Source organism: Pelobates fuscus, chromosome 4 (assembly GCF_036172605.1).
Source record: "Pelobates fuscus isolate aPelFus1 chromosome 4, aPelFus1.pri, whole genome shotgun sequence".
Lineage (NCBI taxonomy): Eukaryota > Metazoa > Chordata > Amphibia > Anura > Pelobatidae > Pelobates > Pelobates fuscus.
Window position 1 is genome coordinate 62641828 of NC_086320.1, and position 114860 is coordinate 62756687.

General features: G+C 42.4%; 1 protein-coding gene across 1 annotated transcript; it reads right to left on the bottom strand.

Moving 5' to 3' along the window:
- Positions 1-4695: 4695 nt before the first annotated feature.
- LOC134608424 (neural-cadherin-like) lies at positions 4696-93122 on the bottom strand. Its single transcript, XM_063451225.1, has 33 exons — positions 92093-93122; positions 84557-84751; positions 83305-83530; positions 81801-82005; positions 63372-63483; positions 62961-63210; positions 61303-61445; positions 60886-61058; positions 58359-58527; positions 50627-50797; positions 49867-50039; positions 48750-48917; positions 46753-47002; positions 46205-46332; positions 44833-45019; positions 43834-43977; positions 43372-43655; positions 40943-42560; positions 40176-40266; positions 38925-39109; positions 37730-37962; positions 36754-37031; positions 32955-33169; positions 31827-31954; positions 30971-31092; positions 29006-29129; positions 25091-25271; positions 24040-24206; positions 23149-23413; positions 22263-22443; positions 15222-15475; positions 9553-9707; positions 4696-5518 (listed from the first exon to the last, which is right to left on the bottom strand). The coding sequence occupies exons 1-33, from the start codon at positions 93063-93065 to the stop codon at positions 5108-5110; spliced, it is 8559 nt and encodes a 2852-aa protein (XP_063307295.1). The 5' UTR covers positions 93066-93122; the 3' UTR covers positions 4696-5107.
- Between the last annotated feature and the right edge of the window lie 21738 nt (positions 93123-114860).

A 114860-nucleotide genomic window follows, 5' to 3' on the forward strand; every position in this document is an offset into this window, starting at 1 on the left:
CAAGCATGCCTACACGGACACTCGCCTAGCTGACATGGGCCCAACATGGGGTGGACATTCTAAACAGCAAAGCATACTCTCACTGTTAACACTGCTTTTATGTCTTGCTCTTTGTCTTTAACCCCTTAAGGACACATGACATGTGTGACATGTCATGATTCCCTTTTATTCCAGAAGTTTGGTCCTTAAGGGATTAAGCTACCCACACCTTAAAGCTAGCGTAACAAGCAATCATTTAATCACCGCTTATGCAGACAAGTGAGATGCATTACTACCTTGTCAATCAGCCTAACAGGAGCTCCCTAGTATAAGCTTGAACGTATATTCTCTGCACAAGCCATGTTCCCCTCCTTTGTCTCTCCTCTACCTATTTCTTCAAGACATGTGCTTTATGCTAACATAATGGAACCAAACGCAAATCTAAACTATTGTACTAGAGATCATATTATTATTATAAAAATGTGCCTGTATAACGAATGCCATGGCAATGCCATTGTTTACCTATTCTACCTGAAGTCGCTGATGTGGTGCACTCAGGCTATATGTTCATTCCGTGCACACCCAAAATAAAGAATTGAAAATACAAATAAAAAAATAACTGGTGGAGGCTCCCCTTGTACTTGTTTACAGAGATCACTAGTTTGTGCTTTTTATTTTATTTGCAGATCTATACCACTAAATGCTGTCTACGCTAAAGCCGATTATAGCTCTAACAAATGTGAGTAAGCCATTACTATATGCTGCATTAGTTCTACTTGTATTGGCATACTGTACCATTTAATCCTTTGTTTTGCTTTCTTTTTTATATATCTATACAGATTCCATTATAAAACAAGATTTTTTACCGAGTTTTTCCTAACAAGAAAAGATTGTTCACCTGGAAGTCTCTGTTGTGTTTTGCCCTATTTATAGTGGTATTTATTTTTTACTCCTACATATAGACTTTGGACTGTTGACATATTTTATATTTTTTATCTTGTCTTTTTTATTTTATTTTTTTAAAATATATTTTTATGTTTTCATTGTAGCTATTTTATATTGTGATGTTTTACTTTTTGGTGCAACCTGTTATCTAATTTTTTGGTTTGGCTTCTATTACTGAGCAGTATTTAGGACTACATCTATACTTATTTCAATTCATACATTTGCTTTCACATTTGTGCCTGTTTTGTGCACATGCACAATTTTATTTTGTATGCAACTGTTGCTCCACCCTTTATGCATTGGTGACATTTGTCCACTTTATCTGTAATGTACCTAAATAATCCACCTTTCTGACACTATGTATAACTCTTCCTGAAATTTTGGTTCTTTTTGTTCTGACGATGTTACCACTTCCACATTCATTACTAGGGGCAAAAAAAGACATCAGAAAACACAACAACATTTTGGCATTGAAACAGCCGTGACACTTTTTATTTACCCCTTATTTGTTTATCAGCTCTGAAGAATAATTATTTTATTATATTTAAATGCAGAAGTCCACACAACTGTATTTGCTCATTTCAGTCACTGAAAAAAAGCTTGTTCACCTGCTGGTCACAATTCAGAGAGCATTAAGAGATGAGGACTGGATTGAACTGTGACTGCTTAATCTTTCATATACATTTAAAGGGAAATGTAGCATTTCCTAAAATAAAAATAACAGGAGTTATAGGGGACTTTCAACATTTTATTTAATGGTGTATTTCTAGAGTTGTAACAATTCAGGTAGTTATGAGTGAAGGTGATGTATTGTCAGTATATATTGCCACCTAGTGGCAACAGTAACAGTTTTCTGTAGAGCATGGCCACAATAAACAAAAGATCTTTAACTGCTTCATGGCAAGGTCTATTTCAGACCGCTTAGGAAAATAATGTGAGGGTCAGATAGGTGGCATAGGGCTTCTGGTAAACACTTTAATTTCAGCTTTTGTTTTTATGTGTTCTATTTCATTAATTTGTTCTAACTTCTGAGTTCTCCCTTATCTCAGCTGGTCTCCTTTATCACCCAGACTTTTTTCTTGCTCTATACAGGGAATAATGTTGATAATGGTTTCACACTCCCAGTCCTAATGATGCCACTGAATACAAGGCCAGAGGAATAGATCTAATGCTGTAGGACGTTAAACTGCCCGTTTCAAGAGGTTTATTTACCAACAACACCGAATGTAGGTAACATTTGATTTGGAAACATTCTCTGTTTTAGCCTAAATTTTACAATTCAGTGTTTGGTGAATGTAATATATGTTTTAAAAAAAATAAAACAAAAAAAAGAACTGCTGGATGCATCTCCACGAATGCTTTTTAACAGCCAATAGATGATCTTTTTTGTTTCCTTTTCTTTCATGTTTCCCTCCTGTATTTGGTGTTGGTATTTTTATTTTGCCCTCAGTTATGTGTCCTTTCTGCAATGTATTCATGTTTGCATTGAGATAGTGCACTTTTCAGCATAGGGCATGTGCCAATGACACAACTGATGCAAGGACATGAGCCTATATAAGCTTGTGTAATCGCTTGACCCTTTCATGGTTTCTCAAAACCCATAAGTGCGTTTGTTACATGATTTCTGCTCCTGACCTGGCTGTGATTATTGACTTCAACTTGTTCCTGTCCTCTTTCCAGTATTACTAACTAGGCTGCATCATTGGCCACAAGTTATTCCTGTCCAGTGTATGTGTACCAGACTGACCACAAGTATTATATTCCTGTTTCCAGAGTACCAGGCTCAGTCCCTGACATTGAATTTGTCTCTTAATTATTCATTATCATTTTTGTGTCCTCCTTCTAGTCCGAGTTAGGATAGACCTAGTTCTGTACCAGTCCCAGCTACTGCACACTGTAGTGGTTATAGTGTCAGGAGTGCCCTGGCACCACCACCAACGTACGTATTCAAACCTTTTCCAAACGGTCTGACTTCTTACCCCTGGTCTGCCGAACGCTGGTCCCTGCCTCTATGAGAGCCATAAGCTCTCAGCTCTGAGCTCAATAGTGCAGGACTTAGCTCATTGGTTCAGAAGGATTCGCTAATACTCTTAGCCAAGGACAGCTAATGGAAGCTCCAAGCAGAAGCTTCTGGCTTTCACTGACATAAGTGAACAACATCCACCAGCCATCAGGCAAGAAGTCAAACAATTAGCAAATGGTTTGACTACTTACACTGGGGGACATCAGGGCACTCCTGGCACTATAACCACTACAGCACAAATATAGCGCTTGGAATGTTCCTTTGACACTTTTATTTTAACAGCATGAAAATACTTACAATATAATCCTTTAGAATTGCAGTTTCAGACCCCCATTTTTGCACCACATTTAGGTGTTAAAGATACACACTTTCTTATGTTTTAGCATTTTTATTGATTTATCTGTGTTTAACGTCTGGCTTGTTGTAAAGCTGTTTTGATTGTTGTGCGCAGGTAGAGGCTAAAGATTAGTTCATATAATCACACTATGGTTCTAAGCAAGGTTAACTTTGGGAATTGTTGGGCCAGTTCGAAGATTAATTGCTAGCAGGAAGTCTCGCCCCTCTGCCCTGTTCATTTGTTTGTGGGTTGTGCAGCTGCTTTTCAGCACAATAGCCTAGAATAATCCCTTTTGCAATACTAGTAGCTGTCATGGAAAGTACTGTGATCTTATAACTCTGTACAAAGAACAGGTTTGGTGTAGAGACATATGCCCCCACTTAGGTTAGCTTTACAGCCTTATCAGTAAATGGCTACCGTAACTGTTACTATTAATAATTGCCAGTAGTTTGTTGCAGCTAGAATTGACCACCAGATTTACAACATTGTTGTTACATTTTTGTAGCATATCGCTAATAACGGCTTCCGCTACAGAGTCAAACCACACTCACATTAGTGACTTGCTGGTAAAGCACATAAACACATACCTGAGCTTGCGCACTTCACTCTGTGTGGCCAGTAATGATAGGCAAGTAGTGTCTGGTCGGTTCCAGAGCTGGAACAAGACTTTTTTTTGCAATAGGATGTACAGGCCAGAGGCAGTTTTTTGGGTTAGTTAAAGCTGGTAATAGGTAGCAACAGGGCTTTAAACTAGTTGGAAAGCAGTATCTAGGAAGGAATTAGCACCTCCCATAGAAAATAAAGAGAGCTAATAGTATTTACTAGCTGTCAGATTCAGCTGCCATGTAGCTGCGGTTAAAAATTTGAGTTCGATAATCAGTCAGTACTTGGTAACAATAGTGACATTCATTTTAGCGAGTAATGACTGGCCCATAAAAGGAACTAACAAGATTTTAAACTTGCCCTAGTTCTTTAAACTCACTAATCATTAAGCAGTTAAATGGCAGATATGCAGGATGGGATAGTGTCCATGAGATTGCTCTCTGATACCTTTTTTTAACATTATGATATCACATGCATTGACTACAACCCTCCTATATACATACCTCCCAACTTCAGCATCCAGAGAAGCGGGACACCAGTTGGAGGAGGGTAAAGTAGGCTGGCTTTGACAGCAGGCCAAATTACTGGCAGGTCAGCTTGGCATAAATGCACGTCAGGCTGCCTGTCTACCATCTATGGCCAGCCCACTGAGGGCAGACCATACAAGGAGCACTGCTTTAGTGCCCTCTGCAGGATCCTAGTACCTTGAACATCGTGTGAGTGCGTCTAATGAGGACAGTTCCATTAAGCCCTTAAAATCGGGACGCCAGGGAAGTACCCACCAAAATCACAATGGTTGAGAGGCCTGTATATATGATGTGTCCCAACTGATAAGATAAAGTGAGTGACAAAGGAGAAGAGCTGGGTGGACTGGTACATGGCAGCTTCTGAATCCCACCTTACCACCTACATGAACTGGAATATTCTCTGGGCCAGTTGTAAAATAGTTCCTCTGATTACAAATTAATCAAGAGGCATTTCACTTGCTGTTAATCTCTAGTGGTGCATCCATAACTAACCTCACACAAACGAAATAAAGGAAACACACTGTTTTTTGTTTTCCCCAGAAGAAACAAAACTGTAACTAACAAATGTATTTTTTACATACCACATGAAAAAGGGTCTGTCAACCAGGCATATCAATTAATGTGTCCTTTCAATGTTTTAGCTTCAGAATGTATGTGGCCTGTCTCTGTCATGTGTTTCCATATTGTAAGTTCTTAAACCTGGCTGTCTGAGGCCTGGTAAAGTTCTTTAAGCCTGTCGAACTTTGAGCCCCATCCACTGAGATAGTCAGAATTCACATCTTCCTCAACAGCTAAAGAGTCCAGTGAACTGAGGCTTCCAGCTGAGGAACCGTGGCCTTCCATAAAATAACTATGGAGAACATCACCTGAATGGCTTTTTAGGTCATAGTCTCCAGCCCCTACTATTTGGGACACGTAGTCATGAATGCTAGGGACTCTAGGCCCAGTTTCTCCGATTTCCTCTGGTGATTTTCGGGTTGGCACATTGAGGTGACTCTCCAAACTCAGATGTACCATGAAAGGTGGGGGGTTGTTGGATGCCAAACAGAGATTCTGCATGTTTATCCGCAAAGGCTTCTTCAGTTTGTGTAGGTCATATCCATTCTAGAAAAAAAGAAGAAAAAGAAAGGTTTGATCAGTGGACGTAAAAGGTCATGAGTAAAGGGTTTCTGAAAAAATATATATTATACCAGGACCAGTGATTGTTACATATACAACATGTATGCATCATCAAGAGAGGATATTAAAGCTACACCAAATATAAAAACTAAAAGTGCTCTTCACGGCAGCTAGTAATCAAATCAGTCTTTTGTTTAATCTAATTATAGTAAATATAAAACGTGTTATTGCTTTTTATGTATTACAGCATAGGACTGTAACTATGATGTTAGTTTGTAGTTTCTTCACCTCTGTGTTTTCAGGGCAAAAGCAAGGGCAAACTCTTAAAGGGACACCCTGAACTCCCATTTATTGCAGAGAGTCTAGATATGCAAACTATGGATTTAAAGTCAACACACCTATCTGGTAGGTGACACTAATTTCATTAATGTAAATTTGTGGTAGGGAGGCTAAACTTTCACAGACTTAAAGGGACACACCAGTCACCATAACTACTTAATCTAAATCAAGTTGTTCTGGTAACATCTTGGACAATAATTATGGTTACATCATGGATAATCACAAGCTACTTAGATATCTTGCTATTTAACAGAATACTGTTGTACAAATGTGTTAGAAAGGATGGATTGTAAGCTCACAGGCAAGGTTTTGAATTCCACTCTAAATATATATTGTTTACTTCCTTACAGTCAGCCCTTTCTTTAATTGTTTAGCTCTGCAGAATATATTGGCGCTTAATAAATAAATGTTGATAATAACAAGAAAATATATAAAGGTACGACATCCTGTGATGCCAATAGCTAACGCAGTTTGCTTTAAGCAGTTCTGACGAATTCAATGTTAGGTTTTTAGATCAGCAGATCTTTTCAGGGTCCTTATGAGTTCTTCACTATGAGTTCTTCACGATATTGGACAGGGCTTGAAAGTGCTGCCCTGCAGTATGTGAAACTCATGCACTGCCCATGTGAAATCAAATGAGTTTCCCTTTAAAACATGACCGAAAAGGGGTTAAATTAAAGGTATAGTGTGTGCTCCTCCCATTCCACAAAGCTTGTTAACACAAACTAAATAAGTTGAATAAGTTCTGTATAACCTGAGCTAGGAATGCAGGGTTATAGCTGCCTGTTTTTATAACTCTTTATCTTGATGCACGCATAGTCAACCATACAGACAATAGGTATTTAAGTAAAAGCATTATATCATAAATACATATATCACGTGACGTTTAAAATTATCACCTTAAAGGGACACTCCAGGCTCCTTTTACTCCTTTTATTCTTTTTATGCATTACAAATGTGTATTAAAACATGAAAAGATACTAAACAAAAATATAATGTGTAAAAAAAAAGTTTTCTTCCTGTAGCCACTGCAGCCCTTCGACTAAATTTACAATGGCAGCAGTATATTAGTGCAAAGTTGAAGAAATTGATTTATCAATTCAGGGAGTTGTGTCCAGGGTGCAGGTGCCTTGGGACCTTAAGGTTTCTATCAAACTGTTGGAAAGTGTGGTTTGATACAAACACAGGGAGTCCACCCTACTACCTACTAGCATCATAACCACTACAATAGCAAGCAAGGATTAACCCCCTCTAAAGTGCTTTAGTGTGTCCACCTTGTCCCAGTTCATAGAAGTTCTAATTTCAAAAGAAATTGGCAAATAATGAGTTCATTTTGGAACACCCCCTAGCAGTCAAGCTTACAGCCAGGAGGGCTTTCCGTTTCATTCCGCCTGAACAATTGTTCAAGCAGAAGGGAGATCTTCTATAGTCTATTAGTCTAATGCTTCATTTTGAGAGGCATTATATTGTAAAATTGCCACATTTGATTGACGCATTTGCCAATTTCATCTGGACAGGAAGGGGGGACTGTGTCACTGACAGTCTCCTGGGGGTGGAACGGAGCAGCAGCAAGAGAGGACTGGAGACATTTTTTTTTTTTTTTTGTATGAGGTTTATAGGAGGATCCTGGATTCATAGATAGGGTTAAAGGAACAATCCTAACGCTAAAACAGAATATCTCTGGGAGTTGCAGTTCAGTTATGCGTTTTCTACTGCAGGATTCTGACAACTCAACTACAACCCAAGTCTTACATCATATACAATAATATTTTGTTAAGTAAAAAATTTAAATACAAGCAGGGTTATTCACTAAAATAAGAATTGTAGACATTTGACAAAGAGAGTTCAAATTGGAAAAACAGTCAAGTTGGTAAAATAGGAGAATTTTTTTTTTTAACTTTGTTGGCCTAACTTTAAATTACCTAGTCAATTCCCAACAATACCCAGGTTAGTGAATAAACCTGTGACGTCAGCGTTGGTTTAACCCCTTAAGGACACATGACATGTGTGACATATCATGACTACCTTTTATTCCAGAAGTTTGGTCCTTAAGGGGTTAAGGAGCAAAAACCAGATAAGGCTTTAGATTCCACAAGTATTCTTAATAGGGGATGGTGAATGGGGCAAAGCATGGCATGATTCCCGGGCCTTTGTCTAACCTAGGGACACAAGGCAGCCACCTATGGTAGCCTTATGGTTAGTACTGCCCTCAGCAAAACTAATTCTGGCTAAAATATATTTTAAAAAAATAAGAATAAAGCCCATTAAACTCAATAGAAAAGCAAAATGCAGCATAACTAACTGTAACCCATTTCCTGCCTTTCCCCTAATTTATTTGGGTGCCTGGAGTGCCCTTAAGGGACCAAGTGACATACCAGTGTCATTACATATCCACTAGTCCTCAAGAGATTCAAAGTTTAGGTACACTATTAAAGCCATATTTAGCCCTTTTTTAAACTTGTTAAAATAACACAAAGGGAAAAAACATGTCCAGTATTCACAACGCAGGCATGGAAAACCCATAGAACAGGGGTGCCCAACCTTGGTCCTCCAGCTGCTGTGGGACTATATCTCCCAGAATTCCTTGCCAGCCATTGGTTGGAAGAAGCACAGAAGGCATCCAGCTGGAGCAAAATGCTGTCTATTGACCTGGCTGCATTGCGTAACAGACAGGGCTCCTCTTCCCCATATGTGGCACCGCACATCAAACAAACATGAATGCTGCTGCTGGAGGGGATAGATTAATTTATTGTAACTCTTTGTCTACATTGCGCCAAGAGATTCTGCAAAGCTAAATGCACATATTAGGGGTGATCATCAGGTAAAGTCCCAGCTGATCTAGAATAACAACTCCCACTATCCTTTCTACATCAGTTTTGGACACCCCTGCATTTAAGAATATTTCTAGATGCAGACTGACAGAGAAAAACATATTAACAAGGTTGTTGGGGTCCTACCCTCAAATCAATCGGAACATTTTAAAGGGAAAATTGCCTATAAATAAAAAAAAAAGACAATTTATGTTTAGTAGATACATCCCCAATGAAATCATGCAAGGATTTAATTATGCATTTTGTTCATTGTAGATTACAGTTCTCTTGTCTAGAGCCTTTGCAAGCCCTCCCCTTCTTACCCCGCCTGGGCTTTCTGTGGCTGTCTAATCACAGACTTCCCAAAGCAGCTCAATGAGAAGCACCTTTGCAGAACAGGTGCTCAGGGCAATTGCTGTCTTTTGAGTTTTGCTCCACTGAGCTAACCAAACCAGTAAGTAACAGAACCTGCTGTTTGATTGACATTAGGGGGGTTGTAACAGGGTTAATTTATAAAAGTGCCACTACACTTTTTATTTAAATGGAAAAAAAGAGAACACATTCCTCACGTATAAGGCATTTCAGCAACCTAAAATGCTTTAGTGGTCCGGAGTGTCTCTTTAAACCAACTTGCACCTGATTTAACCTCTTAACAGTTTAATTATAATAATATCAAAAGACCAGAAACTGGCATGACATTCTATATTTATTTAGATATTTATTGTGCGCCAACATATTCGGCAGCGCTGTACAATTGCTTAATCTATGCCAACCTGCTCTGTTACCAGTAAAACTATGGTTTAGAGGCTGATACTTTGTTAGTATGTGTCATTACTTGTATGAGAATTTCTGCATTCTCATTACACTTACCTGGTCATGTTCTCCTCCTCCTTCTTCATTGTAATTTAAGACGTTCTCTCGGATGTCCTCCCAGCTTTCATGCTCTGCAGGGATGTGATAAACTCCTCCTTTGCGGAACTTGGACCTCCCCCATTGGCTCCACACTGTGTAGGAGACCAACAAGGCTGCAACAACAAAGCTAACAACATTAGATAATCATTTATCTAACTATTGTAACTGCAGCTTCCGGCCAAAGAATAAAGTACAAATCAAATGGACAGAGCAGCACATACATAAGTCCATCCATCCATCCTTCCTCCCAGCAGGGCCGGCGTGTCCTATAGGGGACTTAGGAAGTCGTCTAGGGCCCACCGGCAGGGAGGGCACCAGATTTGAGTGACCCGGTAGAAGGAAAGCGCACAGCACTCCCTCCTACCAGTCACTCAGTGTAGCGTGGCTCAGTGAGCACTTCCTGTCAGTCTGGCCAGGTACAGGAAACACAATTCCTGTACCGCGGTCCGCGCCGTCTCGCCACACTACATTGAGGTAGGAGGCACACAAGGGGGGGGGGAGTTGGAGAGAGACCACCGGGGTGGGAGAGAGAGACCACCGGGGGGGAGTAGGAGAGAGAGAGAGACCACCATGGGAGGGGGGGAGTGGGAGAGAGAGAGACCACCAGTGGAGGGGGGGAATGGGGGGAGTGGGAGAGAGACAGACCACCAGGGGAGTGGGTGAGAGACCACCAGTGGAGGGGGGAGTGGGAAAGAGAGCACCGTGGGAGTGGGAGAGAGAGACCACCAGGGGAGGGGGGGAGTGGGAGAGAGACCACCAGGGGAAGGGGAGGAGATAGAGACCAAGCGTGAAAGGGGGCTAGAGAGAGAGAGACAAAGGGGGGGAGAGAGAGACACACACACACAAAGTGGGGGAGAAAGAGAAACCAGGAGGGGAAGGGGGACAGAGAGAGAGAGAGACAAAGGGGGGGGGAGAGAGAGGCCAGGATAGGAAGGGAGGAGAGAGAGAGACCAGGAGGGGAAGGGGGAAGAGAGAGAGACAAAGGGGGGAAAGAGAGAGACAAGGGGGGAGGGAGAGACCAGGAGGAGAAGGGGGGTAAAGAGAGACCAGAAGGGGAAGGGGGGAGAAAGATACCAGGAGTGGAAGGGGGAGAGAGAGACCAGGAGATGAAGGGGGGAGAGAGAGACCAGGAGATGAAGGGGGGAGAGAGAGACCAGGAGGGCAAAGGGGAGAGAGAGAGACCAGGAGGGGAAGGGGGAGAGAGAGAGACTAGGAGGGGAAGGGGGTGGAGAGAGAGACTAGGAGGGGAAGGGGGCAGAGAGAGAGAGACAAAGGGGGGAGAGAGAGAGGCCAGGATGGGAAGGGAGGAGAGAGAGAGACCAGGAGGGGAAGGGGGGAGAGAGAGAGAGACAAAGGGGGGAGAGAGAGAGAGACAAGGGGGAGGGAGAGGCCAGGAGGAGAATGGGGGAAACAGAGACCAGGAGGGGAAGGGGGGAGAGAGATACCAGGAGTAGAAGGGGGGGAGAGAGAGACCAGGAGATGATGGGGGTAGAGAGAGACCAGGAGATGAAGAGGGGAGAGAGAGACCAGGAGATGAAGAGGGGAGAGAGAGAGAGAGACCAGGAGGGGAAGGGGGGAAAGAGAGAGACTAGGAGGGGAAGGAGGTGGAGAGAGAGACTAGGAGGGAAAGGGGGAGAAGAGAGAGACTAGGAGGGAAAGGGGGAGAAGAGAGAGACCAGGAGATGAAGGGGGGAGAGAGAGACCAGGAGATGAAGGGGGAGAGAGAGACCAGGAGGGCAAAGGGGAGAGAGAGAGAGACTAAGAGGGGAAGGGGGACAGAGAGAGAGAAACAAAGGGGGGGAGAGAGAGAGGCCAGAATGGGAAGGGAGGAGAGAGACCAGGAGGGGAAGGGGGGAGAGAGAGAGACAAAGAGGGGAGAGAGAGAGAGAGACAAGGGGTGAGGGAGAGGCCAGGAGGAGAAGGGGGGAAACAGAGACCAGGAGGGGAAGGGGGGGGAGAGAGATACCAGGAGTAGAAGGGCGGGAGAGAGAGACCAGGAGATGAAGGGGGGAGAGAGAGACCAGGAGATGAAGGGGGGAGAGTGAGACCAGGAGGGCAAGGGGTAGAGAGAGAGACCAGGAGGGGAAGGGGGAGAGAGAGAGACTAGGAGGGGAAGGGGGTGGAGGGAGAGACTAGGAGGGGAAGGGGGTGGAGAGAGAGACCAGGAGGGGAAGGGGAAGAGAGAGAGAGAGAGAGACCAGAAGGGGAAGGGGGGAGAGAGATACCAGGAGTGGAAGGGAGGGAGAGAGAGAGAGACCAGGAGATGAAGGGGGGAGAGAGACCAGGAGATGAAGGGGGGAGAGAGAGATCAGGAGGGGATGGGGAGAGAGAAAGAGAGACCAGGAGGGGATGTGGGAGAGATACAGACCAGGAGGGGAAAGGGGGAGAGAGATACCAGGAGTGGAAGGGGGGAGAGAAAGACCAGGAGATGAAGGGGGGAGAGAGAGACCAGGCGATGAAGAGGGGAGAGAGAGAGAGACCAGGAGGGGAAGGGGGGAAAGAGAGAGACTAGGAGGGGAAGGAGGTGGAGAGAGAGACTAGGAGGGAAAGGGGGTGGAGACAGAGACCAGGAGGGGAAGGGGGGGAGAGGGAGACCAGGAGAGGAAGGGGGGGGAGAGAGAGAGACCAGGAGGGGAAGGGGGGAGAGAGAGAGAGATCAGGAGGGGATGGGAGAGAGAAAGAGAGACCAGGAGGGGATGTGGGAGAGAGAGAGACCAGGCATTTTTTAGATGCATAAATGAGAAAAGGAAAGTAAAACAAGGATTAGTTAGATTAAAAACAAAAGAAGGAAGGTATGTAGAAGAGGATAAAGGTCTAGCTGATTGCCTCAATGAATATTTTTGCTCAGTATTTACAGCTGAAATGAAGGAAAGGGGCCTAAGCTAAGAAAAAGGACAAATGAGTTTACAGAGGAAGAGGTTCTATTTCAACTTTCAAAAGTAAAGACATAAGTCAATGGGACCTGATGGAATACACCCAAAGTTATTAAAAGAGCTTAGTGGTGTACTAGCAAAACCATTAACAGATTTATTTAACCAATCATTGTTAACAGGAGTAGTCCCAGAAGATTGGAAGTAAGCGAATGTTGTGCCCATTCACAAGGTAGTAGGGAGGAGTCGGGCAACTATAGGCCAGTAAGCCTTACTTCAGGAGTGGGGAAAGTAATGGAAACCATGTTAAAGGATCGGATTGTTGAAGATCTAAAAACACATAGATTTCAAGATCAGAGACAACATGGGTTTACTTCAGGGAGATCATGCCAAACTAATCTTATTGGTTTTTTTGATTGGGTAACTAAAATAATAGATTGGGGTGGTGCAGTAGACATTGCTTACCTAGATTTCAGTAAGGCTTTTGACACTGTTGCACATAGAAGGTTTTTGCTGATGATACTAAGATATGTAACAGGATTGATGTTCCAGGAGGGATAAGCCAAATGGCAAATGATTTAGGTAAACTAAAAAAATGGTCAGAGTTGTGGCAACGGACATTTAATGTGCATATGCATCTTGGACGTAAAAACTCAAGGGCAGAGTACAGAACATCTGAGGAAAGGGATTTAGGGGTGATTTTTTTATGATGATTTAAAGGTAGACGGACAATGTAATATAGAGGCAGGAAATGCTAGTAGAATGCTTGGTTGTATAGGGAGAGGTATTAGCAGTAGAAAGAGGGAAGTGCTCGTGGCATTGTACAGAACACTGGTGAAACCTCACTTGGAGTATTGTACACAGTACTGTAGACCTGTAGACCGTATCTCCAGAAGGATATTGATACTACTAAACTGATTCATGGATTGCAGGATAAAACTTACCAGGAAAGGTTAAAGGATCTTAACATATATAGCTTGGAGGAAAGACAAGACAGGGGGGATAGGATAGAAACATTTAAATACATAAAGGGAATCAACACAGTAAAGGAGGAGACTATATTTAAAGAAGAAAAACTTCCACAACAAGAGGACATAGTCTGAAATTAGAGGGGCAAAGGTTTAAAATTAATATCAGGAAGTATTACTTTACTGAGAGGGTAGTGGATGCGTGAAATAGCCTTCCAGCTGAAGTGATAGAGGTTAACACAGTAAAGTAGTTTAAGCATGCGTGGGATATGCATAAGCCTATCCTAACTATAAGATAAGGCCAACTAATAATTAAAGTATTTTAAAAATTGGGCAGACTAGATGGGCCAAATGTTTCTTATCTGCCATCACATTCTATGTTTCTATGTTGCCAAATTCGCAAAGTCCCCAACGGTGACATTGCTGCTCGTGGTACTGTGGGGAAGGGGGAGTTTACTTACTTGAACCTGTCCCTCGGGGGTGCCACCATTTTCTTTAGACATGGTCCTCTTTGGTGCTGACGTCACTGCTGTATTCTCGTAAATTTGTGCAAGAGAACAGCATTGAGGTCTATGGAGGATCCTGCAGTCTGGCCACAACCAATTCCCTACAGTCTTCAATGGTGACAGCTGCAAGGATTGACTCTTAGACTCCGCCTTGTGTCTAAAAAAAGTCAGGCGGAGGAGAAATGCAGGGACAAAGTAGTCCCCAAAGTACTGTGTGTAACTATATGGGTGTGACCAGTCCTGTGTGTTATAAGACCTGAAACTCTGCATTCTTTTATCGGGTAGCTCAGATTGCACAGATCTCTCACCTCGCTTGTTTGTTTCCTACTTATTCCTATATCTGTCTTCTACCTTCTCTTCCCCCACTCTCATGAATTTGAAAATCCTGGACAACTAAATTATGTTTGGACATAGTATATTTTTATGACTTTCATTTACACTAAACTATCACGTTCTGAAACTATTCGAGCTAAGTGATCTTTTAAGGTTCCATAAATAAAGGCCTATAGAACCAGCAAATTGGGCAGACTAGATGGGCCAAATGGTTCTTATCTGCCATCACATTCTATGTTTCTATATTGCCAAATTCGCAAAGTCCCAGACGGTGACATTGCTGCTGGTGGTACTGTGGGGGAGGGGGAGTTTACTTATTTGAACCTGTCCCTCGGGGGTGCCACCATTTTCTTCAGACATGGTCCTCTTTGGCGCTGACGTCACTGCTGTATTCTCCTAAATTTGTGCAAGAGAACAGCATTGAGGTCTATGGAGGATCCTGCAGTCTGGCCACAGCCAATTCCCTGCAGTCTTCAATGGTGACAGCTGCAAGGATTGACTCTTAGACTCCGCCTTGTGTCTAAAAAAAGTCAGGCGGAGGAGAAATGCAGGGACAAAGTAGTCCCCAAAGTACTGTGTGTAACTATATGGGTGTGACCAGTCCTGTGTGTTATAAGACCTGAAACTCTGCATTCTTCTATCGGGTAGCTCAGATGGCACAGATCTCTCACCTCGCTTGTTTGTTTCCTACTTATTCCTATATCTGTCTTCTACCTTCTCTTCCCCCACTCTCATGAATTTGAAAATCCTGGACAACTAAATTAGGTTTGGACATAGTATATTTTATGAGTTTCATTTATACTAAACTATCACGTTCCGAAACTATTCGAGCTAAGTGATCTTTTAAGGTTCCATAAATAAAGGCCTATAGAACCAGCAAGCAAACATTTTAGTCACTGAAATGACAATCATTCTAGAAAAGAGTGGAATCTCATTGCTCACAGTGGTACCTATGAAGATAAGTAGGCACATGCTGATGGCTAATATGGAGCCAGAGCTGAGTCCAACAGATTTTCCTGCTCTTATCTGGATGCTTTCACATAACCTTCCTTTGTAGCCATCCTTGCATTGGCACATATACTTCTGGTGGGATTGGGCCACACAAGTGCCGCCATTCCGACAGCTCCACCGCGTACATGGGGAAGGGTAGCAACGCTTGTGCCCAGTCACATTATTTGTCACTTCAACTTTATCTGCCGGGCACCTGAATGAAATCATAACAAAAATAGTACATGCTCAGGACAAATACTACTTAATTTTAAAAAACAAATCACACAAGAAAATGTACATTGATAGGAAAATATGCAGAGTTCAGTGCAAACTGCCCATAGTCTATATGATGATAATTATAATTAGTTTGTCAATATGTCAGGAGAACAAGAAATATACATTGTGAACATGTTTCTATGAATCTACTACTTGTAAAGGAAAACTCCAAGGACAACCACCACTACAGCTCGTTGTTTACCCCACCCCAGTGTTAGTAGTCAAAATGTTTTTTATTGGTTTGAGTTCCTACTAGGGGTCCACCTCATACTTCTCCATGTATCCAATACTAACACCAGAGAGTTCGAAGTTCCTAAGGAGAGTAATAAGTCAAAAATGGTTTGACTACTTATAATTGGGGTTGCCAGGGCATTCCTGGCACCATAACCACTACAGTGAGATGTTGTGGTTATGGTCTGTGGAGTGGTCCTTTAAAAAGATGCCCATGAGGTCAGTTATTCTACCATACAGTAGAATCCAGTTTTTTTTTAGTATTTATTATCACTTAGCACACTGTTTAATGCAATGTTTATTAACCCCTGAACATAACATATATATGTGTTTGTGAGGTGTAATAAACAAAATTATACGTAACAATTCACATCTTTGTCCTGCAACCAGGGCCGGACTGGTAATTTGCCCTGGGGCCACTTTGAGCTGTGGCTGCACAAAGCTACAAGACAGGAGTTGTTTTTTTCCTGTTTGTCCTCCCACAGCCGCATGGCAGGCCATGGCCGATGCTCCTGTGGCTGATGGCCAGAAAAGCACAAAGATTTTTCCTACGGCAGCCGCCGGATATGAACAGCATAAGGCATATGACATCATACCCAGTGGATGTGCAGTGGCAGAGTTACAGTGCGCGGCGTAGCTGCAGCATCCCTCCCCCCCTGCACACAGTGCCAGTTCTGCTTGTGCAGAATGCCACTGATCACTGTACTGCAAGAGAGAGCTGAGCCCAGACAGGACTGTCTTGTCTGTATCTTGAAGTACAGGTAAGGGAAAAGGGTCTTGGGGGACCTATTGTGTTTTAGATTTGGGGAGTGCATTACTTGGGGAGGGGGTGAGCAGTGTATTAGATAGGGGGATGGGGTCAGCAGTGTATTAGATGGGGGAGGGGATCCGCAGTGTATTAGATTGTGGGGGAGGGTGTCAGCACTGTATTAGATTGTGGGGGAGGGGATCAACAGTGTATTAGATGAGGGTGGCAGGTTAGCAGAGTTTTAGATGGGGGAGGGGGTCAGCAGTGTATTAGATTGCGGGGGAGGGGCAGCAATGTATTAGATAGAGGGAGGGGGCAGCGCAGGAAAGAGTGGAGGACAGGAAAGACCTGGCTTGGGAATGAGGCAAGGATATTTGTGACATTTATATTTGTGGCCAAACTCCCCACATAAATATAGTATTAACATATATAATTGGACCTTAGGTGGGGGACTTGGGAAGAGGCAATGATATATTTTAATATTATATTATGTAAGGGTTTAAAGTTAGGCGGCTTGGGTTTTGGTTATCATATATTTTAATATCATACTTGCGTGTGTCAGTGAGCTTTTCTGCAGTGAGCTTGTGTATGTCAGTGAGCTTGTATTTAGTGAGCATGTGTGTGTCAGTGAGCTTGTATTTAGTGAGCATATGTGTCAGTGAGCTTGTGTGTGTGTGTCAGTGAGCTTGTATTTAGTGAGCATATGTGTCAGTGAGCTTGTGTGTGTGTGTCAGTGAGCTTGTCTTTAGTGAGCATGTGCGTGTCAGTGTGCTTGTGTGTGTGTCACTGACAAGCTCACTGAAACACACATGCTCAGTAGAGCGTGTGTGTCAGTGAGCTTGTCTGTAGTGAGCATGTGTCTAACTAAGCTTCTTTGTAGTGAGCGTGTGTACGTCAGTGAGCTTGTCTGTAGTGGGCATATGTGTGTAGTGAGCATGTGTGTGTCAGTGAGCTTGTCTGTAGTAAGATTGTGTGTGTCAGTGAGTTTGTTTGTAGTAAGCTTGTGTGTGTGTCAGAGAGTTTTGTCTGTCAGTGAGCCTATTTGTGTGTATCAGTGAGTTTGTGTTTTGTGTCAATAAGCTTGTCTCTCTGTGAACCTGTGTATCAGTGAGCTTGTGTGCTTACTGTATAATATTTTTTTTCCAGAAAAAGACCAATTTTTGGAATTAAAAAGGGAACATGCCAATAGTAAATATTATATATACAGTGTCTCACAAAAGTGAGTACACCCCTCACATTTTTGTAAATATTTTATTATATCTTTTCATGTGACAACACTGAAGAAATGACACTCTGCTACAATGTAAGTGTACAGCCTGTATAACAGTGTAAATTTGCTGTCCCCTCAAAATAACTCAACACACAGCCATTAATGTCTAAACTGTTGGCAACAAAAGTAAGTGCACTCCTAAGTGGAAATGTCCAAATTGGGCCCAAAGTGTCAATATTTTGTGTGGCCACCATTTTTTTCCAGCACTGCCTTAACCCTCATGGGCATGGAGTTCACCAGAGCTTCACAGGTTGCCACTCCTCCATGATGTCATCACGGAGCTGGTGTATGTTAGAGACCTTGTACTCCCCCACCTTCTGTTTGAGGATGCCCCACAGATGCCCAGTAGGGTTTATGTCTAGAGACATGATCAGCCAGCCTTTACCTGCAGCTTCTATAGCAAGGCAGTGGTCGTCTTGGAGGTGTGTTTGGGGTCGTTATCATGTTGGAATACTCCCCTGCAGCCCAGTCTTCAAAGGGAGGGGATCATGCTCTGCTTCAGTATGTCACAGTATATGTTGGCATTCATGGTTCCCTCAATGAACTGTAGTTTCCCAGTGCCAGCAGCACTCATGCAGGTCCAGACTATGACACTCCCACCACCATGCTTGACTGTAAGCAAGACACACTTGTCTTTGTACTCCTCACCTGGTTGCCGCCACACACGCTTGACACCATCTGAACCAAATACGTTTATCTTAGTCTCATCGGACGACAGGACGTGGTTCCAGTAAACCATGTCCTTAGTCTGCTTGTCTTCGGCAAACTGTTTGCAGGCTTTCTTGGGTATTATCTTTAGAAGATGCTTCCTTCTGGACCACAGCCATGCAGACCAATTTGATGCAGTGTTCAGGTATGGTCTGAGCACTGACAGGCTGACCCCCCACCCCTTCAACCTCTGCAGCAATGCTGGCTCCCAAAAACAACCTATGGATTTGAAGCTGAGCATGTGCACTCAACTTCTTTGGTCGACCATGGCTAGGCCTGTTCTGAGTGGAACCTGTCCTGTGAAACCACTGTATGGTCTTGCCCACCGTGCTGCAGCTCAGTTTGAGAGTCTTGGCAATCTTCTTATAGCCTAGGCCATCTTTATGTAGAGCAACAATTCTTTTTTTCAGATCCTCAGAGAGTTCTTTGCCATGAGGTGCCATGTTGAACTTTCAGTGACCAGTATTTGTTAGTGTAAGAGCGATAACACCAAATTTAACACACCTGCTCCCCATTCACACCTGAGACTTTGTAACACTAACGGGTCACATGACACTGCACAGGGAAAATGGCGAATTGGGCCCAATTCGGACATTTCCACTTAAGGGTGTACTCACTTTCGTTGCAGTTTAGACATTAATGGCTGTGTGTTGTTATTTTGAGGGGGGTAGCAAATTTACACTGTTATATAGGCTGTACACTTACTACTTTACATTGTAGCAGAGTGTCATTTCTTCACATGAAAAGATATAATAAAATATTTACAAAAATGTGAGGGGTGTACTCACTTTTGTGCGATACTGTGTGTGTGTGTATATATATATATATATATATATATATATGTAATATAGTAAATATTTACTATATATATATGTATACACCCTGTTCCAAATTATTATGCAAATTATATTTTTCTAATTTACCTAAATAATTTATGTAAATAACAGTCAGCATAATTCTCATGTTATCAACTATTAAGAGTACAATTCAAATTTTATTGAACAAACCTCCTAATGATAACAGTATTTTTTTAAACCATAAAAAACTTACAATGCACTGTTCCAAATTATTACGCACAGTAAGTTTCAAAACACTTTATAAGTTGTAAAGAACTGAAAATTGTCATTTGTTGTGTTTGCAGCATATTTACTGAAATCAAAACCTATTTCAATCAAACTAATAACAACATTTTAACTTTTTAAACATTTTAACAGGTCATGTTACATTTTTACATAGGACCCTTTATTTGATAGCAGCTTCACAAGTCTTGCTTCCATTGAACTTGTGAGTTTTTGGACAGTTTCTGCTTGAATTTGTTTGCAATATGTCAGAATAGCCTCCCAGAGCTGTTTTTTGGATGTAAACTGCCTCCCACCCTCATAGATCTTTTGCTTGAGGATGCTCCAAAGGTTCTCAATAGGATTGAGATCAGGGCAGGATGGAGGCCACACCATGACTTTCTCTCCTTTTATCCCCATAGCAGCCATTGATGCAGAGGTATTCTTTGCAGCATGAGATGGTGCATTGTCATGCATGAAGATGATTTTATTACGGACAGCATAGTTCTTCCTTTCTTTACCAGGGAAGTAAGTGGTGAGTCAGAAACTCTACATACTTTGCGCATCTTTACACCTTGGGGGACCCCTAAAGGTTCCGACCAGCTCTCTTCCCATGATTCCGGCCCAAAACATGACTCCACCACTGCCTTGCTGACGTTGCAGCCTTGTTGAAACCAACCATCCACTACTCCATCCATCTGGACCATCCAGGGTTGCATGGCACTCATCAGTGAACAGGACTATTTGAAAATTAGTCTTCATGTATTTTTCTGCCCAAAGCAGCCATTTCTGCTTGTGAGCATTGGTTAGTGGTGGCTGAATAGAAGGTTTATGCACAGTTGCAAGACTCTGGAGGACTCTATACCTTGATGTCCGTGGGACTCCAGAGGCACCAGCAGCTTCAAATATCTGTTTGCTGCGATGTAATGGTATTTTAGCAGCTGCTCTCTTGATCCAATGCATGGATCTGGCAGAAATCTTCCTCAATGTGCCTTTATCTGCACAAACCAGTCTGTGCTCTGAATCAGCCACAAATCTCTAAATAGTGCGATGATCACGCTTAAGTTTTCGTGAAATATCTAATGTTTTCATACCTCGTCCAAGGCATTGAACTATTTCACTCAGCAGCAGAGAGATCCTTTTTCTTCCCCATATTGCATGAAAATGGTGCTCTGCTTCATAATGTGGAACACCCTCCTTTAGTAGTTTTTCCTTAAATTGAGCTCACCTGGCAATCTAATTATCACAGGTTTCCGAGAATGTTTTCAGTGATCAAAAGAGCCCTGAGACACAAGGCCATCCATGAGTTAAACTGAAAAACAAGATCTTTAATCTTTGTGACACTTAAATAGAATTTGCATAATAATTTGGAACAGGGTGTACATATATATACACACACTGCACCTGGCAGTCAGCATTAAGAAAGCATACAGCCAAAAAGGAAAGAGGAAACAATGTTTCTATTTGTCCTTCTCATTTGCAATGTGTGCCCTAGCTGTGCCTGAAGGGAACTGTACATGGAACATGGAGCATTGCATACAACAAAACGGTTAAGGCAAGTTATATGTGATTTTCAACGTTTTATTCGATGGTGTAATATTTAGGCAAGTCATGGTTCCCCTTTAAAATCAAATACAACTATAGCACTATTAATATATGTCTGATTACATACTTCCCAATATCAGGTAATACACACAGCCTTGTTAAAATGCAGCCGCCCATCCCATGTGTTCCCTATTAAGGGTTAATAATATAAAAATACCTATTTCTGTCTCATTAGAGATTTTTGCCAGAGGCTCAAGGAAGCAAGGTGAATGGTTAGAGTTAGGACCCACCTAGGGGGGTCTGCCTTGACGTTGGCAGGTGGGCTCATCCTCTCATGGCCATTGGAGGTAACTAAAAAACATCCATTTGTTTAAAAATACATAGGGATTAAGGAGAGAGCACAGGTAACTTGTTTTTCTTTGTTTTTTACTATATATTGGGGCTGATGTGTACTGTAGTCATTGCTGCCGCCCAGTGATGGGAGTGAGCGCAAGACTTATCTTTCTGCATTAATACACATAACTACAAATACTCTATATCCTGACACAATATTTGTTACCACTATACAAATAAATAAAAGCAAATAATAGTTATCACAATAGAAACAATAAAACGTGTTGATTTAATCACTAGTTAAATTACAACAGATTTTCCCAATTTAAAGGACCACTATAGGCACCCAGACCACTTCAGCTCAATGACGTGGTCTGGGTGCCAGGTTCCCCAGGTTTTAACCCTTCAGATGTAAACATAGCAGTTTCACAGAAACTGCTATGTTTACATTGAGGGTTAATCCAGCCTCTAGTGGCTGTCTCCCTGACAGCCACTAGAGGCAGCTTCCGCAATCCTCAATGCGAAAATCACAGAGGACACGCTGGACGTCCATAGTAAAGCACTGAGTAATTCTTTCCTACGGGCGGTTTGAATGCGCGCGGCACTGGACGCGCATGCGCATTCGGAGCTGACGGCAGGGGAAGGAGAGGCCACCAGCGCTGAGGGAGCCCGGTGCTGGATTGAGGTAAGTGGCTGAAGGGGTTTAAACCCCTTTAGACCACGGGAGGGGGGCCCTGAGGGAGTGGGGGACCTAATAACCCTGTAGTGCCAGAAAACCAAGTTTGTTTTCCTGACACTATAGTGCTCCTTTAAATTCTAAGTGTAAAATTACCTGCATTCATGTTTTCTCCATAAGTCAATACAGTTTAGAGGACTTTGGCATGGATCATTCCTGCAGGCATCTGAATAGCATCCTTTGCTGATTCCACACGAACTCACAACTGTGCTGTACCTATTACTCTCTCCATCCACAGGAAGCATGAGACCATTTAGGCGAACATCACGCAGGCATCCTGTAAAGGACATTTGTATTGACTCGTTTGGCAATATAGCTATATTGTAATTGGCTGAGAGCACTAGGCATCCAATCAGAAAACAAATGGAATTCAAATAAAGGTAAAAATACAGACAATTCCAAGATGAGGATAAGCTAATGGCAGCTCCCTGTCTGATTGAAAATACAGACTTCCTTGACGAAAATTAGCCATGTTTCATAACCTCCATATATATTTTTCGATTTCTCTACATCAGGGGTGCCCGAATGGTAGATCTCCAGAGGTTGTAGAACCACAACTCCCACAATGCTTTGCAAAGCATCATGGAAGCTGTAGTTTTAAAACATCTGGGAATCTACCTCCTGGACACACCTGCTCTAAATGTTCTGTTTCATGTAAACTGAACTTCGACTGAAATGTTAATTTTTCTTTAAAGTAATTGGCTAATAAAATAAAGCCGTCATTCCATCCTTTATTTATTCATGACGGAGTAAGTCAAACACACAGACACACGCAAGCATGCAGGCACACACACACACACACAAAACAAACCACTTCCCTGTCATATTTGTTTGAATTAGGTTAAAAGTAGTGCATTTTTTTGCACTGACCTGCTAGAAATATTGCACATGCCATTTCCCATTTGATTCGATCCAAAGGTCTACAACCTTACCTCAGTTCAAAAAGTTGCTTACCCCTGTGCCATTAAATGTTGGTGCTTACCCTCAAAGTCATTATCTGCTTGCTGAGGGAAGCTGTTTCCTAGCATAACACTTGATGGATCCACGTCAAACAACCAGTTCTTTCCCAATACTGAAGTTACTTGTCGTTCCCCTCCACCACCATTAAGACGTAATGTGAAAATATTGTCATAACGTTCTAAGTTTAGTAGTACCCACTGGCCATGGTCTATCCTCAAGTTTGGCACCCTAATAAAGTGTTCTCTGTCTCCAAAGTCGAAACGTATGGCAAACTGTCCTTCGGCCACCTTTAGGGAAATTGAAACCAGAATCAGAAATGAATCATTGGTGAATGGGCTCACATTTCATTTATTTTATTCATCTCTCCCATATATCTACTTAACAGAGTTTGGCCGGGGCAGATCCAGCTCGAATGAAGGCATGTGGTGACATCATTGGGTGATGCACAGAAAGACATACATTTCCATTACCGAGTTTATGTTAATGGGCAGCACATTAGAAAAATTACCTTGACGCATGTAGAATTGTGTAGGAAGACAACAAACCAGGTATTTACAGCAGTTTCTCTAGTATCTTCTTGAATTATTAATTCACTCCTATAACATTTCAAGTCTTCATATGGTAGAGCATCCTTATTCATGGACTACTCATCATTATGGAATATTATGGAATGTTATGGGTCCAAAAAAAAAACCATGGTGGAAATGCAGACTCTAAATTCAAGTGCTATATGAGGGAAATAAACACTGACCTGTTGCCCTGAACAGAAATATTTATTTTATAGCCCAAATAATAATATTAAAGCCCTGACTTATTTTTAAAACCCAAGTGATGTAACTGAGTTACCGCAGATAATAAACATTTTGTAATATATTTAAAATATGGCATAGAGGGTATTATTCAGGTGACCTACCTCCAGCCTCAGAAACGAAGATCTGTCTTTAGACATCAAGCTGAGGAAGGTACCAAATGAGACTCGCGTGCGAGCCATGAGTTGCACATTTGTCAGATGCATGCTTAGTGGAGGATGAACAAGGTAATGAATCCAACTGTCCTTTCCAAACGACCACTCTTGTAGGACTGTAGAAGAAGGCATTCCATAAAATACCACAAACATCTTACCTGTTCATTTCTAAGTTTTGAAAACTGTTTAGATCCATTAAAATGTTTTAAAACTAGAAACATTAAATAGGAGGAAGGAGGCATTAGCCTGTTTCAACCAAACATATGTAAACAATAACTAATGTGCCATCGTAAGTGTTACTTAATAGCTGGTTGGAACTAGGCATGAACGCTCACCTGTACAAAAAGGCTGGTATGGAAAGCTTCTGTTATAGCTGAGAGGAAGGAGTGTGCCCAGATACAATTTAATGCTGGACCAACTTGTTCTGTATTTTAGGTCCCAAACTTGTGTTTTTATACCTCACTCCCTCTAGAATTGTAAACTTATTTGAGCAGGGGCCTCATCGACCCTTTGTTCCTGGAACATTTTGTAATTGTCTCATATATTGTTACATTTCCCCCATTTATAATATTGTAAAGTACTGAGGAATAAGTTGGCGCTATATAAATGCTAAAATAATAATAAAAAAATATTTATTACGGCACTCCACTAAGGGTATAGGTTTCCACGTGTTCCTCTTTGAGATTTTATTCTGTTTTACATTTGCTATCATTGACTGCCTCTATGGCAGTTATTGCACATTCTATGACATGGGGGAAGAACTTAACAAACTATCCCCGAAAAAAGACCGTTTACCATAGAATAGATAAACTATAAATTAGCAGTAATGGCTGTAAACCATTCTAATAGTAGAAAGTTACTAAAACCGTAGTGCCTTTCAGTTCATCGAAGTGATATATTTAATGAAAATGCATCTCAGGTCAATTCAAATATCCCAGAGAATGTTTATTTGTATAAATTATTTGTTATCTTAATTGCAGTCTTCATTTACTTGACGAACCTGATTTGCAGTTTTCTCCGCTGTATCCTGGATGGCAGTCACATCTAACAGAGGTAATATCATTTGTGCAGTAACCATGACCTCCACACAGGGGCGATCCTGCCACCTTACACAGCCCATCTGTCACTGGGCAGCCTGGAGCACTGTTTAAAGACTCCGCTGGCTGCTGCAAATCATACACCTGATAATAATGTTATAATATAATATAGAATAATAGATATGTTATTATTATACATTAATCCCAACAAATAAAATGTAAGGCAGCAGGTATAATAAAATCATTTAATTATATGCTAGTGAGATATGATAGTAAGGTCTACAAATAAAACAGTTTTTTCAAACCCTGGAAATGGATTGTAATAAAGTTACAAAGCAAACATAAACCTGCGGGGGCAAAAAGAAATAGACAATGACAAATAATTACATTTCTTTCTTTTAGCGTTAGTAGTACGTTACTAATCAAATAGTGAATTGCTAGTAAATTTCACAACTGCTCTTTTTTTTTGCTTAACATACTGTTTAATTTATTATTTTTACAGTTGCAGATGGTTACTATGTTTCCCGCTATCTTTGTATTTCCATTATAGATGAGAAACATTTCTCGCAAACACAATCCCTGTATCTTTATATAAATGCACGCTGCTCATGCATGTATATCTACCTAATGCAGATACTTTTATGCATACATACTTTTAACATTTAAAATGCTATATACTTTTACACCTCTATACAGGTACTTGCAATTATAATTTAGCCTTCCATGTGCCTTGGAAATGTTTGTAAACCTGTGCTGTGATCAGGGCAGGTGCAAGGATTTTTGCTGCCTTAGGCAAACAAAAATTTTCCTCCCTCCCACTCCCCCCCTCCATATGCTCTGCCCACCATGTAACATCACAATACCCCACCCATATGATCTGCTATATGAGCCAACGCCAGTGCTGCTGCACACAGTGTCTTTTCTCTGTGTTTACATTAAAAAGCCTGCAGGGACCGGCTATAGACACCAGAACCACTACATTAAGCTGTAGTGGTTCGGGTGACTATAGTGTCCCTTTAATGTGAGGTAAATTAGAGATTAGTGCCACTAATAATATACTGGATTGCCTACTTACCACCAGATGAGGACAAGAGGATGGTGATGGGCTTAGGCTGCAGTCTGGCTTCACTGGTCTGGTGTTAAAACAGGCTCTCTGGAGGCAGTGCTCACAAGAATCAATTAACAGGAAGCAGCTCAATTTTTTGGGGCCCCTTACACAGATCACGGCCTGGGCCCGCCCACAAGCCTTATGCCTACAAGGCCCACCCACGAGTTTGTTCACAGGGAGTGGAGTGTATGTGTGTAGGGAATATGTTATGTGTCATTGTAGAGGATGTAATGTGTGTGTGTTCTTATGGTATGTAGTGTATAGGGATACCAGTTTGTGTAAGGGATGCATTGTGTGAATCTGTGTTTGTATGTGTAAGGGATGCAAGGTGTGTTTCTGTGTATGTAATGTAATGCAGTGTGTGTGTCTGTAATGGGTGCATTTAGTGTGTGTAAGAGAAGCATGAAGAGAAGTAGTGTGTGTGTAAGGGATGCATTGTGTGCTTCTGTGTATGTGTGCAAGGGATGCATTGTGTGCTTCTATGTATGTGTGCAAGGGCTATATTGTATGTGTGTGTGTAAGGGATGCATTGTATGTGTCTGTCTGTGTAAGGGAAACATGGTGTGTTTCTTTGTGAGTGTAGGATGCATCATATGTTTCGGTGTGTCTTTGTGTGAGTAGAGATGCATTGTATGTTTCTGTGCATGTGTGTGTGTAGGGATGCATTGTGTAGTGAGAAAGAGAGGGTTTGTGGGGTAGGATAGAGGTTGAGAAGGGAGTAGCTGTTTATTTTTATTATAATGTTTTTTTTTTGTTAATATAATTTTTTTTATATTTTTTCTTAAAGTTTTGTGTCTTACACCCTCCTTTAGTGTATCTCTTACAAGCCCCTTGTGCGTCTCTTACCCCCCCCCCACCCGTCTTTGTACGTCTCCTATATCCTCCTAACCCCTTTGCATGCCTTACTCCCCCAAGCCCCTTTGCGTCTTCCTCTCCCCAGCTCCTTGGTGTGTCTCTTTTCCCACCAGGCCCCTCTGTGTGTCTCTCTCCTGAGCCCTTCTGTGTGTCTCTGTCTCCCCTACCAGCCCTTCTGTGCTTCTCTTTAACCCCTTAATGATCTCTTCCACTTACCCCGTCCTTTAGTGGTCTCATCTCCACTTCTCCTCCTGTCCCTTAGAGGTTTCCCCTCCTGTCCCTTAGAACTCTCCCCTCCCCTCCTGTCCCTTAGTGTTCTCCCCTCCCTTCTGTCCCTCAGTGTTTTCACCTTCCCTCCTGCCCCTTAGTGCTCTCCCCTCCACTATTGCCCCTTAGTGCTCTCTTATCCCTTAGTGATCTCCCCTCCCCAACTGTCCCTTAGTGATCTCCCCTGCCCCTTAGTGATATCACCTGCCCCCTGTCCTTTAGTGCTCTCCCCTGTCCCTTAGCAATCTCCCCTTCCCCCTGTCCCTTAGTGATCTCCCCTGCCCCCCTGTCCCTTAGTGCTCTCTCCTGCCCCTATCCCTTAATGCTCTCCCCAGTCCCCCTGACCGTTAATGCTCCTCCGGACCCTTAGTGCTCTCCCCTGCCCGGCCCCCCCATTCCCATACTGCTCTCCCTCCCCCTGTCCCTTAGAGTCTCCCTCCTACCGGGTCACTCTACTCTGGCACCCTATGGGCCGGGGCGCCCTAGGCGACTGCCTAAGTCGCCTATAGGATGCACCGGCCCTGGCTGTGATGATCAGTGAATTGTGAACTGGTTTTATACTTTAGACTGTAAACTCGTTTAAGCTGGGTCCTCATCCACCTATTGTTTCTGTAACATTTCATTATTGTCTCATTTGTCAAATTCCCCTTTTAATGTAAAGCACTGCGAAATAAGCAGGCGCTGTGAAAATACTACTACTACTAATAATAATAATAATAATATTCCTAACGTTCACTTGTTGTGCAAACTTGTAATGATCTGTCAAGCATCTTGACTGTAAGCTCGTTTGAGCAGGGTCCTCATTTACCTATGGTTTCTGTGTCACTGTGTAATTGTCTCATGTATTGTAAATTTCCCCCCCTTTCATAATATTGTAAAGCGATGCGGAATTAGTTGGCGCTATATAAATACCAATAATAATAATAATAATAATAATAATAAGTACTGTAACTCTTTTTGGATATGATGGTTATTCTGCCACCTAGTGGCGTAGTTGGGAATGCCTTCTTGTGATCATTAACAAACTACTGTCAACATCTGGTTTTATCCTCTATTTACCAAAATTCCATGTGGCAGCCATTCCAAAAACACAAAAATGAATTCTTGCAAGCCCATTATCATTTGGCAAACTATAGCTGCAGAAACAAGTTACTAATATAATTTATTTTTGTAATTTTGTGTAATTGTACAGTGAAATTGGTAAGTAATATCACCTTATCTGCTCTTAATGTTAATGTTATATAGTTACTGCGATAAATAAATGTTTCTAACTAGCAAGCTGTGAGTAAGCCATTACTTTTCAACCCAACTTTATTACAACTAACAAGTATGTATATCATATACAGAACAGCCTTAGCACACATATTCATTACAACGGATATGTATTTTTTGAGGACACATTTAAACACTACTCATACGATAAATTCGTGGGGATCATGTAATTTCAGAGTTAGCCTGCCACTAGATCAGAGGTAGGCAACCTTCGGCACACCAGATGTCTTGGGCTATTTTGAATCTACCTCGATGCTTTGCCAGCTTTATGGCTGTAAAAGCATTATGGGAGATGTAGTTCAAACGATATGGAGTGCCGAAGGTTGCCTACCCCTGCACTAGACCATAGCAAAGATATATTTTTGTTCTGCATTACCTTGCTATCAACATAGAGGTTCCTGATGCATCCAGTAAAGCTTGTGAAGTGAATAGAAGGTTGAAGTGTTGGCCGTGTGTTCCGCACGCCACCGAGCTGTAGGGGCTGATAAACATTCAGGAACCTGAAAAGATGATCAAAGTAAACAATGATTACCTGATACAATGTACAAAGAACTAACTGTGTTTCAGTAGTAGGTTCTTGTATCATATAGGTAGAATCCTGCAAGACCTTCTATTTGATGGGATTATATTATTTGGAAAGAAATGCAATGCAAGACAGGTATTAATTTCTCCTCAAAATGTATTTTATTTTTACAAATACTGAGAAAAAACAAGAATATAATAGGGAATAATGCTGGGAAACATTCAGTCAAAACAAGACATTTAAATTATGTTGTAAAAAGTAATGCAATATTTTTTTTGTTTCAGTTACAGAATGAAATATTTTACTAAGCTAGTACCTATCATTTAACAAATTTTGGTTCCATGATATTATTTTAAATATTAAATTGATTAGCTGGTTAAGGATCATGTGATTTGTTGTTAGCCCAAAAAAGCCTGTGGGTAACTAACCATAGAGCAGGAAGTATCTTAGCACCACTGAAATCAGTAAAGTCAATTTATCATAAAATTAAATTAAAAGCCATTTGCTCCTCTTGAAGCAGTGCAGTATACAGGGCCAGATTTACCCACCTTGCCACAACGCCACTTTCCTTAATGCACCTCCTTCCATATATGTATACACACGCACATACATATATGAAACAATTGGATCTGTTAATGCGAGTGTGTATATATATATGTGTGTGTGGCGGCTACGTCTGCGGTTGCATTTGTGAAGGGATGCTGCTTGTGGGGTTGCTTGAGGGATAGGGGCTTAGGGACTTCTTAAAAAAAGCATTTCTACTAAACAAAAACTAAAGTGTTTTCCCCCTTCTCTGATGCTTACCTTTGGCCACGTAGGGGGTATCCTGATCCCTACTGGTCTGGTGGGAAATGTTGCTATCTGCCCGCCATTGGGAGCCAACAGCTACTTATGGCCATCACCGGTATTTATTTCCCTGATTGCTATCACTTCAGCAAAAATGGATGGAGTGATACAAGCATTATCCACATCACCAGTATTCCGGAATTTTAACCTACGTTATTTGAAAATCCATCAGCTCTTAAAGGAAGAACACCTTCACTGCTAGGATGTATAAAGAACATTGGAAATCTACTTGACGAAGACAGCAGATTGGAGAAGATCTGATCTTCTGTTAATCAACTTCAGGGGAAAGATTAAATGGAATAAAGCATTTTCAACTACGACAGCACTTTGGGTAAATGAGACTATTCAGCTTGCAATAGGAAAAGGATCTGTCGATTAAGATAAAAGAGCAGTTCTTGGGCAGAAAGAACATAGTCTTTTCCACAAGAAATGTGCATAGGTCCTCTTTAAATGCCTTTATAAGGCATTACAGGCTAGACAATTTATCCTCAGCAGAAGCTTCTTTTGGATTTAAGGTGTTAGAAGCTGCTTAAGTAGTTACTGACCCACCCATGGTTTCGAGGTATTTTGCTTTATCCCTACTGCTGCTTCACGTAAAGAAAAACTTAAATTTTCATTTATTACAGGAGGCTACCTAAGCACTATAATCTTAATCATTCCTACTGTACTGCCACTAAAACTAAGGAAATAATTTATGGGGAGTAAAATATCTGTTTTTGCAGATGCAGTAGATTTATGAATATTTCCACCACTTTTTTTAATCAGAAAACTAGCAGAATTTTTCTACCACTCTAAATTTGGAGGTCTTCTGAAATTTAAATTTCCATGAAAACTGGCAGAATTTACTATGAAGAAAACTGAGATTTTTTTCAGATCACTTTAATCAAACTAATGGTGGAATTTAACCACCAATTAACAAAACCTTTGATAAATAAGCTCCCAAATTACCCTACATATACATTTTTTACTTGCCTCTTGCTCCCAGGTGTCTCTCCTGAAACCTCACATGATGATCGATTGTTGTGTGTTTTCTGAGGCCCAACAGCTTCATTTACAAAGTTATGGGAGCAATGGTCGAGAGTCATCTTGACTTTCTAAGATGAAAAATTTAATTTGTTTATCAATCACTAAAAGAATGGGTGCATGTTAGGACAAATGGTTCAGTTAAATATATTTTAAATACAACATTGGCACTCACATGTGTCTATTCATATTTTTACCAGCATTCGACTCAACCTGTCTTTGGTTGGATGACTAATTTTGTAATCTTTATAAAGTAATTTATACGGTATTTATAAGGTAATTTATAGTTGGGGCAAAAATCAAGAGAACGATTAGTGAAATGTTTTAGCTGATGTGGTGGCTAATGTAAAATATACACATACAGTATACATATGTTACAATACAAACAATGTCTGGTTTTTGTTACTTAACAAAAGTTTTATGTTAGTATCTAATGCCAGATAAATATCTCAGTGGATAGGACACAAAATGTTGTTACACCATCTGATTTCTGTTTTTCAACAATAAAATAAGTAGCATTATGTTGGGTAAAAGCTGCTAGTCCTCAGAATATACTTAATACTGATGACATCTTAATGTACCATTCCTGGTTAAATACTTTGATCTTATTAATATTTCTGCCTGAGACTGCTATACCAAAATTATGTCCAGACTGTAAAGGATTTGACACAATTTCTAAAATATAATGCAAATCGACCAAAATCTTTCCATTGTCTTTACTCTAACAAATTGCTTTGCTCCCAAGAGTGGTAGAAAGTATAATGGTGATATGTAGGTAGAGCATGGGAACTATGAGTTCATGTACCTTTCCACTGCTCATAATCTCGATTGTGTGCCAGCGTCCATCTGCCATGTTTAGTTTTGTAGAAAACTGAAGAAAGAGCGTCCCCGAGCCATGATTAATAACCAATATTGGTGATCCACTCTGAAGCTCTATTTTAAAAGAAACAAATAAATAAGAACAACATTTAAAAATTACAGGGAATACACAGGGATTATAAAAAAGCTAAACTACCAGTTACACTCTTCCAGTTCATCACATCATTGGTAATGTTTGTGAAACAATGTGTTATTGTCATATCGTTCTTTCTTTTATAAGGCATTTGCATGTTAATGCTTTGTGAGTGTGAGTTTTGACACACAGGGCAGAGGCATAAGACTACGAGTGGCTGGGTGGGACTGTGAAGAGGGCTTTAGAAGAATTTGTGTGGTGAGGTGAACAAAAATAGGAGGATGGCTTAAAGTGTGAGAAGAACTGATAGACTGATAAGGATGATAGAGGGATATAAAATGACCAGCATTGGTGAAAGAAACTGAAAGTGGATGGAAAAGATAAAGGTTTAGAAATCAGACCTAAAATTAAGGGAACTGAGAAGAGCAATGCTAAAAGGAACAGGTAAAATGGACCAAGAGCGAAGATGTAAAGACAAGGTGGGAGTAGATGGGGTGACTGGACAGATCATGGCCCTGCAGGCCTGCACTTTAGTTAAGAAATATAGAAAAATAAATTTGTAAAACACACAGCACTGGCATTGGGTGTTGAATTGCTTTGCAAAAAACCCTTGCAGTCACAAATGATATTAGTTGCCTTTTGCTAATATTCTAAATTGTTCGAACTCTTAAAATCAAAGCAGTTCATGGTTGCTTGGCCTGGCAACTTAGTGCATCGATACTGCATGGACTTCTAACTTACCTTATAATTGCAATGTAAAATCTGCATTGTTTTGTTTTTTTTTTCATTTTGTTTAAATGTCAAATCTCATTTGAACTAATATACATGAATTTCATCCCTAAAATTATTTTTAAAAAATTGCATTCAAACAAGTAATGCATATCCTTCCACATCGTGGAAAAAATGGTTTTCATTTCTAATGGATATTTATAGAATTTGCTATACAATTTTCTCTCTAAGGTCATTGCATGACCTCCTCACCTACTGCAATAAAGTCCTCTGTCTTTGCGCGTGTGCTGGTTGCCATGGGACCATTAAAGAGCAAGAGGCCATCGGGTGAATCAGTAAGGAAATCCAAAGATATTTTGCTCTCGAAGCAAAGGGTCATGGGAGGGAACCATGCATAGCCCTGACCCGTGAACGAGTGCGTAGTTTGCTGACATTCCGGACCATTAAACCCTGAGAGACATTCACATCTAGAAAGAAAAAAATATGAATAATGAACACTGTATAGTGATATTGAAGTCAATATACGGGTCTCCCATAATGGAATCATCTAAATCAGGGGTGCCCAAAAGGTAGATGTCCAGATGTTGTAGAGCAATAGCTCCCATGATGCTTTGGTAGTTTGAAAACATCTGGTGATCTACCTTTTAAGCACCCATGATGTAAATGTTTAACAATATAATACAGCTACCAAAAATTATAACATAAATATTTTGCTGTCACTTGGTAACAAAAAATATGGATAAGTGAAATATGGATAAGTGATTTTTTTAGTTTGTAAGCAGATTTTTTTTATTGTATTCTATACCATATGTCCTGCTGCCATGTGAGTTACCTGCTTCATAAACTCAGAATTGCATTTCTCTTAAATGGAAAAGTTCGCTTTTCTGGAAACTACACTATTGAATAAGACACTGAAAATCATCACCTATAACTTGCATTAGCTTTTTTTGTGTTTGACACTCAATTTTCGTTCAAAATTATTATTAAACATCTAGCATAGTACATATTAATCTAGATTGACAGTCCCATCTGAAATTTACTTGTTAGACAAAAATTGAAGAATTCGAGCAGAGAAACGCCAACACTTTTAAAGGACCACTCTAGGCACCCAGACCACTTCAGCTTAATGAGGTGGTCTGGGTGCCAGGTCCTTCTAGGGTTAACCCATTTTTTCATAAACATAGCAGTTTCAGAGAAACTGCTATGTTTATGAATGGGTTAAGCCTTCCCCCTATGTCCTCTAGTGGCTGTCTCATTGACAGCCGCTAGAGGCGCTTGCGTGCTTCTCACTGTGATTTTCACAGTGAGAGCACGCCAGCGTCCATAGGAAAGCATTATGAATGCTTTCCTATGTGACCGGCTGAATGCGCGCGCAGCTCTTGCCGCGCGTGCGCATTCAGCCGACGGGGAGGAGAAGAGGCGGATCGGAGGAGGAGAGCAGGAGGAGATCTCTCCGCCCAGCGCTGGAAAAAGGTAAGATTTAACCCCTTTCCCCTTTCCAGAGCCGGGCGGGAGGGGTCCCTGAGGGTGGGCGCACCCTCAGGGCACTCTAGTGCCAGGAAAACGAGTATGCTTTCCTGGCACTAGAGTGGTCCTTTAAGACAATTTTTACAACAATTTAGTATATAGATCACTTTAGTAAATTTCCTCCAATGTCTAATTTGTACTATTCTTTGTATGATTTGTCTAGGCTGACTGCCAGGTGCAAAGGAGAGAGCTTAGAGTAATGATAGACAGGGAGTTAAGATCGAGGCAACTAGTGGTAGGATAAAGAGATGTGGATTGCTACATCTCATTTTTTTTCATTTAAATTCAGCAAAGGAATAAATAATCCGTGCAGACGGATCTCTGGCGGTACCACTGGGAGACCGGACACTCACCCTGACCTCCACAGACGACCAGGAGCAATTCCTCAGACAGCTGAACCTGCACGAGGCAGAAAAAGGAGAGACCAGAGGGGAAGGCGACTGGACGCAACAAAAAAGCTATTACGTGCTGGTTATGTCGAAGAGACAACCCCGCACTTAAGCAGGTTGCTGCCGCACTCATCTTGTGGGACTATCACAGCCTCCAGTGGCCGCAAGAATCTGCGCAGAAGAGAACTGACATAGAACACTTGCCCTAAGAGTTAGCCGCCTCAGAGTCCCTGAATTGTATTCTATTTTACTTTGGGCACAGCTTAAAGGCTCCTGTAGAATGTCCAAACACAATATATTTATTTGCATGGGGAGGTATAGAATTATTTACCGTCTACCGTCTCAATTCACCGGCGCCATTCTTGGAAGATCTATGGGTGCTACGCTATAGTGTAACACGCACGGACATGATGATCTGCCGACATGTTGGTTTTACTGCCAACCATGGCCAGTGCTAATTTGATTCTCTGATTTTTATTTATTTTACTGATTTGTGATTTTTGTTTACATTTCCTATAAGAGACAGATTATATAGTTGGCAGAATGCAAAATGCACAATATTGCCTAACTATTAGTCAAGGCAATATTTTAGCTATTTTCGCATTACACTACACTAATAGAAGCATTTTCACTTCATTTGCATCTGAATGAAAGTGACACATGGATGAAACTCAGTTCTTCTGAACCAATTTTTTGTCAGACGAATAGATTCAGACTAGCTGAATTTATTTGACGAGCACAAGTCTACTGAACACACTACTTCACAGTTCAGGGGTTGTATGATTGTTAACTGCCAATGCTGATCTTGTAGTATGTAGCGGACCTGATAGCAACCCGACTGGTTGTCCTGATTCAGCCACGTCTTGTCCCTGGAAGGGAATCAGTTATAGTACAGAGAGACCCATTTCCCACTCAGTAACCAGATGACACACAGTTCTGGGGGTACAACAACAACTTTATTGGCCATAGGCGGCTTTATACTTTCCCCATGCAAGGGGTGGAACACACATGAAGACAATGTCCCCTCCCAAGACCCTTCCCCGCCAGGGGGGCGTATAACGGAACCGGAACCCCAGTCCCTTTGTCCTCTGTTCCCTAAACTCAGTGTCTCCTCCCAGGGCCCTCACATTCCCAGATGTCCCTTTGCCCTTTGTTCTCAGGGTTCCCACCTCCGGTCTTTATCCCATGAGCCTCTGTACCTGGGAGTCCCAGTGCGGGAAAGCTTCCTGCCTCTTGGACTCCCAGTCACAGAAAGCCCGCCAAACTGCCATTGTCCCCAAGAAAGTGCATCCACCAATCTCAGGGATCCCCCCGGATGGTAACTGCCTCCGTTCGTGTAATCCCTGGGTGAAACCAGGCAAGGGAAGCAACTCCGTTCGGGACATGAATGCTCGCCCTGGCCACCATCTATACGAACGGTGGCCACACAGGGAAGCACTCATTAATTACTTCCCTTGCGGTTTCACGCTTATATTGGAAGTTGCCAATGTTCTAATTGATTGGTGTGAACACTCCAAGGGCACTGGGTGGTCCCCGTTCGGGAACCGAATGAGGTGGGAAGAAATCCACGAATGCACCCCCTAGATGGCGTCCGTCTAACGAACGGGGCGCCACCCAGGGTCAGCATTCCCTTGCGGTTTGTGGTTTTCACACCTCGTTACAAGGTGTGAACGTTCTAAGACAACATTCTAAATGAGGGTTCTTGGTGGTCCCCGTTCGGGAGTTTCGCATTGAGCCTTCCCAAGCAGGTAAAACACACGAATACAACATAATACAGGGGAAAACACAGGGAACAGTTCCTAGCAATTCACAGATAGGCAGCAATCCCACCACATAGTGCACAGTGACAAGCTAACCAGGGCGTTGGGGAAGCAGTCCACTCTGGGTGACAGGGGTGTGCACACCGCATCTCTTCTTGCCAGAGCAGGCTCCTACCTTTGCATTGCTGACAGGGAAGCCTGCTGTGCTCATACAAATGTGCTGCAGATGGCAAGTAGTTGCTGGGATCACTCTGTACACTGTGTGCACTGTTCCCTCGATCTCTCTGCACTCATTCTGTACTGATGCTGGCAGCTATGTCACGTGACCCCAATCACACCCAAATATGCAAGGACTATATCAGGTAAAGTACGCACCTGAATCCAAGCTCAGTGTCTGTGCAGGTTCCTCCATTAAGACAGGGGTTAGTTAGGTAGGAAGAGCAGGGTAGGTGCCGATACTCTCGAGAAGGACAGGAGCAGGTGGTTCGAGTGAGCACGGTGACTGAACCAAACGACATGCCTGGTACTGTAACCATCGTAGGAACATGCTTGTAGGTTGTGGAGACCACACAGCCAGTCTTGTGACTGCACTTCGTATTCTCACACTCATAGTCTCCAATATTCGCTATCTGAACACCCATTGCTGATTCTATCTATAAAGAAAAAAATATAACATAGAAATTTATTGCAATAGACATTTTTTTGTGCATATTAGGATTTTTTTTCAGTATTTCACTTGAAAATCAAATCATAACATTTTATATGAATGAGACTTATTGTGAAACCTCAAAATGACAATTTGTTCTCATTGTGCTCTCTTATCTTCTAGATGACGGGTAAAACATGACAACTCAATGTTAATCCTTTGAATAACATGCTATGGGTTATATTGGTAGTTAAGCTGTATATCAGCATTGATGGGAAAAAGAAAAAAATGAGATGGTTGTTTTGCTATAACTACACAGTGTTTAATTTTAGCTGTTAGTAACTCTAACTGCCAGAATCAAACATAACAAAAATAACTATAACAACAATAACCGCTATAGGAGATTAGCATAAAATATGCATGAGTACATAAACAAAATTCATTTGCTATGCCCCCGTACCATTATCTACTGACTCCCCTTTGATGTCACAAATGATGTGTGTTCAACAACAAAATTTAAGAAAATAAATATGTAAATTTATACAAGGTTTACATTACATTACATTACTAATTACATTAGTAATTAGGATAACACAGCATATAGATCAGATATTTCTGATGAAAAAGTCACGTCAAATATTTACTGAATTGTGACATGTCCCCAACACAGGGCTGAAAATAGAGTAAAATAAATTTACATCAGACCTTCTGTTTTGACGAAGCCACCATGCCATTGAGTTTTTCCACTGGGTAGTAGGGGGGCCCTGAAACGGCAAACCTGATATCTGTACTGCCTGTAAGTCCAGGAGTGTTCAATATGCTAAACACATAAAGACTGCTCAGTTCAACTTGAACAACTTCCGAGAGCAGACTCCTTATCTGTTCATATTTACTGACATCGTCAAGTGATTGCGCTAGAAATTCTTCAGCAGTTATACCTGGAGGCACACAGGGCATGAGAAGGGCAGTGGTTCAGATAAAAAGACATGGGATACAACATGGTTATAAAAAGTTTCACAACAATAAAACAACTAATTAATATTTCAGGGTTGAAAACAGATTTTAAAAGCTGGTTTTGATAATTTAGAAGCCATAGTGTGCAGTAAAAAAAAAACACCATTTTCTTTTATTAAGCCCTAGTAATGTTATAAATCAAATTAATTTCCCAACAGGAACTATTTAAGTGTTATATTCATGTAACGTTCGAAAGTTACTGTTAAAGAGACATGCATCACTTGATAATTATATTTTTAGACCAGCAAGCAAACACTTTTAAACATATTATACAAAACAATACAAAGCAAGAAAATCTTCAAAAAGTTCTAATGAAAGTTTATAAACATACTTTAAACTTTGTCAGGCTGCATTTTTGGACACGACTCTTAGCTAGGGGATTTTCTTCACACCACCCTTTCTTACCCACTTATCTCAGTTTCAAACCAGTCCACTAATTAAAGAAACAGGAAGTCATTGTGCAGCAGGGGGAGAGAAAAACTTGACACCGGATCCTGCTGTGCATGAATCATATTGATTAGACTTCCTTTCATCTTCCCCATCAAATGTTCCAAGGTGTAGAGATATTGTAACTGCACTTAACTGTAAATCTGGCATGTTCAGTGCACTTTTCTAGCATTCCTAGGGATAGGACACTGATTGGTTAGAGCAGTGTCACCTCCACTCCCCTGGAATTTGTGTGGAAAGCATAAGACGGAAGCAGGTAAATATGAAGAAAAAAAAATCAGTTAACTGTTACCAACCTACAGAGTGAGGCAACTGTCTCATTCAAAGCTAAAGCTTCTAAATGAGATGTTTGTCTCAAAGTGATGCATGTCCATTTAACCAGTTTGGTGCTGAATAATAAATTTAATTGGTAAAGCACTAACATTGAAGGCTTGCTTACCTCTCATCCTCACTGACCCTGCATTTTGGACTGCTTCTTCTGAGATGTCAATGACTACAATCTTAACTGTAGAGAGCACGTCTGGCCAGATGCCATCTGTCACTTTTACTCTCAGTTTATAGGTTCCAGACATGGCTCCTTCTTTCATGGTTAGCAGGCCAGAGGTTTCATGAAGGGAGAAGAGTCTATGGCAGGGGTGAAATTAAAGGAATAGAGGAATGACCAGGCGATATATCTCAAAATAAACATTTTTCATATAATCCATTGCTCATATTTATCATATTTACATATGGTGTAGTAACTATATATGGCCACTAGGGAGCATTAGCACTCACTGTAATAAATGCTATTTATTGCAACTAAATGGCCTTCTAAGAACCAAAACAACTTTGGCTGAGCAAAGCGATTTGGTAGATAGATCATGCACCTGCAGTCTCGCTGTTTAATTCTTTTCCAATTAGAAGCTATAACACTTGGGCCTCGATTTAATATTGTTGGATAAGCTTTCCAAATTATACCATATTTTGGATAAAGTTTTAAAATTATTTGAAATTATGAAAACTATTCTAATATTGTAATATTTTGATATACTGATTTATATATATATATATATATATATATATATAATATATGGAAAAATTATTTTAAAAGTCTATCCAAAAATCTTAAATCATTGGAAAAGCGTATCCAACAATACTAAATTGGGGTCTCCATGGGAAAAAAAGTTTAATGTACAGTGTTTTTGCTTTAAAAGTTATTTCCTCCTCCTCTGTCAATTAATCATACACATAAGGCTACTGTAGGCTCTAACAGAAAAGGAATAGAGCAAGAGATACATTCTAAATTAAACACACTGTGCGATAAGGGAAATTAGAAACTTGAGCACTTTTCAGGAAATCTATAGGGAGATTGCATGAGTCACAGCCAGAGGCTGGGGCTGCATAACGAACGTGATGTAACTCTTTTATGGCAGATAATTTAGCAGTGAGACTGGAAGGGCAAGATTTATCTAAACAAAATACCCACATCATTAAACTAAAGTTGTTTTGGTGTCCCTTTACCAAAGTATATATATAATTGTGTCACCACCATCACTACTCACTAATGATTGTGTAACAAGCAATTTAGGTAGCTTGTAATGTGTGAAGTGCACTTCTTAGAACTAAACAAATTAAAACATACACACGCAACATACACACGTATATATCATGTCCCTTTGTAGCCATGCTATATTTGTTTCTTGCCCATTACCTTGATTTGCCATCTATATGGTACATTTTGTTTTCCCAGTCATCTAAATCCGGTGCTAAGACTTTACCAAGGTCAAGTGATGGGAGGATGCCTGTTAAGAGATTGGATTATTCGTATAACTAGATCTAACATTTCAATCTAACCTATGATATTTTAAAAACAGGGTATTTTCCTGATTATTTTCCGAAAAAAATATAGCTTATTAAACAAATAATAAACTAAATAAATTTTTTGAAGATCACATGAACTATAAGGAATCTCTATTGCCAGTACACAAGAACAGACAACCCCTGCAAAAACAATAAAAAACAACGAAAAAACCATCAACATAAAAAAAATGAAAACTCAAGCACATTATTTTGTTTTTTTCTAATCCTTCTGCTAATTCATAGAATCAAACAAAGAGCCTAATTTCCATTAGAGATACTCCACACCGAAAGCACTTGCTTGCTGAATTGCTTTTGGGGTGTTTAGGGGGTCACCCTAGCTCCTGTTTTGTGAAAGTGCCTATTTCATGAGAAATAATTTTAATATAGACACTGTAATAAAATAATAAAATGGTTTGTTTTTTTAAAATGGGTTTTGGAAAAAACATTCCCCCCCCCCCCAAAAAATGTTCTGTTTTTATTTCTGGTTCTGCCCATCTCTAAGGACTACCTACAAGTATGACTTAAGTAAATTATACTGGTTTCTAAATAACACATGAGTCTAGTTAGTGAAATATTATTGATATGTTTGGCAAACAGCTGTCCACATCGACATGTTACCCTTGTAACTGTAGACCATGCAATCCAAATGTCCCGGCGAATGAGGATGGTCATTTTTGTCTCCAATAAGAATTGTTAACATATTAGTTGACGTCAAGGGAGGAGTTCCACTGTCAGTGATTAAAACGGGTAAGTTAAAGACCTTTTGCACTTCCCTGTCGAAACTTCGTAGTGCAGTAATCATTGCACTACCATTATGAAAGTCTTGTAGACTGAAGTCATTCACACTGGACATATCACTTGGCAGATAGAAATAAAATGGAGGTCCATTCACAACTGTATCATCATCTTTAGCATGTAGCAACACTGAAGTTTTATTCATTTGTACAATATGTGGATACTCTGTATTTTCCCAAATCATTGGGCTGTACTGGACTTCAAATTGTGGGGCATTATCATTTACATCCTGAATGCTGAAAACAATGGTAGCACTCCCGCTTAATGATGGCTCACCCATGTCAGTGGCAAGTACCACCAAACAATGCTGGGCATATGTTTCTCTGTCTAATTGTCCAGAGACAACAATCTGACCATCATTGATAACAGAGAACTGACCAAGAGGGTCAGACGAATTAAGAATCTGGTAGGAGATCTTTCCATTAATCCCAGAGTCCAAGTCAATTGCGGACACTTGTACCACCACAGTACCAATAGGAACTTCTTCCGACAAAGGGGCAACTTCATAAAAGTGTGGGTAGAAAACCGGTGGATGGTCATTTGAGTCTTCGACTTGGACAGTACAGTAAGTGGTAGTAAAAAAATCCATGTCCTCTACTTTTATTGTCAGGTTAAAAGATCTCTCATGGGACTTTTCATAGTCCACTTTTTTCCGAAGACATAGGATTCCTCGCTTCTGAATTTTATCTGTCTCTATAAAGAACTTATGGTCGTCATCTCCTGCAATGATACTAAATGTCAATAATGCATTTTCACCTTCATCCAGGTCCAGAGCATAAAATATTGCTAACTCACTGTTAATACCAGAGTTTTCAGGAATGATGGCTGCGTAAACCTTTTGAGTAAAAACTGGGGCATGGTCATTAACATCTGACACTAAAATCGTAGCTGTTCCTGTCCCCTTGAGTCCTCCTCCATCTTCTGCTTCTATAACAATCAAATATTTGTCCTCTTTCTCTCTATCCAAAGACCCCAAAACATTGTATATGGATCCAGTAGAAGGATGAATGGCGAAAAGATTCAGATTTATATCATTCTGGACATTTTTTACAATTCTATAAGTAAGTAATGCATTGTTTCCAGATTTGGGGTCATCTAAATCCACAGCTGCCATCTCCATCACAATGGTATCAGCAGGAGAGTTTTCTTCTATATACCCCACAAAGCATCCTTCGGAGTTGCAGAGAAAAGTTGGTGCATTGTCATTGACATCTTTCACGTCAACAATCACATCAGCAAATCCAGTCAAACCTTCCCCATTTTCATCAGTAGCGAGAACCAGAAAACGCCACACTGCTTGCTGTTCTCGATCAAGTTTTTTCTGAACATAAATGTTTCCATTGAATTGATCTATGGTAAATTTATTGTTAGCCCCCTGTCCATGCAGGGAATATTGAAGTGCAGTCTGATCAGCTTCTTGATCAGGATCAGTGGCTGACACCTACAAGTTTAAAAATAAATGTTTAATTTTTTTTAATGGGAATAGAACACTTAAACAACCTTGTCAAAGTCTGCAAAACAATTAGAAGAGTCTTTAGATCTCACATATTGGAGATCTCTAGGGCATGGAGTCACCAATGTAAAAGATAACTGATAGACTTGTGCACAATGAAAACATTTTTTTCGGCCAACCCACTTTGTCTTAAAATAATTTTTTTTTTTTTTTACAAGTTTCTACCACATGGTGGTTCGGCTCATCTGACTTTTATTATGAAAAAAAAAAAAAAATTCAGGAAAACAAATCAGATCAACCAAAATGGCAAGAAAATGGGCCAATGAATGTATGGCAAATACATACATACTATAAATGGTTTTCTGTCATTTAGTTCAAAGATCAAGTGAGAAAAAGTACACAAAAGAGTAGGGTCAGTAAACAATTTATATTGATATATTTTTTATTTATAAAACATATCATATATCTAAATTTTTTTTTTACTTCTCTTTGATGTAGTATAATAACTGAAATGTAAATAAAATCAACATTTAGTGGCAGTTCAAAAAAGCCAATCATCTTTTTTTCCCATCAGTCATCTCTTTTTTTTGTTTTGCACCATAAGTGAAATTCCAAATCACAAATCAAAACAAACATGCTCGTTCATTTTGCGAGTCGTTTGTTTTGTTCGTGATTAGTCTATTTAGCGGTTCTGAAATCGAGACTTTGTACGATTACCTGTTACACCTGTACATTTGGCCGAATTGCAGTTTGTAACAAAACATATCTCCATGTCTAATAACTAGTTTAGGCTGAGTACCTGCAGCACCAAGATAGGTGTTTCAGTCAGTTCCTCTGAAATGCTTTCATGATATTCACTCTGTGCAAAGACTGGAGCCTCATCGTTCAAATTAATGACATTAACGATGACGAGGGTATGGTTTTCCCATTTGCCATCTGAAGCCACCAGCCTGAGTTCGAAGTAGGTGTCTTGTTCATAATTCAGACTTTGGGTGAGAAAAATTGACCCCACTTCTGGTTCCACATCAAATATTCCTCTTCCATTTCCATTTGTAATTTGATACCTTATCTTTGCATTAGCTCCTGCATTTGAGAACACTCAATCATTTGAAAGAATTACGCAAGAATTACACAAAAGGTCATTACCATCGAAGTGATTCAAATAGTGTTACAAACAGAGTTACTTATTGCATGATGTAAACTACTTCCACTTTCAATTAGTATACACGTTTTAAAAATGTCTGAAAGAATTATAGCATACCTTCATCTTCATCGTTAGCATTTACTGTTATTACAACATAACCCACATCTTCATCCTCTCCCACACTGGTCTCATATCTCTGCAATGGGAACCTCGGGGCATTATCATTAATATCACTTACAAAGATCCTTACATAGGCGGTATCTAGGGAGAAAATAGAGCGCTCACAGTAATTTTGGTAACCGACAGGTCTTATTTGTGAACTTAATAGGTACAATTGTTATAGTGAGTCTTCCTACAATAAGGTGTTGTTCGTCAATAATTCCCCCAGTCAATACAAACTGAGTCGATTTAGACGGAATAATGGTACCGGAACTAGGTTATATATATCTACAAACTGCTGAGTACATGTTATTATTATTTTATTATTTATATAGCGCCGGCAAATTCTGTAGCGCTGTACAATGGCATATGGAAACTTTACACTATGTATTTACAAACACTCCAGTTTGCTGAAACCTGACTATTCTCTTTAAAATCTGGTGAATTATAATTAATAAGAAAAGTAGTAGAGTGTTGCCCTGGAGCGCTAGGGTGGAGGTCTGTTAACCCCCAAAGTACATCAAAAGTGAGAAGCCACAGGCTACAGGGTGTAGGGTGAAGAATTATTAATTTATTCTGGTCCAAAGGACAAAGCAGAAATACAACATTTTGGACGTATATGATTAAGGCCTTTACAACTAAAGCGTCGTAATTCTGTTTTGTCCTTTGAACCAGAATGAATTCATCATTCTTCACCCTACACTGTGCATCGTGTGGATTCTCATTTTTTACATTATCAATAAGAATTCTCTTAAATTTGGGTGCCAAATATCGCAGGGTCTCTGGTCCTAAAGGGGACTGACACATTTTGGTTATGTAGTCAGATATGGGTTCTGAAAGATTCTAAATGTCCACTCTGGACTCTGGTGGACTGAACTTAAACATAGATGTCTACAAGAGATCACTGTCTGATGATACAATTTTAAGCACTTTGGATAGAAGCCGCAATATGCTCACCTGTGTTAGGGTGGCCTTGAATTCCAAGACGGGCAGATTCAGAAGAATCCTGAGACTGAATTTCAATAAGGTACGATGCTTGCCTCTCCCTGTCAAAAGATGTTCTTGTAAATATGACTCCAGTTTCATGGTCAATTGTAAAACAGAGGAAATCTTCATTGACATCTTTCAGTATAAAATAATTCACCTGCGTGTAACAGAATGGTATTTTAACAGTTGACTGTGCTAGTAATAGCAAATTTTTTTATAAATATACAATGACATTCTTTGTTTAAAATGAATGCAATTCAGCACTGATTGTATCTTCATTTCTAATATACGTTATGAAAATGTTATTAAAATTTGAAAAGGTCTTATGTAGTATTAGAAAGCACTGTATGTACTGTAGATTCCGTTGGAGAGTGGCTGCTTGCAAGCCTGTTTAACCCCTTAACCCCTTAACACGTCATGATTCCCTTTTATTCCAGAAGTTTGGTCCTTAAGGGGTTAAACCATTTGTCATTTTTTTAAATGGAAAATTAAGGGAAGGAGGGGTGCTGTAATTTAGTACAAAATACTAAGAGGCTTGCAGGCACTTTGCACAGGGAAATAAACTGATAATCATTGCATAGATAACAAATAAACTGAGACATTTATAAACACTAGTATGGCCAGTGGTGCAACATGCACCATAATTAATTTAAAGAGAAGTAGTCTATTATTTAGCTATTTTTTAAATTTAAGATATGTCCATAATTGGCTATGCAGTGTTTTATGAATTAAATTACCAAGGATTGGTAAAGAATTCTGTGTTTTCTAGATCAGCAGTCTGTGGGTCAAGGAAAGATAATAGACTTTTGTAGATAAGAGAGAGGTCTTGTTTGACCTGTAGATATACACCCAATGATCGCTCAGACAAGTACACCTATCTAGTAGGTGCTAGAAATTCATTGTGCCGCAGAACTGCCTTAATTGTTCTGTATCATGTATACAACAATTCTCAGTGACTTTGCTCCATGCTGACGTCATGAGAATCATACCGTTCCAGCATCTTTGCAAGCCACACATTAATATTGAGAACCCACATTCCAGGTCACAAGCTCTCAATCGGAATCAAATTAATTGCGTGCTGCGTTTGTGGAACCGACTTGCGATGATACATGTTTTATGGAATGATACAGTGACCTGCTGGTGGCCTTCATTTGGAAATTGGAAGGTACCGTAATAGCAATTAAGCATAATTTAAATGATTCTAATTGAAAGTCCTTTGTTGGCATTTCTGCATTTGCATCTGTTATTAAGCACATGACCACCAAGAATAATATAAATATGTTAATAATAATAATATTATTCTGCTATGAACACCTTATAATTAAAAAAAGTTATCACAAACCTTCCCATTCTGGCCAGAGTCTAGGTCAGTAGCCAACACCTGGACTATTGATGTTCCAACCTCTGCTCCTTCTGGCACGGTCACCTCGTAAGCAGAAGATGTGAAGAACGGAACATTGTCATTAACATCTGCAACCAGAGATACAAATTGTGTTAGTAAATAGAATCTGCTGGATTCAACTGCAAGGGTTAGTGGTGACACAGCTTGGTATGTCGTGTCATATATTTTAATATATGTTAATATCTTGCCCTATGGGTTGTCCCCATGAGAACCCTATAAAAGCCTCCTCACATGATAATCTGGCCCTTACCCGTGACAACTCACTCCAAGATTCCTGAGAAATCAACGACTACATTCAAATACCCTCTCAGCCACTTTCTACCCTTTAAATGTTCTCACACATCCCAAGACACTGCCTACTCACCATGATAATGTAAAAATATTCCAATTCATCGTTTTAAAGTAAAAACATGAGATATCGATGTTTAGTGATGTCCTCAGTATTGCCATCAATACATTGGATTGTGGTATATAGTTACAATTCTTACCAGTAACGTTGATGTGAACAGTTGTAAATGATGCCAGTGGGACAGTGGCAACATTCTGGGCCCTAATTTTCAATGTGAAATATGTATTTTCCTCATAATCAAGAGGTTCCGCTATTAGTACATACGCCGATCCATCTGCTCTATTAGGTTTTAAGTAGAAGCGAACAGGGTAGTTTGTCTCAGGAACAAGACCTTCCTCTATATTGTACGTAACCCTCGGATCACCAAGTGGTGACGTAGCCTTGATGGTCTGAAAATGATAAAGAGATAAAGGTCAGAATATGTGATGGTAAAGGCACTTAAACAGTTAAAATAATACTTGTAAAATGAGCTTTTTGCAGCGTTATTTTGATTTTTAATACCGCTGTTTGCTTTTTTAAAGCCTTTTTGTCTAATGAATGCCTCAATTTAATGTTGTTGAATAAGATTTTCAAAATTATTTAATATTTTTGGATATTATAATTGTGTACTATTTTGATAAATGTATATATTTTTTGACATATGACATATTTTCGATATTTTAATATGTTGAAAAAAATATTTTAAACGTTTATTTAAAAATATTAAATCATTTAGAAAGCTTATCCAGCAATATTAAAGGGACACTATAGTCACCAGAACAACTACAGCTTATTGAATTTGTTCTGGTGAGTAGAATCATTACCTTCAGGCTTTTTGCTGTAAACACGGTCTTTTCAGAGAAAATGCAGTGTTTACATTACAGCCTAGTGATAACTTCACTGGCCACTCCTTAGATGGCTGTTAGAGATCCTTCCTGGGCCATGTCTGCCTAAAATGCATCCAAACATTCAGTATTTCCTCCCTCTGCATGCAGACACTGAACTTTCCTCAAAGAGATTCATTGATTCAATTCATCTCTATGAGGAGATGCTGATTGGCCAGGGCTGTGTTTGAATCATGCTGGTTCTGCCCCTGATCTGCCTCTTTATCAGTCTCAGCCAATCCTATGGGGAAGCATTATGATCGGATCAGGCTACCACTTCTGATGATGTCAGCAGACTGTTTGTTTTTCTCAGTCTAACAGCATGCAGAGTTACAGCTTCAGACTTGAATACATTAAGTTTTTTTTACTATATTTATGGAGGCATGAGGATGATGGTGGTGTTAACACTATAGGGTCAGGAATACATGTTTGTGATGGCCTTAATCAGTCCTGTACTTACAGGGAATCAAAGTTAATAGTTACATTTAATGAAATAAACATGGAACTGCACATGTACATCTTCAACTCACTCTCAAATTTAACTTGCTAAATGAGATTACAGCATCTGTGATTCCAGAACTATCACCCCCCGTTACCAGAATCAATCTCAGGCTCCTGAACTATCACCTCCACTACTGTCAGTACTCTGTTACAATGCTAGGATCAACCTGTGATTCCTGAACTATTACCCACTGATACTGTGCCAGTATTAACATCTCATTCTAGAACTATCACCCCATGTAACTGTGCCATAATCAACCTGTGATTCCTGAACTATCACCCCCTGTTACTGTGCCAGAATCACCCCAGGATTCTATGACTATCACCCACTACTCTCAGTACTCTGTTACAATGCTAGGATCAACCTGTGATTCCTGAACTATCACTCCCTGTTACTGTGCCAGAATCACCCCAGGATTCTATGACTATCACCCACTACTCTCAGTACTCTGTTACAATGCTAGGATCAACCTCTGATTCCTGAACTATCACCCACTGATACTGTGCCAGGATTAACCTCTAATTTGAACTATCACCCATTACCTTCAATACAATGTTATTGGGCAAGGATCACCCATTGATTCTATAACTATCACCTAGTACAATAAATACACTGTTATTGTGCCAGAAGGTGTGTGAATTGTTATTTTCATTTTCAATATAATTACATTGTTATTGGGGTTGAGTAGCTCACAATTTGATTCCCAGCATCCTTTGAAGGTTGGCAGAATGACTTTGTATACAGGCTACAATGTTGTGGACCTATACATACCACAATCTTTGAATCCCTGGTTATGTTTTCAGGGACGGAGACCCAGTATTGCTCTTGCTCCCACTGAGGAGGCTGGTTGTGCACATTCGTAATGATCACTGTTAGTTCCACACTGCTGCTCCGATTACCCCCATCTGTGGCTATAATGAGTCGAGAGATCCGTGATGTCTAGGGCAAAAGAAAACAAATCAGTATTACAGATTTATACTAACACATATTCCATATTTTATTAGTTTGTAAAATTGTAAAGATTGATTGAGAAATAATGGAAAAACAAAACAGTTTGAAGTCTCTTATTGATGGCAATAAGAACCATCTATGTTGCTCTTTACCTGCTGAGCTATGATAATTCAGTTGGATGTTCATTCATGGAACTATCTACTGGGTCATTTATAGAACTATCTGCTAAATCATTTATAAAACTATCTGCTGGCTCATTTATAGAATTATCTGCTTGAGCACTTACAGAACTATCTGTGAGGTTAGAAATATACGACATACAGAGTTACGTAAAGAACTAACCGCAGTATCATTTATAAAACTATCTGGGAGATCATTTATAGAATTGTCCATGTGATTATTTATAGAACTATCTGCTGGATAAGTTATAGAACTATTTGTGGTGTTATTTAGAGAATTATCTGCTGGGTCATTTAGAGAACTATCAGCTGTGTCTTTTCGAGAAATATCTGCAAGGTCACTAAAAGAGCTTTCTGCATGGTTATGTATAGAACTGTCTGCTGAATTATTTGTAGGACTATCTGTTGCTTATTTATAATGAACAGTGTACACACTGGATTCAATAAAATTTTGAAATTATGTTACATTATAACATTATGCTATATTTTCTGATGGTTGGCTGTTAATTATAAGCACTAGATGGGGCCACTGATCTAAACAAAAATATACATAGAAATAGAAAAATATGTTCTCAGTGGAGATGAATATAGACCTGTCCAGTATCACTCTAACTTTTTGTGCTAAATTGAGTTAAGCCACAATTTAATTGTTTCAAACCCAAATTAACATTGTAAAGTAAATTCGATGTGCTTGTTTCAAACCCAAATTAACATTGTAAAGTAAATTCGATTTGCATACTAATAGAAGTTTCTCCTACCTGGGAGATAGGATAGTTCACATACACCCATCCAGTGCTGGGGTTTATACTAAAGTACTCTGGACGCTGCATCACCATGCTGTATGTAATGACGGCATTTATACCTTGGTCATCGTCCAGAGCAGCAGCTCGAAGGAAGCTCATTCCCACCGCTGTATCCTCCCGCAAAAAGTCTATAAGACAGGAAAATGCATTTATGGGCAGGTTACACATAAAAGTTTATAAATGTACATTCTTGGTGTGTTTAAAAACAGTGGCTGATCCAGGCGGCCAGCAGCAGGCCAGATGTTCCCCATGACAAGATAGGAGAATTTATATCATGCGACCATGTCCCCAAATACTTGCATCGAAGTTATTTGAAAAAAAATGCCAGGGCCACCACTAATTAAGCTGGCAACACATACAAGGAACAATGGGGCATTTAATTGTCATGGTTTCATAGCAGTGGTTAAGTACCTAAATGTGTGTAGGTATTTGTCCCTCTGCATCCACTTGTGTTTAAAAATTACACAGTTATGGATATTCTATGAAGACCAAGTGGAGTACAGGACATCCAATATGAGGTGTCCAGAGTAACACAGTCCTGGAGGACAGTCTACTTTGAACACCCACCGATTCCATGGTTTTACATCATCAATGTAACAAGACCTTCTCCAGCCCAGGGACCTGAAGAATAATCATTGCATAATGTTAAATCCTGTAATGCTGAATCATAACTTTTTTTTTATATATATATTTTAAGAGCCAGGGCTTAACTCACACTGGTAACGACTGTTTTCAAATTTAGGATCGTTATCATTGACATCGGCAATTACAATGGTTATCTGGCAAACACCAATTAATGGCTCTTGACCCTGGTCTGTGGCAGTCACAGAGATTGTGTATTCTCTTTGTTTCTCTCGGTCAAAACTCTGTAAAGTGGTTATAACACCTAGAAAAAAATAAGCTTGTTAGCGAAAATTATTTTACTAAAAAAAAAAGAAAATTGCATTATTATTGATACGAGATGTATTTTTTATAAGTTATTGACGTGCATGCAGACTAACCATATCATGATAATTGAAATGAAGCCCATGGAATAAGCAAAGCTAGGTGGAATGGGCCTTGACAGAGCTAGGAGGCAGGCCTATGGAGGAGTGTCACTTGATTGGTCAATTGGTAAAAGGGGAGTGGCTTAGTCATATAAATATTCACCATTTTAAAACTGGGTTCCATTTTAATTTGAAATCTTTACCTGTTGTTAGCTGTTGCTGGCTTCTGGTGGGGATTTTTTCTTTTTTGTCTTACAGATGGATTCCGTGGCTGAGAGTGATATGGCAGCGATCCTCGAGGGCGTGAAGGCAGCAATCCGGCAGCATGGCACAGCCTGGATGGAGCAGCAGCTGGGGGCAGCACTGAGCATGGCGGGTCCATCGGCGGCGCCGGCGCATAGGACTTCGCGCCGGACCAGGCCTCCACAACGCTTGAGCCCTGATGCCGGTGCTGGCGCGGTTAGGAGTCGCAGCCCGTCAGCAGGCAGGACAGGGACCTGCAACAGGGGAAGTGGCGGCCGGGCTAGGATCCGCGGAGGTAGCGGCCCGGGGGCGACCACGCACCAAGGTCGGCAAGCAGCATCTGAGGTGTGCGGTCAGGACAAGATGGCGCCAAGGAACACAGCGGCAGCGGGCTCGTTAACAGCAGCGGGCCCCGTTGGGAGCAAGGAGCAGCTTGCAGGACGGAGTAATCGCGGTGAGTCGCCCCCTGGGGCAGTTAGGGGAAAAAGGGGTAAAAAACAGGGGTTGGTGAATGAGGCCCTCTTAACTCGGTCAGGTTCCGCTGATGATGGGGCAGCCAGTAAGGGCTTGGACGACAGGGGACAGTCAGCACCTGCCACCCATTCCAGGGCAGGTAGGGAGGCACCCAGAGCACGCAGCAGGTTGCAGCAAGCAAGGGCTAGGCCGCAAGCACCCCTTCCATTAGCGCAGCGGCCGCAGGTGACAGGCAAAAGGACTGCTCATAGGGCGCTGGTGACGGGTGGCGGGGTCACAGCAGGCAGTGGCATGGCCCCCTCCGGAACTGGCACAGAGATGGGGCGCTGTAGGCCGACAGATCAGCGGGTGGGCAGGGAAGGCCGCACTCCGGAGAGGTCGGACAGCCCCGTTAGTTGGCGCAGAGACAGGGGGGGTGATAGGGGATCTCGCCACCGCTCCAGGAGTAACCGGCGGAGCAGGCAGCGCAGTAGCAGCGGGGAGTCTTCGGTTGGGCGTTACCGTGGCTCACCCGTTCGGGGACCTGTCTCGCGGGGGAGTGCATCTAGGTCAGCGAGCGGGGGCTCTCCAGACAGGCGAGACAGGAGTTCTTCCGGGGACAGGTGTGGCCACAAGGGCCGGCGGGCCAGGAGTAGCAGTACGCATAGAAGCGCAAGGGTTGAGGTTAGGGAGGACTTGGGTTCTGATGACGGCCTCCCCAGTTGTGCTTCTTTCGTTCACAGGTCATTGGAAGTCGGGTCAGCGGGCCGCAGGAGGCCTCGGGACGGCAGAGATTTTACAGCAGCATCGCCAGGACCATCGCATGGCGGAGTTCGGGATGCAGCCCCAGGATCAGCAACACCACGGGGTTTGGTCGGTGAGTTGCACAGTACACCACACTCTGGAGATTTATTAGAGGGTTTAAAATCTTTCCTTACATCTTGGAGTTCAGATCTGGATAAGGGGGCTTCCTTTAGCAGGGCTTGGTTGCCAGGGTCGTCGGGTTTGGGGTCGGGGGTGAATCCGGTCTCCGAGCGGATGGGGAGCGGGGCAGGTGAGTTGGCAGCAGCGTCAGCAGGGTCAGTAGCCACAGAAGTGGCGGCGGAGAGGGACATGCTAGTGGGGGAGATTCCGGATGCAGCACGGCAGAATGTACACGTGTCGTTTGCGGGTCCGCTAGGGTGTCACCTTAAGGTGGAGGTTAAGGAAAGGTTGTGGAAAGGTGAATTTGTGGAGATCTTCTCCCTTCTGCCTTTAGATGAGTACCTAGATTTGAAGGAAGAGGACAAAAAGGACGCTAAGAAAGAGGAGGAAGAGAAGCGGCGTAGGTACAGGAAAATCCCGAAAACTTTCGGGAATTGGCTACGAGCCTTTTGCATACTGGCGAGTGTGCTGGGGGAAAAGGCCCCTGAAAAATGTTCGCAATTATTTTGTTACTTAGATGGGGTGTGGGAGTCTTACCGCACTTATGGGGGGCTAGCCTGGTCGCGGTACGACGAACAGTTTCGCCAGAGGCTATCGGTTAATCCAGGAATGAGGTGGGATCAGATGGACCTGCCGTTATGGATGAAGCTGATGATGTCCCAGAAGGCGGCTCCCTTTCAAGGGGGGGCTGGCGGCGGTGCCTCTTCCACCTCGTCGGCTGCGCAAAGGAAGGGATTTTGCTGGCTCTTTAATGAGGGCCAATGTAAGTGGGGTGCCTCCTGCCGATTTAAGCATGAATGCTCCGGGTGCGGTGGGGGGCAGGGTTACAACTGGTGTTTCAAGCGGGGTAAGCCCACAACAACTAGCTCGGCCGGAGGTGCTTCAGCACCATCCGCTGCCGCTGGGTCGGTCACCGGTGAAGGTAGACGCGATGCTACCGTGGCTAAACAGCTATGGTAAATGAGAGGACGCTCGTTTGTTGTTTGAGGGATTTATGAAGGGTTTTATCATTCCCTTCCGGGACCGGGTGGTGGCACCTCGTTTCCGTAATCTGCGCTCAGTAGGCGAACATCATGATGTAGTGTGTGAGAAATTGCTTCATGAGGTTCGCCTGGGCCGGATGGCGGGACCGTATAAGGAGCCTCCGCTGCCTGACCTCAGGGTTTCCCCTCTAGGCTTAGTGCCAAAGAAGGAGGCTGGAAAATTTTGCCTTATCCACCACTTGTCATACCCGAAAGGGTCATCAGTCAATGATGATATTGACGGGGCTCTCTGTTCTGTTTCCTACGCATCATTCGACCAGGCAGTCGAGCTGGTAAGGGAGGCAGGACGCGGAGCGTTGTTGGCTAAGGCGGATATAGAAGCGGCTTTCCGCCTTTTGCCCATCCACCCAATGTGTCACCACTTACTAGGTTGTTTTATTGATGATAACTATTTTGTGGACTTGTGTTTGCCCATGGGATGCTCCATCTCATGTGCGTACTTTGAGAAATTTAGTACATTCGTGGAATGGGTAGTGAAAAAGGAGGCGGGCACCAAGTTTGTGGTCCATTATTTGGACGATTTCTTGTGTGTCGGGCCGGCCGGCTCAGACGCTTGCCGTTTCAGGTTACGGTGTCTTGAATGGGTGTGCCAGGTTTTTGGGATACCTCTGGCTCGCGACAAGACCTGGGGCCTGTTACTTGCCTTAGTTTTCTAGGACTTGAAATTGACACGGTCGCCGGGGAATGTAGGTTACCGGCGGATAAGTTGGAGTCTCTACGCGACGCTATTTCGGAGTTGCGTGGGGCAAGGAAGGCGACACTGCGGGCTATACAATCGTTGTTGGGACGGTTGAATTTCGCTTGTCGCATTATTCCGGTGGGGAGGGTGTTTAACCGGTTCCTAGCCAAAGCCACGGCGGGAGTGCGGTCACCTCATCATTTTATTAGAGTCACCGCTCCGATCAAGGAGGACTTGGGTGTATGGGAGACCTTCCTGAAGGACTTCAATGGGAAGGTCTTTTTCAGGTTAAAGTGTATCGAGTCACCCGAGTTGGAATTCTTTACCGATGCTTCAGGGAGTGTAGGTTTCGGGGCCTACTTTGCGGGTCAGTGGTGTGCGGAAAAATGGCCCGAAAGGTGGGCAGTCAGCCCGCTGATTCGGAATTTGGCCTTTCTCGAGCTGTTCCCGTTGGTGGTAGCACTCTCCTTGTGGGGCCAGGTCTTACGCAATAGGAGAGTGGTTTTCTTTACAGACAACATGGCTGTTGTGGAGGCTGTGAACAATCTGTCAGCGTCATCGGTCCCAGTGGTCCGCTTGCTTCGTCGGTTTGTTTTATATTGCATGCAGTTGAATATTGTTTTTCATGCACGTCATGTCCCTGGTTTCTTAAACGTAATTGCTGATGCTCTTTCTCGCTTTCAGTGGGAAAAATTTCGGGCGGAAGCTCCGAACGCGCAAAGGGAGGGTCTGCCATGTCCGGATCAGATGTGGCGGCTCGGGACCTCTTGCTTGGAAGACTGATCAGAGATTCGTTGGCTCCGGGCACGTTGTCGGCGTATAGTAAAGTGTGGGGAAGGTGGGACGAAGCAGTAGGCTGTACAGCGGACGTGGTATCGGCAAAGGTACGTCTCGAGACTTTATTGTGGTTGCTCTGCCAGCTGTTTGCAGGTGGGGCTTTCCCGGCAGTGGTTGGCTGGAACTTGGCAGCATTGGCGTTTCTCTTCAAGCTCCGTGGGTGGGAGGATTTGACAAAGTCGTTTATTGTGCGACAGGCAGTTAAGGGTTATCGCAAGGGGAAGTCAGTCCATGACAGTAGGAGGCCGGTGTCTTTCACGATGCTTCTACAGCTACTGGGGGTCCTGCCAAGTTTGTATTTCTCGCTGTTCGAGGTCTTGCTATTTAAAGTGGTTTTTGTATGGGCCTTTTTCGGGGCATTTCGGGTGAGTGAGATTGTAAGTGGGAGTAAGCTTAGGCAAGGGGGTCTTCAGTTCGAGGACGTGGCCTTGGGGGTAACAGAAGTAGCTATTCGGCTACGGCGCTCGAAGACTGATGTCTTTGGGAGAGGTCGGACGATTAAGCTGTCTGCTATACCTCAGGTGGAGGCTTGCCCGGTGGGCTGTGCTAAGCGATATGTGGAAATCCGCCCAAAGGGGCGGGGTTCATTCTTTCGCCATGCGGACGGCTCGGCGTTGTCGAAATTCCAATTCACCAGGGTCTTTAAGTTGGGTTTGGAGCGTTTGGGCATGGATCCCACGCAATTTGGCACCCACTCGTTTTGGATCGGGGCTGCTACGGAGGCGGCGAGATTGGGCTTGGGGGACGAGTTGGTTAAGAAAATTGGGAGATGGGAATCGCTTAGGTTCCGCTCATATGTACGCCCTGATCTTTTAATATAAACCAAGTTGATGTTATGGCGGTACAATTTAAGTTGGCCCCGTGGTTGTAAGTTATTTCTTTTCATTTCAGGTGGAGTCGCTTGGATAGTAGGCCACTCATATGTCTACTGGGCTGAACGGAGGGCTGCAGTTCGGAGACAAGGCACGCAGCTCGGCTTTCCGTTGGATGTGTTACGTGTGTTGTGGTTTGGTTATCGGGGTTATGGTTGGAGAGATACGTGTTTGGATTTATTTCGGAGGATAGGGCAGGGGGAAGTCCCCGATTTCATATTGTTCTACACAGGGGGGAATGATTTTGGGTTGGTCCCGCAAAGGGAATTAGTTTGTGGGATTAAAAGGGACTTGGATAAGTTGAGGTCTTTGATCCCCGGGGTTGTTATTGTTTGGTCGGAAACGGTACCGCGTTTCCATTGGCGTCATGCGAGGGATTTCGCAGCGATGGCAAGATATAGACGCAAGTTCAATAAGTTGTTGCCAATTTTTATTAAGAGATCTGGGGGGGGTAGTAGTGCGGCACAGGGAGCTGGAGGATATGTTACCGGGATACTTCCGGCGTGATGGGGTTCATTTGTCTGAGGTGGGTTTGGATTTTCTTAATTTGGGCTTTCAAGATGGTTTGAGGCAGGCTTTGTTTATTCGGGGTGGGGGCGCCCAGGAGGCTTGAGGGGTCAAGCTCTGTGCTGTGGCGGGGCATGGTTTAGTTTAATTGGGGGTAGGTCGGTTTTTGGTAAGTGGGATAGGTCAAGAGGAATACTTACCTTTAGATTTGGTGGTAGGTTCGAGCTCGGCGGTAGCTACGAACCTGGGGGTGTAGGGGTGTCTCGGTATGCCCCTACACTGGAAATGGATGCCCTTGGTGGCTGGGACAATGGTGTAGGGGTGTCTTGGTATGCCCCTACAGTGGAAAGGGATGCCCTTGGTGGCTATGTTATGGTGTAGGGGTGTCTTGGTATGCCCCTACTGTGAAATGGGATGCCCTTGGTGGCTATGATAATGGTGTAGGGGTGTCTTGGTATGCCCCTACAATTGGAAATGGTTACCCTGGGTGGCTGTGTTAATTGTTTATGTTATTTATGATATGTTACATTGTTATATGGTATTATGTAAATATGTTTGAGGTCATTGTCTGGGTATTTAGTTATGTTAATTGGGGGAATGTCTTGTCAAATATTGGTGACAATGACCTCTTAAATTTTATATCTTATTTTATATATATTTATGTAATTAATAAAGCCGTGGAATATTTTTGCCAAATAATCCTTGTGTCTGTGTTATTGGAGGTTAATTGGTTATAACTGGAATAGGCCAAAGAGACGACAATGCGCATGTCATGGCATTTGACAGTGAAATTAAGTTGAGATTTACTGTGGAAACAGGCAACTAGAAATTATACATTTAGAACATCACAAAACACAACAATTTAAATATGTACATATAGATCACTAAGTAAAAAGGATTCAGAAGCAATTTGCCACAGATATGACTGTTAAATTATGAAGGGGCTACATTGCCATGAATTTACCGCATGCCGTATCATTCATAAATACAAGGCACACAGCAATTTCAACACCATTTTCACAATTTTAATTTAGTTAATGTTTCTGCAAAAATGTGTTTCAACTTGGTCGTCCGAATCAAAATCCTTTTAGTCCTCACCTAAACTAATCGATGTGTCCTGGATTCACCTGTGCAATCTTACTGGTTGAAGGAGACTCCACAGTTAAGTCCAGGATGGATCAATTTGTTCGAGTGTGGATTAAAAGGAATTGTACTCCATTAATAGGAATTTGGACAAACCTGTCAAAAACAAATGTTTACACAAGTCTAATGATATTTATTCACTATTTAAACACCCATGCTCTATTAATATATCTTAAAACCATTAAAAATTAGAGGTATATTCGTTAAACATCAGTTTGCAGTGAATTGAATACTGAACTAAGACATTTAGGTAAAAACAGGTAATTTCAAATAATCCTCCAATTCAGTATAGTCACGGCTTGGCCATCTTAGCATAAATTTCACAAATGAGGTAGCCATCTTTAAATTCCCATTTTAAAACCTTAATTCAAATAACATGATATCAGCAGCCAATCAGAGTGTGATTTGCAGAGTAGCTTCTAGCTTACCACTGTACAGGAAACTAGTCTTGTACGCTCTGATGGTGGTTTGTGCCCAAAATGCCTAAAGTCTACCTGAAACCTTTTATTTATATATTATATAAAAATATTTAACAGATTCAAATACGGTTAATAAAACGTATAGAGTATGTGTAACGTGATAGTCCATAAGCTATTTTTGAACACACAGACATTAAAGAGCCTTAACCCCTTAAGGACACATGACATGTCTGACACGTCATGATTCCCTTTTATTCCAGAAGTTTGGTCCTTAAGGGGTTAAATAATAGTTATTACTGTTTCACACCGAAGTTAAATAAAAGCAGTTAAGTGCTCCATACCTGTATCTTCATCAATGATGAAGCTTGGATTAGCTCCTTCTTTGTGCATTAAACCATACTTCACTACTCCATTAAGACCAATATCTGCATCTTTGGCTTCTACCTTGAGGACGAAGGTACCAGTAGCTTGATTCTCTAAAACCCACGTGTTTTCACTGTACTGAGAACACTGATAAGAGAAAGACGGAATTAAGTCAGCTGTATGCAGTATGCAGTGTAAGATTTATATTTCATGTACCACTGTCTTGGACTTTCTTGGGAATCTTGGGCTTCTGCAGACATCTTCACCACGAAATCTTACTGATGAACTACAATATTGTAAACATAAATGTCCCTCTGGTGTCTGTTCTTCAACAAGACTAGACAGTGTGAATAGATCAGGACCAGATGAAAGTCGTGGGTGTGAGAGCGAAACGTTGAAACTTGTGATATAGCCTTCTTTTTAATGATAGAAAGCAGTGAAGATTATTCTACAGCAAATCCTGTGAGTGCATGAGTGCAATTCCTTGTTTGCTGAATGTATGTAAATATATATATACACAGTTGTAATCAAATTTATTCAACCTCCTTTGAAAATCTGTTTTTTTTTCAACATTTACAGACTTTTAGCAGTTTACAATGAACAAATCAAACAAAAGCAATTAAAATAACTCAAAACAACGAACGCTTCGCCGAGTGGTTTCCTGAAATTCAACTGAAAATGCAACTTAGAATGACTTCTTCATTCTCAAAATGTTTCATCCCTCTGAGTAGAATACCTCACAACAGCACAAATATGCAAAACAGGTGCTATCTCAAGCCCACCTGATGTAACTAACCAAGGGCTTCATTAGTTGCACCAGGTGTACTTGAGCTGGAACACTTGAAATACCTGAACTGGCTTTGTTGAGTGTCACGCTTGACTGCATGTTAGAAATATGGCTAAGTCAAAAGAATGGTCCACAAAGTTAAGAGAAAAGATTGTTGCCCTTCACAAACAAGGAACAGGATACAAAAACATAGCAAAGGCACTGAATGTTGCTAGAGACACCGTTGGAAACATAGTTCTCAAATTCCAAATTGAAGGGACAGTGTTTAAACCACCTGGACATTGCAGAAAAAGGAAGCTACCAATGGCTGCAACCAGATTTCTGAGAAGGCAGGTTGTAAAAATCCCGCAAAAGACGGGCAGCAAGACTTGGTGGCAATAGGCACTGGGGTTTCAGTGAGCACAATAAGGCGCATACTAAACACAGAACATTTCCATGCCAGAACTCCAAGACGTACATCACTACTGACACAAAAGCACAAGAAAATTCGGCTCCAATATGCTCAAATCATATAAATAAGCCACACAAGTTTTATGATTCTGCTCTGTGGAGCAATGAAACAAAACTGGAACTTTTTGGCCCAATGGATCAGCGGTAGAAGAGGAAGAAGAATGAAGCATTTGTTGAAAAGAACACTCTCCCTTCAGTTAAGAATTTGGTGGTGGCTCTGGGGCTGCTTTGCATCCTCTGGCACTGGAAACCTACAGTAAGTAGAAGGCAAGATAGATTTATTGAAGTATTAGGAGATTCTAGGAGAAAACGTCATGCCGTCTGTGAGGAAGCTGAAGCTTGGGCGCCATTGGACCTTCCAAAATGATAATGATCCCAAGCACACCTCAAATTCCACAAAAGCTTGGTTGCAGAAGAAGTCCTGAAAAATTCTACAGTGGCCCTTCTACAGCCACCTGACTTGACCCCCCATAGGAAATCTCTGGTGGGATTCGAAGAAGGCGGTTGCAGCACGCAAACCAAAGAATATTACTGAACTGGAGGCAATGTTCATAGGCAATGGGCTAAGATTCCTCAGGAACGCTGCCAGAGGCTGGTGTCTCTCTATGCATCTCATTTGCAGGTTTTAACAGCAAAGTACTAAGTACTAAAGATGCTTGCCATGAAGGGGTTGAATAATTCTGAGACTGAAGAAGTAATTGTTATTTGCATTTTCAGTTGAATTTGTGGAAACCACTTGAGGCATTCATTGTGTTGAGCTATTTCAATTGCTTTGTTCACTGCAAACAGCTGAAAGTCTGCACATTTTGACAATAAACCTTATTTTCAAAAGGGGTGAATAATTTTGATTACAACTGTGTGTATATATATATATATATATATATATATAGTCACAAAATGGTGCTTGATGAAGTACTTTTAGAATAAAATACTTTTAGAATAACTTTCCATATGAATCTGTCTACAAAGACCCCCATATTCTTTAATGTTAACTTTTGTAGAGAAATCATTTGGAACGTTTTTCTAACCATGTGGAATCATGCGGAAGGCTTATTAAATCAAGACCTTTACTGTTAGCTAAATAACACAGTGACTAAATGACATAGACCTTGATTTAATATTTTTGGACAAGCTTTTTAAATAATTTATTCAAAATATAAAAATATGTAATAGATAGAAATAACATAGCAAAACTCTGAGAACAATCCTGTCTGGCGCTTAATAATAATAAGATAGACATATAATTAATTTCTGCACTTTGAGTTCACCTCTTCGAAGATGGGTTTGTTGTTGTTTACATCATTTATTCCCACAATAACCTGAGTGAAGCTACTTAACGGTATTGGTCCGTCTGAGGAGTTGTCATCAACCGCAGAAATATTTATTACATACTGAAGTCTTGTCAAATTAGGCGGAGGTGTTTTACGCAGTCTTAAGATGCCTAAAAAAGAAGTATAGATGCAATATTTATAAAATATGAAGCATATCATGGTATACTGTGTCAATATTAGATATACACGGTTCATTTATATCAGGACTGGACTGTGTATGAAATCCAAAAAGCAGTCAAAGTTAATGAAGACCATGAAGATTTTTCTAGAGTGTCATTTGGTCTTCAAATTATCATTTTATTAAATACAGACTGATGACCTTAAAATGCTAAATGATGAAGATATTTGGGGTACCTTTCTGGCTGTCCAATTCAAAGTTGCCCTCCTCATTTCCTCCAACAATGAAATAAGAAACTATGTCTCCATCAGGATCCTTTGCGTGAATGGTTGCTACCAAAGTGCTGGGTCCAGCGTCTTCAGAGAGGAAGGTGTTATAACTGGAATCAATATGTACAAAGAGATCAAATTGGCTTCATTTAATAATTTCCTTGAAAAATAACAGTCATGTACGATGACCTAGTAGACTTATGTTTGACTACGGATTACGGTTTACGGCCTTTTAGATTTAAAACTGTTTGACAAACTTTACATTCTCATAAATTAAGTAAATTTAAATGATAAATTATAAAAGTACAGTCCCAGTTTATCAGTGCTTAATTAGATACAAGACCATCGGCAAACTTACATGAAATGGTCTTATATCTCTTTTGCGACTTTACTATAAAACAGAAGTCATAAGAGGAAATATTTTGGCGTGATCCATATTCTTTTATTAACTATCTGTTCATAAACGTGTGTCCCAGTGTAAAATGCATCTAGGTAGACTATTCAAGGACTTGGCAAAGATTGCTGGTAAACTGGAATTGTTGCTTTCACTTTACAGCATTGAAGCTCCTATTTGCTCTCATACAAAGAGAAATAATTACACAGCTGACAAGATATGCGTCCATCGAGTTCAGCCTTTCTCTCATCTGTTTTTGCTGTTGATCCAAAAGAAGGCAAAAAAAAATCCAGTGTGAAGCGCTTCCAATTTTGCAACAAACTAGCTAGGCAACAATTCCTTCTTGACCCTAGAATGGGAGTCAGATTATCCTTGGAACAAGTAGCTATTACCCCGCAAAATAAAAATTAAATCCCTGTGTATTGTGTTTTTGCAAGTATTTATGCAATTGCTGTTTAAACATCTGTACGGACTCTGATAAAACCACCCCTTCATGCAGAGAGTTCCACATCCTTTTTCTTACTGTAAAAACCCTTTCTTTTGCCTTAGACTAAACTTCCTTTCTTCCAGTCTATCTACATAACCTTTGTAATGTCCTGTTAATGGGTGTTAAGCACTTTCAACAGAAGATTGTTAAGTCCTACTTTTATGTTTCCACGGCAGTGATAAGCCATGTTAAAAAAGCACTGTAATGTTACAAGGCATAAGGAACAATAAACAGAATAAACATCTCTATTCATGAACACATCGAGTTCCCTAGTTTTAGTGTTTGTATCCTCTTTGTTCTTTATTTCTACACCCTCTGCCTGAAATGTGCAAAGCTCTACATAAGTACCATATGGCCATAGATCAAGGGTAGGTTTCAGTTCCCCTAATGTTGTGGACTCTGTCTTCCATAATGCTCTTACAGCTATAATGCTGGCAAAGCATCAATGAAGATGTAGTCCACAACATCTGGAGTACCGAACGTTGCCTACCTGCGCTGTGGATACTATGATTTTCCAGATACTGGGTTATGGTGGGAATGTTTTGACTTGATATTCATATAAGCACAATTCCTATAATAGACTAATGCTAAAAAAATGTTTTTTTTAAAAATCAACAATAAATTAGTCCAACAAGTTATAACATAGTTGAGAGATAAGACTAAAGTCATATCTACACTTAGAACATCTAGTCAATAGAAAAATAACATGTTTAGTGGGAATAAAATACTACGGAATATTCTTACACAGTTTGGGAGAAAACTGGGGCTTCGTCATTAACATTGGCCATGCGAATGCGAATAGATGCGGTTCCTGTTCTTGGAGGATTTCCCTTGTCAATGGCTATGACCACAAACTCATACAGGTGATTGGGGCGTTCATAATCCAGTCTTTGGCTAGAATGAATGATGCCTTGTGGAGTAATGTTAAAGTCTGTGCTCTGAGTGAAGTATGAAATTTCAGAGTTGGATCCAGAGTCACAGTCTTGTGCTAGAACTGATAAGAAATAATAAGCAAGATCAGCCCACTGATGAATGAAACAGATTTACAGGAATGTGCATCTTGCATATTTCAGTAAATGTATTTGCAAATTTATAATACAAATAACAAAGTTGGATCTGACGCCGTTCAACAAAATAAATAACATAACCACACACCTTGTAACACAGATGTGCCAACAGGAACGTTTTCTGGGATGTTTTCCTGGCTATAAATGGATCTCAAAAATTCTGGAGAACAGTCATTGTCATCCGTGATATGGATCATTGCCTTGAAGGAAATCAAAATAATACAAGAATTATACGGGTTCTAGTATTTTATTTATCACTACACTTTTAATATTCAGGATTATATTGATTTCCCTTGTCTTAGAATCCTGCCCTCCTCCCGCTACCCGCTCCCTCCATCTGTGTTCATCTCCTAGCTTTAAGGCTGACGCTAATGACAACGAAACGAATGACAACACACAGAGACGATCACTAGCACCAGTGATAGGTACACCCTAGCTATACCACTTTGGACGGATGGGAAGATCCATTCAGGAAACACTCAACCAACTCAATCCCAATCCCACGTAGACACACCCGCCCCGGTTGACTGACGCCCAGCCACGCTTCCCACCATTTTCGGTGTGCACACTTGACACTGCGGAGTACGGACAGGGAGTCCCAGGGCCCAGCCACTGGGGAACCACCGGATACTGCCGTAGGCACACGAACTCCCTCTCCTCAGAGAGGACCATCCTCACCGCTACCTCGAGTAGCGCCGCACACTTGACACTCCTAAACACCTAACAACCACGCAAACACCCACCATACACCTCCTCAGAACACAACGAGACCGCAACACACTGAACACAAACTAAACGTTACACAGGACTGACGAAACACCCTTGACCTCAGAGAAACAGACACCCACAACCAACCTGCACACACACACACACCACCCCACAGGAACAACCCTCACCTTCACTATTCCCTCCCCACTTCGTGCCCTGCGGCCGCGCCTCTCTGGAACATCTCCTTGAACTAACATAGGGACCACGACTCCGATCGGAGCACAGAACCCGCAGGGACGCCCTCCCAACAAGGGACCACAGTGAGGAGACCCGACAATTGGTAAGACACTCCACCGACAGACAGGCCCCAACAAGATGGCATACCGTCCAGACCCGATAAGACTCACCACGCAAAATTGCCGAGGACTGAACCTACCGGAACGCCGGACCCATCTCCTACGGGAGCTCCAGAGAGAGAGAACAGCCATAGCTCTATTGCAGGAAATGTACTTCCGGGAGGGCTCGGCCCCAGCTCTCAGAAACAAACACTACGCCACCTGCTACTTCAGCAATCACCTCACAGCTAAAAAGGCAGGAGTCACAATTCTGATAGCAGCCACATTACAATTCAAGGAACAGGACACACTCATAGATGAGAACGGCAGATACGCATTCGTCAAAGGAGAGATATCAAACCGAAGATACACACTGGCCACGATCTACATCCCTAACAACAACCAATCGCGCTTCCTAAAAAGCACTCTACAGAGACTAGCAGACTTCACGGAAGGGACACTGATAACGGGAGGGGATTTCAATGTACCACTAGACCCGAAACTGGACTCCTCCACGGGACACAGCAGTATCCCACAAAGGGACATAAAGAATATTCACCAAACACTAAAGACCCTACGGCTGATTGACTGCTGGAGGACAATGCACCCATCTGACAAGGACTACAGCCACTATTCGACCATACACAAGAGATACTCTAGGATAGACTTCCTGTTTATACAACAAGAGGCTCTAGCGAGACTTCAGAAAGCCACCATTCACACGGCGACATGGTCGGACCACGGCACAGTCTTAATAGAAGTTGACTCCCCATTTACAAGACCCACGAAGAGGACCTGGAGACTTAATGATGCCCTACTGACCGAAGTGCCACTAAGGGAACAAATCACCCAAACACTAACAAACTACTTCACTGAAAACGAGACGGGCGATGTCTCGGACATGACTATATGGGAAGCACACAAGAGCGTAATACGAGGGAAACTCATACAGCTCGCGTCGAAACGTAAAAAGGAGGCAGGCAGACACATGTCCGAGCTCATCGACCGGATCAATACGCTAGAAAGACAACACAAGCGTAGCCTAGTGGAAGACACGTACAAAGAACTCCTGGACAACAGAAGGCAGCTACACACCCTGTTGCTCCAGAGGCACATGCGACAATTACGAAGATCTAAAGGATTTTTCTATCTTCACGCAAATAAGGGAGGGAAACTACTCGCGCATATGCTCAGAGGGCAACAACAGCCCGCACAAGTACACAAACTGAAACGGCAAGGGGGCACAACTACCCAACACCCGGAGAAGATCGCAAAGGAATTTCTCACCTATTACACATCACTATACGATACGCACAAACACGGCAATGAAGAACACTAACGCACCAAATGGGAACGCATGGAACATTTCATACAAGAACACCTCCCCACAACGGTGGCAACAGCAGATGCAGAAACGCTCAACCTACCGATCACCGATGACGAATTAAGAGCAGCCATTAAAACAACCAAAACAGGGCACGCACCGGGACCAGACGGGCTGACCCTAGACTATTACAAACGGCTCCAAGACGTTCTGCTCCCAAACTCGCAAAAGCCTTGAACGCAATTACAGACAGGAATGTGTTCCACACTGAATCACTGTTGGCTACGATAACCGTAATCCCAAAGCCAGGAAAAGACCCGGAGATCTGCAGCAGCTACAGACCAATTTCCCTATTAAATGTAGACACGAAACTCTTCACCAAAATCCTAGCTACCAGGATAGGCACGCTGATGCCAACATTGGTACACCCCGACCAAACAGGATTCATACAGGGAAGAGAGGCCCGAGATAGCACCCTCAGGGTCTTCGCCAAACAACATTTAGCAAGACGAAGCAAAACGCCACTCCTACTGCTCTCTACGGACGCCGACAAGGACCACGTGGATTGGACGTTCATGAAAACAGTATTACGCCTACTGGGATTCACCGATGCCATACTAAATTGGATCGAGGCAATATACAACGAACTGACAGCAACAATACGCGTTAACAGAGCCCTGACAGAATTTTTCCCGATCCGAAATGGCACTAGGCAAGGATGTCCCCTATCTCCACTTCTGTTTGCGCTCACGCTCGAACCCCTGCTAGAAGCGATAAGACAAAACGACAACATCCAGGGATATACATGGAAAACCACCACACACAAGGTTGCCGCATACGCGGACGATATGTTGTTCTTTATCACACAACCAAGAATAACCCTGCCCTTCCTAATGAAAGAACTCGAAGACTACGGCTGCCTGTCGGGTCTCAAGCTCAACTTAAGCAAATGCGAACTCCTTAACATAACCGATCCGATGAGAGCTATAGCCTCGACCCATTTCGGTGGTGTCAATCCCAAATGAAATACTTAGGGATATGGGTGACGATAGAGCCGAGCTCCCTCTACCAAGCCAATTTCACCCCTCTCCTCACCCGCATTCAACATGACCTACGGATCTGGAACTACCCACATATCTCATGGCTGGGCCGCATAGCGGTGATCAAAATGAACGTATTACCCAGAATATTATACCTATTCCACATGATCCCCCTATTGATACCGACGACATTCTTCGCCACCCTGAAAGCTGCATTCCTAACATACATCTGGAAAGGACAGAGACCGCGTCTGCGATACGAATTCCTCTGCCAGCCCAGAAGAAACGGGGGATTAGCACTCCCAGACATACGGAAATACCATCATGCAACGGCCCTACAGAGAATCCTAGAATGGCACACTAATCCCCGACACAAACAATGGGTGGCTCTGGACAGAACCGGGCCGAAAACCCATCCATCTTCGCCTCAACATGGAACACAAAAACGACAACAGAAGGCGAACTAAACAAACTTTCCCCAACGAACCAGACTCTTCAGACATGGTCGATGATACGGAGAACAACAACCATCTCCCCCACACCTAGCCCAATAACCACCCTGACAGATAACCAGCTAATAGGGGGAGGACTACCTGCCAGCGTATGGAACTTCCTAGGAGGAGAAGACTTCGTTCCTCTCCACAGAACGCTGACTGCCACCGGACTGAAACCCCTGGAACGAATGATGGAGGGTACACCGACCCCCATGCACAAATACAGGTATACGCAACTGACACATTTTTACCATACGATACCAGATAGAGCCGCAGCACATAGGACCCTCACGTGGTTCGAAGAGCTCTGTGACCAAAAAACGACCATGCAGAAACCAACTTCAACCCTATACCCACACCTAATAACGAATAACCAGAATATAGCACTGCCATACAAAAGACGGTGGGAACGACTCACAGACAGGACATTCACAGACGCACAGTGGGACAAAATTCTAATTCTCCACCACAAATCCTCAATCAGCTCGTCCTATCAAGAAATGAACTATAAATTATTGACGTTCTGGTGCAGAACCCCAGACCTCCTACACAAAATATTCCCCACCACCCCGGCGACATGCTGGAGATGCGAGACGGAAGTGGGCACAGTGAAACACATATTGTCAGGGTATTTATATCGGCAGACATTTTGTGCTATGATAGAAATACAAAGTGTATATTCTGAAGTCAATCTAAATAGACCAGACTCCATTTTGTATCTTCAAGTTAACAAAGAGACACAAATTTCTATCCTTTCTCTAAAACTGACCGCTTTGCCCGAGCTGAATGGAATGTGTAAGATAAGCAACCTAGAGATAAGACATTGAGAACGGGGGATGGATAGACTGTCTAATTACTAAAGGAATATAATAAATTTATACCCAGACGTAGGTGACAGGGAAGATTAAATAAAAATTTTACTTTCTATACAAACAGATTCTCATTGTATTTTTGAGTTCATCTATAGTATTATAAGCTGTCATATTAGGAATTATTACAGAATATGGAGACACATAGTCTGAAGAAATCCTCTTGATCTGACAGAAAATATAAAGTTATAGCCACCATATAGATAACGAAAATGACGTCAAAAATAGCCACCAGGAAAAGTTAACTCTTTCCTGGATAGGTATGTTTAGTGGGACAAGACTGCCCTCTTGAGTCCAAATACTAAAATGGTTACCTAGAAGGCAACCACACCCCACATTTGTGATTGGCTATCACTTAGAGGAATTTCCCCTTTAAAAAGTTAAGACAAGGGAAGAGAGGGAGATTTCAAAGATTGAAGAGAGAGACATTACAACACTCTCGGGAGATTCAAGACATTCAAGATTCAGAGAGATCCAGGCAGAATCGGGCGATCAGAGTAACCAAGAAACTCTTACACTCCATGCAGAGAAAGAGACCCATGACACTTAGCTACCTGAGAACATCTGATGAGAAAATATCTACTTAAACTGGTAAATATACTGGCTTCCATTAATTAATTTAAATGAATTAAAATTAATAGCATGATATATGACTGGATAAATCATGATTAGATTTCATATTTAGAAATCTTAATTATTAAAGAATATATATATGGTTATAGCATCCCATCTGCAGCTGGGATTAATATAGCCATTAATGTATTTGTGTGATTAATATCACGTTAGCATATCATGACCATTTATCCAGCTGTATTGATTGGCTCTAAAATAAGATAAAATATCTATGTAGACAAATTAATTAAAATATCAGCTTATGTAACATAGTAAGATTTTCTCTTAATTTGATGGAATCAAGGAAGTGGTTACTGACTTTTTAAATATAAAATTTTATTTAAAATTACACAAGAGTAGATCTTGAATCCCTAGAAGAGGTCTAGCCAGCATTGCAATGGTTATTTCTAAACTGCCAGCTTAAAGTTTCTTTTACATCTTATGCTGCATGCTGAAACTTCACATTCTTTGTCTCTGTGAAAGGGTCGTAAATCAATCTTGACACCTAATGTGTAGATTCTAAACTACGTCTTAGTCATTAGGAAATGTTTGATTTAAATTACCATATTGTATTGCATATTGCTTTATACTGAATATTCATTGATTATTATCATGCATGTTACTTATATTATTATCATTTGAATATAAAAATAAATATCTGTTTTTATAACAATTTGTGATTTTAATTACCGGTATATGGTTTTACATTTCATTTATAACGATAACGCTCTTTTGGATCTGAGAATTAAAATAGTGGGTAAGGGGGGCGGGGCCTGACTGCCGAACAGACTGGTCGCACTCAACCAGAGCTCCGTACGAAAACCGGCTAACAAGCGACTTTTCCCCCAAAACTACCTCACCAAACCTTCCACAACGAAGCAGCAGAGTAGTGGGGTGACCCCCAAGACTCAATTTGCCGGATTGCCGAGCTCGGAGTAGCGACCTGGGGCAAATACGGGATTGCGGCCTACCAACATATGCAGGCGCGGGAGTGGCGGCCGACCTCCACGCCAACAACTCAGCGGGAAAACGCTGCAGCCCTCCAGACCCCGTTTACCCCCCCTGGCCGGTGAGGGATATCCCGGCACCACCAAGCGACGGACACAACACGACCGACCCAAGAGTACCTAAACGGTGAGCGAGATACCCAGACCACATAAGTGCAAACAAGCGAGGCGCCTGAGGCCCAGCCAAAATGACCGCCCAGCCAAGACACAGGAAAAAGCCAGCGGTCAGCCGTGCCGCACTCCACCCTCTGATGGCCCTAGACCAGCTGTGTCTACAATTCTGCACAACATTGGTGGACAGGGGGATGACCTACCAGCGGGCTACACAATTAGTGGCCTCGTGGCTAAGACCAATCACCCGCAGACGTCACTACGACCACCCAGCTCTGGCCTTCCAGGCGGCCACCAGGCAGCGCAAACGCCAAAGGCCGGCATGGCGGGAGCACGAAACGGGCGCACACATCAGCCCCCTCGCACAGAAAAGCAATACCACCGAACAGACCCTAAGGCCCAGCACTCTACCTGACAATGGCTGCAAGATCTCACCAAAGGCCCAGGAGAACCGGCAAGCACACAGGAGGACACGCAACGGCCCGACCTCCCACCAACATGTCAGCGAGTACTCACCCACAAGAGGTCGGAACCACCTGATGAAGAAGCAGCCAGCGGCAACGAAGACGGCCCTGACAGGGTGGCACATAAGGCAACATACAACACACCGGGAACTGCCGACGCCAGGGAATGGACTTGCTTTACAACCCACTCCGCAGCCTGAAAACAGAAGTCACTCTCCCCGGCTATCGGGAAATTACTTGTCAGGCATAGGCTGAACTGTCTCTACAACCGGTCAGCCACACGGACTAGAGCCATACACGCTCTCCAGTTCCTTACCGCCAGTGGTATTTTCTTATATTTTCCCCATATGATTGCCTTTTCTCCTTATGTTTTTTCTTTCACCTTCGCCCCCAAGCAATGTTTAATACCCTTATAGCCTAGCATGTTTAATAATGAGGTACCAATGACAAACATAGCGTTTCATATATTTGCTTTATTTTAATAGAAACTTCCTTATACAAACCTGTTCTAAAATCCTGTTTTAGATGCCTGTTTCACTAGTCCTATCTCCTTCTCAGCATGAACCTGATTGCAGGGCCCTGCTAAAAATAAGATTGCATGTGTCTTGTCTATACTCAACTTCCAACGTGACTGAACCACACACTGGATTACCTAGCCTAACGATTGTAAGCTTACATAATGTTGTTGAACAGCTTGTTATTTTCTCCTTAAAACAAAAATGTGCAAACTACTCATGCCACTGTTAATCTAATGTCTATCCATTCATGCACGCTGTTGTGGCGTACGTTTAAGCTTTGTGTTCATCTGCACAACAAAATAAAGAATTTAAAAAAAAAAAATAGTGGGTAATTCTCATCTGTTTACAATTATTATCCCATAAATATCCCCACAATATGGTGGTTAATGCGCCAAAATCAAACCATACTGGAACCAGATCATGACCCGCATCAAAGACGTCCTGGGAACTACGACGCAGCTATCCATGGAAAATATACTCCTCCACCACACACATGAACCGATCTCAAAATATAAAAGATCTATTTTACACCACCTCCTCAACGCAGCCAAGGCACTAATACCCACCCTATGGAAACGAACCCAAGCCCCTACGATGGAACAATGGCTTACCAGAGGGGAAGAAATCAGAGCCGCGGAAGAAATGCATGCGACCCTGATGGAAACTCTCACAAAGCACGTAGACAAATGGCAGCCCTGGATAATATATACAGCAAGAGGGGATCGGGGGGGCGCGGTCGGCGGGAGCGGAGACTGAGGGGATGGAGTTACTCCCAATAAACCCTGCATATCCAGTACACCCACACCCTCTCCACCCCACCACACCACACACAATCACATACGCAACAGCATAACCCAACCTCCACAGACACCTACATCACATACACTTCAAAAACGCTCCACAACACAGGCACCACGCAAACACGCACTCACGCAGCCGCACAAAAGATGCCGCACACTCAAGATCAGACCGACACGAATACTAAAGAACACCAAGCCACACTAGAAAAACACCACCATGGGACTTTACCACACACCTCCTAGGACTACCCCGAACACTGGACTTAGAGGGACACCACACCCATTACTAACACAATACACATGGAGACCACACTCACACGTTCACTTCAATCAACAACAAGCCACAAACACGCATAGAAAAACCCTCCAAAACCAACCACTCAACCCCCACATACCACACAACACACCCCACAATAACTGCATAGATGTCAACAGAAGAAGACTAATCACACACACACAGCCATTATTAAGGACACCACACCACTTACCTAGACCGATACACACATCCAGAAGCCTAATACGCAACGCCAACAGAGAATGACGACACAACGACCAGAAAGATAATGATACATTCAAGTAGACCCACGAGCCCAACACAACCAATAGAATAGTACTAAAAAAAAGGCCTCCAGCCCTGGTGTATTGATAATGGGCAATGATAAATGTTCTATTATTGTGTTCCCATTCATGTGCAATAACGTATGATACCTATAGGGGGTGTAGTGAGCACTGTGACGTCGAGTGAATAAAGATGGCTGCCGCATAGTCAATGAGACATGTGCTTTAGGGAGGAAGTGACCTATAGGTGGCCTAGTGAGCACTGTGACGTCGAGTGAATAAAGATGGCTGCCGCATAGTCAATGAGACATGTGCTTTAGGAAGGTATTGAGAATTCTTAAGTCACTTCCTTTCACAAATGACCACATGTAGTATCCGCCTCCTAGAGATGACCATTAGGTATTGGTTATGTTACCTCTGTGGGCGGATACTAGATGGGAGGTTATTCAAGGGGTTACCAGAAACCTGAGAGCAGTTTCATGACTGGGTCGGAAGAAGCCAGGTGTCTTTAGAGGTGCCCATGTAAATCCATTTAACATGTGGCAAGGAACTCACCTCATTGTTCTGTGTGTTATGCTGATTCAATTATCCTGTGTAAGCTGCTGAATCTCCATGAATAGAGCTAAGTAGATTTCTTACCTGAATGTATTGTTTATAGCAGTGTGTGTTTTTTAAAAGTATTTGTTTTTTTGTGTGCTTGATAATTGTATTCCCAGTAAAGTTTTGTTTATACTTTCATCAAAACTTTGCCTCTTGTCTGTTCATTCAAGATATTCACTAATATTTATGTGATTGACCAGTATACCTTTTATTATTTTATTTGTGGTATTATTTCATATTTATGAAATTCAGAACTTCATAAATATAAAGAAATTACTTAATTTACCATTACAACTGGCGCTGCGAGCAGGGTACTGCACAATCACTAAATATAGAATATTTGAATGTGTGTATAGATTGAATAAGCCTATAGCACAGTCACGTTGCACAGTGAAAAGAGATATAGTTAACAAGCATTGTCTTTGATTGGTATATTTGCATTTTTGTGTTCCCCCTGAGAGTAAAGATGCTTACTCTGTTTAAAAAAAGTAATAGAGCAGGAGGGAAGGAGGCGTCTAAGTATGGGACAATTCCATTGTGGGCCAGTTTAGAAAACTGGAAACCCATTGCTGAGGAGCTGATCAAGTATGCAGCTCCTGTCTATCCTGATGCTGGTACTGAACTTGGTGTTCAAGCATTACGGTTAGACCTGGGAGTATACTCCAAAAAAGTGCGGAAAGCCGCTGCCACCACAGGGTGGATAGTTGTGCAGGCCCTTAGCCGCGAGGTGCAAAGAAATAAAGCGCTCGAGAAAGAGTTGCAGGATGTAAAAGATTTATTAGTTATGACTAAAGAATGTATGCGTAGTAATGCATGCCAGGTGGCTGCCCTAGAAGAAAAGTGTACTACTTTAGTGGTAAGCAAGATTAACCGCAGGAGGTCACAGAAAGGAAAAAAGCCAGTGCCTGTAAGTAAAGTGCGAGCAATGGTTGCAAACCCCATATGGGATCCTGAAGCACCGCTACAGTCATCTGATGATGAGTATGTATCCTTTTCTGATGATGATAATGATGTGGACAGGCGACAAGCCCGTCCTATCATTACACAGCAGCGGAAAAGGAGACTACAAGATAGAGCGCATGGTTTGAGAAATGGTGTACATGAAGAGATGAATGAAGTGGTAAAAAGTTACACACAAACAGAGCTCATGGAGCTGGCAAAGGTGTATAAGCATGAAGTTGGTGAAAATGTGGGAGAATGGTTATTGCGCATGTGGGATGGAGGAGCTGACAGTGTGCAGTTGAATGCAAGGGAAGCATTATGTATGGGGCAGCTGACGCTGCATCCACAGCTCATGCAGGTATTACGGAGGGTGAGGGAGATTGGAGGTAATTTTTCATTATTTGATATGGTGCGGCATGCCATAATTGTGGCCTTCCCATCTAGCAATGACATTGAGCCCATTTTACCCTGGTCAAAACCGAGGGATGCTATTACCCGCATTAGAGTTATGGGTTGTGTGGTGGGATTAAACAAGGATAACTGGGAAGGTCCAGACATGGAGGAATTCACAGCCAGCATGCGGTCTCGGTTTTTAAAAAGTGCACCCCAGGAAATGAAGGCATCTTTATTGTCTTTGCTGGGCAGTTTGGGGAATAATGTAAAGGTACATCAGCTCACCACTTATTTAGCTGAAATTGGGGAATTAGAGTCAGAATCTAACCCTAGGAAAGGTGTTTTTGCCGCTAACAGGACAAGGGAGGAGATGGTGGAACCAATAGAGGGAAAAAATCAGGGAAAGTTTAGGAATAAAACAAGGCTGAGAGTTAATCGTTTTCAAATGTGGAATGATTTGATTGAGGCTGGTGTACCTAGAGAACAAATTAATGGAATTTCAACACCTGCCATGTTTGAAAAATGGTTAGAACTAAAAAAAGAGTCTAATAAAAAGGTACAGGTGCATTTGGCATGCAAGGATCAGGCAGACAATACCATGCCCTCTGCCCCATTTGTCCCAAAGTCTCCTCCCCCTAGTTATTTAAAAAACACTCCTCTCATGCCTACAGACACACCTCCTCTGTCCATACCTCTATTCCAACATTGTGCTCCTTATGCAGTGCCCCCACCCTCACTTCAAGCCCAAGATAACACCCCCCCACATTCATACCCACATATGTCCTCACTGTTTCCAACAGAATATCGTGCTAGGACTTACTCTCATACTACATCTAGTGAGAAACAAGCACTGCCAGAGAGTGATGGTAAAGTCAGATCCTTGTATCCTGTAAAAGATCTGATGACACATGATTTGATGGATTGGGACAGTGCTGTAGTACAATGACAGAATGGTGGGCCTCCGGCGGTACATGTTTCCCCTTTAACCGCCGGGGACCGACGCCCTTATGTACCTTTGACTGTGTGGTGGGGGACAAGACCAGGACCAACAAAGATTTTAGCTTTAGTTGACACAGGAGCAGAAGTCACAGTACTGCATGGTAATCCATCAAGGCTATCAGGACCCTGTGTGAGAATAGAAGGTTTAGGAGGTAGAATTACCAAAGCAGTACAAACTGTTGTGGCTATGTCAATTAACAAAGGACCAAGATTCAGTGCTAAAGTTTTGATTTCAGAATTGCCAGACAATATCTTGGGAATAGATGTGTTACTAGGGCAGAGTATTGAGACACAGTGGGGGGTGTTCACGTTTGGATTCCCTCATAAGCCATACTATCTCAGACCAGTAAAAGACATTGTGCGAGGGAATGCAAATTGGACACCTGTCATTGTTCCTCCTCCATGCAACCCGGTAAGACTGAAGCAATACCGTTTGCCCGGAGGATGTCAAGAAATTAGTGAGACTATCGACAAGCTTTTACAGTCAGGTGTAATTCGTCCAGCTGTCAGTCCGTTCAATGCTCCAGTATTCCCTGTAAAGAAGATGGATGGTTCATGGCGAATGACGGTGGATTACCGGGGACTCAACAAGGTAGCACCACCATTGAGTGCTGCTGTCCCTGATATTATAACCATTGTGGGAAACATTGCCAAACAGGCCGGGGAGTGGCATGCGGTAATAGATTTAGCTAATGCGTTCTTTTCAATTCCTATTGCACCTGAGTCGCAAGATCAATTTGCTTTCACTTGGGAAGGACGCCAATATACCTTCCAAGTTGTGCCCCAGGGATATATACACTCACCTACGATTTGCCATGGACTAGTTGCACGGGATTTAAGCCACCTCACTCTACATCTTCCAGTATTTCACTACATTGATGACATCATGATCTCTGGATCTAAAGAGGAAGTGAAAGAAGCATTACCTGTTCTAGTGAATTACATGACTGGACGGGGATGGGCAATAAATAAAGACAAAATTCAAGGTCCAACCCAAGAAGTTAAATTCCTAGGAATGATGTGGTCCGGGCCTGTTCGGAAGATACCTCAGCCTGTGCTGGATACTATCCAGAATTCTCCAGAACCTAAGACGCTAACAGAAGCCCAAAAGTTTTTAGGTGCAGTTGGTTACTGGAGAGCATTTATACCGCATCTAGGATTGCTGCTACGCCCCATATACAATGTTACCAGAAAGAAATCAGCATTTGTATGGGGAATTGATCAAGCTACAGCATTCCAAGCAGCAAAGGAAGCAGTATTACAGCATCAGGGCTTGGGCCCGATTCAAATTGGAGCTCCGTTCATATTGGATGTGATGGTGAACGACAACGTAGCATCATGGGGACTATGGCAACCGAGTGAAGACAAAGGCAAGCGGGCAGTACCAATTGGGTTTTGGTCCAAGCAATTGACTGGGGCTCAGCAAAGGTACACACCTTTGGAGAAGAATCTTCTGGCAGCATACCTCGCACTGCAGCATGTGGAGACAATGACTGAGAAAAGCATAGTATCAGTGAAAACAGATTTACCAATAGCAGGATGGGTACGAGATGAAGGATTATCTGCAAAGACAACAGTGGCACAAAGTCAGACATTATTAAAATGGAAGTGGTACCTGCAGGAAAGAGGAGGGATCCAAGCAGGTGAAGTGAAGGAACTGACCAAACTCCTTACTGGGTTAGTGACATATGATACACTTTCACATATCAATGTACAAGAAGTCCCAATTTTACAGCCCTCACCCATCAAGACAGCTCCTTCATTTGGAGAACTGGGTGAAGAACAAAAGAAAAACGCATGGTTCACAGATGGGTCTGCAATCATGACCCACAAAGGACGACATTGGACTGCAGTAGCTTACAACCCTCAGCAACAAATTGTGATTCAAGAGAAGGGAATAGGAGGATCTAGTCAATATGCTGAATTGACTGCCATAGTCATACTGATGGAAGAAACCACAGATCCAGAGCTCTACATCTATACAGATAGCTGGGCTGTGTACAAGGCTTGTGTTACATGGATGCCTACATGGAGAAACAACAGGTGGCAAATACATGGCAAGACAGTATGGGGAGGAGAAGATTTATGGGAAAATATATGGAAAACAGCCCAATCAAGATTAATACACCTCGGACATGTTAATGCCCATGTGAAAGACAGTACTGGAGAAGAGAACGCGAATAAGATAGCCGATGAATTGACCCGAATACGAGAAGCAAAAATTACACCAGAACCTGTTGATCCAGTATTACTTAGAATGGCAGACTGGGCCCATGAGACCGCGGGTCATAGAGGAAAAGCAGCTACGCTAGAGTGGGCGCGAGCCCGAGGACTACCAATAACTCTCCAGATGATTGTCCAAGCTCAAGAAGTATGCGAGACCTGCAACGAGGTGAAGAAATGGCCCCTCACGAAGCAAGCCCGTGGACATTTAAATAAAGGAACAATAGCAGGACAGATCTGGCTGATGGACTACATTGGTCCCATGCCTAAAGGAAGAGGGGGGCTGATGTATTGTTGTACTGCTGTAGACACCTTTTCCGGAATTCTGAAAGTATTACCCTGCAAACATGCAAACCAGGCCTCAACACTTCAGATGCTACAGACTCTTGTGATTGCTTATGGACTGCCATCTGAGATTCAGACAGACAATGGAACCCACTTCACTGGACAGCTCGTACAGCAGTGGGCAAATGACTCAGGGATTAAGTGGATCTTCCACATCCCCTATCATCCTCAAGCTTCGGGGTTGATTGAAAGGTGCAATGGGCTTTTAAAAGAACAGATTCGGAAGCTATCCCCAAGTAGGACATTGAGGGGGTGGGACCGGGTGATCACGCAGGCAGTTATGATACTAAATAGTAGACCAATAGGACAGTTTTCACCATATGAAAGATTGACTGGACAGGTAGGGACACCAACTGTGTCAGTTCGATTAAGGTTTAAGGGATCTTTCCCCCAACAGGTGGGGAAGAACAAATTTAAAGTGGTCAGCCAGAACCTAGTTGAGATTGTACAGGGTGATGAATGGATGACATACATACTTCCCATGGGTGGGATATTACCAGAAGGGACTGAAGTGACCTTCGCCCTAACAGAGGAGCTAAGAGATGATAAATGGTTGACCACAGGGATGGTAAATGTGTTATCAGATTTGTGGGAAATCCCATTGACCAGGGGGTGTCCAGGCCAGATTTTCTCACACACTGTATTAGGCGTGGTATCCATTTGGATCCCACGGAAAGTATTAGTGACATGGGAGGAAAGCAATACCTTACAGACAGGTTCCAAAGTATGGGTGCTACCACGAGCAGGTGAGCAGGTCAAACAGAAGGGAGAAATACTGTCCAATGGACCTGGTGACACTAAAGTTGTATTACTAAGTGGAGGTACTCACCCTATTTTCTTTCCTTCCAACAGATTGGTGCCTATATAGACAAGTCGGATCCCTGGTCCTCCAACTCATACCTGAATCTATTAGCAAGTTATTCGAGAGTGTCAAACAGCACGGATTGCTGGATTTGTGGGGCCATATCATTCAGCGAGGAGAGCAGTTACCCATATGTTGGTGTTCCATGGACATTGGAGGAGTTAAAACAATATAATAATACAGGATTCGGCTGGTACCGAGAAGAAGGAAAGCCACAATCATTGGACAGATTGCATATTATAAACCGCCCCCAGGAAGGTGCTATTTGTATCAGTTCACATAACAACGGAGGCAATGCCACTAAAATGGGATATTCTAACTGTACATCTGCCTGGGTAAAGGGCTATGGTAATGAACAACATTGGGCAATGACTGTCAAAGACGCCAGCCCAGTGGTGAGAGTAATAAGTATGACCTCTCATGGTGCAATAAAAAGACTGAGCTTTCCCTTTATTTCTATACTCCTGGACACTTGTTTTAGTGGGGCCCCAGATAATAGTTACAGTGTCCTTCCCAGAGGTGTGTATTTTCTGTGTGGTAATTGGGCCTATAGATGGTTACCTAGTCAATGGGAAGGAGAATGTTACATTGGATCAATCATCCCCGCCATAAGGCATAGAAATAGCTTTCCAGAAGGCATTATTAGAAATAAACGGTGGAGTTCATTTATCGGAGAACATGAAGCTAATTCTGGAATTGTATTTCCCGGCTGGGGAGTATATTGGTCATTAACTCGAATAGAAGCTTTAAAAAAGCTAGTGGATGAAGCTTTAGATGCAACCGTGGATGCTATTAACAAACTATCCCAAGAGCAGGTACAAATGAGAGCAGTGGTGTTGCAAAATAGACTGGCATTAGATTATGTCTTGGCCGCCAAAGGAGGCGTTTGTGCATTGGTAGGGACAGAGTGCTGCTCATATATTGTCAATAACTCTGGCGCAATAACACATGATATTTCAAAGATAAATGATACCAGGAAGAAGCTCCAGAATCCACCGGATAGTGGACCTTTTGGGTGGTTGGGTAATTTAGGGTTTAAAGTAATGCAATGGGTAGTAGTGGGTGTTGTTTTATGTATAATATTGTATTTTTTTGTAAATTTGATTATATGTGTGGGAAAGCAAGCTATGAAGAAAGTAAGACCTATCCGGGAAATATATGAGTTATAGTTATTACTCATGTAATGGGATCAACAGGTGGATTGTATTGGTTATGGGCAATGATAAATGTTCTATTATTGTGTTCCCATTCATGTGCAATAACGTATGATACCTATAGGGGGTGTAGTGAGCACTGTGACGTCGAGTGAATAAAGATGGCTGCCGCATAGTCAATGAGACATGTGCTTTAGGGAGGAAGTGACCTATAGGTGGCCTAGTGAGCACTGTGACGTCGAGTGAATAAAGATGGCTGCCGCATAGTCAATGAGACATGTGCTTTAGGAAGGTATTGAGAATTCTTAAGTCACTTCCTTTCACAAATGACCACATGTAGTATCCGCCTCCTAGAGATGACCATTAGGTATTGGTTATGTTACCTCTGTGGGCGGATACTAGATGGGAGGTTATTCAAGGGGTTACCAGAAACCTGAGAGCAGTTTCATGACTGGGTCGGAAGAAGCCAGGTGTCTTTAGAGGTGCCCATGTAAATCCATTTAACATGTGGCAAGGAACTCACCTCATTGTTCTGTGTGTTATGCTGATTCAATTATCCTGTGTAAGCTGCTGAATCTCCATGAATAGAGCTAAGTAGATTTCTTACCTGAATGTATTGTTTATAGCAGTGTGTGTTTTTTAAAAGTATTTGTTTTTTTGTGTGCTTGATAATTGTATTCCCAGTAAAGTTTTGTTTATACTTTCATCAAAACTTTGCCTCTTGTCTGTTCATTCAAGATATTCACTAATATTTATGTGATTGACCAGTATACCTTTTATTATTTTATTTGTGGTATTATTTCATATTTATGAAATTCAGAACTTCATAAATATAAAGAAATTACTTAATTTACCATTACACCTGGGTAAAGGGTAACAAAATTACAACTCTATTCCATCTTGCAAATATATATTGTTGGATAACAAGAGGTACAGGAACTAGCCAAATGTATTTTGTGCATCTTGCACTTTCTCAATAGCTGAGTGACAGTTACATTTTTGCATTCCCCCTATTAAGGGGACACCTTTAAAACTATTCTTTATATAAATTACCGATGCTACAAAAGACTGGGGAAAAAAGGTAGAAAATTAGATAATCATCCAATATTTTTTTCTTATAACAGGCTCAAAGATACAGCAGGGGGATCTCCATTTTGGACATGTATTCCCTAGTGCATTCCAGTTGCCAGTAACCTGATATGGATACTAATATAAAGGGACACCATAGTCACCTAAGCAATTTTAGATTAATGAAGCAGTCTTGGTGTACAGATCGTATCCATACAGTCTCACTGCTCAATTCTCTGCCATTGTTTATACATCCCTAGTCATACCACCCTTCTTACACACTTCCTGTAAAGAGTCATCTAATGTTTACACTTCCTTTATTGCAAATTCTGTTTAACTTATAATGTCTTATCTCCTGCACTGGCAATAGCTTGCTAGAACTTGCAGGAGCCTCCTGTATGTGATTAAAGTTAATTTTACAGAGCATGAGATAAAAACTTCTACAGTAAGTTATATCTGATTGAAAATGCAACCATTTTGCTTTCATGCTGTCTGTGTCAGTCATAGTCAGGAGAAGTCTGACCAGGGCTGCATAAACAGAAACAAAAGTGATTCAACTCCTAAATGGCAGAGAATTGAGCAATGAAACTTCAGAGGCATGATCTCTACACACAAACTGCTTCATTAAAGGATCACTACAGTGTCAGGAAAACAAACCTGTTTTCCTGACACTATGTCATCCTTGGGAGACCCTCACCCTCAGGGTTCCCCTCCTGTGGCGCTGAAGGGGTAAAAACCCCTTCAGCAGCTTACCTTAATCCAGCGCCGGGCTCCCTCGGCGCTGGTGACCTCTCCTCCCCCACCGACGTCAACTCCCGAGTGGAGCAGAATGCGCATGCGCGGGCATTCTAACAGTCCATAGGAAAGCATTTCTCAATGCTTTCCTATGAGCGTTCTGCATGCTGGATGCGTTGCAGAAGCGCCTCTAGCGGCTGTCAGGAAGATTATCTCTGCTATGTAAAACCTGTGGGTCCTGGCACCCAGACCATTTAATTGAGCTGAAGTGGTCTGGGTGACTATAGTGTCCCTTTAAGCTAAAGTTGTTTTGCTGACTGTAGTGCACCTATAATGTAATCATAATGATGCAATACCTCAGTGATACTGCTAAGACCGCTGTCTGCTTCCAGGGCTTTCACCAGCAAATGATAAAGGTGATGTTCACTCTCGTAATCCACTGCATGGGTGAGACTCAGCTCTCCGCTCTCCTGGTTTATAGCGAACAGTCCACTTGGATTCACCAACAAAGTATAGGTGATTGGCGTGCTTTGAAAAGACACTGCTTCCACTATAGTTATCCTGTATAGAGACAATCACAAAGATCTAGATCAAATATCCACAAACATTAATTTGGATTTTTTAAATGACTGAGAAATTGGACATTTAGGCAAATTTGTAAACTTCGACACTGGTAGGTATAATACTATGAATAATTACAGAATAAAGGGAAGTACAATGCCAGGGAAACTGTCCCTTCTCTGCAAATGACACCATTAAATAAAACATTGAAAACCATCTATAACTTGTGTTAACTTTTCATGCAATTCTCCGTTTTGATTTAAATTTATATTATATTTTAGCAAATGACATCGCGAACCAGTTTAGTACAGGCACAGCCAGGCGAAAAGTGCAAATGATAAGGAAAAACAGAACCATTGGGGGTTATGTATAAAAGTGCTGAGTTCTGAAAAATGGTCTAAAGTACAAAGTGTGGAGCAGTCACCATGGAAACAAGCGGAACCAGAAGCCATATTGCACTGGTGACTCCACCCCTTTTTCCATATTTGCACCAATTATTATCCAGACACTTTTTTATACAGCACTCCCCTTGTTTTCCTTCTCCTTTCTCCGTATGCTTCGTCTATGCTTGCTGTTTGGTGTAAAGCACAGAGCTTATAACAATGAGACAAGATTGTATTATTTAATAAAATACTTCCTTTTCCCCTCCCCTTTCCGGCCCAGCATTTGCTCTGAGCCAGCGAATTGGTCCATTAAGACTATACATACATACATTTTCGTATTCCTGTCACTAAAGTGTTCCTTTAAGCCCTGAGTGAGTACCCACCCAAGATTTGCTGTCCATTTTGTTTGTGTGCAACTTTAAAGGAGCATAATATCTACTATGCTGTGCTGTAGTTTTTATGGTGCTAGAAGTTCCCTTGGCCCTCCCTTACAAACCATTTTAAAAACAGTTTTTACCTGGGTCTGCTGGGTACAGCGGGGTCTCTCCTCCTCTTTCTCTTAACACAGTAGAGGAGTTTTAGCATGCGTGAGATAGGCATAAGGCTATAATAGCTATAAGATAAGGCCAGGGATTAATGAAAGTATTTAGAAAATTGGGCAGACTAGATGGGCCGAATGGTTCTTATCTGCCATCACATTCTATGTTTCTATACCCCTACAGTGAGAGCTTCACTAAGACAAACCCAGTGGTGCCGGGCTTAACTCACTGTCTGAGAGTGATCAATTGACACTAGATGCTCATCTGCAATTTATTAATGCACGAAATTATAATTATAATATTTTTTTTATTTTCATATAGACCATAAAATGTTACAATAAATACATTTACTATAATGCATAGAGAGTTCCACTCACTTCTCCCCAGGACTTGTGCTTTCAGGAACAAATAAATTGTAAGAAATGTTTGTAAACTGCGGAGGCCGAATCCCAGCTAAAATGGAAATAGAGGCATGTGGGCTCTTCTTTCCGTGCCGGTCGGCAGCTTGGACTGTGAGAGTATATTCCTTATTCCACATCAACAGTAACCCAGAGGTACTGATACCACCAGTATCCTTATCAATCTCAAACCCCTGGTCACCACCTTTAAAGAAATAAGCATGAAAATATATATATATTTTGTTGTGTTCTCATGTGCAGATTAACAATTATAAAATTATACATTTGTAACCTGTATTGACCATAGAACAGCATTACAGAGTCAAGGAGTAGGGTGAATAGATTGTAAAACCTGCAAGCAATGTGCAATGCAAAACAGTTCATGGAGCCCAACACTCCTAAAAGGTATATTTCATTGCACAGCTGTGAAGCAAAGTTACTAATGTCAGCCTTGTGTACAAACTAACCACAATAGCCATGATTTAAAAAGATTTCACAGCTGACATACAAAAAGACTTTCCAGGAGCTTCGCCTATCACTTTCTGGTCTCTCTATCTCTCAAACGATTACAGGGACAATCCAAGTACTATAACTACTATCAGGTCATTGCAGTGGTTGCACAGAATGTCAGTCATTGGCTGAGACTGGTAAGCGGATACTCTTCTCAACCAATGAATGTCGACTGCCGCGGCTTCTGGCGTCTGCAGCTGTGCAAAAGTCGTAAGTGGATCACTGGACGACCAAGGAGCATCGGAACCCGACGGGTACCCAGGTAAGGGGATAAACTATTGCTAAATGGTTTGCTCCATAATTGGCCCAGGGTATACTGGCAGCATAACCACTACAGCAATCTGTAGTGGTTATGCTGCTTGGAGAAACCCTTTAATTAAGTTAAAGTATTTCTTTCAACTGATTGATGATGAAGAAACCCCATCGTGCCCAATGGAAACCTAAGTTAGCTTGAATTTGTTTTATTAATTAAACAATAATCTGCTGACCAGGTTGATACATATGAATATAAAAAGGATTATTCGCTAAAATTAGAATTGTAGGCAATTCACAGTGAAATTCAAATGTTCGGTTCTAGTAACTTGAAGACTGGACACAGTCTCCAAGTCAGTTCGGCAATCTTGGTCTACAGCTCGGAATTCTCTTTACGATAACTCATACTTTAGCAAATACCCCTATCCATAAAGTTTAAAGTGCTATGCAAAAAAAAAATATTGCTTACCTTCCATGATGTAGTAAGAAATTTCATTGCTGGATCTTTCATCATTATAATAATGGGCTGACAGCTGATATACAAAAGTCCCTCTTGGTGCGTCAGGGTTAACCCTTGCCAGGTAAGGGAAGGGATACATCCTCCATTCTAGACTCTCTTCTTTTGGAACAATAATTGTTATGTGGCTCAGGTACCAGTCACTCTCTACAAACATGACGGAATATAAATTAAACACGATATAAATTACCACTCAGCAAATGACTACACGGTCAAGAAATAGTGTGAAAAAACACCACAACTATAAAAAAAAACACATCAAACTTTTTTTATTGCTCAAAAGCACAGAACCAAAGAAAATCTAGGCCTTTCATGCTCCCTAAGAAAGCATACATTAAACCATGCAGGTTTTTTAGGCAAAATTATACACTAACAGAGGGAGGCATTAGTAGAATTTAGGCCTATTTAACCTACCTGACTTCACCTATTAATACATAGAAATGTGCTATTTTTCACAAAAATATTAATTCAGGAAAGGTCTTTCTGGTGATATTTTCCCATATTCTTGATGATATGTAATTGTTTTAAACAAATTCTTTTAAATATGTTTTGTTTTTCTCTTCTTAATCAGTAAAACATGATTTTTTAGAAATGACACCCCTTCATGACTGTGGGTATCTTTCTGGGAAGGGATAATTGACCTATTCAGCCAATTCCAATTCTCTGTCAACAATATTGAACATTGAGCTTCAGCTACACATAACAGATTATATATGCTGTAAAACTGTGTGAGCAAAACGTTTTTATGTACTCTTGCTAATAAAAAAAAATTATATTGAAAGCTCCACCATCATATGAGTCACCTGTATCCAACAAAGCAGCTGAAAAAATGTTTTTTGTTTGTTTAAATTACCTTAATTTTATTACCTTACATTATTGTCTGTGTTATTGCCCGTGAACGTCTTCTTGTCGAGTTGTGTGCTTATTATTTGTATGAGTGGGGAGGATTATTCTGCAGCTATGTGAACATCTAGCAGTGTGGGTGGCTTCCCTGGAGTCCAGTGGAGACCAGGCTGTCCAGGTACAGATCAAGGGCAGGAGCTACGATAGCTGCTGTTGGCTGCTCTACTCCAGTGTGCATTTCCATCGCTTCCTCTAAGAGTTTAAATACGCACATTGAGGAACACCTGCAATCACAGCTCGGTTTGCACTAGCAGATATCTGAAGTTCCAGTGGAACTCCTGCTGGAGCCTGTTTGGCTCTGGCAGCATTGAGTGCCATAGATTGCTGACCCCTGGCTTAGACTATCTTCTTATTGTCATTCATAAAATATGGCTAGTTCTGGCGCAAGCTACCTTCAAAAAATCTAAATCATAACAATTCATGTATAATGATTAAGAATAGAATTAAGCTGCGAAATTAGTTTTGAATTTCATTCTAGTTCTGGTAAAATGAATGGACTAAGATGTGTACGTACCATCTAATTCATTTAAATATATATATATATATAAAGTAACAATACCAGAAAAAAGAAAAAACACAGGCAGCAGTGACATATGGAGACCTGAGACTTGAAAAGCAACTAACAAAGGGAAAGGAATTGGAAAATCTTGTTTAATCCCATGAAGCTTGAGCAGTCAAAGTCCTCTTCCGTAGCAATGACGGTGAGTTCCATTCAGCTAAAGAAGCACTATTCTTCTGATCAGCAGACAGCGTGGCCTCAATGAGATCTGGACAGATTTAGGATTAGTAAGAGATATTTGACTTAATCTCATAAGGTTGGCATGTGTATTCTCTTTTTTGGTTCCTAGCAAATCTTGCATCGCAGTCCATTTTCTCGGCCAAATGAACCCATTGAAGGTCTAATTAAATCGGGCTTTCGCTGAGCTCATGTGAACAAAGATACTTTGTAATGTATATCTGTGAGCATACATTAAGAGTGGCGTCTGCTAGCTCATAGCTCAGGAACATTCGGAGAGGGTGACATCATTTTAAAGCCTCAGCCTGTTTTCTGGAGTACAATGAATATCACATCACACAGTGATACTGAGTAGCATCCTCTCACAGCTTACTTGGTTTATACCAAACCTGCCGATTATGTTACTATTACAGGTTAGAATGCTTGTGTGACTCTGTGATTTAAGAACTGGTTAATATCATTGACTTGGCATAGCCAACCCCACAACGTAGGTGTAAAATATAGAACAGGTTACAGTTAGTTATGTTTTCAGCTGGTATTTATTTATTTTTTTAAATTTAATCATTTGTTTTGAGCCATAAGGTCGTTACGTGTGATTTTTCTCTCAGTATGCAGAGTTTCCATTTTTGCTCCAAAAATTGTACGTCAGCTGTTAACCTTCTAAAGTAAACTCCTTGCAGTAAAATCTTGTACTACAGATTACAGAAACCCTTGCTGTGCATATAGCATATAGCTGTGCTGTAGGAAGTCATGTCAGCATCAGTCACTTTTTTGTTTGTCTTTGTTTGTCTGTTTTGAGTTTTCCTTATCAATGATCTCAGCCAAGCCAATGCTTTCCCATAGGAAAACATTGGCTGGCTAATGCGCATGCATGACAAAATGCTGCACAGCACCAATCAGATGGCGTTGCTGAGACCCTCTGATTGAAATAACGGAGCTTTGCGCTACTAATTCATTGAAGCACCTAACATTGTTATCACTTCACTCGGTTTTTAGTACAAATTAACCTTGCAAAAGAATCACAAGCCAGACTGGTAGGCAAAACAAATCCCAGCTTTGTCTATATTTAATTATTGCATTTAATTTTTTTTTTTTTTTTTAAATGAGTTACACTTTTTTATCATTGTAATAATAAAATAAATAATCCCATAGTTTCCCAAAATGTTGAGCCTTGCTTACCAAGCTATACATTAAAATACCATGTAATGCTATATAACTAGATATCAGTGTACCCCACGTTTTGTCAATATCCCTACTGAAACAAAAATGGGTAATGGCTAAATCAGGGACTGTTGGTCTGCCTTAAGAACTTGATTTGAAACTCCTGCAATAGAACATGTTATGTACCAGAGAACTGTACACCAAAACACAGAATTAATATTTATTGGCAATATTATGTAAAATCCTGTGCTGTTTTATAATAATCCAGATTACCAGAACCCTTCCAAGTCTACACCTACAGGTGGTCCCCGGCCCTATCTTAGAAACCCGCTCTGCCTTTTCCCTAATTTTAGATTTGTAACAAAGTATTAATGTTTTCCCAGATGCCATCTAAGGTGTCCCCTATCCAACGTTATGCAATGGTAGTTCCTAAAACAAACAAAAAAGATGATTTGACAATGATGAGTTTTGTTACCTTTTTGTAAGCATAATATGTGTTATGTCTGCTCCCAAAACAAAAAAAAAATGGGGGGACAAAAATATATCAAGTTGTGGTACTTGTACCAAATACCAAAGCAGATGGGATGAATGTGATTTAATCAACTGTGACAGACTCACAAAATATCATAAAACAAATGGCCAAGAATAATTAAGTGAAGTGGACAACTCAATCTATCTCACTAATATAAATGAATAAAAATATCAAGAATTCCACAAGATGACAAGAGCTGCCAGCAGAAAAATATGTCCCCTTTATTCCTCTTGGCTAACCTTGACACATCAGATCTTCCCATGATGCTCAGCCATCCTTAAGTGGGGAACTGTTACTTGATTGGTCTTTACACCACTGAATGGGCCACTGACTATGACTTATATCTTGTGTTAAAGGATCACTATACAAAACTGTATTCCGAATGCTATAGTGTCTCTTTCCCTTACCAGTGGTCCCCAGCAAATAAAGGGTTAAAAAAAAACTCTAAATACTTAACTAACTTGGTGCTGGATCGTTCTCCTCTCACAAAGTCACACCAAAGGGGAAATCTAATGCACGTGTGCGGCGAGCGCCACACGCACAATAGACCTTCCCCATAGGAAAGCATTGAGTCACTGCTTTCCTATGGGGTTTTGGAAGTCGCTGGATGTACTCTGTGAAACAGCAGCAAGCGCCTCTAGTGGCTGTCTGGAAGATAGGCACTAGAGGAAGCATTAACCCTGCAATATAAACATTACAGTTTCTCTGAAACGGCAATGTTTTACATTGCAGACTTAAGGGGACAGTGACACTGCACACAGAACACTTCAATGAGATGTGGTCCTTTAAACTTTTTTTTTATAAGACACTTTCTTTTTCTTTAAACTTTATATTAATGATTTAGCAAATTACATCATAATCCAGTTTAGACCATGCAAATCCAATGCAAACATTGCAAATGAAGAGGAGAAATAGAAACATGGTTTCATTGTTACGTTTGGATAAAGGATTCTCATTTGTGATCAGTTGTTAGTCGCTTCTGCTAATTCATATTGAATCCCAACAATCCGATGCTAAACTTTAATTCCATTCCTTATATATATCAAATTATTAAATGTCTGGTGTCTACGCAGTCCGTAGAATAACCCTGTGAGTTGTGCCCTAAGGATATTGCACCTCGTGATGGGGAATGGTACAAAAAGCTGGTGAATCAGATGTAACCTTGAACAACAGAGTTTGGTAAAGGTCCCTCCCTGGGGGCAGGAAAGCTGTCGATACACTATCATTAGAGCACAGGATACTGTATTTCTAGAGATCATAGCCCTTGGCAAGAATAGTCTGCCATCATATCGAAGGGATGCCTCCTTACACGGATTGCTTTTTTTTATTTTTTGTTGAGGAATTCTTAATACCCTCAGTATTGATTTCTTAAAACAAGGAAAGACCAGATACATTGGGCAGACTAGATGGGCCGAATGGTTCTTATCTGCCGTCACATTCTATGTTTCTATGTTTCTATGTTTCAAACACACCAAAATAATCCAGAAATAAACTCCGAAACAGAGTTGGCGAAATCTTTTCACTTTACTAACTTATCCCAATAATAATAGTTTCTTAGCTGCTGATTATTTAATGCTAGGAATATTCACTGTGAATAAAGACACACATACGTGCCATAAAACGGAAAAAAATCAAGTATCCTGATTATTAATCTATATTTCTCCAATCGCATTTATACACGGCAGGCTAGAAAACATTTTGCATTGCGTTGCACATTTTGCCACAAGTAACTGTATGAATAAGGAGGAGTATTCAATAAACAGTACATTAGTCAATTGAAAATTGAATTGCTAAATTCAGGCTAAAATAGTCAAACATTGATTACAGCTGAGTTTGATATTTTCACCCCATCAGCTACTAATTTGGTCTAAATTCTTCAATGGGGTTTTCAATATACTATCTGGTGAATGAACCCTATATGAATTTGTCACTAAACTAGGAATTATTATTATTATTGAAAAGACAAAACTATTTTATTCAGGAACCAGGGAACTGTTACCATTGCAGTAATATTTTCAAGGTACATAGTCCATGTATACAGAGTATTTTGCTGTTTTTTTTGCTCTGATGACTCAGATTGGATATACAGCAATATTGACCTTGCTAATATTGAATTGAGATTTTATTAAAGAGGAAAGTTGCATAATATTAGGTTAATATGGGCTGAAAGTGATGCAGTGGTATTATATTGTATCCTGTGTTTTCCAGGTCCTTTTGGATCTCAACCCATATCAACCTCAGTCAGTAAAATAAAAAAAAGCTTTTGTATCAGCTTGGTGAAGTGATATCCAATCACAATAATTTGTTGTCGTAGTATTACTTTCAGAATAGTGAATTTAAAAGAGTTCATGTTAATATAGGGATGTAATCATTGTCCGAATGCTACGTACACCGGGCTATTAACCAAAGTGAGAATTCAATGTGGACTTCAAATTCAAAGAAAATATAGCCAAACTGTAAATATTCTCTAACTCATGTATGCGTTCAACGACTTTAACCTTCAATATGAAATCACTTTGAATTCACTTTACACTTTCACTTTAATGTATGGTCCTTGACAGCAGATGTTGTGAACAGTGGAGGTGGTATACTGTACGTCCCATCATTCTCAGACAGCCTTAAACAAATGGGACTACAAACCACAGTAAAAGGAAGATTAGTTTTGAAGAGAGTAAGGGTTATGAAATTAGTGATGAGTGTGAACACAGCAGCTTAGAAATACAAAAGATAAAGCTCACAGCATCTTAACTTCAACCCACTTAACTTTAACACCAGCTAATTCTAAAGACCCCTAACCCTAGTTACCTAAAATTACTGCACATGGTACATATATGTGTACAGCAATGTACCTGGCGCTGTCAATATTAATTGTTATTATAATAATAGAGTGGATTTTATAATCTAATATATAAATGACTGTTTTACATAAAGGATGGGTACTGTGATATATATATATATATTTATAAAATATTTTACCAGGAAAGATACATTGAGATTTCTCTCGTTTTCAAGTATGTCCTGGGTCCACAAAACATTGCATTGATACAATAGAATACAATATTACAAAAATACAATATACAAACTATATACAAACTATATATACACACACACATATACATTTAATACATAACAGGTACTAAATATACATAACAGGTACTAAATATAATGTTATCAGTCCTGTTGGAGATTAAGGATAAAAGTGTTTATTTGAGAGTTGGTGCAATTATCTCACAATTAATATCTGAATTTATGTATAAAAAGATTTGCGCCAGAATGCATCTCTTAGACAAAATAGAAAGGTGATCTAATTATTATTTGGTTATTTCGTCTTAGATTATGGATAAAATAGGGGAAAATGCTACATTATTATATTACTGTAGTGTATTGAATTTCTCCTAGAGCCTGTATCATCTGAAGCTAGTAGTGAGAGATTGCTCCATTTTTACTCTCATTGTGCATTAAATAGTCAGATGGCTCTAAAGAGAAACTATGAGTTACTCTGCTAATATGTCAAGGCAGGGAAAATGTATATATTTATTTTGTATTGTGAAATAAGGCATGTCACCGCTATAATATACCGGGTTTTAGTCAAACCATGAAATGTCATATTACATTACCAAATCTACAAAAACAAATGATGTTACTCTCCACCAGACCGCCGTACAGCGCTATAGAACATGTTGGTGCCATGAAAGTATTGCATAGCCAGGGCAATGACTGGGGATGTGACATATTACAATGGGATTTGTGAAATATGATTGACACTTTAAAAGTTTTAGCTATAAATAAATGGGAGTTATTAGAGGTGTTACTGATGTGAACTGTAATGGTTTAACAGACAAGGTTAGAATAAATTGTACCTGTATTAAACCTAAATGACATATATGATACACATGGATGTCCTACTTACAGACTGGTCAAAGATTTGACTTGATACATATGGATACAAAGAGTCAAGAGAGTGAAGTTTCCACTGATTCATGTGAACCTGGGTACCCACTGGAGGCTAAAGGGAACATGTCTTGTTGTTGAAATACAACTCCTTTAATCTTTAAGGATGTGAAAGCATAATGGGAGCTGAGGTTCTACTAGAGATGGAGGGGGGGGGGGGGGTGTATTTTGGCTACCACTGCTACATCATGCAGTATCCACTCACCTTGGTCGAGGTTGTGTACTTTGACTTGGACTTCTATCTGTCCTCCTTGTAGTTTTCTGGTCAGGTACAGCCTCCCAGAGCCACTCTCTATACTCACTGGGGGGTCTGAGGGCCAGCTGACCTCAAACCACTTGCCCCTGAATCTTCTGTCTGGGACAGTAAATATGGTCTCCCCCAGGGCTCCCCCTGCAGGTACCCTCACGGTGTAGGAAGAGGAGATAGATCTGGGCTTCAGTGAGCGAGCTGTACGGTGGGAGGCAGCCTGGAGGTCCATGGAGGACAATACAAGAACTTCTTTAGAACCTTTAGGAGATGAGAAGAATGGATAAGGATGTGAGGATGTAAAAGGGGTTGGCGGGTTACAGGGTGTAGGGGTAATTTCTGAAATGAGGATGGTAGGAACTGGGTTTATATTGGGAGTAGTGGAGACTATGGAATGTTCTTTTGCCCCGTTAGAAGACTTATTGGGTGTAGGAGTCATCACTGAAGGGTTTACTAGGGGCAAGACACGGGAAGGGGGAATATGATGGGCAGAAGACATGGGCTCTGTTCTGGATGTAGTAAGAGATGACTTGGTGGTGACAGGTGACGCATAAAAAGGGAGATTTTCCCTAAGGATCTGTAAATTAACAGCAGTATAAATGTCTCCTTGGTCAGTAGTTGGAGTACCACCTCCTCCACCACGCTGTAGCTCAGATATTGCTGCTTGTGAGCTAATAATTGTCTCAGAAGCAAAATCCTTCAACTTCTTCAAAACGTCCTTCTGGTCGCCCATAGTTTTTGGAGCAAGGAAATTAAGGTCATCTTGAACATTTCCATCTGTGATAACACCATCTTTAACCAGCGTGTCCCAAATTACCCCATGAGCTTGCCCTTGGCAGAGAAGGCTGTGTGGCATCAGAAGGAAGGTGAAAATGAAATGCAAATAATCCTGATGCCTTTTTCGTGGGTCCATAGCTCCTGCAGCCAGCATCCCTGTCCAGCACTTGCAGGATGAGAGGAGAGATGCTGGATACAAACTTGCAGGGAGAGTTTGTAGACCAGTTGTGTGAATGCTCTCTGATCTGCTCTCTGTAGCAGGTTTGATACAGGAACCTCCCCCCCAACTCCCTCATCCACTAACACAGCTGTGATTACAGCCCATACAAGCTAAAGTGGAACCAGGCAGCCTTAGTCATTCAATGCCATCTCTTATTAATCTTAAAACAAGCAAGGAAAATCCCAACCCTGCCAACACTTTTGGCCCCCCTGCATATCACATTCTGCTAGAGTTACACCTGAGATACTGAGATTCAGAGGTTCCTGCCTTTTCACTTAGGGCAATTATGTCCAATTTAGTTTAGTCTGCTGGAAATCACAGTAAGATAGCCTGTATGCATCCATTGTACATTGTTCCCCCAACTAATATCACCTTTCTGGGCTGGGGTAGGAATATTCTTTAAATACATTTCAAAAGCTAACAGACCTTATAGTGCTTCATCCTTTTTTTTCCCCCAAATGGCCACCATTGGATCTCATTGAGATGTTCATGTTTTTTTGTTTTGTACTGATTTGTTGGCTTTATATTTTCATTGTCATGGGGTTGTCTCACTTTGTAGTAACAAGTGGTGAGACAATTATTATCGTCATCGTTTTCTAGTTGGATATTTTAAACTATAATTTTCCATGTCTGATTGTACTCCACAATTAGTGCTTTAGTAAATAACTATAGAATGTATTACTCTCCAAACTGAGATAGACTGTCAAAACAATGCCAAAATCAAATGTCATATTTATAAGAATCTAGAATCGTGCTAAAACATGTGCCTTTAAGAAGTCACAACTGGGGTAAGATTAGGGTTATGTTATTCTATGGTGTAAGGAATATAAATCTTTATTTAACTCTGCCCTCCTCCCCCAGACTTGGAAAGAGTTAAAAAAAATCCCTTTATTTATTCACCCTATTCCAGTGCTTATCTCCTCTGATGTCATCCATCGGGGGATGGGGGAGGTGGGGAGGAGGGAGGAGCTAATACACATGCACGGCGAGCACTGCAGTCGCATAAGGCCCTCCCCATATGAGAGCATGCAGAGCGTGAGGACGTCAAGCATCCTTTAGGCAACTAAAGGTCGCCTAGCAAGCAGGAAGTGCCTCTAGTGGCTGTCTGATTGACATCCACTAAAGGCAGTCTTAGTCCTGCAATATAATCATTGCACTTTGTTATAAAGGACTAGGTGGGACAGAGAGATTACACCCAGACCACTTTAATGAGCTGACGTCATCTGGTTGTCTATAGTGTCCCTTTAAAGAAGGAGTCAATTTTCAGAGAATATCTCTAATATTAACTGGCATTTTGTTTCTCACAGCTCACTGATTCTGTCACATTATGTAATTATTCTCATTATTTAATACTAGTAATATTTCAAGCCCTTCATTCATTTGAATCCTACCCATGTTCTTTCAATAAATTTAAAAGACCACTATAGTGCCAGGAAAACAAACTCGTTTTCCTGGCACTATGTAGTCCTTAGGTCCCCCCAACCCTCATGACCCTCCTCCCACTGGGCTGAAGGGGTTAAAACCCCTCCAGCCACTTATCTTTATCAAGCACCTCTCCTCCCCCTCCGACGGCTGCCGAGCATGGGCGTAGGAACCCAAAGAAATCTGGGGAGGGTAGCATTTTTACTCGCCGGGTATATTCTTATTCCGTAAACTAGGAGTTGTTTATCCCATTGTACAGCGCTACGGAATTTGCAGTCGCTATATAAATGATTAAATAATAACATTAAAGGGTCACTACAGGGAAGGGGTTTTACTTACCCGGATACAGCGCCGGGATCCTCCTGATTAGAACCACCCCTACCCTTCCCATGAATATTAGAACCACCCCTACCCCTTCCATGCACAAAAGAACCCCACTTACCCCTTCCACGCATATTAACCCCCTAGAGGCTGGATTCACCCTCAGTGAAACATAGCAGGTTCTCTGAAACTGCTATGTTTTCAGCTGCAGGGTTAAAACTAGGGGGACCTGGCACCCAGACCACTTCATTGAGCTGTGTGCATTGTTTACCTGGGGAAGAGATGGCAGCAAGATGGTCTATAGCAGTGCTCCCCAACCTTTTTATCGCCGCAGACCGGTAAACGTTTCATAATTTTTCCGTGGCCCGCTTATTTTGATTTAATAAGACAAAAAAAAAAACAGTCACATATATTAAAAAAAACACGCAGACACATACATAGTCAGAAAATCACAAACACAGTCACATAAAGACATAGACTCAAAATTGTGTGTATGTGTGTGTGAGCGGTGCAGTGTGTATGTGAGGGTGGCAGTGTGTGTGAGAGTTGCAGTGTGTGTGTGTTTGGGGTGGTGTGTGTATGGGGGGCAGTGTTTGTGGGGCAGTGCGTGTAGTGTGTGTATGGGGGCAGTGTTTGTGGGGCAGTGTGTGCAGTGTGCCTATGGGGCAGTGTTTGCGGGGCATTGTGTGTAGTGTGTGTATGGGGGCAGTGTTTGTGGGGCAGTGTGTGTAGTGTGTGTATGGGGGCAGTGTTTGTGGGGCAGTGTGTGCAGTGTGTCTATGGGGGCAGTGTTTGCGGGGCAGTGTGTGTAGTGTGTGTATGGGGGCAGTGTTTGTGGGGCAGTGTGTGTAGTGTGTGTATGGGGCAATGTGTGTAGTGTGTATGGGGGCAGTGTTTGTGGGGCAGTGTGTGTAGTGTGTGTGTATGGGGCAGTGTTTGTGGGGCAGTGTGTGTAGTGTGTGTGTATGGGGCAGTGTTTGTGGGGCAGTGTGTGTAGTGTGTGCATGGGGGCAGTGTTTGTGGGGCAGTGTGTGTATGGGGGGTAAGGAGGGTAGGGAGGCTTTTTTTAAATTTATTTAATTAAAATTAATATATTCATGTCCCCCCTCCCCTCTTACCTTTACTGTGAGGAGGGGGGACATTTCTTAGTCCCTGGTGGTCCGGTGGGGATTCCCTGGTGGTCCGGTGGGGATTCCCTGGTGGTCCGGTGGTGGTGAGATGAACTCTAGCCCAGTTACAGGGCTAGAGTTCACTCTCGCGAGATCTGGAGCGTTGCCGTGGTTACCGCGGCAATGCTCCAAACCTCCGAGAGGAGGACCCGGAGGAGCTGCAGGTAAGAGCTCCCGGGTCCTCTCTCATTCCCTCCGCTGCCGGCTGTCAGCACAGTGCCTGCGGACCGGGGAGGGAGATCTCTGATCTCCCCTCCGGTGCGCAGGCACATTGCAGGGCTGGCACTTGGGCAATGCCAGCCCTGCATGAGCCGGCAGGCTCGCACACCCCTGGGCGGCCCGGTACCGTTTGATCCACGGACCGGTACCGGTCCGCGGCCCGGGGGTTGGGGAACACTGGTCTATAGCATGGGTCGTTAACCTGGTCCCTACCGCCCACTAGTGGCCATTTCAGGATTCCAGGTGGGCAGTAGGGATTTTCTAATTTTGAGAGATTGGGCAGGCAGGCGGGCGGGTGCGAGCTGGCGGTACCCCTGCGACCGGGTACCGCCATCACCCCCTTGCGGCCCCGGCGGCAAACCGCCGGGGCCGCATATGTAGGGGTCCATCGGGTGGCCAATGCTGTCAGGGCCACCCGATGGATGTGGATTGTGAGGGGGCCCGGTCAGCGCTGGGCGCTTTAACAGCGTGACCGGGCCCCCTGTGATTACATCACAGAGCTGGGAGGAAGTGACTGCACGTCACTCCTTCCAGCTAACACACAGACCGTGCGGGAGGAAGGAGGAGGGAGTCAGAGTGGGAACTCTGACTCCCATCCACCTGATCCACCACTGGACCCCAGGGAAAGTCACCCTCCTGCACCTAAAAGGTAGGAAACAGGAGGGTGACTAAAATATTTTCTGTGTGTTTGTTTGTGTATGTGTCTTTGTATGTATGTCTTGTGTGTGTCTGTCTGTATGTATGTGTGTGTATGTATGTGTGTGTCTTATGTATGTGTCTTTGTATGTATGTGTGTGTCTTTGTATGTCTTGTGTGTGTGTGTGTGTGTGTGTCTGTCTGTCTGTATATATGTGTGTGTGTGTGTGTCTGTCTGTCTGTACATATGTGTGTATGTATGTGTGTCTTGTCTTTGTATGTATGTGTTGTGTGTATGTGTCTTTGTATGTATGTGTGCCTTGTGTCTGTCTGTATGTGTCTTTGTATGTATGTCTTATGTGTGTGTCTTTGTATAAGTGTGTCTGTATGCATGTCTGTGTGTGTGTGTCTGTATGTATGTATGTGTGCCTGTCTGTTTGTATGTATGTGTCTTGTGTGTGTGTGTGTGTGTCTGTATGTGTGCCTGTCTGTGTGTCTGTATGTATGTGTGTGCCTGTCTGTATGTATGTGTGTCTTGTGTGTGTGTCTGTATGTATGTATGTGTGCCTGTCTGTTATAGTGGGCTATAGTAAGTAATAGTAAGTGGGATACTTAGCTCAGCCTTCCTACTGGGCATTGCTATAAGGAAGGTTAAAAAACAAATTTTAAAAGGGAAAAAAAAAGGTGGGGAGGGGAATTAAGGAGGGAGAGGAGGGGAGCTGACGCACAGATGATAAATCATATTATGCGCAAACAGAGAAGTCGTCTTAATATCACCTAAAGAGGAGACCTTCGTTTGTTCCTTACGAAAATCGAACCAGATATCAAATATTTAGTCTTGCAGCATCAACCTCAAGGATCTCATTAATCACTAGTAAAGGTAATTTCAATTTACTTTATTGTTTTCTCATTAAACTTTATAAAGTTAAAAATATTATAAACATGCATTAAGTAGAAATAAAAAGATACATGTACATACATTTTTTTTTTTTTTTTTAAAACACCCTCCTTTCTAAAAAATACTCTGCACTTGCGCGAAAACTGGTGGTCGGTAAGGAAATTTTTTCAACCAAAAAGATGCATTAGTGGGCGGTAGGTAGAAAAAGGTTGACTACCACTGCCCTATAGGAAGGAGGCAGCTCTGGGCAATGTTCTGCTGGGGAACCTTAGGTCCTGGCATTCATGGGTATTATTTGGACACATACCACCTACATGGAGATTGTCACAGACCACGATCACCCCTTCATTGCAATGGCTTGATAGATGTTGTACAAAGCAGTAAGACCCTTCAGTGAGTGCACCTTGATGTGATGGTCAAAATATTAGTCAGGGTGTTTAAAGCCCTACGTGGTCCTGACATACATGCTCATATTTTTTCATCCCTGCATTTTTTTTTTAATTCTCTAAAAGAGCCTTCATGAATGTTTTTTCTTATAAACTACATGTGACGGGTTTAATTCTTAGAGTGCAAAAGGTACATTGGAGATCATTATGGCACCCAAAGGGTTAATATCTCTTCATTTTTAGGGTTAGTGAATGCCGCTATCACCTTCCATGTGTTTCACAGGAGCACTAAAGGTTAATCTAGAGAGACAGACCACTTTGTTCAGAGACCTGGCAATATTCCTACACAGAATGGCCTGGTAATGCCAGACTGCTCAATCGACGTCCATTACGAGGAATGTGATACAGGTTATTAAAATGAAATTAAATTCTCAGTTACTAAAAATAAGCTCATTACGTGAGAATCACAAAAGAAGTCAAATAGCTCAGATCTAACACAGATTTGATTAACTGAGAACATTACTAAAATTATACACACATTGTCACATGACATAAATATTGAAAACAAATTATTTCAAGAAATAAAGATTATATATTGTATAATAACCAACAGCAGACAATGTGTAATATATTAAATTTGCCTCTGCAGTAGGAATATATCTTATTTGGCATTATATCTCCCTGAGTTTTATCTTCCCTATGTTATTCTCTGTCAAAGCTAAATCTATCTTTATATATACACACACACACCCACCTCCAACTCCTCTATATACATACCCTCCTACAAAACTTTCAAATCCTACTCCCACCTTTACTTCCTTTCCATCCGTCTGCTCCTAGCAGCTAGTGATGTCTCTACAAACCCCGGTCCCATCTTGGAAAACTCACCAAGTACTAACTCAAGGAACCACACCAATCTCATACCCATCTCATGTTACTCATCCTCTAAATCCTCCTTCAATACTGCCCTCTGGAAGGCACGCTCTGTTTGCAATATTACAAAATCCACTGCTGTCCACAACCTCTTCATCTATCGTTCCCTAGGGTTACTAGCCTTAACAGAAACATGTCTCTCCCCCTCTGATACTGCTACCCCTGCATCTTTGGCCTTTGGTGGTCTTCAAATAACCCACAACTCAAGACACTCTGAATGTAAAGGTGGTGGTGTAGGGTTTCTCCTCTAACCACACTGCTCCTTCAAACCTCTACCCACCCACCCATTGCCTCTCTTTCCCATCATTTGAAATTCATTCAGTTTGCCTTTTCAAACCCTTTTCTGCTAACATTGCCATTATTTATCGCCCCCCTGATTCCCCTCTCCCCTCCCATGACCTCCTTGCTGCCTGGCTACCCTATTTCCTCTCTTCTAATATTCCATCCCTAATTCTCGGGGACTTCAATATTCCCATTAACCAACCTTTGACCTCAGCAGCCTCTAAACTACTTTCAATTACTTCCTCCCTTGGGCTATCACAGTGGGCTAATTATCCCACCCATGGCAATACTCTCAACCTCATCTTCTCTTATGTATGTACAGTATCTAATATCTGCAACACTCAATTTCCTCTCTCTGATCACCACCTCTTATTGTTTGCTCTCGAGTACCCCCTCACCCAACAACCTCAGCCTAACCCCCCTCAACTCAGGAGGAACCTTAATTCTATTGACCTCCAGCAGCTGTCGGCTGATATTGATTCACAACTGCTATCCATCCCTTCCCTCTCCTGTCCCTCACTGGCCATCTCCGCATATAACACTACCCTCACCTCTGCCTTGAACGCTGCAGCCCCGCTCCAAACAAGCACCTCGTGGAGGACACGCCCCCAACCGTGTCATACTAAATCAACACGATACCTGCAAAGTTGCTCCCGTTGTGCTGAACGCTCCTGGAGGAAGTCTCGCACCCAGTCAGACTTTCTCCATTATAGATTCATATTGTGTTCATACAGCGCAGCCCTTGCCCTCACCAAACAGTCATACTTTTCCTCTCTCATTAGTTCATGCTCCGGCAATCCCAGGCGTCTCTTTGACACCTTTAATTCTCTTCTTCGCCCTGCTTTGGCCACGCCCCAAACTAACCTTACAGCCAATAGCTTTATATGTTACTTTACCGTCAAGATTGAACAGCTAAGGAAAGAATTCTCCCCATCTTGCCGTTCTCTTTCTCAACCACACGTAGATCATGCTTTTCCTACCCTTCAGACTTTCTCCTTGGCTACTGAACAAGAGGTGGTTGCACTTCTCCTGTCCTCTCGCCCCACCACTTGTCCGCTCGATCCTCTCCCATCTCACCTTATTAGTTCTCTCTCCATTTGTCTTGTGCCTTCCTTAACACATATCTTCAACTGCTCTCTCTCTTCTGGCATTGTCCCTGCTGCCACTGTAGTACCTATTCTGAAAAAAAAGATCTCTTGATCCGTCCTTTCCCTCTAACTATCATCCCCTATGCCTGCTCCCTTTTTACACAAAGCTTCTGGAAAGACTTGTCTTTACCCGTGTGTCTCACTTCCTCAATTCCAACTCTCTCCTTGACCCTCTTCAATCTGGCTTCCACCCTCTCCACTCTACTGAGACTGCTCTTATCCAAGTTACGACCTAATCGCAGCTAAATCCACAGGCCACTACTCCATACTAATTCTTCTTGACCTCTCTGCTGCCTTTGACACCGTTGACAATGCTCTTCTTCTTCAAACTCTTCAATCACTCGGTCTCTGTGACTCTGTCCTCTTGTGGTTTTCCTCTTATCTCTTCCAACACTCATTCAGTGGCTCCTTTTCTAATGATACCTCCTCCCCTTGTCCTGTCTCGGTTGGAGTCCCACAAGACTCTGTCCTTGGTCCCCTTCTATTTTCTGTTTGTATTGCCTCTCTTGGCAAACTTATTACCTCTTTTGGATTCCACTACTACCTGTATGCTGATGATACCCAGAAATATCTCCTCCCCGGACCTCTTCCCTGCCGTCCTACAACGTGTCACTGCTTGCCTTTCTTCCATCTCTGACTGGATGTCCTCCCGTTTTCTGAAACTCAATCTCTCTAAAACTGAGCTCCTTGTCTTTCCTCCTAGTACTGATGCTCCTCTTGCGCTCTCCCTTCAAGTTAGTGATATCCACATAAATCCATTCTTGCAAGTGCGCTGTCTTGGCGTCATACTTAATTCTGGCCTCACCTTTGAGCCTCACATCCAGTATGTTGCCAAATTCTGTAGATTCCATCTTAAAAACATAGCCCGCATCCGCCCCTTTCTTACCAAGGAGCCTGTCCACGCTTGTCCAGTAATTTCCCACATGGATTATTGTAACCCTCTCCTAATTGGTCTTCCCAAAAGCCGTATTGCCCATCTACAGTCTGTAATGAATGCTGTCGCCAAACTGATTTTCCTCTCTAGTTGGTTCTCTCACACCTGACCCCTCTGTCAGTCCTTACATTGGCTTCCTGTATCCTATAAGAGTTAATACATACCTATAAAGCACTGAACAATTCTAGCCCCTCAAATCTCTTCACAGATCCATAGGTATGCCCCTTCTCGATCTCTCCGCTCTGCCCGTGACCTTCTCCTGTCCTCTGCTCACACAAGTATGGCCAATTCATGCGTGCAGGACTTCTCGTGGGCGGCTCCTTTCCTATGGAATTGCCTGCCTACCGCCTTCAGACTCTCCCCTAGTCTTGCATCATTTAAGAAGTGCCTTAAAACCCATTTCTTTAGGAAAGTGTATGGCCTCCCAGAGTAACCTCTACCTCACATACCTGTCTCTTGCTCTCTCCTAAAGGGCAGCACTCTACTCCCTCCTCCAGCTCTGCTTCACTCCCACCTTATTTGATTACTATTTCTTGTCCTAATGTGTTTTATACCCTACCTCCTATCAGTGGCGGCTCTAGACTTTGTGAGGCCTTAGGCGAAACTGAAACATGAGGTTCGGACTAACACCCAAAGTGGGGAAATAAATAGGGGTTTTATTGTGTGTATAAAGGTGCTGTAGCTGTATTGGACAAAGCTTGCAGTGCTGGATACAGAGAGCTAGCGTCTGTATTCATTGTTCAGAGGCTTGCAGTGTCACGGCTCCCTGTGCCGCTCTGTTGTAGGGGGTTCATAAATACCTTACCTGGTGGTCCGGTGAGCACCCTCTCTCTCTCCGGTCTGCAGCTCCGCCGGGAGTGAGCTGCAGACCATGTGGCAAATCTCGTGCTCTCCAGTGACCCACGGCAATGCTCTGACAGGCGGGAGATCGCGAGACACTTCAGTCTGCAGCTCACTCCTGGCGGAGCTGCAGACTGACAGCTGGCTCTCTCATGGGCAGACTGACTGGAGGGGCCTCGCACCCGGCTGCATAATGGGCAAACCGCCGCCTCCTCTCATAGGTCCTTTTCTAGGTCTGGTTCATTTGTGGTTACTAGTAGGGACGCGTATGATCGGTTCAACACTTCTTGATATTCGGCACTTCTTGAAGTTCGGGACTTTGGCTATTCGGGACTTTGGTAATTCTGAAAATCTGTAGGGCTTACTAACCCTAACCTTACCTTAATCCTTACCCTACCCTAACCTTACCATACCCCTACCCTACCCCTAACACTACCTTAACCCTTACCCTACCCCTACCCGGACATTCGTAAGCATCCGAATGTCCGAATTTCCCAAAATTTGTCCGAATACACATTTGGACCGAACCTAATTGCACACGTCTAATTACTAGACACATCATTAATGTTGTCTGGTTTCCTAAAGCTTAATTATCTCCCAGGAGTCTAAACCTGATCAGAACTCATGGTGGATTCTCCACACCAAACAAATGAACCAGAGGAGTGCCCTAGCAGAACCTCGATGCAAACTGTTACCTTCGGATCATGGTATATACATTCTATACGTAGAATGTTGTAGTGTTGGAAATACCATGCAGTTACATTATGTGTAAGCAAGACGATGGGACTAGCATTTGACTTACTCTATCAGGAGATGGGATTTTCTTTCTTTTTTTTTTTCTTTTCTCTCTCTCACTCACTGTTTCCTATACAGTGTTTGTTTATTTATTTTATTTATTTTGTGCTGTTAAGGTGAACACTCAATAAAATCTATTAACTGAAAAAAGTGCTAATAAATATAGTAAAATCGTATAGCTTTTTTAAACTTCTGTTACTGCCCATATCATGGTTCATTGCATTTCTTATTGTGTAGTTATTATTTATCTGCCTATCAGAATATCTGGATGTTACAAGTAATGTAGTGATTATGAATCTCGCACAAAGAATGACTAAAAACGAACTCCCACATCCAGATGGTCAGATTACAAGTTATTTTTTACGCTAGCTTTGCCATGTCAAGTAATGCTCTCACATTTACAGCTGTTTCTAAATTTAAAGAATGATTCATCCACCGAAATATAGCAATTTGTACAATAAGCTGCACTTCGGGATAAGTGCGCAACAACAAAGAAACTATGTGGGAATACACAAGATTAAAGTAAAAACTTTTTTTGGAGAATGATGTAATATCCTAGTAACAGGACCAGTAAAAATCAATATGTGACATGTCTTCTAATTCCCCACACCCTTTAACTTCAGATAGGATGTGGGATTCTTGGAAAAGATAAATGGACCCAGAGGGGTATAATATCACTCAGGGTATATAAAGGTGTTTTTAGTTAGAGAGTCTTGGACCTCTTAAAGCATAGGGGAGATCCCTTACCAGTCGCTAACTCTAGAAGGTGAGATCTTAAAGGAACAGTCCTAGCACCGAAAACATTACAGCATGTTGTAGTGGTTATGGTGCCAGTAGTGCCCTAAAATCCACCGCCAAGTGCAAGTAGTAAAATAATAATAATCTGGGCTCTTCCAGGTGTCCTGCCGCTTCCCTTACTAAGAACTGGAAACTCCTGCATTGAGCTAAGCTATTGGTGCTGGGCTTAGCTCATTAGCTGAGAGCAATCAATTCATCTGCATAATTAACAGCTAAATACAGGGGCTTCTGTCTCAAGTGAATGGAACCCAGGAGACCCGGTAAGTTGTCAATCTTGGTTTTAATACTCACATGGGTGAGGTGCCAGTGCATTTCTGGCACCATAAGCACTACACTGTGGCTGTATTTGATTAAAGGGGCACTATAATCACCAGAACAACTACATCTTATTGGTGTGTAGAATCATTCCCTTCAGGATTTTTGCAGTAAACACTGTATTTTCAGAGAAAATGCAGTGTTTAAAGGGAAACTCCAGTGCCAGAAAAACGATCCGTTTTTCTGGCACTGGAGGGTCCCTCTCCCTCCCACCCACCAATCCCCGGTTACTGAAGGGGTGAAAACCCCTTCAGTCACTTACCTGGGACAGCGGCGATGTCCCTCGCCGCTGTCTCCGCCTCCGCGACGCTCCTCCTAGTGATTACGTCGGCTGGTGGGCGAGACTAATCTCGCTCACCGGCCGAGGAGACCTAATGCGCATGCGCGGAAATGCCGCGCATGCGCATTACGTCTCCCCATAGGAAAGCATTGAAAAATCATTTCAATGCTTTCCTATGGGGTTTTGAGCGACGCTGGAGGTCCTCACACAGCGTGAGGACGTCCAGCGACGCTCTAGCACAGGAAACCTGTGCTAGAACCCAGGAAGTGACCTCTAGTGGCTGTCTAATAGACAGCCACTAGAGGTGGAGTTAACCCTGCAATGTAAATATTGCAGTTTATGAAAAACTGCAATAATTACACTTGCAGGGTTAAGGGTAGTGGGAGTTGGCACCCAGACCACTCCAATGAGCAGAAGTGGTCTGGGTGCCTGGAGTGTCCCTTTAAATTACAGCCTAGTGATAACTCCACTTGCCACTCCTCAGATGGCTGCAAGTGGTGCTTCCTGGGGAAGTGCTGCAGCCAAGCAGGCAGATTATTGGCAGAGGCAGCAGCTGCAGGCTTGGATACAAGTAACATTTAACTATATTTAGGGAGGCAGGGGGGTTAACAGGGAGGGCCAGATGGTGGTTTTAACACTATAGGGTCAAGAATACATGTTTGAGTTTCTGACCCTAGAGTTTTCCTTTAATAGATATTGGCAGCAGTGGTGACTCTAGGAATAATATATAGGGAGGGGGGGGCACATAAGATACCACAGTCAAAACTGGGGGGGCACTTGTAACTTCCACCACTAAATTATACAACTAAAACAATGTGTGTAACTGGTGACAATGTGTGTAGTGGGTGACAGTGTGTGTGTGTGTGTGTGTGTGTGTGAGGGAATGACAGTGTATGTGGGGGATGTAACAGTGTGTGTGTAGGGGAAGACAATGTGTGTGTAGGTGGTGCCAGTGTTTTTATGTGTGGGGGTAACAGTGTGTATGTGTTTTCAGGGGGCTGGCAGTATGTGACATTGGGGGGGGGGGGGGTGTTGACAGGTGAAAGGGGGTGACAAGTGGGAGAGGGGGGACACTACAGTGTTTAGGGAGGCTATTTCAGTGAGCTTCTTTAGCCCCCTCCCTTCCTGTGCCCTCTTTTGCCTTTTCCTGTGCCATTATTTTTTCCCTCCCCTTCCAGTGCCCTCTTTAGCCCCTCACCCATCCTGTGCCCCCTTTAGCCCTCCTCTTCTGTGCCCTGATGAGCCTCCCAATACCCGCGGGCCCCAGCGCAGCACTGTATTCTCGGGTAAGGGGATCATCACCAATACTTCGGGGGCCTGGTCAGCCTCTTAAAGGGCCGCGGCACCAGACCAGACCCCTGTTTAGCAGTAATACTCATCAACTGGCCTTTGTGCATGGGCTACCCGATGTGCCCCCAAGTCGTGAAGGCCCGGGTGCAGCGCTACCATCAGAAGTTCTGCCACTGGCTGTTGGTTCTGAATTCAGACAAACTATCAGAGAGATCTTTGCATATTGAAAAGACCCAAAAGGACAAAACAGAGCTGTTCACAGATAGGGATTGGTTCATTGAGATGTCTTAGAACAAATGCAAATTTTTTTTTTTTTTAATTCTTTATTTTTGGATGCATGAGTGAACATAACAGCTTATTTTGCCACAATAGCAGTGATAAGCTCGGTAATACAACGCAGTACAATTATGGCAGTTGAGAAATGCAAAAAAATTTTTTTTTTTTTTTAAGTGTATAGGTAATAAGTGGTAACAGGTAGCGAAAAGCAGTACATATGTCAGGTATTATGGTTCACAAGTGATTAAGGCAAGCTATATACATTCACCTGAACATAAATATCACTGCGAGCGAGGATCATGTAACTGTTAAGTGAGCGGAGCATGTTTGTTAGGAGAGGGAAGCAAGGTGAGAAAAAACAAACAAACAAAACAACATTTAGGCTAAACTGACTAAACACGCTTAATAGTAAATTAACTTAGGCTGTCTGGATTCATGCTTCTGCGTTCAGTTCTAGCTTAGTGGACTTTACATCTGCTTGCACAGTAACAATTATATTGTAAGTAAACGTGTATTCTATAAGCTTCTAAGCTGGCTAGTAGCTGTATAAACAGGTTGACTAGACTGACAAGATGGTTACTAAAGGTAGTAGTAAGAATAAACATAACCTTGTGAGCTTCGATTGAGACCCCCTGTGATCCCCTGCATTAGTTAACCCAAAAAGGTGTTGTCAACAGGTATAGAGAGAATGTATTCGTCAAATAAAACACAGTACATATGATAGTCCATTCCAAGTGGCAGTGGACACTGTGCCTGACGGTATGTCTCTGACGGTATGTCTCATTCACTGTCAGTTCAACCGACGCCCTGCTGGGGGTGAGTGCTTTCTTTCAGTGTTGTTTGTCGCAGAAGAACTTGCCTTCTCTCCTGTGTGCGGAAGCTCCGGGCCCGTTTGCTTCGCGGAGGTGTGTTTGCCTGCGGGTGTAAAGCCACCTTGGCTGAATGTTGCATCGACTTCCCCGGTGTTGGGCTGGGGCTGCTCCGTCTGTGCCGTCGTGCGGTCTCCTTCTCGGATCTTGCACCTCTTCGGGTTTCCCGTCCAGCTGGGCTTGTCTTGCCCTCCTGGGGCTTGATTCGCCGACGAGGGTGCCGTGGGGGTTTCTGTTTCGGCTTCTGTTGAGACCCTGGCCCCGGTTTGCGCGGGTGTAATCTCGGGAGGGCACCCTGGCGGATCTCAGCTTTCGTGGATATAGGTTTTAGGGGAGCTTTTGTGCCGTGCTGCTGAATACCTCGTGGTGAGGTGGTCGGCCTGATAGCTGTCGGGGCTGTGATCCCCTGGGGTTGTGAGAGGGCCTCCAACCGCTGCCAGAAGGCGGCGAATATTGCATGTAGTCGGCGTTCTGTGTCCAGCCAGGCAGGTTGTGAGCAGGCTGCTTGGGCAGTGTCCGCCATTTTGGGAGGCTTTGTGGCGGCAAGGTCAGAGCTCGTCGTGACGGCCTCCGTTCTACCACCTTGCAAGGGTAATGTGTGGGGGTAGACCGGGATGACCCCCACCGGTCCAAAGGGGGGGGGATAGGGGCTCAGAGCATGGAGCTTGGTCGGTCGTGGCAGTGGGAGAGCGGCCGTCTCTCCCATGCCCGCCGTCTTGATAGGCCTCACCTTCATGTTGGTAGTTGGGGTCGCTTTTTTAGTAGCTTCGTGTGTGTCCCAATGTCCCCTCACTCTGGGTGGCTGTTAGGGCCCGATTAGTTGCCGTTTTTGGCGTGTTTTGTCCGCTTTTTGCTGCGTTTTGCGGGAGCTGCAATGATGTGCGTCTTCCTCGCTCCGCGGCCAGGCCCCGCCCCCTCTGCTTATATTTTTAATTTTTGTTGTCAAAACACCACAACTCACGGTTTGGTTACTAAGCCATTAAAGTTACACCACCATAAAAATAGCACATTAAATGTTAAAACAGGCACATAAAACGCTATTCACTTACTAAATAAAGTACAGTTTAGCATAATTTGGTTATGGAATTTGCAATTTTCATATTTAGTAAAGGCCAATCTGGGTATTTCAATCCAATTATGTTCCATCTGATTCAGGATTATCCAGGACTCACTTTAAAATCAGTGATCACGTGCAAATCCAATATAAAAATCTCAACCGCAAGCCAGTAGGGTAATGGTAAAAATAATAATTTATAATTTTTTAGTTATTGAGTATATTGAAGCTTTCTGCGGAGTTTACACTTTTCCCCCCCCAATAATTTTAGCAACATGATGCCAATTGCGGCTCTTTATAATGAAAACTGAGTTGCCCACAAGGTTGGTTGGACTAAATTTCCATCATTCTGTCCAGTATTTGAGGGTTCGGTTGTGTATTCCCATCATTCAGATGATCATGGATGTTACCTACTTATTTTTGTAAATCTGGACTGGATGCACTCCGGTCAAATTACAAAATAGAGGGGGGAAAAAGTGATAATTAAAAAAAAAAAAAAAAAAAAAAGATTTTTTTATATATATATTTTTTTAAAGCCCCATATAATTCATATATAACAGAAATTGATAAGTCACTAAACTTGTAAAAAAAAAAACATTTATTTGAATGTTGCCAAAACATAATTAGTGATATAATACACTGCTATAAAGCGCACACAATATTTCTAACACAAGAACAGTTTTGACTCAAAAGAAGGTCTTGTGTGCTACAACTTGACACAGAAAACAAAATTAAATCAGGATTTTGGTTTTGGCCTTTGATAGGTTTCCTTTTGTTCAAACTTCTTTAGAACTTACTTAGCAAATTGCACAAGGATGAGGAGGGGAGACAGAATTAGCCATTCTTAAAAGAATCTCTCGAGTAGGAATGATGCTTAGAAAAGCCTATATGACTCTTCATGAATAATTATCTGCCTTCAGTTTTGTTTTTTTAATGGAATTACTGCAGGTTGAGAAACAGCGGAAGTCCTTTACCAGTCCAATAACATTGAATTAAATTGTAAACTTTAATCTAAATAAAGCAAATTATATTTTCTGGTAAGCTCTCACCCTACCTGAGCAGAACAATGACTAGTGGCCTTTGACTGAATACAGTCACTGAAATGTGCTTTGGTTTGGTTTAGGTATATTTTTTTGTAGAAGTGTTGGCATTGCAATTGAGGGTCTGCTGACATCACATGTTTTGGATACATTCTGTTTATATTTTTGTCTTCATAACAGTGACATTTGAATGCATGCATGGGATGTTGATCTGACACTGTACAACTGATAATGACATATTTCTAAATCGGTCAGCAGGGGCGGACTGACCGGTCGGGCACTTCGGACATGGTCCGAGGGCCCGGCCGGGAGGGGGGCCCGCCATCAGGGGGCCCGGCCGCCCCTTTAAATACTGCAGCCGCCTGAGCGCTCTCTTAAGAGCGCTCAGGCGGCTGCAGCTTCTCACCTCCCCTCCCCGTTGCGTGGCCGAGCTGCTCTGCGTCCGCGGTCCGGCCGGATTGATAGGAAGGTGCACACACACCGAGTGTGCACCTTCCTGTCAGTCCGGCCGGGTACAGGAAACAGAAACTCCTGTTCCGCGCGGAACAGGAGTTTCTGTTTCCTGTACCCGGCCGGACTGACAGGAAGGTGCACACTCAGTGTGTGTGCACCTTCCTATCAATCCGGCCGGCACCGCGGACGCAGAGCAGCTCGGCCACGCTACGGGGAGGGGGTAAAAAGAGAGAGGGGAGGGGGGAGTTAAAAGAGAGAGGGGAGGGGGGGGGGGAGTTAAAAGAGAGAGGGGAGGGGGGGGGGGAGTTAAAAGAGAGAGGGGAGGGGGGGGGGGAGTTAAAAGAGAGAGGGGAGGGGGGGGGGAGTTAAAAGAGAGAGGGGAGGGGGGGAGTTAAAAGAGAGAGGGGAGGGGGGGAGTTAAAAGAGAGAGGGGAGGGGGGGAGTTAAAAGAGAGAGGGGGGGGGGTTAAAAGAGAGAGGGAGGGGGGGGTTAAAAGAGATGGGTTAAAAGAGAGAGGGAGGGGGTTAAAAGAGAGAGGGAGGGGGTTAAAAGAGAGAGGGGGGTTGTTAAAAGAGAGAGGGAGGGGAGGTTAAAAGAGAGAGGGGGGGGTTAAAAGAGAGGGAGGGGGAGGTAAAAAGAGAGAGGAGAGTAGGGGGGGTAAAAAGAGAGGGAGGGGGGTAAGAAGGGAGGGGGTAAGAAGAGGGAGGGGGTAAGAAGGGAGGGGGGAGTAAGAAGGGGGTAAGAAGAGGGGGAGGGGGGAGTAAAAGAGGAAGGGGGGAGTAAGAAGAGGGGGAGGGGGGTAAGAAGAGAGGGGGGAGTAAGAAGAGGGGGAGGGGGGTAAGAAGAGAGGGGGGGAGTAAAGGGGGTAAGAAGAGGGGAGGGGGGAGTAAAAAGAGGAAGGGGGAGTAAGAAGAGGGGGGAGGGGGGTAAGAAGAGCGGGGAGGGGGTAAGAAGAGGGGAGGGGGGAGTAAAAAGAGGAAGGGGGAGTAAGAAGAGGGGGGAGGGGGGTAAGAAGAGCGGGGAGGGGGTAAGAAGAGGGGGGAGGGGGTAAGAAGAGGGGGGAGTAAGAAGAGGGAGAAGTAAGAAGAGGTGGGAGTAAGAAGAGGGGGAGGGGGGAGTAAGAAGAGGGGGAGAGTAAGAAGGGGGAGGGGAGAGTAAGAAGGGGGAGGGGGGAGTAAGAAGAGGGGGAGAGTAAGAAGGGTGGTAAGAAGAGAGTGGGAGTAAGAAGGGGGTAAGAAGAGGGGGAGGGCAGCCGGCAGGGGAGGGAGGAAGAGAGGACCCGGGAGCTCAGCCTGCAGCTCCTCTGGGTCCTTCTTGCGCGAGCACAGATCGTTGCCGCGGTTACCACGGCAACGTTACGGCTCTTGCAAGAGTAAACTCTAGCCCTGGAGCTACGGGCTAGAGTTCACTCTCAACACTGCGACCACCAGGTATTCCTGGTGGTCGCAGTGGTGAGAGTGAACTTTAGCCCCATAAACACACTGCCCCCACACACCAAACACATTCACACACTGCCCCCCATACACACACACTGCCCCCACACACACCATACACATTTACACACATTGCCTCACACACACACACACATACACTGCCCACCCATACACACACAGCCCCCCATACTAACATTGCCACACACATACACAGCCCCCTCGTACACACATTGCCCCACACACCCTACACATTCACACACTACACCCCCTCACACACACTGCACCCCTTACACATTGCACCACTGCTCCTATACCCTACTACAGCCTCATATCCCAGCAGACCCCAGGTAAGTTGTCAAACTGTTCTTAAACAGTTTGACTACTTACTCCGGGAGGGGGGCCCGGCCCTCCTGGCACCATAATGACTACACAGAGTAGTAGTGGTTATTGTGCATGGATTATTTCTTTAAATAATCTACGAGTGCCCCAGTAGCCAGCAAGCCAGCCAACCCACAGGCCAGCCAGCCCACAGGCTGGCCAGTAGACAGCCAGCCAGCCTACAGGCCACCAGTTAGGCTTAAAGCCAGCAAACCCACAGCCTGCCAACCGCAGCCAGCAAGCCACAGCCTGCCAGCCAGCAAGCCACAGCCTGCCAGCCGCAGCCAGCAAGCCCACAGCCTGCCAGCAAGCCCACAGCCTGCCGGCAGTAGCCAGCAAGCCCACAGCCTGCCAGCAAGCCCACAGCCTGCCAGCCGCAGCCAGTAAGCCCACAGCCTTCCAGCAAGCCCACAGCCTGCCAGCCGCAGCCAGCAAGCCCACAGCCTGCCGGCAGTAGCCAGCAAGCCCACAGCCTGCCAGCAAGCCCACAGCCTGCCAGCCGCAGCCAGTAAGCCCACAGCCTTCCAGCAAGCCCACAGACTGCCAGCCAGCAACAGTAATTAAGGTAAGAGGAGCCAACTTGGCCTAGGTATCAGCTATGTTGTGTTGCTATATTGTGAATAGGAACCAGAGTGTTGGAGAGACCCCCCTCCAGGCCCCATTAGACTCCATTGTAGTCTCTAATGGGACCTGGAGGAAATTCTTTCTAACACACTCTCTAAAGGACACTGAGATAGCCTCTGCTAGAATGCTCCCCCCCTCCATGGCCCATTAGCCCTCAATTGTAGTCTCTACTGGGGCCTGGAGGCGACTGTTTCCAGCAGGGACACTGAGATGGCCTCTGTTAGAAAGACCCCCTCCATGGCCCATTGTAGTCTCTACTGGGGCCTTGAAGGGATTATTGCACTTTTGTTCCTTGTGTCTAAAGATTGTGTAGGGTGTGGCTGAAGGCGGTGCATGGAGGCGGGACATGGGTGGCGCTTGCTGCGGAGTATGGGTGGGGCCTGTAAGGGGCCCTTGATTTATTTTGCCCGGGGGCCCTGAGGGTTCTCAGTCCGCCCCTGTCGGTCAGTGGATAGGAGTGTATAGACCGAGACAGACAGACAAAACGTGATCAATAAATAGAGACATTCAAAACTGTAGAATCATTAACATTTGCATTTATTGGTAACAATCACTCATTTCTACTTTTTAAAAAGTCTAACATTTGTGGAACATTAAAAGGCTTTGAGTTCGGTGAGCAGTTGACAAACTCGTTCACACAACGGTCACGGTGTCAGTAACTGTCACCCAGCTTGTCATAATGTTACCCAACAGCAATAAATCAGGAGTTTCACACTGATGGGCAGAAAGACTTTATTTGGCATACAAACACATGTTTATTTTTTTACTAAATAGTTTACAGAAAATTGTGGTGGGTTTAGAGTTTCGTTTTTTTACGCCTTATTTTTATGTAAAATGTTCATATTTGATTGCATTTTAAGTACAATAGTGATGGGGGCAATTCATTAAGTCAGTTGATTAACTGGTTGAAACCCTATTCACAATTTCATAGAATGTATCGAAGTTTCTGTACTGTTGGATAATTGTTGGTTATGGGGGGGTTTGGGAAAACAAGGAATAGACAGTGATCCAATCAATATGCTTTTTTTGACCTAATTTACATACTGCAACACCAGATTGTAAAAAACTAATTTTGCATGTGCACGTCTTTCTCTTAAAACAAAAAACAACAACAACAAAAAAAAACAGTTGAAACTAAAAATTTAGATTTTTTTTTTTTGACCCTGTAATTTTGCGGTGGTATTTCTGTATAAGGGTAAAAAGACCAAAAACCCATGCAGTAATCATCCGTGCTTCATTCATGCACATAACACACATCAGTCTACCTTTGGTAAAACTCTTTGGTCATTGGAACCAATACAATTATACGATTTCTTTTAAATCACAAAAACAAATCCTAACCAACATGCTTCCACACTCAAACAATCAATACCTCGGAAATCTGTAAAAATGTTGCATTGCCAATTGGTTATTCATAAAAATAAAACTACATAATACAAGAACATTGCAGTGGCTAAAAGGGTAAAAAAAAGGCAGCATGAGATAATGGTGAATAAAACTGAACACATTTTTCAGTGCAGAAAATAAAATATATAGAATACAGTATTAGTTTCTATGTTAACAAATAATGGTTAAAATGTCCTAAAAAAGCAAAAAAAAAAAAAAAAAAGTATAAAATGATAAAATGAGTGTAATATCTCTAGCTGTAGTTATGCTACGTCAACCCCCCCCCCCCCCCCACCTCCAAACAAACAGAATACCAGTCAGTCATTCTCTTTAATATGAAATATTAGAATTACCTGCCTGATGTTTAAAGGACCACTCTAGTGCCAGGAAAACACTCGTTTTCCTGGCACTAGAGTGCCCTGAGGGTGTCCCCACCCTCAGGGACCCCCTCCCGCCCGGCTCTGGAAAGGGGAAAGGGGTAAAAAACTTACCTTTTTCCAGCGGTGGGCGGAGAGCTCTCCTCCTCCGATCCTCCTCTTCTCCTCCCCGTCGGCTGAATGCGCATGCGCGGCAAGAGCTGCGCGCGCATTCAGCCGGTCACATAGGAAAGCATTCATAATGCTTTCCTATGGACGCTTGCGTGCTCTCACTGTGATTTTCACAGTGAGAATCACGCAAGCGCCTCTAGCGGCTGTCAGTGAGACAGCCACTAGAGGAAATAGGGGAAGGCTTAACCCATTCACAAACATAGCAGTTTCTCTGAAACTGCTATGTTTATGAAAAAATGGGTTAACCCTAGAAGGACCTGGCACCCAGACCACTTCATTAAGCTGAAGTGGTCTGGGTGCCTAGAGTGGTCCTTTAAGCAAAGCTACTTTATTCTGTGGTATAGTTATTTTTGCCCTGATGAAAGCTCACTTAGAACTGAAACGTTGCACAGGACAACATTCATAATCATATTAAGTAGTGTGAAACTATCAACGACACGATTTTCATATGATTTGTAGTATTTATAGTATTACCGTAAAGGATACAAAACATTCTATATATCACCACAATTCTCCAGTACAATGCTTCTCATAGAGAGGCACTGTATGGACATCAAGCGTCCATCAACTTTAGACACAGACAGGGTTATTTACAAAATAAAGAATTGACAGGATTTCATAGCGAATATCAAATTTTAGACCCATATTGGCAAACTGAAGACACAACGGACTTTTTTTTTTTTTAAACTAAAATTTAAAGTTCACTAGTGTTGTAGGTCAAATGACAACACAAAACAATAAGATTACACAATCTATTATGGCAGATGTCCAATGCACCAGTTGTTGACACAAATAGATCTATTTTGCAAGCAAGAGCATCTCAAGTTGGGAGGCACACACAACCCCCCCCAAAAAACAAAACCAAGTACGGTTTATTAGTTATACGAAAACAAGAGCCTACTTTGTCCCATTAGATCAATATTTGTCTCCTCCCATCTATGCCTAGGGCTCCAAAAACAAAAGTTCCCTTTTTTTTAAACACCATTATAGCAAAAAATGTCA

Bases quoted from the DNA above. Each gene is read 5' to 3' on its own strand.
- LOC134608424 (XM_063451225.1), bottom strand. From the start codon at position 93,065: ATGCTGGCTGCAGGAGCTATGGACCCACGAAAAAGGCATCAGGATTAT. The intron at 15,476-22,262 runs GTAATTTTACAC...GATTTCATTCAG, and splicing joins TGGAGAAAACATGAATGCAG to GTGCCCGGCAGATAAAGTTG. The intron at 9,708-15,221 runs GTACCACTGTGA...TTGTTGTTGCAG, and splicing joins GTGCCTACTTATCTTCATAG to CCTTGTTGGTCTCCTACACA.